The sequence below is a fragment of the Anser anser genome, assembly GCF_964211835.1.
Source record: "Anser anser genome assembly, chromosome: Z".
Taxonomy (NCBI): domain Eukaryota; kingdom Metazoa; phylum Chordata; class Aves; order Anseriformes; family Anatidae; genus Anser; species Anser anser.
Window position 1 is genome coordinate 69,071,584 of NC_139723.1, and position 121,896 is coordinate 69,193,479.

The 121,896-nt window shown below is 41.2% G+C and overlaps 2 protein-coding genes and 1 long non-coding RNA gene across 3 annotated transcripts; 1 reads left to right on the plus strand and 2 right to left on the minus strand.

Moving 5' to 3' along the window:
* Window positions 1–17,642: 17,642 nt before the first annotated feature.
* Window positions 17,643–52,751, minus strand: DDX4 (DEAD-box helicase 4). Its single transcript, XM_083816988.1, has 18 exons — window positions 52,712–52,751; window positions 52,257–52,349; window positions 48,414–48,633; window positions 44,025–44,093; window positions 42,947–43,018; window positions 40,881–40,967; window positions 40,155–40,238; window positions 38,112–38,159; window positions 33,316–33,458; window positions 32,108–32,260; window positions 30,754–30,908; window positions 28,743–28,872; window positions 27,532–27,698; window positions 25,788–25,933; window positions 24,946–25,045; window positions 22,417–22,687; window positions 22,174–22,260; window positions 17,643–19,001 (listed from the first exon to the last, which is right to left on the minus strand). The coding sequence occupies exons 2-18, from the start codon at window positions 52,326–52,328 to the stop codon at window positions 18,921–18,923; spliced, it is 2,085 nt and encodes a 694-aa protein (XP_083673114.1). The 5' UTR covers window positions 52,329–52,349; window positions 52,712–52,751; the 3' UTR covers window positions 17,643–18,920.
* Window positions 52,752–56,126: 3,375 nt separating this feature from the next.
* On the plus strand, window positions 56,127–100,263 carry SLC38A9 (solute carrier family 38 member 9). Its single transcript, XM_083816989.1, has 15 exons — window positions 56,127–56,264; window positions 61,894–62,045; window positions 69,688–69,820; window positions 70,367–70,488; window positions 70,636–70,699; window positions 70,811–70,904; window positions 72,007–72,177; window positions 74,836–74,895; window positions 77,089–77,286; window positions 78,914–79,021; window positions 81,838–81,944; window positions 87,860–87,973; window positions 89,326–89,474; window positions 97,024–97,113; window positions 98,825–100,263. Exons 2-15 carry the CDS (start codon window positions 61,942–61,944, stop codon window positions 98,988–98,990), a joined length of 1,680 nt encoding a protein of 559 aa, XP_083673115.1. The 5' UTR covers window positions 56,127–56,264; window positions 61,894–61,941; the 3' UTR covers window positions 98,991–100,263.
* On the minus strand, window positions 99,323–112,694 carry LOC310889479. Its single transcript, XR_014576579.1, has 2 exons — window positions 101,733–112,694; window positions 99,323–101,074 (listed from the first exon to the last, which is right to left on the minus strand). It is a non-coding gene; the product is annotated as an uncharacterized lncRNA (long non-coding RNA).
* Window positions 112,695–121,896: the final 9,202 nt, after the last annotated feature.

The following is a 121,896-nucleotide window of genomic DNA, read 5'->3' on the forward strand; positions in this document are numbered from 1 at the left end:
GGATGCAGAAAAACACATCATCTTTGGTTAATAAAGCGATCTTTGTTTACATTAAGCCAACTTTAATTACAGCATGTTAATAAAACCCACTTAACCAAGACTTGAATTTGTTTTTATAGAAGTAATGCCACATTCTTTGTGGACAGGTTTTGTAGCTGGAAAAAAAAATGAATAAACATAAAAGCAGTCTAACTTTGTATTTTACTGTTTTATTTATTTACTACAGAAGCACAGCTCTTAAGTGCTACCTATCTCATGTTTCTAACTACTGGAAGGACAGCAGTGCACTTATTTGAAAAAAGGCTTTCACAGCAGCAAATAGAATTAATAGCTTGTACTGACACTGAGAAATTCTATCTGCTTTGGAATCTAGAGCTTCATTGCACAGTAATGTTACAATGAATATAATTTCAGATATAGCAGATTAATGTAATAGGAGTCAGGTAGCATGGTTTTAAAGTTACAGTAAAGACTGAGCCACATTTTGAGTACTGGCAAAAAGTGAAGTCAGGACCCTGAACTTCCAAAGAGTGACTCTGAGCTATTAGAAGACCCAGGGGATGAGATCCCCTGGAGCACTGTCCTTAGGGACAAAGGAGCTGGACAGAGCTGACATCTCTTTAAGGACACTTTCCTTAGAGCACAAGAACTCTCCATCCCCCTGGGTAAGAAAGCGGGCAAGGAGGGCAGAAAACCAGGGTGGCTGAGCAAGGACCTGCTGGTCAGACAGAGGCACAAGAAGGAAATGCACAGGCAGTGGAAGCAGGGACATCATGGCCTGGGGAGAGCACAGGGATGCTGTCCGGGTGTGCAGGGATGGGACCAGGGAAGCTGAGGCACAGATGGAAATGGGCTTGGCAAGGGATGCAAAGAGCAACAAGAAGGGGTTCTGTGGGTGCATCAGCCAGAAAAGAAAGGCCAAGGAAAGTGTGTTCCCTCTGATAAATGGGAAGGGAGGACAGGTAACAACAGACATGGAGAAGGCTGGGGTACTCAGCAACTTCTTTGCCTCAGCCTTCACTGCCAGTCAGGCTTCCCACGTCTCTCGAGTCCCTGAACCTCTGGGCAGGGGCTGGGGGAGCAAAGTGCCTCCCACTGTAAGCAAAGAGCAGGTTTGGGACCACCTGGTGAAACTGAACAGGTACAAGTCTGTGGGGCCGATGCCATGCATCCCAGGGTCCTGAGGGAACTGGCTGATGTAGCTGCCAAGCCTCTCTCCATCATATTTGAAAAAGTCTTGGCAGTCAGGTGAAGTCCCCGGTGACTGGAAAAAGGAAACACCACTCCCTTTTTAAAACAGTAGAAAGGAGGACCTGGGGAACTACAGACCAGTGAGCCCCACCTCTGTGCCTGGAAAGGTCATGGAAAAGATCCTCCTGGAAGCAATGTCAAGGCACATGCAAGACAAGGAGGAGATCTGAGACAGCCATCAATGCTACACCAAGGGCAAATTGTGCCTGACCAATCCGGTGGCCTTCTGTGATGGAGTGACTGCATCAGTTGACAAGGGAAGACCGACAAACATCACATACCTGGATTTCTGCAAGGCCTTTGACATGGTCCCACACAGCATCCTAGTCTCCAAATTGGAATAAGACGAATTTGAAGGGTGGACGATTCAGTGGATAAGGAATTGGCTTGAAGGCCACACTTTGTGGCCTTTAAGTGGTGGTCAATGACTTTATGTCCAGGTAGAGACCAGTGACAAGCGGTGTCCCTCAGCGTCCTGTCCTGGGACTGCTACATTCAGTATCTTCATCAATGACGCAGGCAGTGGGATCAAGTGCACCCTCAGCAAGTTTGCACAGGAAACCAAGCTGAGTGCTGCAGTCAATACAACAGAAGGGAGGGATGCCATCCAGAGGAACCCAGACAAGATGGAGAAGTGGGCCCATGTAAAACTAGTGAAGTTCAACAAGTCCAAGTGCAAGGTGCTGCACGTGGGCTGAGGTAATCCCAGACGTGAGCACAGACTGGGAGAACTCACTGAGAGCAGCCCTGCAGAGAAGGACCTGGGGGTTCTGGTGGACAAAAAGCTCGACACGAGCCAGCAGTGTGTGCCTGCAGCCCAGAAGGCCAACTGCGTCCTGGGCTGCACCAACAGAGGGGTGGGCAGCAGGTGGAGGGAGGGGATGGTGCCCCTCTGCTCTGCCCTTGTGAGGCCCCACCTGCAGTGCTGCGTCCTGGTCTGGGGCCCCCAGCACAAGAAGGATGTGGGGCTGTTAGAGCAGGTCCAGAGGAGGGCCACAGGGGTGGTCAGAGGGCTGGAGCACCTCTCCTGTGAAGACAGGCTGAGAGTGCTGGGGATGTTCAGCCTGGAAAAGAGAAGGCTCCGGGGAGACCTTACCACAACTTCTCAGTACTTAAAGAGGGCTTATAAAAAAGATGGAGAGCAACTTTTTTTTCTCATGCAGACAATGACAGGACAAGGGGGAATGGCTTTAAACTAAAAGAGGGGAGATTTAGATTAGAGGTTAGGAGGAAATTTTTCACTCAGAGGGTGGTGAGGCCCTGGCACAGGCTGCCCCGAGGAGCTGTGGATGCCCCATCCCTGGAGGTGCTCAAGGCCAGGCTGGATGGGGCTTTGGGCAACCTGGTCTGGTGGGAGGTGTCCCTGCCCATGGCAGGGGGGGTGGAACTGGGTGGTCTTTAAGGTCCCTTCCAACCTAAACCATTCTGTGATTCTGTGATACTTTACAATGAGATCACCAAATACACATAGATGCATGGCTATATTGTATGATTGAAAGGATCATTTTAAGACTTGTATTCCTGCCAGTAGGAGGATAAAACTTTCTGCTGCATAAAAAGATGTATTACTATTATTTTATAAAAGCTTATACAGCTTATACTATCATTTTATAAAAGCTTATCCACCTCCACAGCAGTGCAAGCCCACAGAAGATGGCACTGTCCCAGTTCCTTCTCTGCCTCACCGACATTCCTGACTTGCCTTTGATGTCAGTACTAGCTCCCGTACAAGCCAACTCTCTCCTAAATGGCTCGTTAGGGCGATTTTTTTCCTTGGCTGATGCCTCATTCCCCTAAATGTAAAGAGGAAGGGTTGGGTACTGACTTTCATTGTTTTACTTGTGTGTGGTTCTGCAGTGGCATAAAAACCATGAATGCCCGTCTATTCCCTGCTGATTTAACTTGTGTGGAGGATGAAAACTCACTGAAAATAGACAGATTTGGTGTATTTAAGTTCATTACAAACTGTTTTTCAGTAAATATTTAATTTGTCATCAGAAATCTACTGTCATCACACAGTACGGATGACAGTTGATTTCTGATGTAAGGCTACATTTAATGAGTGAAAAGTTACCTATGTCCTTCCTGGATTTCATTTTGATTAAGCAACAGTAATGCATACCTGTAACATTTTTATTTGATTTACATTTAGCAGGAGATATATAAGCTGTCCAAACCTAATAGGATGGATGCGAAATGATAATTGCTATGACAGCTATCAACTGCCCATGTTGAACTCATGCTGAAAGACTAAAATTCTAGATGAATTTAATTGTTTGCAAATGTTCTTAATCTCTGTTCTAGAGAAGATTCATTCCTCAAGAAAAGAATCAGGTGTTTCCCTAAGAAGGCCACAAAGCCGTTATCCATTTCAGAATAAGGAACTTTGCAATACTTCCTTCCCGTCACATCTTCCTTTACAGTATTGCAACACCATAACATCAGCTGTAATTGCATTCTGTTAAAATGCTGGCAAAGAAGGGACATTTTATTTCCAGAGTCCTGCCTTTGGAGGCTTACTACAGAAATGTTTTAAATGTTTTCATCCTACAGTAATTCAGGTTTCCCAAACCTTTTACTACAAAGGCAGAGAAATATAATTATACCCATTTTACAAGCAGACTAAGGGAATTACTGAGAATCTCATGGGACTTTAATGGCAGGATTACAAGACTCCATTTCCTCTGATTTTCCCCTAGCGAGACCACAACAAGCACAGATTCCTGAGGACCACAATGAAGAAAAATTACTCCCAACTACAAGTAACAGCCACCAGCATTAAAAGCAAGTTTCTCAAAAACACACATTTCAAAGGCCAAAAAATGAAAAAGGTTCATAGCCGAGAACAGCTTGTTATGCAGATATTCCTCTTTCTGCACACCATGCTTGGCTTCAGAAAAGATCTGTATCTTATTTCCAGAGCTAGCATCTTTCAAAGGTGATATGAACTATTGCACTTCACTTTTCCAGATTAAATGGTAGAAAGCACAGTATCACACAGACAAGACAGAAACAATTTCCGAGTGCCAAAATAGATTCTTAAAAGGCAAATTCTGATACTTATCAGATTTCCAAACTCTTGAATCTCTGTGAAGCAAAGCTCTTTGCTCAGCTGGCTCTAAAAGACAGCAGTTTTCTTCCCCTAAAATTATGTGACTCCTGGTTTCACTGTATTCTATTTCAGGCCAGGATGTATTCTGCAACACCAAGATTTTGGTAGTGGGGGGCTGCACGGGCGAGATGACATTAGGGGCACACCACAGGACACAGCTGAGCCCATCAGCCAACCCAGCGGTGGCACCTCTGGGTAAGCCGTTAAGAAAGGACAAAAACATCAGGCAGGCAGGCAGAAGAGGGAACAAAAAGAGTGAGAAGCAGCATAAGAAACATCAGGGCCCAAAGGAGGAACTCCTCTGTGGCAGAGATTTTCCCAGCAGCCCACTGAGAACCCGTACAAGAGCAGGTCTCTACAGCCTGTGGGCAACCTGTGCTGGAGCAGAGGAAAAGTGGGAGACGGAAGGAGTAGGGAAGAGAAAATCCTTTGCTCTGACCTTCGCTGCTGTACGCTGGCACTGTTCCAAAGCACTTTGTGAAACTCTTCAGAGTGGAAAACATTAAGAAGTAAAGACACTTAAATAATCAATCTCTGATCCTGCAAGTCTGGGGTACATCCTGGTGACCAATGAACAGGAAATGGAAGTACAACTGGTCTTCATAAAAATAAACATCCCTAGCTTAGAGGTGGAATTACAGAAACAAGTATGACCAACCTAAATTGTCTGAGACTGTACAGGCACTCTCTAACATCACATTTCTGGAACAGTCCAGTTTCAGAAGTGTCTGATACAAATGACCTATTTTTATATGTCTGTAGTTCTCGAAGGATTCTTGGAAAAACCTGAGCTCACGTCTCCCTGTATGAATACTGATATTCAGAGTCAGGACAAAATCTTCCTGGTGAGACCAGACATTTTTTTTGCCATTCTTCCTCATGGTGGTCTTCATGGTCTGTCAGAGCAGCATTTTAATGAGTTGCAACAAGCTCCTCAAAACCAGCAAGCTCCGTAAAATTATGGTACCATACAGTATCCCTAGTATTATGCAAACCAGTTATTCAGTTTAATGTTATTCCTGTTGAGATGACAGGTAAGACTGTAGCAAATAGGTCTCTCAGATGCTATCCTTACATCTAAAAGAGCAGCAGCAGAAGCATACCTGCAGGTGCAGGAGCACTGGGTACACTCAGGAAGATGAGCAATTACATGCAGCCTTATCAGTACCAGAACAGGGACTAAATAAAAACCTACCAAAAATACCCAAAATTGTCTCAAATGTTTCATGCTGTGGCTACCTAGCACATCTGTAAGGCTCAGCCTGGATGGGTAATTGTCCAGACTGCAGACAGCTTTCTTTTTGTTTTCTTTCAGAGCTATAATATAGCCCACCCGAAAGGACAGCACCGAACCGTTAAGCGCTGCAGAGAATCTTCACCTTAAGCTTTCAAAAACAAGTACTTGTACCTGCTTGTATACTGCTTTTTGCGCTAGATCACACTGATGCTTATTTTGGGTTTTGCTGTCTGCTTTAGCTAACTTTAGGCAGCACTTGTATTCAGAAGCGTTTAATTCTCAGCCTGGAGTTGAACTGATGCACAGCTTACTATTACTGAGAAATCTGTTGTTAAATGCATGTGAAAGTCACGCAAGATAAGGAAGTTTGAAGGAGACTGGAATGCAGTTGCTGAGAAAGCAGTACTTAGTAGCTCAAGGATTACTGACAGAGAATATCATCAGGACAAAAACCTATGAAATGCTAAGAAATGAGAATCAGCAGGAGGTAATTCAGCAAAACAGAACAGCCTGTTCCTAGGAGCAAAGAGACTTCTTCACCTACTCAACAACTGCATAATTAGCACAGACTGATGTCTCACTAGGGGCATACCAACATTTAGCATTGACTAACATGCTACTTGTTATCTACTGCACACACTTTCCAATAAACGTTTCACATTCTTAAGTTGTATATATTGTACTTGCAGTCTTTGTATACAGGAAAAATTCCCAAAGAAAAGTGGTTCTGCTAGGATCTATTACATATTCATCAGCCTAGATGACAGTACACGTGAATAAAAAGTATATTTCAGTTCTAGAAGTGATCTCTGAACAGACTATTAAACCAACCACTACAGAAAAAGCTTATAGTACAAGCTCAGAAAACTCCAGTGAAAAGATAACTTAAAATAACTTAGACCTTTTCATGGTCAATGGGACCTTGAAAGGCAAAATTCCTTAAATTAAAACTGTGTCCTTCCTTTAGCATAATTCAGCTTATTATATGACAGGCAGGTTTAGACTGAGAAGCCCAAGGAACAGAGCTGCAAGGATAGTATCTGCCTCTATACAGTTTTAGCTTGTATATGGCAACAGCCTTAAGGGACAAAAAATATCATTTTGAACTGGAGGGGACAGCTGTTTGTTTCTGATACTTCTTGTTGCTGAGTTTAAGATTTATCTAGACAAAGAACTATTTGGTAAACCACCTCCCCACCAGCGAGTGGTAAATGAGAACCAAATCGAGGCCAAAATCAAGTTAACATTTTTAGTTCAAACCTCATTCCTCTTTCCAGAAAAAAAAAACACAAAAAAAAACCAACAAAAAACAGTTTAAGTAATCATCCCATCTTCTGTAAATATGTCCATACTTCACTTAGAAGAGTAGAGGAAGATGACAAGCTAGTACTCAAATTGTTTAACTACAGTAGCTGTCTGTTGTTTTGTTAAACATCAGCAGGCAACTGGTCCATTTAGAGCCAAGTTCCAAAGAAAACACAAATCTTCATTTTACATATGGAAATCAAGCTCTGACAGATGATTCAGATTTTTAAAACTACTCAGCTTAAGAGGAAGACAGACATTTTAATTGGTGTCTGGCTCCTAAATGACTTGTCCAGTCAACTGTCTAAACAGAGAACTGAATCCCTTGAAAACAAAGTATTTCCTGTAAATACTACTTCCTCATCGTAACATTTTCACTTCTGCTTAATGAAAAGCCAAACTCACTACATTCAGAGGTGCTAAAGGCTATAGGGTTACTTTGAAGATAAACTGCATAAAAATGGAAAACAATATTTTTATTTCAAGTACTACTGAACTTGCAGTTCCAGAAAGTTAGGGGAGGTTTAGGTTGGAAATAAGGAGAAACTTCTTCTCAGGAAGAGTGATTAGGCATTGGAACCGGTTGCCCAGAGAGGTGGTGGAGTCATTGTCCCTGGGGGTGTTCAAGGAGAGGTCGGACCTGGTGCTTAGGGACATGGTTTAGTGGGTGATACTGGTAAGATGGTAAGGGGACAGTTGGACCAGATGATCTTGGAGGTCTTTTCCAACCTTGTCGTGAAGACGTCTGTCCTCCTGAACAACTGCCGCATGTACTGAGGCCCTGCTTCCCAAGACATGGCAAAACATCACTCATTGATGGGAGGTAGACAATAATTGTTCTCCCTTTGTTTTTTCACAGTCTAGGTTTTTTACTTTTTCCTTTATTTAAACTGACCTTATCTCAACTTGTGAGCCCTTTTTTTTCCCACCCCCACTTTATTTTCTCCCCATCCCTTTGAGGAGGGGGAATGAGAGCAGTGTGGTGCAGTTCAGCTGCCCATCAGCACCACACAACTGTTCTCTCTCCATGTGGGACAGGGGAGAACACTGATAATAACAAAGTACAAAAACTTGTGGATTGAGATAAAGACAGTTTAATAAGGAAAAAAAACAAGTCATGCACAATGCAATTGCTCACCAACCACTGTCCAACGCCCAGCAGGTCTCTGCACATCTGCCCCTGGCCAGCTCTCGCTCATATTGCTGATCACAGCACCACACGGTGTGGGACACCCCTCTGGCCATCCTGCACCAGCTGTCCTGGCTGTGTCCCCTCCCAGCTCCTGGGGCACCCCCAGCCTCCTCGCTGGCAGGGCAACACGAGGAGATGAAACATCCTGGGCTCTGTAAGGATTTGTAGAGGTTGGTAAGATTCCCTCTTCTCCATGCTAAACAGGCCCAGCTCAGTCTTTCCACGTTAACACAGATACTCCTATCCTTTGATCATCTCCATGGCTCTGTGCTGAACCTCTCTTGAAGTTCTACGCCCCTGTTGTACTGGGGGGCAGTTCTACATCCCTCTTGACAGACTGGAGAGGTGGGCAACCACCAACCACATGAAATTTAGCAAAAGCAAGTGCCGGATTCTGCACCTGGGAAGGGACAACCCTGACTACCAAACAGACTGGGAGACAAGATGCTGGAGATCAGCCCTGCAGAAAGGTATCTGAGGGATTTAATCAACAGCAAACTGAACATAAGCCAGCAGTGTGCCTTGGTGGCCAGGAAGGCCAACTGAGCCCTGGGGTGCATCAGGCTTGGCATGGCTAGCTGGTTGAGGGAAGGGATTGTCTTGCTCTGCACTGGTGCGGCCTCACCTCTAGTACTGTGCCCAGTTTTGGGTGCCACAGTAGAAGACAAAGCTGTTGGAGTGTCCAAAGGAGGGCTACAAAGATGGTGAAGGGTCTGGAGAGCAAGATGTCTGAGGAGCAGCTGAGGTCCCTTGGTTTGCTCAGCCCAGAGCAGAGCAGGCTGAGGGGAGGCCTCATGGTGGCCTGCAGCTCCCTCACGAGGGGAGCGGAGGGGCAGGCGCTGAGCTCTGCTCTCTGGGGACAGCGACAGGACCCGAGGGAACGGCATGGAGCTGGGACAGGGGAGGGTCAGGCTGGGGGTTAGGGAAAGGTTCTGCACCCAGAGGGTGGTCGGGCACTGGGAGAGGCTCACTAACAGGCATGCTCAGGTTCCTCAGAGGCCTGCTAGACATTCCCCAGAGCTCCTGGACCCCAACCCCAGAAGGTTCTGAAGTGTCCTGACGTTTCCCAACCAGCAGAGCCAAAGGTTGCTGTGCAAAATGCTCCATCTGGGGGCTACAACTTTCAGAGATGGACAGGGAGGTCCTGCATGGAAAATCCAGAGTGGGGCTGAACAGGAACATAGTCCAAGCAGGCAGAAGATAGGTTATTAACCTCTGTAGATTCAGAGGCAATGTTCCTCTCATTTTCTTTGCCAAGTTTATTTAGGCTATAGAGCAGGAAAATGTGGTCCTCCTCTCTCCATTTATGTTGTAAAGCATGTCAGGACATCCCAGTTCAATGTCTTGCTCAAAGCCATAAGTGCAGAGAGGACCATGTGGCTCAGGGCTCTATCCTGCCTGGTCTCAAAAGCTTCCAAGGATTGTGCTGTACACCAGAAGCTAGTCTGTTACAATCCCAGTAAGAAAGGTGCTCAAACTCTAAGCTAACGTTGGAAACACTGTTTTATTGCAGCTCTGCATTTGGTGAAGCCAAACTGGACAAGTCCCCTTCCTCTAGCCTGCCCAAATTCCCCTGGATAGCAGCCTTGCTCTGGAGTGCATCTGCTGGTCCCCCCCAGGTTGGTGTCACCTACTGATCTGAGGAGCAAGTACTCCCCCACCTCCTCCCGGTCCTGCTGCAACATGGGATACTTCTTTCCTTGCTGCTTAAAATCAGCAGTTGGCAGTCATCCTGTGATCAGCCAGAATTCCCACCACATTCTTTTTTGTTTGGTCACTTGTTTTCAATCACTGTAAGCCTGAAACTTATGAAAGTGTTTTTCACCTCCCTTGCATTTTTAATCATGAAGAGATCTTTATGCAATTCACTCCTTTGTGTGATTGATTAGCCTTCATCTGTGGTATTCTACCAGTAACTCGTATTCATAAGGACTTCACTGCCTCATAGTATTTTGAGTCATGATCATTAATTCCAAAAACACTGTGCCTGCTACTTTTAAGATACCATTCCTTTCACAGATTCACAGATTTCTCTAGGTTGGAAGAGACCTCAAGATCATCGAGTCCAACCTCCGACCTAACACTAAGTACTCCACTAAACCATATCCCTAAGCTCTACATCTAAACGTCTTTTAAAGACCTCCAGGGATGGTGACTCCACCACCTCCCTGGGCAGCCCGTTCCAATGCTTAATAACCCTTTCGGTAAAGAAGTACTTCCTAACATCCAACCTAAAACTCCCCTGTCGCAACTTTAGCCCATTCCCCCTCGTCCTGTCACTAGGCACGTGGGAGAATAGACCAACCCCCACCTCTCTACAGCCTCCTTTCAGGTAACTGTAGAGAGCGATGAGGTCGCCCCTGAGCCTCCTCTTCTCCAGGCTGAACAAGCCCAGCTCCCTCAGCCGCTCCTCGTAAGACTTGTTCTCCAGACCCCTCACCAGCTTGGTCGCCCTTCTCTGGACTCGCTCGAGCACGTCCATGTCCTTCCTGTAGCGAGGGGCCCAAAACTGAACACAGTACTCGAGGTGCGGCCTCACCAGAGCCGAGTACAGGGGCACAATCACTTCCCTCGACCTGCTGGCCACACTGCTTCTTATACAGGCCAGGATGCCGTTGGCCTTCTTGGCCACCTGAGCACACTGCTGGCTCATATTCAGCCGACTATCAACCAGTACTCCCAGGTCCTTCTCGGCCAGGCAGCTTTCCAGCCACTCATCTCCCAGCCTGTAGCTCTGCTTGGGGTTGTTGCGCCCCAGGTGCAGGACCCGGCACTTGGCCTTGTTGAACTTCATGCAGTTGGCCTCAGCCCATCGCTCCAGCCTATCCAGATCCTCCTGCAGAGCCTTCCTGCCCTCGAGCAGATCGACACACGCACTTAGCTTGGTGTCGTCTGCAAACTTACTGAGGGTGCACTGGACGCCCTCATCCAGATCATCAATAAAGATATTAAAGAGGACCGGCCCCAGTACCGAGCCCTGGGGGACTCCACTAATGACCGGCCTCCAACCAGATTTGACTCCATTCACCACAACTCTCTGGGCCCGGCCATCCAGCCAGTTTCTAACCCAGCGAAGCGTATGCCAGTCCAAGCCACGAGCAGCCAGTTTCTCGAGGAGAATGTTGTGGGGAACGGTGTCAAAAGCCTTACTGAGGTCAAGGTAGACCACGTCCACAGCCTTTCCCTCATCCACCAAGCGCGTCACTTGGTCATAGAAGGAGATCAGGTTCGTCAAGCAGGACCTGCCTTTCATAAACCCATGCTGACTGGGCCTGATCGCCTGCTTGCCCTGCAAGTGCCGCGTGATGACCCTCAAGATAATCTGCTCCATGAGCTTCCCCGGCACTGAGGTCAAACTGACAGGCCTATAGTTCCCCGGGTCTGCCCTCCGGCCCTTCTTATAGATGGGCGTCACATTGGCTAGCCGCCAGTCAACCGGGACCTCCCCGATAGCCAGGACTGCCGATAAATGATGGAAAGCAGCTTGGCCAGCTCCTCCGCCAGTTCTCTCAGTACCCTTGGGTGGATCCCATCCGGCCCCATCGACTTGCGCACATCCAAGCTCCGTAGCAGGTCGCCAACCATTTCCTCATGGATAGCGAAGGCCACATCCTGCTCCCCATCCCCTTCCACCAGCTCAGGGCACTGGGTGTCCGGAGAACAACCGGTATTGCCGCTAAAGACTGAGGCAAAGGCGGCATTAAGCACCTCAGCCTTTTCCTCATCCTTAGTAACTAGGTTTCCCCTCGCATCCAGTAAAGGATGGAGATTCTCCCTAGTCCTCCGTTTCGCGTTGATGTATTTGTAAAAGGATTTTTTGTTGTCTTTAACGGCAGTAGCCAGATTGAGCTCCAGATGAGCTTTGGCCTTTCTAATTTTCTCCCTGCACAGCCTCGCTACATCCTTGTAGTCCTCCTCAGTGGCCCGCCCTCTTTTCCAAAGATTATAAACCCTCTTTTTTCTGCTAAGCTCCAGCCGCAACTCTCTGTTGAGCCAGGCCGGTCTTCTTCCACGCCGGCTCATCTTTGGGCACGTGGGGACGGACCGCTCCTGTGCCATCACGATTTCCTTCTTGAGGAGCGCCCAGCCTTCCTGGACTCCTCTGCCCTTCAGAACCGCCTCCCAAGGGACTCGGCCAACCAGCGTCCTGAGCAGCTCAAAGTCAGCCCTCCGGAAGTCCAAGACAGCAGTTTTACTGGTCCCCTTCCTGGCCTCGCCAAGAATAGAGAACTCTACCATTTCGTGGTCACTCTGCCCAAGACAGTTTCTGACCACCACATCTCCCACCAGTCCTTCTCTGTTTGTGAAGAGAAGGTCTAGCGGGGCACCTCCCCTGGTAGGCTCACTGACCAGCTGCGTCAGGAAGCTATCTCCCACGCTCTCCAGAAACCCCCTAGACTGCTTTCTCTGTGCCGTGTTGTGTTTCCAGGATATGTCCGGGAAGTTGAAGTCCCCCACGAGGACAAGCGCCGACGATTTTGCAACTTCTGTCAGTTGCCTATAAAACTCCTCATCCGTCTCCTCATCCTGGTTCGGCGGTCTATAACAGACCCCCACCAGGATGCTAGCCTTGCCGGCCTTCCCGCAGATCCTAACCCACAGGGATTCAACCTTATCATTCCTAGCCTGGAGTTCCACAACATCAAAAGTTTCTCTAATGTAGAGAGCCACGCCACCACCCCTTCTGTGCTGCCTGTCCCTCCTGAAGAGCCGATAGCCAGGCATTGCAGCACTCCAGTCGTGGGAGCGGTCCCACCACGTCTCCGTGATGGCAACCAAGTCGTAGCCTGCCTGCTGCACGATGGCTTCCAGCTCCTCCTGTTTGTTACCCATGCTGCGTGCATTAGTGTAGATGCACTTCAGCTGGGCCATCGCCTTCTTCCCCGGCCTAGCCATTGTTTCCCCCGGCACAGCTCCAACAAGCCTTGTTTGAGCCCCGTCCCCCTTCTTACCTAGTTTAAAGCTCTCTCTATGAGCCCCGCCAGCTCCTGGCCTAGGATCCGTTTTCCCCTTGGAGATAGAGACCCATCTGGGGCCATCAGGCCGGGTGCCGAGTAAAGCTCCCCATGGTGAAAAAACCCAAAATTTCTATGCTGGCACCAGCCTCTGAGCCACCTATTAACCACATGAGCTTTCCGTGTCCTCTCCGTGCCTCTCCCTTCCCCCGTAGGGATAGACGAAAACACCACCTGCACTCCCGCTCCCTCCACCAATCGTCCCAGCCCCCTATAGTCCTGTTTGATGGCCCTGAGGCTTCTCTTTTCAACATCATCGCTGCCAGCCTGGACTATCAAAAGCGGGTAATAGTCAGAGGGGCGAACCAGGTTTGGAAGCTTCCTGGTAACGTCTCTGACCCTGGCCCCAGGGAGGCAGCAGACTTCCCTATGTGCGGGGTCAGGCCGACAAATGGGGCCCTCCGTTCCCCTGAGGAGGGAGTCGCCCACAACAATCACCCTTCTTTCTTTCTTGGTGGAGGCAGTCCTGAGGCGTGGAGTCAACTTCCTCACCTCAGGCATCCTCCCGGGTAGGCTTCCTACCTCATCCTCACCCACGGGTCTCTCGAGCTCCAGGGCCTCAAACCTATTGTTCAAGGGCACCTGGGAAGGCGGCGCCGGAAGGGGAGGGCATCTCCTGCGAGGTCGAGCAGGGACCTGCCTCCATTCCTCCTCAACTCGCAGGTCCCCTCCCTCTGCCCGATGGCAACAGGGCAGGGGGTCCACCCCCCTTTGGGGCGTCTCACCCTGGTCCCTCTCCCTCCGGTCCTGCAGGGAGTCGCTCCACCAGTCTATCTCCCGCTCGCACTCCCTGATATCCCTCAGCCTCTGCACGTCCTCCTTGAGTTCCGCCACCATGCGGACCAGGTCGTCCACCTGCTCGCACCTCACGCAAGCAGTCTCCCTGCCTCCCGCCGATGGCAGCAAGAGGCTCAGACACTCCCCGCATCCGGAGACCTGAACTGCCGCATGTTTGGACGGGCAGTCGGTCTGGGTGTGCACTGACTTCCTAGAGAAGGCACCGTGCCTGGTGGAGACCATTGTAGCCCAGCTGACAGGAGAGTGCCGTTAGAGGAGTTGTCCCTATGGGCGGGTGTGAGCGCTCCGCCCTGCCTGCCCGCCCTGCCCGCGCTCACTGCCTCGCTAACTGCCGCGTCACTCCCCCCGTGTCACTCCCTGTTTGCCGGCCCTGTCACCGCGCTCCTGGTCGCTCGCGCTCCCTAAGGGCTGCCTTTGAACGGCCGGGGGGAGGAGCTGTCGCTGACGCTGCTGGCCCCGCCTACGCCTCGTCAGCCTCCCTCACGAGGGCTGCCGGTGCCTGGCGGCTCCCTCACGTAGGCCCGATGCCCGAAAAATAGCCCTGCCTGTCCCGATCCCGCGCTCCGCTGCAGCACGCGTCTGCCCCGGAGCCGGTCGCCTCGGCAAGTTCCTTACCTTAGTTTGTAAATCTGCACCCTGATTACAGAGAACTGGGGTGATGTAGTTTAGTTACAGGGTACTGACAGAACACTCCTAACATGTGGATGGTACTGACTGCAACCACAGCTGTACACCAAATATGTACAGAGGTTCATATTCCAGTGTTTTATCACAGTACAGTCCACATTGTCTCTGAAAAGCAAGACTTTTTATCAGTACAGCACTCAGGCATGTCTAGGGTGGAAGTCCAAGAGATGAACCCCAAAAACATATTTTATCATTGAATGCAGGACTCCTCACCTGTTCCTACTGCAAAGCAGCAGAATGCAGAAGCATGACTATGCTGTGCATGGTCATCTGTTTTGTACTTCTCTTTTTTTTAACCATATCAAATACAGTTGTAAGAATCATTCCAGGCATCCCAGAAAGCAAAAAAAAAAAAAAAAAAAAGCAGGAGCTTGATTAACTGGGTTGTGTTTGGAAAGTCACTTAATGACACCGATCATCAGAGACTGACCAGAAACAAAGAATATCCATACACCATAACCCTTTCTACATTTAAAAGATCAGAGCACACATCTGTGTCCCACCACACTGTCTTCCTATGAGTTCACAGACTGCTTCACAGGATATCCAAGGTCCCCACCCATAGCTGTCTAATAACAGCTAAACAGAAAATGTCTACAGGGACTGTTATATGGAACCAGTACTTGTTCCAGAAAAGGTAAAAAGTGAGTCCTGTTGATCACAGCTAGCACTTGTGCAAAGTTTTCTCTACTGATGCTTCTATTTCATTTTGCAGCTATACAAAGAAACTCTGCCTGTTGATTCCCACTCCTAGAACTGCTGTTCTGACCAGGATCCACAGTCAAAACACATTTCTCACAAGTCACCTCTACAGCCTTTTCTTCATATTCACCCTCATGACTGCAGTCCTCTCTGACTCCAAGAAACTCATCTCACAGAGAAAAAAGTTCAGGCACCGCATTAATAAAGGACGATGTGGTAGAATTAAGAATAAGCAGTATTCAAAATACTGTTGACGAGAAGGTTTGATGGCCCTTTTCAACACTGTCAAAACCCTCCAGCTTAATCTTGAACTACTCTCCAATGCAAGGAGCATTTTTTAATGCAAGTATGGAGCTAATGACAGGGAAAAACCATACAAAGATCTGGGGTTACGGTATCATTGCCAAGAGCAGATGCAACTAAAAGGAATTGCAACTATGTTGTTCTCAGGTTTCAATCAGTTCAGTGAAATATTTAAAGAGCACTCATCCTGACTGCCACCTGGAGGACAACTGGACTCTCCCCTACAAACAAAAGCTTTGACAACTCATGATACATATGCCACTTGCTCTTCCTGCAGGAGCAAAATGATGGAAGAGATAGCTTGTTTGAGAAATAGTAACTTGCAGCTAAGGGGCTGAAAAAACTTGTCTCTTCAAGGTTTGGCGTAAGCCAGCCTTCCCCAAATTCTCTATACAGAAGTACATTAAGTCTTTGAAGGCTTACCTATCTTTTCTGAGCTCCTCATAGCAAGCACTCACCCCCCAAAATACCACTTCTCATACAAGAGAAGCAATGTGATCCTTTCATGTACCCCAAGCAGCAGCAAGATCAGTAAACAGGAGTCATGCCTTCAACTTCAGAACCACATAGAATAAACTGACCCTAGATGACAAACACTGTATCAACAATGAACCAAAAAAACTGAACAGAACAATTTTCACATGATGTGGCTGGAAAAAAACACTTTGCAAAACAAAGCATTGTCTTGTGGCAACTTCTGCCACCTTCAAAAAATACTTAAATGAAAGAAACAGCCTTAGAAGAAACATTTCCTTACAAAACAGGCAGTTCTGAACATGCAGAGATTCAAGTTGCAGAAAGTACAGCTAAGAAAAACCGTTTCACAAAAAAGAATATGCAAAAAAGTCTGCCTTGCCCACAGTGAGATGGTCTGTGCTGAAGAACAGTATTTAAGCTTATTTACATAGTTATAAAAGTGCATTCTAAACATCTACATGTTTGCAAAAAATTATGTCTTCAAGTGTTCCCAAGAGACTTTACAACTGACTCTAAATTTATGCACACAGTATTTAATAAACTACGAATTGTTACTGTGGTAGAGTTAGCTCGTTAGTACTTTTTTGCCTTAAATAAATTATTTTGGTTAATATTTTAGATACCCTAAGGCACATCTACATCAAGCAGAAGAAAACGGAATCTTGTAGTTCAATGTATAAACTTTCAAAAACAAAGACACACTACTTCAGGACTGCATGCCAGCAAGTTCAAGCAGTTGTTCTGTGCAACCTTTTTTTTAAACCAGAAACACAAGGAAATTAACCAAGGAAGCTACTGCATGAAAGGACAAGATGCAAAATTATCTACAAAAGGACAGAACTGACACAGTAGATTGTCAAACATTTACATTGCCTTGTAAAGGTAGTGAAAGTGTGCACACATCCTCGTTTTTCAGTTTTTTAACTACATAAAGGTTTATTCAAAAAAAAGACTGATTTTCAATTCCCTCCCGCTCTTTCCACCCATGCTAAATTAAAAAAAAAGGATGAATATTCTTTCTTTAAAAAACTTAAGGAAAGCTCATGAGTTCCAACTGCATACGCTGCATACACCTATTTCTTGTAGGAGTAATTTGAGATGCTGTATTTGATGAATTGTAACGTACTAAAAGCTGTTCTAATAATTACTTCACAAGCTACAAATAAAACGCAAGCCTGAAAAACAGGTCTAGAACTAAGATGAAGTTAGTTCCCTTCATAGGTTTGCTCTAAGATAAATGTGACCCACGACTGTAGTTACTTTGTTTGCTTTTCAGAGAAGTAGAAGACAACTGTACAGTTTCCTCCAGAAATTACTGTTCATATGCATTTCCTACCAACAAATCAAAAGCACCCCCTGATTTCTTACCTGAAATTCAGAATGGATACACAGATCCTCAAGAAGAGTTGTCAGAAAAAGGAGTCGTGCCACCCAGGACATTTTACTCAAGACTTCAAGTTAACGTATACCCACTGCTTATAGTAAGTTAAGTGATGGTGTACCTACAATTAAGACTTACATGTCTGTACAATATGTAGCAGTAAAACCACAGCGCACAAAAAGTATTTTGTAAACAGGTATTTAAGTATTTTTCGAAGAAATACAGAAAGAACAGCAGCATGCTCAACCACAATAACAAATTGCATAGTACTGTCCAAGTCAGTTCCAATACTCACACATTAAACCTTCAGTCCAGTAAGCACAGATTAGAAGTATTATTTCCCTATACTAAGAGGGAAGACCCTACAACAAATAGCACTCGGCATTGTGTGCTGAATACCTGCAAACATGACAAGCTTGTAAGCTTGTTCAGCTGTTCAAGACATTACAAATTACTATTTACCATTTTCCTCTGGGGGCAGTGACATGCATCCTTGTAGCATACTTTGCTGGTAAATAAAAAAAAATTCGAAGAAAAAGCAACTTTATGAAAATCTCTTTGTAAAACTCTTTATGTCTGCCTACAGACACTACATAGCTTCTACAACTCTGGGAAACTCTTACAGACAAGCCACCAAGCTTGCTCTAAAGAAAACTTTTCCACAAGAGGTAGCAGAAGAGTACACGTCTGTCAAAGGCAAAAACATACTACACACAACACTGGGCTCCATCCTTCTCAAAAGACTGCTTGGTATTAAAGTGTATTTCAAATAAGTTGTGGATGTAGCCGTTTATCTTTAGTTCCACACTGAGACCACACATTTCACGCACGTTGAAAAATCACCAGCTCACGAAGCTGCAGTTATACATGTTGGTTTTTTGTTTGTGTGTATCATACAAAGACTCCTCAAATTTTTATTAAGTAATTGTTTACAAGGTGTTTAACAGCTCCTTAAGATTGTCACCTCATCATTTGGCACAGATTTCAAAACTAACCTGTTAAAAATGAAGGGACATTAAGTTTTGATGCACCCTTTCATAAAGCTCTCTCCCAAAACAGGTCTTCAGAGAACTATATATTCCCAGGCAAAATTTCAGTAACAAAGAAGTAAGTTCAAGGGATCTCCTAAATTCCACTTGCAAACAAAACAGAAATCACATCCCACCTATTATACCAACATGCTAGCTACAAAACATCAAACACCTACTGAACCATTTAACACTTAAGAAATACCTTAATTTTTTTTTTCCTGTATGTAGGAAGGCAAGAGCCATTTTAAATTATAATCAGCCCTGGGTTCATCATAACTGATTATGTATGCATTGTTGAAAGCATCGGTGTAAGATACAAGCTAGCTTGTAAACATCAGATGTTCCATAAAGCTTAACAGTAATGAGCATTAAGTAAAATAGCTCACTTAAAACACAACAGAATAAAAACAGTTTGGTACTAAATTGGCTTTAATCCCATGCCTCAAATGAACTTGCGGAACTTGACATCCTCTCTCTTTCTGGGTTCATGCTGCTGCCGCCTTCATAACTCTAGGAAACAGAAGAGGTACTAGTTTAGAATCGTTTGCAGATGTTTTAGCACTTCGCATTCATGACTCTCAATGTCATCTGAACATTTTTCTCTACGTTAACGCAGAAGTTTTATCATTAACCTTCCATATGTGTTTTTCTTAGACCCCAGTCTGAAATTAATGCACTTTTATCAACCTCAGTTTAAATCAGGTGTGGGAATAATCTTTCCCCAAGTTTAAATTCCAACTTCTTCCCTTATCTAATACAAATCAATTAACAGAACTTTGGGGAAAAACTTCCTTCTCTTTCTTAAGGCTGACTGCCTCCATCACTTCCCCAGTAAAATCCTTTTCCTTTGGGAAGCTGATTAAGCCTGTCCCCTAAAAGATAGTTCCGAAATAGTCAGATAAAAGCCTCCAACAGATTCTAGTTTCAAATTCATCATTTCATCATCAAATGGAATGCATGAAAGGGTAATTTGAAAGAGACAGTGAATACTGCACACAAATTAAGACTGAATCTTCCTTCCCCAGGAGAGAGGTCATCAGCATCCTTATTATGCCCACATTACAGCAGAAGCCTACTGCAGGTGATAGATTTATTAGCACCACTACAGAACATCAGATACAGGTCTCTCATTAATAATAGAGCAGTAGGAAAAAACAGCATTACTAGTTTATTTCAATGAAAAAGAGCTGATTAGGTGTTGTGGTTTTGGCTGGGATAGAGTTAATTTTCTTCCTAGAGGCTCATATAAGGCTGTGTTTCGTATTTTTGATGGAAACTGGTGATAACACACCAATGTTTTATTTGCAAAGCAGTGCATCGGAGATCCAAGGACTTTTCTGCTTATACCACCCTGTCAGTGAGGACGCTGAGAGCGCACAAGCTGGTAGTAAAGCTGGTCCAGACATACCACAGGGATCAACCTCTACAAATACCTGAGGGGACAATGTAAAGAGGATGGGGCCAAACTCTTCTCAGTGTTGGCCAGTGATAGGACAAGGGGCTACGTGTATAAACTGAATCACAGGAGGTTTCATCACCGCATGAGCAAGAACTTCTTTATGGTTTGGGTGACAGAGTACTGGAACAGGCTGCCCAGAGAGCTTGTGGAGTCTCCTTCTTTGGAGATAACTCAAAATCAGCCTGCATGCTAGATTGTGTAACGAGCACTAGGTGACACTGCTTGAGCAGGGGCATAGGACCAGATGATCTCTGAAGGCCCCTTCCAACCTCAAACATTCTGTGATTCCATATCATCTGACATCATGTTCAGCAATAAAAGCTGGGGTAAAGAAGGAAGAAAGAGGGAACATTCAGAGTGATGGTGTTTGTCTTCCCAAGAAACCATTACACGTGATGAGCCCTGCTTTCCTAGAAGTGGCTCAACACCTGCCTGCCAATGGGAAGGAGCAAATGAATTCCTTGTTTTGCTTTGCTTGGGCACAGCTTTTGCTTTACCTGGTCAACTGTCTTTATCTCAAGCCATGAGTTCTCATACTTCCACCCTTGTCTTCCCATTCCACCTGAGCAGAGTGAACAAGCAGCTGTGTAGTGATGAGCTGCCTGATGGGCAGAACCAGAACACTAGGAATGTGCAGTCTTCTGGAATCACTGTTTTCAGAAAGACTTGTAAAGAAGGCATTAGAATTTGATGATCTCCAACTCCACAGCTCATGCACTGAGTAAGTATGATTAAGAGGGCAGCATTCCCAAGGCTTAACAAACAGCAATCAGATTTCCTCTGAAACTCATGTGTGTGTGGAACAAAAGTCAGTGTCAGATTTTGTAATTAAAAGGTCACAAAGGACATGAAAGACTGACTCAGTTCTGTAAGTGAAAGATTTCATAGAATCATGAAGTTTGGAAAACACCTCCAAGATCATCTGGTCCAACCCTCCCCCTACCACCAGTATTACCCACTAAGTACCACCAGTATGTCCCTAAGCACCACGTTCAAACTTTTTTTAAACACCCCCAGTGACAGTGACTCCAACTCTCTGGCCAACCCATTCCAATGCTGAATCACTCTTCCTGATAAGCAATTTCTCCTAATTTCCAACTTGAGCCTCCCCTAACTTTCTGGAAGCAAACTAGATTAAAAGACTGATGAGATATGCCTTTGAAAGTGATCTAAACAAATAAAATGTCCTTGAACACAAATTCAGAAGAAAGGTCCATTGAGGCTGCAAGCATGAGAAAGAATCAGAAGTTTAAGTGTGTAACTGAGGTCTCGATGAAGACCCAAAGTAGGAAAAAAAACCAGATCTGACTAGGGAGCTGGACTGGAAGGTAGATACAGGTAAAACCCTTTACTTTCACTAGTTATAGGACACAAAAAGATCACACAAAAGGCAGATCTAAACTTGAATAACTCCTGTTTCATATATTGTGTGAACATAGACTGAGTAATTATTTCTGAGGTCAGACAATATGTCAACAATATTGACATTTGGAATGCAACTGAGATGCAATGCAGTTCTTATGTAAGCAAGAGATCAAGGAAAGGCTTTTGTTGAAGGCATCAAAATTCAAGTACATAATAGCAAGAAATATTAAACACCAATTGAAAAAAACATTCCAAGCAGGAACATGCATAGAACTAAAAAGGGATTTGGGAGCTATGCCACCCAGACTGACTCATTTACTCAAGCTGTATTTTAACACCTGGTAACATCAGCCCTAAGAAACCAGAAGATTCTTTATCACAGACATTATGAACAATTATAACACGGATCAGATTAGGACATTTATCTAGCTGTAACTGCTTTAAAGTTTTCAGTCAAATGAGTTACTCGGCTGAGTGATTCGCAATAAGCAGTGACTGTGGAACTAGCAACTCTTTGTTCCAACATACACAGTAGGTAAGTTTTTGAAACTACAGCCTTTGTGCATGTCTGCACAAACCTTTTCTTCTAGAGTCACTTGACAAGGCAGATCAAGACTAATGCAGCTAGCAAGGCTACAGTCTAAACAGTCTCTTAAGTCTAACTCTAAAAAGTTAAACAAGTTATCCAACACGGATTTCAGAAGTACTGAGTATTTTGAAGATGCACAACTAAGATAAGGGACACAATTACAGCCCAAAGTTTCAGCAATATATACTTGGTATATATATTGCTAACCACACTTTTATATTTACTCAGAATTCCAAAAGCCAAGGCTCCCACTTCATTTTCAGACTTACCTTTTGGGTATTAACAGATGCATTGAGATTTGTTCCTTGAACACTAAAAGCAATTTCTTCCAACCAAACAGGAACTTCCTGCTGAGCCTACATAATTAGAAAAGTGAATTTAGAGACTTCCACTGCTTTGCCAATTCATATTAAGAGTTTTATGACCATAAGCAAAGAAATAATACTTGCTTAGTATGTTAAAATGAGATCTGAAACAAAAAGAAAAGTTGAGCACTAAGATTTGAAACTTACATCTGAAAGCACTTTAACTAGCGACTGTGCAAGATGGCCATCTGAACCATTATCAAAAAATGAAATTGCTTTGCCGGTATTTCCGCAACGACCAGTTCGTCCAATTCGGTGTACATACACTTCAATAGTCGAAGGAAGATCAAAATTAATAACATGCTGAACATTTTCAATATCCAGGCCTCTTGCTGCCACTGAAGTTGCCACCAGAACTGGACATTTGCCAGAGCGAAAATCCTGAAGAGCTACCTCTCTCTCTCTCTGTTCCCTATCTCTGCCAAAAAGAAAAATTGTTAGAATGGGCGCCTCTAAAATCTGCAGTACTATTTAAGATACAAGTTAAAAGGCCATGACTCAAAGACAGAAGTAGTTCTTGAAAAAACAACCCCCATATGCTACCAGTTTAAGATTTCACAGCAGTAAGACACAGCAAATTTATGCCTCCAGAGAAATTACATTTTTTGAGAGTAACATATATTAGAACCATTTCATCAGTGCATCTACAGTCCACTTAAGAGGTAAACAAAATACTCTCAAAGTTGAACATACAAAGTAGAAAAGAAGAGTGTTATGGCAACCTAAATGTTGAAAGAAGGGGAGAAGACAGAAGAACTTCATTCTCAAGCATGCAAGTTAGTCAAGCGTTTTAAGCCACAAGTTCAGAATTCATCTCTACAGAACACTCTGTCACAGAGATGGGCATTTTAATTAGTTATTAGTAATTCATGCAATTACAAAAGAATCATAAATCAAACTCATTGTCTCCCTTAAGATCCACTTGTTCAACTGACTATTTCTTCATGCCGTAGCTAAAAGTGCTTTTCCCACTACTTTGCATTAAGCCAGATTATTAAAGATGGATTCCATGTAGCTTCTTGCACAGGAGCCAGCCAACAGGATAGGCCTTTTTTTTTTTTATCACCAGAAGAAAATTAGATTTGCTCTGGGTTTTGCATTTTGAAAGACTGTTTATAGGTTATCTATAATACCGTAAATCTGAGTTTAACTCATGTTCTTTGTTGTCTAACTGAAAGAACAAATTAGAAAGCTAAAAACCAGTGCTCTGTAGTGTGTGCCATTTCATTAAGCTTGGTAGGACACTATCCCAGAGAAGAGCAACTATCCCAGGGAACAGCAACTATCGTAACACACTTCAACTCAAAGAACTCAAGTGGCTCTGAAGTCAGTAACATTCCTGACAAGTCCGTAGATTCCATGAAACCAGATATTCTATTTGTAAATCTTTAATAAAAAGAAAAAATTCGTATTCTTTAATAAAAAAATTTTTAATTCACTGCACAATAATTCTACAGAAATGCATTAAGAAACTCCTACCACACAAGACAGGTTGCACAAACACAGTTCAGGCCAGCCAAACACAGAAGGCCTGATCTTCTCAAAAAGATCTTTCATGTTTGTGAAAATGACAGTACACAGGATACAGACAAATATTTTTTATCAACTCTATGAAGGTTATTTTAACCTATCTATGGCCTTGGTATTCTGATGTTTGTCAAAACATCATCCAAAACAGAAGATATCCAAGACCCTTCGTCTAAATTACAAAATGAAAAATATCACAATTACTTTGACATTTTGCAGCTCACCATGAATCTTAAGATTCAGTTAGCTAGCCTAGATTTTGACATAAAAATACTGTTTCAGCTCATTATGTGAAAGACGGATTGCCTTAGACCTCAAATTAGTGAGCATCCTACCTTGTTTCTCAGCATTTGTTCAGAAACACAACACTAATGATTAGAATGCAAATACAAGTTAGAAGAATCTTCTCTTTACAACAAACTCTATACAAACAGTGTTACAAGTCCATGAACACATCAAGAAGAAAAACAATAGCATCAGAAGCCTGTATGGGATATGACTGGACTTTAGGAAACCTTTAAGACAGACTGGGAAGATCCACAACTGCCACTTCAGTTCATGAACATCATCTTGCCACTAACATCAAAAGATCTTTTTTGGTCACGCAAATTATGATGGAATCTACATACAAACAACTTTTGATTCTACCCGATTTATTATATCCCAGTTTTATTGTTTAGCGGCAGGTATCAGATTCTTCAGCTCTTATAGAGCACTTGAAGCATGCTCAACCACGAAGATTGATCCCGCACCTACAACATTAGACAGTGATAAGTATTACAGAGCAGCACTGTCAAGTTTTCTTTGCAAAAGTGCTATCAACTACTACAACATTAGGATTTGCACACCTATAAATGCCCACAGTGTGAAGAAGAATGATAATGTAAATGGTATGAGCATTTATTATATTTCCAGCTCTTATAGAGCATTTGAAGTGTGGTAAACCATGAAGATGTATACTCTGCATATGCAGTGAGAACTGGCCTTCAGAAACACTACATTTTCAACAGGGTACAGGTGCTGAGGATTACAAGGCAATCTGAACCAATAAAAGCTAAGTCACAACCATGAAAGTTCAACAAAAACTAAGATCGAGTACTACCAGCTTTCACTGAAAAAATACTTAACCAACTTTCACTTAATACTTACCCATGGATGCTAGTGGCTGGTATGTTTTCTTGACAAAGAAAGGCTGCAATGTAGTCTGCTTTTTTCTTTGTCTCCACAAACACCAAGGTTCGTTCACGACCTACGTTGAACAAGAGTTCAGATCTATTGCAGTTCGAAACCTGATGCAGTTTCACTATTCACAGCTACAGTTACTTCTAACAACTAATGTCAGAAATGGCTTTGAATAAAGTCTTTAGCTAATAACTATAATTTCTTGACTGTGTTGAACTAATTCAATCCATCAATTTCCCGATCAACACAAACTCAGATGAAGACTAGTGCATTATGTTTCTCCTAAGTAGAGAGATGAAATACAAATTTTGCTCTGTGGTAAGTCTCAGTGTGAAGTCTCATACTATAGCATGTAAATTGACACAGCACACAATTCCGAATACTGAACAACACTAAGGTACACCGAAGGGAGCACAAAACTCCCTTCCAGTTTTGATCATTAAAATGTATGATACATTCAGATCATCACTGTAAACATCCCAGCCATTGACAAAGAACAGGCCCAGAGGCTCCCTTTCATTTAGTATGCCCACACTCTGGAGGTAATACCATCAGGTGCTAAAGTAGTTACTAAACGTCCGTGCAAAGAAACTAACCATCTGGGAAGCTTCTCTGCCACTACTCAGAGGTGACACTCTGACAAATACCAGTAACACTAACAAGTCTAAAACCTGTAACTCCCTGAGAAACGATTGAAAAAGCTTCAGTCAATAATCTTGTAAATTAAACCACAACCTGTTTAAAAGCAAAAGCACAAGTTTAGAAGTGACTGTATTCCCTGGAAGACAATTAGTAATAAGGAAAGCTACCTGTCGTATGTAGAATTTCTATCAGCTTTTCCCTCTTGGAATACTGGGGAACCAGAAGAATACTTTGCTGAACATCACTGCAGGCTCCACCCACATGTCCAACAACAACAAATAAATAGTCAGTTTTCAAAAATTCACCAGCCAGCCTTGAAAAGAAAGAAAATTGAGCAATTTGAAGTCTATTATGTAGCTTATTTTTGCCTTAAGATCAAGCGATTTCATGTGTTGTAAGCATCACAACTACTTACACCATTCCTCAGATGGCAGAGACTATAAAACCGTATACGCATTTTTTGAAAAAGCTAAAGAAGTCTGTATTGTTTTCTAAACAGCTGTGCAAAAAAAAAAATTCCACATATATACTTGAAGTAAAATGGTTTATTGACACACATGCTCACAGAACCATTCCTGGGACACTATTTCATCACTGTCTGAAGTCCAGAATTTGAAACCAACCTTCGAGAGACAGCACCAACCTTAATGACTGTTGAACAAAACTAGGAAAACCATGGCTCTCAACTCCTCTACCTAGAAAGAGTCTTAATGACCCGAGTTCAGGAATAAAACCAAAAGGTATGTTAAAACTAAATCTGACTACACTCACTAAAAAGACTGAATGAAAGTGCAGGAGAGTGTGAAATTAACAGGGCCAAAGAGAGCACCATGTCCTACCTACACTGTTCAAAGTTGTTTTGACAGTAGAATAAAGAAAAAAATAGGTTTCCTGACTCCAGAATCAGGAAGGCAGTAATCCATGGAAAAAAATCAATTCCAGAAAAGAAGGAGCTTTTCACTCTCTAAACTGACAAGATCACTTTCAGGCATTCCAATTTCAAAAGGTGAGAGGAATACTATCACATTTCCAAACTGTGATACAAGCACTCAAGTTTCTCAAGTCTTTTACCAGCATTTGCAAATCCCACAAGATTGATAGCAGCAACGTAGTGTTTTGTTTTGTTTTAAACAAGAAAAAGTCAGTGTATGTCTTGCACAGTTAAAGACTTTTCTGAGGTTGTTAATTGCAGTATTCTCAACTCATCCCTCATTATGCAGAAGAAACATGCAGCAAAACCATTAGCCAAAACAAACTTATAAAGATAACCTAGAGATCCAGACACCAAGGATTCCTCCCATGGTTTTCCAGGCTCAGCAACACCATTACCATCTGCTGAAATTTGCTCTCTGCCTGGGAAGTGGAACATTAAGGGTAGTGAATGATAGAGCACACATCTAAAACACATTAGTGAAGTTTCAGAATTACCAAAACCAAAGAGCACTCATGCATTTAAAGAATGGTACGTCAGAAAGGCTGGTGAGTTGAGCAATCATTGAGCTGTTTGTTTAAACTTCACCCTGACAGCAAAAATAGGAGTACCGGTGCTGCTTGTTGAACACAGCAGAATCACTGCTTTTGTGCTTGCACAAAAATATGGAGCAATAAGGGCAGGAAACAAACAGGGGCAGTATGTGGACTGCTGCAGAACCAGAATTCAAGAGCTTTCAGACAAAGTTCACAGCTTCCCTGAGAGTCCCCAGCTAAATCAAGCAATTCATCTATACAAGTTAGGAGATCTGTTGTTTAGAAAAAAAGACAAGTCTTCAGCAAAGAATGTTAACAGTATAGCTTTTCAGTACACTTTAACAAGTTTCTAAGTTTTAAAAACAATTAATACACTTAACTCTTCAGACCTTCAGCTCTACAAAAGTACACCTTCAGCTCTATTTCCATTTTCATTTAGCTCACCTCTGAACTTCTTCAGGGAAAGTGGCACTAAACATCAGCGTTTGGCGTTTTTCTTTTGATGGCATGTCTGGGTAAGAAATCAGCTTCTTCATATCTAAGCCAAAACCCATATCAAGCATGCGGTCTGCTTCATCTAGCACCAAGTATTTCAATTCACACAAACCAATCTGTAAATATTTCAGTGAAAGAAAAATTGCATTGTTTCACTGACAGTGCACACTTAAAAGAATGTCTTAACTGCGAAAATACATCTTTTACTTTTTTCTTTCTAGTAGAATTTAATTATTGACAAACACAATCTATCCCTATCATGCGCTTTGTTTTATTTTTATCTCAAACTGAACTCCTAACTTGTTAATCTGCACTAGTTCTAGCCATATGCATACACCAAAATGTTTCAGAAGTTGGTTCAGCAATGTAAATCAAGATGGAGCCTAATGCAGATCAACTAATATTCAGCACATTTATTTTGAAACTGTGTTCAAGTCTTAGGTTCTCTCCCTCACGAACTCCTTGTTCTGTAAAGAGTAAACATCAGAAGACATGTAAACAACATTACAACTTCCCTTTGCTGATGAAGACTCATTGTGACTAAAAGCTTGGCAATCAGAGAAGGCCAATCTCTTTCTACTGTATTACTAAGTTTTTTTTTCCAAATTATTTGTCCAGTGCAACATCACTGAGATACCACTATAAAGCAATTTCAATTTGAATTTATAATGGCTTGAGGAATAAAAATTCAAATACTTTACACCTGAATTTATATTTTTGAACAAAACCAGTATGAGAAAGTTTGAAGAATTAACATTAGCACAGTTCTACCAGCAGATAAAAACTATTATATAGCAAAACAAGCAGGACATGAGAAGAAAATGTGCTACAGAATTTTCCATGAAAACTAAGTCAACACAGTCCATTTATTTTTCTATAAAATGTAGTTGAATACTGCAGCCAATCTGATCTAGACTGCTATTTACCAGCATGCCCTGCAAGAGAGTAAAGAGATCTGGGCTCACAGTACACTTTCAAAATCTTCATGGTATTCAGCTATTCCAAGAAAAGGTCACTTGGATTAAGTGCCTGTACAAAGACAGCATACTGTCTGGTGTTTGTGGCTCTATATTTGCTTCTAGCAAATTTGAATAACGAACACCAATATACACAAGACTAAGAATGCTTAAGGGAATTCAGGCTAAGTTTCACAATCTTACCTTTTCTTTTCCAATAATGTCTAGAAGCCTTCCTGGAGTGGCACATAATATATTACAGCCTTGCATTATCTGACGAATTGAATGGCCTGTTTGTGTGCCTCCATAGATCACAACAGGCCTTATACAAGTTCTATTGTGCAGAAAAGAAGTGTGATTAATTTGCCATGTAGATAAATAGTGTTATTACAGAAAAATATATAAAGATAATCAGATTTACCACAAACCAACTTAACCTGACTTGTTTAATTCCTTCACCATACAGCACAGCCTACTACCAAAAGCAGGACCCAAGACCAAAAATTCACTCACTATACGCTCAAGGTTCCCGTTCATACTACCATTTCATAGGATGCACAGGTGGCTTTCTTGGAATGAACGCTACATCTCACCTGCATTCTTCCCTCATCCTTCAACTGAGATAGACCACTGCAGTAAGAACTGAAAAGTGTTAGACATTGTTCCCTTGCATGCTGAAGACTTTGCAGGAAAAGAAGAGGATCAAAAAATATGCCATTAGTGCTTCAGAAGCTTCCTACATCTTGAAAGAACAGTCCAGTACGTATACCAAGGTGTATCTTTGTAAAGCAGCTAGTCACACGGAGAAAGCAGCACAACACTCACGCACACGACTGCAAGCACCTTCCATCACTGGATCATTTAGTACTGTCTCCAGTAAGGTTTTTGGCTAGATCAACAAAGTAAAGCTGTATCAGATTTTCTTCTGTGGAAAGAACACCTCTATAACCACGAACTACCTTATTCAGCCACTTGCTAAGCTTCTACATTCATGCAGTGAGCATTTCCATATTCAAATTCCAGATGTCTGATCTTGAAGATACTATTCAGCTTCATACGTAACAAGGCTGAATCACAACTGGCAGGTTTCTACTATTTATCTGGAACTTTTCAGAAAACTTCCATCATAAATATAAGTAGGCTGGACTGGTAACATTTCAGCATTTATGTTACCAGTTGGTGATATTTTATATTCCTGTTTGTGAGCTAAAGGGAAGAGCTTAAGAAAACCACAAATCTGAACCGAGCAATACGCACACAGTACTGCAGAGGCAACAGGCTCACAACTTGGTATCGTTTAACTGGCTTACATTATATCTTGCTTTTACTGCCAGGCAGCTGCAGCAGCAGCTTTCTGAATTCATAAGGTACTTTACTGTGAAGTAATCTGTACGTAGTTTAAAAGAGCATTAATTAGTAGAACTAGGTACATGAGTAAACCAGTTTTAGGTATTAAGAAGCTACTCTTAGTACTATGCTGAGTGAATAGCTATGTAATACCTCCAAGAGCAAAAAACAGCCACCAAGCCTAAGTTTGCTTGAACAACCAAAGGCAAGTCCTCCAGACTTCGCACTGCAAGTGATGCTCTCCATTCCACCTTCTACGAATAACAAGTCATTAGAGATAATTGATTTATTTCCTCCATTCACTGGTGAACCTATCACTGAACAGCAGAAAGATCACTGGCAATCCAGTATAAACGTAATCTCATCTATCATGCAACATCCAAGGGCACAATGACAAGTTAAAACCTTTTGTTCTGAAGAAGCAGAACTGAAGAAAAGCTTCCCCGAATGGTGAAACACTTCTGTTCAAGATCAGAAACACTGGAAAGTATAGAGGTACTACAAACCATCACTGAAAGTTAACTAAAACCCCTAACATGTAACTCTGCTTGTCAAGATGAAAATAACAGCAAGTAACCAATAAAGCAAGCTAAAATTAAGCTCTTTAAGTAACTTCAATTATCACTAAAGATGATGTGAGTTTTATTACTCCTCTACAAGCTGAAGTAAGCCTCCCTACCGTTGCCAATGTGAAGATGAAAAGTTTAAATTTCTAACCATATGGTAATAAACCTGCTAACCACCTAAGTGCAAGTGTCTGTAATCATTCAATTTGATCGGCACAGAAAAAATTTTTGAAAGCTTGTGAAAGAACAAAGGCTTGCTGATTAAGTAACAAGCAATACTAGGCAGCAGTGCACAAGCTTACCCATAGACAAATTTCCTTGCTTCTAGGAAGATCTGATTTATCAGTTCTCTAGTTGGGGCAACAATAATACATTCTGGTTCTTGCTGCTTTTTAAAGCTACTGGCAGTTATGCCATCTCTCATCATCTGGGCCACAATTGGTAGAAGAAAAGCTGCCTAAAAAAAAAAAACGCATTAATATATGTTTAGTCTTAAAGCATTAATCAGTTACACTAAATGCTGTGTATTAATCTTAAAAAGCTGGAGTGCTACAGCACACTATCAACTTCAAGCAAAACAGAATGCAAAAGAATAGACCTGAACACACCACAGAACATCAAAACTTACTTCTCCTCGTTTATGAAGTACAAAAGCTCCTCTGCACCTTCAGAGTCTAATAATGCAGGAACACCATCATGCACTCCCTTACTTCTGAGTTCTTCAGGCAGTTCTACACACCCTCTGATGCACACTGGTAATTGATTACCCTGGCATCAAATGCCCTTCTAAAACATGCACTTAGAAGCTTTACATTATCATTAACGGATTTGTAAGGTAACAATGTATCACTAATCTCTAGACTATTACCATAGCACATCAGTTTGTGACATCTGCATCAGTGCTCTTAATTCCCAGTAAGACTAATTATCCCCCAAAACAGAACACTTAACAGTTGTCCCAACAGCATTCAGAGTATTTGTAGCATAAGACTTGGACACTATACCTTCTCCTTTCCATAAAGGGAAGAGGTTCTTCAAAACAGTAACTAATAAGCTACGTAACACAGCTGGAGTTCTACATTATACTGAACTTCAGAAAGCTATGCTTAATAGCCAAATATTCTCATATGGAGCTGTCAATGGTAAGATTTGAGTATATTAGAGTGTTTAAGAAGTTGAGACAACTATCACCTTCTTAACTCTAGTCACTGTTCCATTATTAATATCAAATCACCTAAAACTAAGCATGGTGCCGATCAGACTTGGTAAAACCAAAGACAACACAGCAGGACACACTATTACAATCTGGCATGAGCATAAAAAAAAAACAAAAGCTTTCAACTACTGCGTTTTTTCTAATAAACATTTTCCATGATGGCCTATATGTCTAATTCTGTATCTGTAGACCTGGAGACTGGCCTGCCATACCTAGTAATTAGTTCACTGATGTATTTAAAAAGATAACAAGCCTGAGAATGTGAATATCCACCCATCCTTTGTGTCTGCAAAGAACAGTACACTTGCCATCTCTGTGCAAAGTAGATTGTTCAACATAAAAAAAATAGATGCTTTCCAAGAAAAGAATGGTTATTGAGAAGACAGGCATTTACCGAAGTCACATTTCCAGTATAAATGAATGTTATACCAAATGCTTACAGTTTTTCCCGATCCTGTTTGGGCACATGCCATTAAATCCCGCCCTGCCAGTATAATAGGAATGCTGTACTTCTGCACTGGTGTAAGTTTAGAATATCCAGCTTTAGCAATGTTCTTGTTTAAAGTCTGACAGAGGCTAGCTTCTTCAAAAGACTGTAGAAGAAAAAGGGGAAAAAAAAGCATTTTACATTATACAACTACGTAAGTTAGAGTTTAAAAGTGAGCTGTTTATAGGATACAGACATCCAAACACTAAAATGCATTAAATTATGAGGGAGGGGTTTCACCAGTCATCTAGATTGTCAAGATTCTCACAAGTGAAAGACACAAGGTTTTCTTCAACCCACTCATGCCCTTCAAAGTAGTGTTATTCGTATGTCAGTGAAGGATTTGGAGAACTGCCCAGAAGCTATATATTATATCTGGATGCAAACACATTTGCACCATGACACGCTGTGAAAATGAACTAGAACTCTGTTTCGTTACATGTAGTGGATATACTCAGTCTCTGTGCTAAAACTGCTAAGGGGAGTTGAATCAACATCACTATCCAGGAGCAAAAAGCATCATACATGACAACACGATTTTAACTTCAGTGAGAGACCCTTTGTAGGAGTGGGAAGGGGATCAACTCCATATTACTACCATTCCTCCCTCTGCCCTTCTTCCTCATTCTTCTTCTTAAAAACGAGTCTGTCTTCCTTTGTTCTTTTTTTTTTTTCCAAGCTAGCCAACTGGCCTTAAGTGGAAGCAAAGTTACAGAGAGCTTTTAAAGAATAAACTGCAGATAAGAGAAAACAGGGCTACAAATGTTCAAAACCACCTTTGTCCAAATGAAAAGTATTCCAACAGGTGTTCATTCACAATCTTAAAGATTCCCCAGTAACCAACTTCAACAAGATGACTACCAGCTTTCCTAGAAATTGCTGCCCAAGACCTCTTTCAAGCTGTAAACTGGTGTTTTCTGTAACTTAAGGAATATACGTACTTCCTGTTCATCCAGCGTTACTTATTCTAAGCCATTTCTGTCATTTGTCAATCTCATTTTGAACTCAAATTCTTATCTTCCAGGAAGGTAGCATCACCTTCCACCATAGTATTGTTTCCAATATTCAAAATCTGTATTTTCATTAGGACTGAATACTACATTCAAGATGCATCCTTGCAGAATCATGTAACACGATCCCCAAGACTAAAAGTTCACTAACCATTAATGGTACTGGAGGGTCAAGTCCTGACACTTCGACAATGTTTTCATCATACTTGTCAAAATTAATTCCTGTTTGATAACGTGCAAAGATGGTTTGCTCATCATCAGGTGGAGGAGGGGGAATGTAAGTCACCTTTGGACCTTAAGAATACAAGAACAGAAGTTCATGAACAATAATACAAGGAAAATCTAAACTTACAGACTATTTTAAGTATGGAGCTACTGAAAGAAAGTTCAGTGGTACGTCATTTGCTCTTTCCTCCACTTTCTAGGTAAGAAAGAACTTTCATATACTGATTCTATTAAAATTTACTTTTATACTACTAGACCTAAAACTTACTTGCATATAAAGTCAGACTTTTGTAAAGCATTTTTATAAAGCACTCATCTCATATTTGCTCAAGGATCTTACTTTAAAAGTGACTCACAGAAAATTAGGCTCTACAGTTCTACAACAAAAACTCATTACACTATAAATTGTCCCCAACTGATAACAGTACAATTGTTAATAAGCAAGGATATAATTCATTTGTCATGGCAGTACATTTACACTTCTGTATTCTGGAAGGTACTTCTCAAGCTAATAAACACAGATGTAAAAATGAATTATTTGATATTCACTAACGGTTACCAATACTTTCTTTGCAAAGGAACACTTTTCACAGGAAGCAGGGTCCCTCTAGTCTTGGTCATATTGTTCATTACTCACTTGTAAATACAAACCAGAAGCCCCTTTATTAAGCTCAGAATTAAGAAGAGCCCTTCTACTGTGGGGAACTGCCAACTGGAAACTGGAGCAGATATTCTCCTGAAAAATCTCCATTTATGATTGGTTTTCCTTGCAACTCCCACACCTATGCCTCTAGAGCTGAGGTGTATTTTCTATCCCATTTCCTCACGTCCTCTCCGTGGTCATGCAGGTAACACCACACACAGAGCGGCATGTGGTGAGCATACCCACTACATCCTCTCTCTTGAGCAGATGAATGCCTACTCCTAAGACCTGAGAGTGGTTCATACAAGTGGAGAGAAAGGAATTCCCTTAGGGTTGCTGCACCTACCGAGACAAAGGCCCACAGGGAGGAAGAGAGACTTTCTCCATGTTGCTGGAGTTGCCAGCCAATTCATCACGCATTTGTCCCTCTCTGTCTTTCCAGATCATTACTGTCAATGAGTTGGCATACAATAACGGTGCACTCTGTACAAACTTCTGCCACATGGGTGATGTGCACCTGGCTTTGTCTTGATCTTTGAGTAACTGGTATTTGTTCAGGTCACCATAAACCACCTCCAGCATTGCTAGTTCCCTCAGGTACTGGATAGCTCTCTCCCTGCTGGTCCACTTGCCTGGGTGACATACATCTTCCTTGAAGGCATATCCTTCCTTCACACCTGACAGGAGGCCCCTCCAGAGGCTGAGGGCTTGTGCCTGTTTTCCAGTCACTTGTCAATGCCGCCTTCGTAAAGAAGGATCCCAGCTGCTTGGCTTCCCTGCCCTCTCATTCCATGCCACTGGCCCTGCATCAGAGCATCCAGGTGACAATATCCTCACCTGGATGACAGCTGAGAACTTTTCACATATCTCACAGCTCACTCAGGTATAGGGATCAGGTGGCTGCTATCACATTTATAAGATCTACTTCTCCCTCCGTTTGTTCTCAGGATGGCTCAGTGCTGACCCCAGCAGGCAGCTCAGCACCACACAACTCCTCACTCTCCCCAGGTGGAATGGAGGGACTATCAGAGAAGTGCAAGAACTCTCATGGCTTGAGACAAAGACAGTCGACTAGGTAAAGGAAAATAAAAACAAGGAATGAAAAGAATTCATCTGCTACTTCCCATTGGCAGGCAGATGTTCAGCCACTTCCAGGGAAACAGGGCTCATCATGTGTAATGGTTTCTTGGGAAGACAAACACCACCATTCCAAATGCCTCCCTCCCTTTGCCCCCCTACCCCCTCTCCTTCTTTCCCCCATATTTTATTGGTGAGCACGATGCCATATGGTGTGGGATACCCCTTTAGTCAGTCTGGGTCAGATGTCCTGGCTCTGTTCCCTCCCAGCTTCTAGCACATCCCCATCCTCCTCACTGGCAAAGAAAAGCAGAAAAGTCTTTAACTCTGTGAAAGCACAATTATGTGACAATTAAAAATACTGCTGCGTTGTCACCACTATTTCCATCCAAATCCAAAACACAGAATCGTATGAGCCTCTAGGAACAAAATCAACTCTATCCCTGCCAAAACCTTGATAGCCTGCTTTGGAGTCAGTCACCTGCCTCGCCCACTTCTTCCTCCCTCCCCTTCTTAGTAGAAGCTTCTTCCCTTACTCAAAAAGCTTTCTCACCCATTGTTTCTTCTTGTATATAAGAGCAACTGATACCAGCACAAGTTGGCTCTGTGGTACAGCTGCAGGGCCTGTTGCAGGAGTTAGAGCAGCACTGAGTGTGGCTCAGTAGGCATAGGCCAGATCACTGCACGTTGCAGTGATCTGTGTCTGTTTCGAAGTGCCATGGTGATGGCATGCCTTTTTCAAACATTTTACCAGTTTTTCAGGATTCTGCGCTTGTTCGGGGGTGAAGTTCCAAAATACTGGAGGTGCTCACTGTCCTAGGTGCCTGCCCATATCTTCCCATACTCCCTGCCACTCAACTATCCTGCCTCAGGGTGAACGTCTGGGTGGTGTTCTTAAAGGTTTAGCAACCTGAAACACATTCAGGAGACATGGCAATAGAAACTTGCTCATTTAAACATCCCACGGATATTGATTTCTCAAGAGCTATTGTAACTAGCCTGGAGAAAAACAGGAAAACGAAGGAGAAAGGAAAGGGGAAGAAGCAGGGGAAAATGTCTCCCCTGATTTCCCCCCCAGATTGGCTCGCAGAAGAGAAAAGGTACAGTGTGTAATTAATAGTTTCCAAGAGATGGTTCCCAAAGTACAGGAATGACAGCAATGGTGAGTACAAACACCAGACTAGTCTCACAACCACTAATTCTACCATATCATAAACCAGTGTTACATAGTACAGTGAACTACGATCCTAAGCCAGCTCCTAGAAGTGATAAACAGCACGACAGGGAGCCTACACAGCAAATAAGGTGTTACATGAGAACTCTGGGAACAAACACAACAACTCGGAGCAAAATGATCAACGTGGTGACCAGCAACAATTAAACTATCAAAATGTTTTTAAAAAGTTTGTTGTAACATGCTTTGGTGTACTGGGTCTGGCTGGGATGGAGTTCCCTTTCCCCACAGCAGCCCATACAGTGCCGTGCTCTGCACCCGTAGCTAGAACAGCCCTGGTGTCACACCGGTGCTGTGTTTGTTGCTGAGCCGTGCTGATACAGTACCAAGACTGCCTCCAAACCCCCCAGCGCCTGCAGGCTGGGGGTGGGCAAGAGGTGGGGAGGGGACATCGCCAGGGCAGCTGACCTGAACTGACCAAGGGATATTCCATAGCGTGAGATGACACACTCAGCAATAAAAGCTGGGGAAGGGGGGGAGGGGGTTTGTCGTGAAGACTTCAGTCCTCCTGAACAACTGCCACGCATACTGAGGCCCTGCTTCCCAGGACATGGCCAAACATCGCTCATTAATGGGAAGGAGAGAATTTTTTTCTTCCCTCTGTGCTTCTGCACGGCCTTTGCGTGTTTTTTGCCCCCTTTCTTTTCCCTTTAATTAAATTACCTTATCTCAACCCGTGAACCTTTCTTCCAGCACACTTTCTTCTCCCCACTCTCTTCTTCTGAGAAGGGGGAGTGAGAGAGCAGTTGTGGTGAACTGCAGCTGCCCAGAAAGACAAAACCACCACATCTGGTCAGATCTTTCATTACCTCAACGCATGAAGCCCCACCATTGATGCCAAAACGACTGTTGTGGTTTAACCCAGCAGGCAGCTCAGCACAACACAGCTGTTTGCTCACACCCCCTTATCCCAGAGCAATGACAGAGAGAATTGGAAAAAACAGTGAAACTTGTAGGCTGATAAAGAGAGTTTAACAGGACAGAAAAGCAAAGTAATAATACCAATAAAAGAATATTCAAAACAAGTAATGCACAATGCAATTGCTCACTATCAGCTGACTGATGCCCAGCAGCATCTGAACTGCAGCAGCCTTACCCTGACAGTCAATTACCCCCACCCTATTTTATTGCTAAGCATGACACCGTAAGTTATTGGACACCCCTTTGGCCAGCCTGGGCCAGCTGTCCTGGCTGTGTCCCCTCCCAGCTCCTGGGGCATCCCCAGCCTCCTCGCTGGCAGGGCAGCACGAGGAGCTGAAACATCCTGGGCTCTGTGCAAGCACTGCTCTGCAACAACTAAAACACTGTTGTCCTATAAGCATGATTCTCATCCTAAATCCAAAGCACAGCACCACATCAGCTACTAGGAAGAAAATTAGCTCTAACCCAGCCAAAACGAGGACATTGCTTCAGATCAATCTTGAGCAAAAAAAAAATCTCTAGCAAGAAACTAATGTCAGTTTTTAAAATCTTGCATTGTTACCTCCAAAGCAAGCTTTTTTTTCCCCTAAAATTAAGTAAAGTATCGTGAGTAACAAGAAATTCACACATGCTTATGGTTACAGCACCTTCACTTTAAGAAACTCAACGCCTCCACAAAATCAGATGCATTTTGTGCTACACAGCCGGCTCCTCCACATACGAGAAGTCAAACTTCATGATCATCATGGTAATTTCTCAAGTGTTAAGAAATATTTAAACCAGAAAACACTATCCTGTTATTTCAATAGCCACACATTTTTAACATCCAGTCCATGAGGGTTCTGACCTTGGCATTCACTTATGGCATGCATGTTGTTTTCATGATCACCATCACCTGAAAAGCAAAGACATTTATTCTTAAGAGTGAAGAAATGCAGGTTTTAACAGACAAAAAAAAGTGTATTAATGTTGAGCTATTACAACAGCACACAGGATCCTTTTTCAGTCCTTAACCTTACTATTCACAAAATATAAAAAGCCTCAACCCTAAGTGGCAGCCTCCAGCTACTCTATGCAAGCAGTTGTATTGCTGATTTTAAAGAATGGTAAAAAACCTTTAATACAAGGCCCTTCAACAAAAAAAAAGAGGCTACAATTATAGGTAAGAGATGCATGACTGAGTGAAGAGTAAGGACAACAGCAGAAGGTGTTAATAAGTTCTCCACTCAAGTATTTTTCTCAAACCATTCATAAAAATATTTCAAGACTGAATTTTACAACTGGTACCAGAGAAGTATGGTGATGGTGCAATACCTCCTTTGACTTCATTTAAATTCTTCCTCCCTGCACCACCACAAGCACAGAAGAATAGGATTAGGCCATCTTATTAATCTGATCGCGCATTCTAAACAAGATTGAATTATCAACTCTGGACGTAAATACTAGCTCCAGAGAGGCAGAGAGGTCAGAATTGTTACTTGGACCAGGAATACTCTGTTCCACATCAGGACTTGAGCTATTTATTCTGTGAAATCACAGCTGCATGGAGGTGGTGACAGGGAAGACAAGCAAAGATGCAACATTCAATGCATGTAATCACTTTTTAATAGACTTATTTTTCCATCACAAGATCTTCTTTGCTTACACAGTATCTAATAACAAAATGCACAAAACTATTTAAGGAAAGCCAGCACAGCCCAATCTTCATTACCTCTACAACTTCTGTTATAATGGCCTTATCCCCATTCAGAGGGAGGAAGCACAGCAACCTAGTAGCACTCCCTTCTGCTGTCCAGCCACAGAACACAACTGTTAAAATAGCAAGCTCACCTAACATCAGCAAAGTTCTTTTCATTAGATACAGAAATGTTCCCTTACTATACAATGGACACTTTCCCATGCAACTACCAAACAAATCTTTCCACATGACAAGAAAAACTGCTACCTGCCAATTTCCTTAACAAACACTAAGTACTAACACTTCACACAATAATACTGAAAAAGGAACCAATTACTATCCTGAATTAAGGATGCAGTGCGTCCACCACAGAGACATGTTAATAACCAAACAGTTGAGTTTCTAAATATCATGAACTGAACTAAATTTAATCTGAACAAACCTAATTTGAATTAAGCCACAGAGGCAACTCAACTGCTTTCAGGATATTAACAAACACACCTGAAAACACATACTAATCACTGCATCTTTTCTATGGTGAAAAATTCTACTTTTGCCAGTATCACAGAAAATGTTCTTATATTCAGAGTATCCATCATCCACACTACCCATTACACTAGTTTAACAGTATTTATAGTTTGAATTACAAGACTTTTGTGAGTGATGGACTACTAGGTAGCAAAACACACAGGCTGCAACTGGCATTGGTGGCAAAAGACAGGACCATAAGGGAAAGTGCTTTTGTAGATGGAAAAAAGAAATAAAATAACGTCAGCAGGAAGATGTGGCCTCACAGAGCTACAGAGCTTACACATTCTCAGCCTGGACAAATATAAAACTTGCCCTTGGAGGTGAGAGGGGACAGAAATCTAGAGTGACAATAGCAAAGCTGAAGAAGTTCTTATAGGTTTGCTTTGAATTTTCTGTTTAGCATTTCTGCTTCTTTGTGCATTAACTTACACAGCAGTAAGAGGACCAAAAAAATACAGACGACAACAGCTTTGAAAATCTAATTGCTGAAATTTATCTAAGTTACAAACATGTCTAGATTGGGCATGCAAGCAGGCCATCTAGCATTACAATAGGTTCTTAATTCACACTGGGAGAAAAATGAAGCTAACAGCATTTAGCAAAGCTATGAAGGTACTGCATTGCTAGAAATCAGCAATGAAGAAATCCAAAATGTTCACCATGCTACTAAACAGTCTTTACCTGAATGACCTCCAAGTGCTCCTCTTCCTCTAGGACCAAGAAAACTGCCCTGCGGAGGTTTGTCTCTATGCTCACTTCTAATACCTGTAAGTAATACACAGTATAGTAGATATAGCATCCAACATTAAGTCTTATGAAGTACTATGCTTAAAGCTAGTATTATACAATCACAGAATATCCCAAGTTGGAAGGGACCCACAACGACCACTGAGCCCAAGTCCTGGCTGCACACAAGACCACCCAAAAATCAGACCACGTGTCTGAGAGCATTATCCAAACACTTCTGGAACTTTGGCAGCTCAGTGCCATGACCCAGACCCTGGGGAGCCTGTCCCAGTGCCCGAGCACCCTCTGGGTGCAGAACCTTTCCCTAACCCCCAGCCTGACCCTCCCCTGTCCCAGCTCCATGCCGTTCCTTCAGGTCCTGTCACTGTCCCCAGAAAGCAGAGCTCAGCGCCTGCCCCTACGCTTCTGCTGTGAGGATAAACTTCCCAGTAATACTCCTGGATAAACCCTACAGTGTAACAGTTTCAAAAGGTTCTTTATAACTCCCACCTATGCTGTATTATTCCCAGCAACACCATCTTGCAAAGAAGGTACCTATATCCCATAACACAGTTGAGGAGAGGTATTTCACGATTTTCACTTTTATACTTGAGTTCTCAGAGAATCAGAAAGAATGACCAAAGGTACATTTCTACACAAATCAGTCAGGATAAAACTTACTCTTGTCTTGCCCGAAGACACCAGGAACTCCTCTAAAACCTCCTTTTTGTGCACCAGGATCTTCTTCAATGTCCCTTTCTTGAAAATCTGCAGTACATCGTAGCACGCAACACTTTTTTTGTTTGTCCAATTTTGCATGTACAAATCAAGTGCCTTTTATTTATCTGTACAGTCTTTGTTTTATGAATTCCATTAAGTACAATAAAACTAAGCCATTTGCCTAAACATGAAAGATTTTTTTTTTGCCAAAAAAACATGAAGAGAAGTCTACTGTCCCCCTTGCTTACTGCTAGAATAAAATCCAACATTAAATCTTGAAGTATATGATTTAACACACTTGCAAACTAGGTTTCTGCTAAGCATGTCTTTGGTTTTGATGCAGATCAGCTCACCCCTCTGGTTAAGCCACAGGAAAACTGATACCATTTCTGCATTCTCAGTTTTCATAACCAGTACCATAGTGAGGTAGTATTGTAGTTTCTGCCTACTATGGACTGAGAATTTGAAAACAACATTTGAAATACTTTACATAACTCTATTATATTTCTCACAATCTGTAAGCCTCACATTAACGCAGATATCCCTACTTTGTTGGCAGAATGTTTTTGACTTTTGCAAAGCCATAAGAAGAGAGAAAAACAACTTTACACAGTTCTTGGGAGTTACACAGGACTGTATCATAAAACTCAGTAGTACTGGTATAAGTCAGTAATAAATTTGAGAGACTTTCAAAAGGAAATATAGTAACTCAGTGCAAGTATTTAGATCTCTGGATTCCTTCAAGCATCCTCTGCCTTTCAGGATTGTCAACTTCTGTTTTATTATTACTCGAAATTGCTTATTCAGTTGCTTGGGCAGGCAGCGCCAACTATTTTATATTTTTTCATTTCTTACTCTTTCCTATTCACCCTCCTAATGCAGAAGGAGAGGAAGAAACAGCCACACACAATCAATCTATTTCTCATTTCAGCTGGAACAGTTGTAGGTGTTGCCTAAGTTCCAGGCAGGCTGCATGTACCGCTATTTACTTGTTAATCGCTATTATTCAACTGAAGATTTGTTCTATCTTGTAATAATGAAGACCATCTTCTGCTAGAAGTTCTCCTACCACGGCATCTGTAGCTCATTCACCCTTGCTTGGTGCACATGTACATGTATAGCCCATCATTTGTGTTTTTCCAAATGCAAAAAAATTGCAACTTAAAGGCTTCCATGCAAGACACAGGCTAAGTATAAACATTCATGAGTATCACAGACCTTAAATATAGGTTGTGAATTATTCTGCAACAGCTGAAGAAACTACAGTAGAACCACTAAGCATCATCCCACAACAGTGGCAAAGCGTTGCTTAGTCAAGTCTACCATTCCCCTACCACAACAGGCATCAATCCAACAGATGAATAAATCATGTAGAACTTTCTTAAGGAGTAGATGTAACTCAAAGTGTCTGCACAGACTGAAGATGCTGTGCTGCACAACTGGTCTGCAGGTGAGCTTCCACCACCCAATGTGCTTCCGACCGTACCCAGTGGGAGCATATGGGGTAGTACTACAAACTGGCAATTACTAATCTCTTCAACGTGCATCACTTATGAGAGCAGCATTCACCATGTAAGCAAGAAGAGAATGGGGATTTAATACTACTTTATGGATACTAGAGAGAGATGACCTTCAGGTCTTGCACAGGAGAGCACTGGTATATTCCCTACACCTGGGGGTATATGTGAATACTAATATTCAGCTGTCTGTTGTACTACACCATGACCCAAAGCAATGATCAGAAAATAACCCCCTCCAGGGAGAACAGAATAACGCAGAGCTGAACAAAACACTTCCTTTAACACAAGGCCCTGCCTTCAGGCAAATACGGTGGGGGTATTTTGTTTTGTGCAGTCAAAGCTAGGGAGTGATGCTGCTGCCCACATCACACAGAAACAGGGGTCAGTATTAGCCTTCAAGACACAAGCACTCATTTTGCTCTGGCACAACAAAATGACAGATGAAGATCAAAAACAATGTATCAAACACAAATGGCCACTAGAATCAGGGACACTCCAGAAAGTTACCTCTGTTCCCAAAACTCCTTCCGCTACCAAATCTAGGCACCAGTTGATCTCTGTTCAGACGCTCACCAGTATCTACAATTAAGAAACAGAATCAACTTAAATTCATAGTTTTGAATGTTAAGGTAGTTCTCCTGTTCTGCATATCAGTGAAGAGCCTGGACACATATTCCTGGTAATCTCATAGGGAGAGAAAAGCTGCTGCAAAGTCAACCTGAAGCCTTCCTTTCCCCAAGGGAGAGAACAAGAGAAAGTCCTTCAGCTTTGCGGGACAAATGCTCCTGCCCCCTACCCACTTTGCTGGCCCTCTGCTGAACCTGATCCAGGTTCAACATCTTTTTTTTTTTAGCACATGATCCAACATCTTTTTTCTCTCTACTGTGTGCCCAAAACTGAACACAGTATTCTAGGCACGATCTGTCAAGTGTTGAGTAGATGTCAACAATCATTTCCCTTGATCAGCTGTACTCTTGTTAATAGATCCAGAATACTGGAAACATTTACTGCTGTACACTGCCCCCTCAACTCATCCCCACCCCAAGCCAGCCAAGCACAATTTACGGAAGTTAAATTCACTCCCAGTCACCTTCACTGTCATGTGCCTGCATTCGCAGACCAGTCTGTGAATTACCAGTAAACTACAGTAGTCTGCTTCACTGTTTAATGGCTACAGTAATGTTAATGGAAAAAAATGAACTAAATTTATTCCAAAGTTCAGATAAATTACAAAATTACTAAATTACACATTAGTATGCAGCTGACAGCCAGACCCAGGTCATCTTACTATATTGGCAAGTGAATACACCAAAATTATTTCAAAGGGAAAAAACAAAAATCCACCACATGATGCAGCAAGATGCCTGTTCATAAGACAAAGAAAAAACAGACAAAGCTTAGGGCACACGTAACTACTGTTTTCCATACAGAATAGCATCACTCAGCAACAGTACTGCTACTAACACAGACTTGAGTTTTTATAATCTACTTGGGTACCACAACAAGGTCCTCCATCCTAAATGTTTTGTCCAAAAGCAAAGTTTAATCATCCCCAAAACTACAGATTTTAACGATGCAATCCTACCTCTGCTCCTACAATGTCCTCCAACATCATTCTGCATGTGCTGACTTCTGTTGGGTCTTTCACCAGCACCTGGAAAAGGACAGTAAGAAAATATGGCTTTTGACACTGCCTCCTGTAACATTCTCATATATAAAGCAATGAAATACAACCTATACAACTTAACAGTAAAATCATAGGACAGAATGCACACTCAGCAAGTTTACAGACACAAAACTTGGATATAACACAGGGCTGTGCTTCACTGAAGAGGGACCTCAAGCACATTGGAGATGGTGGGAGGCAGGAACCTCTATGTTCAACAAAGAGAAATGCAAAATCCTGCACCTGGGAAGGAATAACCCCAGGCAGCACTACATAATAGGACCGGCCAGCCAGCTGGAAAGCATCTCTGCAGAGAAAAGCCTGGGAAATGTGGTGGATAATAAGCTGAATATAAGCCAACAACGTGCCCTTGCAGTAAAGGAGGTCAACAGCCTTCCAGGCTGCATTAGGAAGAATGCTGCTAGGTAGCGGAGGGAGGTTGCCCTCTAATGAGACCACATCTACAATGCTGCGTGTGGTTCTATGCTACCATTACCAAAGAAACATCAACATACTAATGTCCAGCAAAGGACCACAAAGATGAGGGACTGGAATGTGTCATACAAGGAGACTGAGAGCTGCGACTGGTCTACCTGGAAGCAAGAAGTCCCAGGGCCTCTTATGTCTTAACAAGGAGTGAAGACAACAGTGTCAGATTTTTTTCAGCGGTATACACCAAAAGGATAATGGGAAATGGACACAAATTGAAATATAAGAAACTCCATTTAAACATAAGAAAAAAAATGTTGTTCCCACAGTAGTTAAATACTGGGCAAGTCATCCAGACAGCCCGTATAAACTCCGTCCTCAGAGAATTTCAAAACTTCGTTGGACAAGGTCCTGAACAGCTTGCTACAGTCTACCCTTCTCCATGCACACATTTGGACTGTCCCACCTTCAGAGGTGCCTTCCAACCCAAATGGTTCTGTAACAGCAAAGTTCCCTATTCCACAGTATCAAACTCAAGATCAGATTACACAGCAACCATTATAAAGATGACACCTGAAATCAAGACAATCAATCTGTAAGCTTTTAGACTAATCTGTGAGTATAATACATACTAAGGAAACACAAATACTCTTTTTCTTCCAAGTTAAGACAGTTTAACATAATCAAAGCTACCACTGAAAAACACTAAGCACTTGTGCTTTCCCCAATACAAACATATTAGTTAATGAAGAGGTCACCGGTATGCAAGAAGAGCTTGTCATAAAGGAAAAAAAGAACAAACACTACGCTTGGTACCTTACCAAGTTACTCTGTTAGGAGACTTCCCTTCTAAAATTCCAAAGTGTTAAACTGCTGCTTTTGTGGCCTGAAGAATGTTCAAAATGGACGTTCACTTGAAGATTTATGTGGGTAGTTCATAGCAATACCAGTATGAACATCAATGTAGCAAGAAACAAAATTCCTAGCCAATCATTAAATCTGTATTCTAGCATTTATCACATGATAAATTGCCTTCCCTTGACCAAGTCAATTTGCCTTGTAGAGATGTGAGGACTCTTCCCTAACTTTTGTTCCTAACCCTTTCTAATATCATCACTCCTCTTCCACTGAGATATCCACACCTTAAATACACACAGTTAATTCAAAATTTTGGAAAGCACATCATGTGCCCAGAGAGGTTGTGGAGTCTCCTTCTCTGGAGACATTCAAAACCCGCCTGGATGCTGTCCTGTGCAATGTGTGCTAGGTGACCCTGCTTGGCAGGGCAATTTGACCAGACAATCTCCAGAGGTCCCCTCCGGTACCAACCATTCTAATATAATATAATAATAAAATACTTAATCAGTAAAACATGTACTTTGTTTTGTACTTTTTGTTCATTCAGCCATTCTGTCCCCCAAAATTTCTGCCTCTTCTTAAGGAAGACGATAGACAAAAACACAGGTTTATACAGCTAAGAAGACAGAACTGATAATCAAGTAACTTGCTTTCATGATATGCTTAGCTCATTCACCAACAGAAGACCACGCTGCACCATTACCTTCCAACCAACCTATTGTGATTAGTTACAAGAAACTACAGCAAGATTTTATTTCTACAATTACCATTTGCCTACTACACTAACTACTGATGTGACTGGTCATATACAGAGTCTGGAAATATCAAAATCTGGTGATTAATTGATCACTATCACTTACCACTCTAAATTTACTAACTTGATTCAATTAATACTTGAAAGACTAAGAGAAAGAACACTGTGCAGTTTAAGTAAAAAAGTATGTAAGCTATATGAAACAGCGTAGAAAAAAGTTTCTTCAGAACTGAAAATTCAGAATAGCCAGCTTGTAAACAAAGGTATAGCTTCTTCATAAACGCAAGAACCAATTCAGTGATTTAAATCAAAGCAGAACTTTATAAAAACTAAGTTGCAGTTGTGATACTTTTTAAGTTTACACTCATTACAAGAATTTACACAAGTACTACCCCTAGATACTGATTCAGAAAGTCAAAATGGAAGTTTAGCCTGCATATACTAGCTCTACTCGTGCCATTTCAAGTCAAACAAGTGAGCTATATTATTAACAATAATCTATATAAAGCCCAGAAGTGCACTGCAGACAATACAGCAGCCCATGAGCTTTATTTAAGAATCAGCTGGAAGCCTGGAAGAAAAAAAAGGACAGTTTCTTCCATAATGTTGTAGGGGAAGAATAATTAACACCAATGCACGCTTTTAAACAAGCTTGAGAATAGATGCATGATCTTATCAACTAAGTGTCTCACCTCCGGACTTCCTGAACGGTTTCAGTTCTTTAAAAGCGCTTATTCAAACAGCATATAAGGTTTGCTTGTATCTAGCGTAAGTAAGCAACCTCAGTAATATAACCTGTGTTTGAAAACATGGTTTGAGTTCCCTACCAACTAGAAATAGCCAGAAAGATTGAAATTACCTGTTTCAGCCTAACAGAAAGTGCTTACACTGATCCAAAATAACATGTGCCTAGCTCAGTGAAGGAATAATGGTTAATGATGATAGTGGAAGCATCATCTTCAGCAAGAAAAGCCTTCCATGCCACAAGTTCAGTACAACAGACATAGATAATTTCTAGTTATTTTCGTTATATGCAATGGAAAAGTTAACAGGCAGAGTTCACAGTTAGTCAGAAGGAGTTACAGAACCCATGAAGCTACATTCACTTCCACCTAACATGCAGCACACAACCATTCTTCATGAACCCTGCCTTTCCTGTTTGTTCTTTATCAAACCATTACTGTAGTAACCTGAAGTTCTCACACAGCACTTCTTTGGTACTAGGATGAAAGCAACACCTATTCTCAATTCTTTACTTCCTGTAACTGTTCAAATTTGGTGTCCAAATAGCACCAGTAATAACTGGTTCCTGCCCTTCCTAATTTCCCAACATCATGGGGACATGGAACTAGGTAAAGGTAAGTCTGCTTTTTCACTTACACAAAGAGGTAGGAGAATGATAAATCAACAATAAACATACTGCCCTGTTCTAAACACTCTTAAGCCATATTAACCTAATTTGTGCTAAATACAACTTGTTAAAATAAAAGTTTAGGTCGTGCTTCCACAGTTTTGTCAACTAACTATGAGCTATTTTTACCCCAGACGTTATTTGAGTAAGTTAAAATACCCCCAAGCAGTTTCAGCAAAGATCATTCCTAAGTATAGAAACTACATTGAGAATTCAGACTGCCCTATCCCACATTCTGTCTGTTCTAAGCAAAATTTGTTTCCTGATCTGGCTACTGTACAGGCACACTAAGTAAAGCCTGGGACAAACTACATCCAACAACAGCCTCAGCATGGCTTATTTAAACTAAAGCTTCTGTTCAAGTTTATAAAGGCATACTCTTCATTAAAGCAAGAGTGTTATATGAAAACTTGCCAAAACATCATTGTTTTGTCTTGTGTTCTTCTTTAAATGCAGATATAAGTTTCCGCTCAACAGCTTCATGGACCTTTTATTTTCAACATAACTGTCAGAGTCCTGTCAAGACAGGACCGCTCAACATTGCATATAGTATCTATTCATTTTTAATACTGTTCATGTTTAGCATAGGCAGTTGTAAAAATGGTTATCCATCTGACAACTATTCACTCATTACAAGTCATACACTGTATTCAACACAACTGCAGTAAAAAAAAAAGGAGTGAGGGTCAAAAGGAAAGCCTGCTCATTATATTATCTGTACAATTTAATGCTGCTTACTGCATACGGATACATCAAGCTATCACAGTATGTTAGTATTACAGTTTTCTTTAGTTTCCTAAACTGTTCATGATAGCTCCCACAGGTATCAGTAAAATCTTAAGTGTCCTTAACATACCAAATGAGCTTCTGCTTTGACCGAATCCAGACGAGGGACTGTTTGATCTGACAGAGAAGCCAGATGGTGGGCCATTTGGTCTGCCAGAGCCAAACGGCGAGCTGTTTGGTCTGCCAAAGACAGGCGGTGGGCCATTTGGTCTGTCAAAGACAGGCGGTGGTCCATTTGGTCTGCCAGAGAAGCCAGACAGGGGGCCGTCGGGTCTGCCAGAGAAGCCAGCCTACAGATAGAAAAAAAGACAGCATGATGTTAACCTCACACCAAGCAAAAGTACACAGCTACAGATGCAGCTCTTTCCTATGTCTTGCATTTGAAAGAAATTGCTTTCTGCACTCACATGCAAGTCTTCTGGATATTTCTCTTAAAAGTTTCTTAAACTTCAGTATACAAAATGCATACTGTTCACACATCAATGTCACCAAAATCAAGTTGTACACAGCTGACATGGGGAGAAGTTTATCTTGCCTTGTCAGATTTATGGAGGCATTAACCATCACCTTGCTAACAAGCATATAATGCAAATACCAATAAAGAAACATTTATTGTCCAAAGCAATTCCATAACCTTTTAAAGTTTTTATTTTCACCTATTTAAGTTTAGGAAGGCTTCAGACTGTTAGCACCACGAATAAAATCCTGTTTTTATCAGCTTCACAACAGCTTTTCCAGGGTTTTTCTCAAGGATGCTTACAGAAGATCTTAACAGGAAGTATCTGAAAGATGCCCATCCCTCTTCAATTCTTCAAAGATTCACATACTCCATTTGAAACAGTTCAGAACAACACCAAACTCTCACATTGTACCATTAAGGTTAGTTTTATTTCCAGCAAAGGCCATGTTAAAATTTCTCCTGTTTAATAAAAGCTAGACATACAGTAGTAAGCCAAAACACCATCTGACTCAGGAACAACACAGAACTATAAAAGCTTTAACTTCAATATTATGCTTTTCTGATTTTACAAATAGCTTTCATAATTCTCTTTATGTGAACCATTACAGGAAACTAAATCCAAACAGTAAAATTATTATTCTGAAAGCGTATGTTACTATTCCTCTTTTAGCAACCTTACTTTTAGCCTCGCACATCTATTTGGATAGGCAATTCATCTCTCCTCACCCTCCCTACTCCTCAAGGCTCACCTGTAAGATCAGTAACACCAATGCCAACTATCATTATAGATCCTCCTCAAATTTACTGCAGTTTCTTCTGATACCACAAGTAGCACAACATTATTCTTTAGTTGTCCCATTACACTCCTAGATCTTATCCTTCATTTCACACCAGAGCATTTTGCTGTGTAATAAAACAACAAGATTGAATAGGATAAATTTGTACACAAAATTTCACTCAGAACTACACCCTACAGCAGGTACCTAAGATCACCCTGCTAAGATAACTCCAGAACTGTATTTTAAGATTTCTTCTCACCAGCTCCCGAACTCTTGAGACCATTAAGCTGTACACAGTTAAACATACTACATGCAGACCTAACCGTAGCTTTTCTCCTTTCAGGAATCTAATTCAGATTAAACTCTATGAGCACCCTTCTCCAGTTTCAATCTAAGTGAACCGTGTTTGCAAACTCTGGAATTGATAGTCCAGCTCACTTAGGGAAAAAAGCAGTAGGGACAATTCAAAGGAGCAACTTAAACAGAAGACTGAGAGGAAGCAAACGCTCCACCTATTTCTGGATATATGACAGATTCTCAAGAGCTTGGAAAGAAAGACTGGGAAATACATCTGGAAGGGTCTGGAAATACAGCTTCTACATAAGCCCAGACAGGGTGCACGTCTTTGCCCTTCTTCCCTAAAGAGCTGAGTATTAAGAAGAGTTCTAAAATACCAAAAGCATTGAACCCCTTCACAGAATAGAGACCACGCTAATTTATTTTAGAAGACAATGACCCTGGGACCCCTTACATATATGCAGCTACAAATACAATGAAAATTTGGTTTATATGTGTTTAAGGCTGCTTGAAATCTCAGACTCCCGTCTTCTAACACTGTCGTTTTCCAAGCAAATGAGTCAACGTAACTCTCATACTGGTAGCATGAAGAAATAAGGTTCCACTGATTCCTTTACCAGCTTTGTTGGTAAAGTCCCTCTCAGCCATTTTCCCCTCAATAAACAGAGGGGTCTTCAGGTTAGAAAGTTAAAAGACCACAGAGAAGCACTGCACAAGCACTGGTATTTGGACAAGACAGCAGCAAGTGAACAGCTGGTGGGGAGGAAACCTCTCTTTGGCAATCAGCTTCTAAAGCAGCCCACCACATTTGCAAAAACATACTGTAAAGGTTATACCAAGTCCTACCTACAATCCCCATACAGGGGAACTCCTCATCTTTATTACTGCACCCATGCATTTAAGGTCATACAGTTTAGCAATAACATAAAATGTAGCATTAACAATGAAGATCAGCTGCAAGAGACTCACATTCCATTTGTTGCTGTGAATAAATTAGTGATTCGGTGACTATCAGCAGAAAGGGACAGCAAATACCAAAGGGCATCAACTGAGCTAAGAGAAATTAGAGTTCACATCTATGCACAGCTCAGAATAAGACATAATCCTGCTATTCCTGAGTAATACAGGTCCACCACCACTGCCCTTTCATTATTCAAGACAGTAATAAGGGCCATCAAACCGATCTGACTTGAGCAAAAAATATAACCTACCAACACCCAAAAAAACAGTGATCTTTTCTGTTTTATCTTACAACCTCAGATACTAGATCTGACATACAGAATAGAACATAAAGGCATTACAAGAGGAACAAGGGCAGGCAACAGAAAATTTCCCTTTCAAGAGATACAGAAATTAGTAGACTAAGACTTCTCACCACAACTAATTTGCAATTTCAAGTCTCTACTCAACTAAGCTTTTGCTATTTCCCTTCCAGGCTGTGCAGATCCATTAGCTTATACACACAGGTCCTCAATTCCTAACCCATTTATCAGAATTAGTGAGCTACTGAACAAGTACGTGTGTCACTCCTTTGCCACACTTTTTTTTCCTTTTTTTTTTTTTTTTTAAGAACAGGACCTAGCAGTAGTAGGCATCCTTTCACAACCCCATGTGAGGAAGCAACAGTAAGCACACAGGAGAGTTAACGCTTACTTCTGCACCAGACCCTGGAGCCTCCAGGGAGGCAAGGCACCTCTAACTTCTGAGAGACAGAAATTGCTGCTATTTCTTACAAAACCACAATCTTCTCAAAACATGATTTAAGGACAGCTACTCCCTGGTGCTTCAAGAATCACGGTAATGATCACAGCGTGGCAGCCACTTAGACTGCAGGTTGGACGAAACATGTAGCAGCCCGTCTAGAATTCAGAATAGTTCAGTTGGAAGTCAAAAATCATCTCATCCAACCACCTGTTCCACGGCTAACCAAAAGTTAAAGTCCAACTGCCTGACTGCTTCATGGTAACCAGAAATTAAAGTGTGTTACTAAGGGCTTATTATCCAAATACTTCTTTAACACAGGCGTGGGGCATCAGCCACCTTGCTAGGAAGCCTGCTCCACTTTTGGCCACATTCACTGCAAGCAGGTCTTCCCTGGTGTCCAGTCTAAACCTCCCGTGGGGGCCCTTTGTGCCTTTTCCTTGTGTCCTGACATCAATTCCCAAGGAGCAGAGCCCAGCACATCCCTCCCTGCTTCCCTTCTTCAGGGAACTGCAATTAAGCCACCTCTGAGCCTCCTTTTCTCCAGATTGGACAACCCCAGCGCCCTCTGCCTGTCCTCAGGACGTGCCTTCCAGCCCCGAAACAAGACTGGCTGCCCTCCCCTAGGAGCTTTCAAATATTTTTATCATTTTTAACATCGCTCCCTGCCCCGTACCGTCTCCTCTGAGGGCGGGACGACGGGCGCTGCCTCCTCCACGATATCCGTATCCCAATCCTCCTGGTCCATGGTGTATGCTGCCAAGCCTGCCTGCAGGAGAACAACCATGTTAGTGGATACTACGGGCCCCCCTCACACACCCACGGGCCCCCACACACACACCCACGCCCCCACTCCCACGGGACCCCCCACACGCACCCACGGGCCCTTGCCCACGCACCCACGGGACCCCCCACGCCCCCACGGGACCCCCAACACACACCCACGGGACCCCTAACACACACCCACGGGACCCCCCACGCCCCCACGGGACCCCCCACGCCCCCACGGGACCCCTAACACACACCCACGGGACCCCCCACGCTCCCACGGGACCCCACACACACCCACGGCCCCCTCCCCCCCCCCCCGACTCGTCCCTCGGGCGCCGCGCAGCCCCCACCCACCCTCACCCACTCCCAGTCCGCGCCTAAAAAAAATGGCGTCTCCTCCCGACACCCCTGATAACGCCTCTGCCACGTGCTGGCGCGTCACGTGCCTCTCCCGCTGGCCAATAGGGGAGCCGGTCGCCAGCGCCACGCATGCGCGCTCGCCCTCCGGCAAAGAGGGCTGGGGTATGTCAGCCGTTAGGGCCGTTAGGGGCGGCCATTATCTGGGGTCGTTAGGTCACTGTGATGTCTGCGTGGGGGGGAGGGGAGGGTTAAGGCTGCCCCCGAGCCTCGCAAGAGAGCAGTTGGAGTTTGGGGGATGGGTTGTGCCCTGGTACCTGGGGGTTGGTTTTTTGAAACAACAGCTAATAGGCAGCATGCCCCTTTGCTAGAACGAAATACTTAATTACCTAATTTAAGCTAAAGTTAGGTTAGACAGGCTGTACGTTTTCAAAATAAAGCATGAAGAAGACTCCATTCCCAAAGTTTTGTCCTTACACCAGACTTGTAGAGGCCAGAAGGGCTGAAATCCTGGCTCTGGAGCTGTTTGTCTGTTGAAGTACTGAAGAGCACAGATAGAGTTTGTATCAGTACACTGCACCTTTTAAAAACCTTGGCAAGTACTCCAATATTCCTGCTCGTGTTTCTTAGCTGCTGATGCACTACGCATCTCTGTAACTTCTTCACAGTTGAACAGTATAGCTGTGGAATAATACAGCAGGACTTATCCTGAAAGGCTTAAAACCATTCCATGAATGTGATATATCCTCATTAACCTATTATACCACTTTCAATTTATTTTCCTCAAGTCTGAAAAGCTATTTGAAAAACCATATGCCTGTTTGAGAACTTTCATGTCTTCTGTTGTAGAGAAGCTATACTGTCTCTGTAATTCTCTGCATGGGAGGTTTGGATACACTCTTCTCATGACACCTGGAAAAGGGTTAGGTAGAAAGTAAGTGTGTGCATAACAATTTCCTTCTTTCTTTCTGTGTAAAAAATACTAATAATGGCTAATAATGATCAGGTTCTTAAGATTTAAATTATACCAACATTAAATTATTGGTTTTACTTATATATAAGGCATGCTTTCTCTTTACCCATTAAAAAAAAAAAAGTTAACATTTAAAAGAGTTTATGGTGTTCAATATAGATATCCTGATATGCTATCACTTTTTTTTTCTAGAAAGACATCTGGAGAAATATAAATATCAAGTTAAAAAACAAAAAAACACTAACACCAACAAAAAAGCAGTAATTTTATTAGCCAGATGACAACTATGGCTGCAATGATGGAAAAAAAATCTTTATTCATGTACTGTAAAGTTCTGTAATGCCTCAATTTATGAATTTGTGCATATTACTATTACCTTACAACTACAGCTGCAGAGCAAAGTATGCCTTAAAGATAAATCAATAGGTGATTCAACATAGTGCTTCACAGAACTCTTTTTAATAGCTATATTTAATATTCTCTTTGTCTTACAGATGTATCAAGAGGTACTAAATGAATTTAAGTTCCCATTTTCCTAGACACTACCCAGACATGAAGCAAAAGACATGCTTTGCCCAGAAGGTTATGTGTCACCAGAACAGATAGCCCTAACACAAATACTGCAAGGCAGTTATGGAATGCACTTCTGTAAAGTCAGCTGTTGGCAGCATTTTTTATGAGGGGGCAGGGGAGTCACTACACTTCTCTTAGGCTTGCTTGCTGGCAAATCAATTGTTGCAATAAAACATTTTTCCTAGCATAACTCAATGACTAATTAATGACCAAGAATGCAACCATGTATCTTCTATGCTTATAACTATCTAAGTCTTTCATAGCACAGGACATAGTAGGCAGCCTTGCAAGAGTAAGACTAGCTTCTCGCATGCTGGAAAAGTTACATCTCTGCTTCTGTGTGTTTTAGTTTTATTCACTTCATAGTGCCAGCATGCGGTGTTCGCATTGCATTTCAGACTCAAGTGCATCAGGAGCCTGGACTTCCTGACTCCCTGACCAAAATCTTCAAATATCCAGAAGGTGCATTCTAAGGGTGGCTCAGGTGCAAAAGATGACAGTGAGTTTTCTGCATTACACACAGTAGAAGTTTTGGTCTGACTCAGCTTGCATGCATGCAGCCGAATTTCAGGGCGATGATGGGTGGTGGTAGTCTCTGCTGCCTCATTTCCTCCTGCGGTCTGAAATTCAGATTATGCAGCAGTTTTCTCACAGGAATAGTCCTGCTGCTTAGCCATGCAATCTGTCTTGGGCTGTGCTTGAGGAAGGAGTACAGGCTGGGACTGGTGTCTAGCTTGTTTTGAAATATCTTTCTCACGTGGGGAAGCTATCTCTGCTGTCTTCCTTACATGCAATGCAATTCAGCAGTTTCCCTTACCGTGAGCTATAAAAATCCCTACAGTTTTACTTTAACCAGTGTCTGAACTATGAAAAGGACATATTCCCAACTTGATTTAACTAGGAGCAACAACAACAAAGGGATTTTAAAACAATGATAGCCTCACGTAGGTGTGTTTGATTGCCAAGCATAAAAGGCTCTGGTAAATCCAGGCACAAGGCGTCTCTCCTGCAAGACACTTTGATTCCATTTTCCAGAAACCATTGTGTGATTTGCCAATGTAGTTCAGACCTGCCCTATTATGGATCTGCTGTACCACAGTAAATCCCTCATAGTGCAAAATGGTGTTTTGTAGTGGAGAAGCAGCAGAATTATTTCTGTTCCCTGCTCTGGAGGAAAACTGAAGCTCCTGACTCTTTACCCCTTTGCAGCTGGGACAGTTATTTTCTTCCCTTCAGAACAGTGAATTTCTATGAGCACTAGTGCTATATTATATATAACCATTGTGTTTTGAATCAGTATTAAATGTACCTGTCTCTCTGTTTCCTTATTTTCCAACTGATTTAGTGGAGGACTTGTTAGTGTTAGGTCAGAGGCTGGACTTGGTGATCTTGGAGGTCTCTTCCAACCTAGATGATTCGATGGTTCTGTGAATTAAAAGACTACACAAGCTATCAGCCTCCCTATTTTCTTCAAGGTTTCCTCGTTTTTCTCCCAGCTTTGGGACTACCCTAGCAATGGACACCTGACCAATTGTCACTAACAAGTCCAATTCTTTTTTTCAGGGCTGTTTGGTACCTGCACGTGCATCCATACCTCGCTTACCCGAGAAGGCAGCCAGGCGCAGGACACGTTTAGTTACACACAGCACGTGTCCCCAACGGCAGCGGCAGGCCTGCTGCGGGCAGAGGCGCTCGGGTAGCAGCCACGGCGCTGCCTTTGCCCAGGAGGGGCAGCCACGGGGCCGCCACCCCGCAGGGCGCTCGCAGCCGGACCCGGCGCGCTGCTGCCGCTCCCCGGCCGGCACCGCCGCCAGCCGGCGGGGATCTGCCAGCGCCGCCCCTCTGCCGGCACCGCCCCGCTCCCTCCTCCCGGCCGCGCTCGAGCGGCTCCGCCGCGGGCCCGCCTGCGGAACTGCGCGGCCCGGCACGCCGGGAGGCTCAGCCCGCCTCCGGCCCGGCCCGGCCCGCTGCCCGCCGCCCGCTGCCCGCCGCGGAGCGCCGCCGCCGCAGGTAGGGAGCGGCGCCGAGCCGGGGCCGTCGGGAGAGCGGGAGCGGCGGGTGCCGGCCGGCCGAGAGCCGCGGCCCGGCGTGCCCGGTGTGCCGGGAGGAGGGCGGGCGGCGTGGGGGTCGCGGGGGAGCCGCCCGGCCGCGGCCCGGCTCCAGCGCGAAGCCCGCGGAGGAGAAACGTAACCGAGCAGCGGGCGTTGTGTTGGGCATGGAGGCCTCTCGGGGGATTCGTAAATCCTGGAAAAGCTTAAATCAGCCCTAACGAGCCCGTGGGCCCCCGTCCCTTTTAAAGGGTGGTGGGAAAAACGTAGATCAAGGAGGAAGGCGCTAACGTTGTTTGCATTCCTATACCTATGTCTTTAGAATTCACGCAAACACCTATATGCAAGTAACAAAGGCTTTAATTGTTGAAGACAAGTTATCGTTCCATTTCTTTTTAATTTTACGTAGGTATCATCTGTCAGTGGTTCTGCCCAAGGTACGCAGGAGGTCAACAACAGTGCAGTTTGTATCGACAAGAGTGCTTTTTACCAAAGCAGTTATTAATTTACACTTGTTATGCATTTTAATCATCTTCAACCAATACAGATCTAGGAGAGTATGGACAAGCTAACTTGTGGCAAGCTGTGCCAGTTTTAAGGGGCTCTGAGTGTATGCTAATAGTCTTAGAAGCAGTATAGCATTCTTCAGGCCCTTTCAAGCTAGGGCCTATTGCCCCAAAAAAGGAACCAAGAAATTCTTCTGTATAACTTTGAAGTTCCTGTTTTTCGCTGTACAACGTGCTTATTTCTCACAGTTTCTATGTGCATAGCCTGCAGTTTACTTTAGATTTGTGCCATGACCTTTATTCATCCATTCATCAGTTCAGAATTTAAGAGAAGACCATGTCACGCCAAGTAGAACTTTTAAAAGTCATTTTCCTTATTTGAAGTAAATACTTGTATTAGTGGATTGTAGTATTTAAATCATGATTGTGAGGTGGGGTTATAAGAGTAATGGCTTTAAATAAGAATGAAACAGGTTAACTTGTCACAGTTTGATTTGTGAAATCTAGTTGTCAGGGAGCTATACTTAAAGGAACCACTAGATACCTCAAAGCAAAGGAAACTACTGCTGTGCATAACCATAAGAACAGTTTTTGGTGGCAAAATTGCTTCTGTAAGGCTTTAGTTGTAATTAAGCAAGTTAAAAAATAACAAGTTAAAGTTGATTTAAGTCTCTGATAATTTAAGATGCATGACTTCCAAATTAAGAATTAAGGCTTTGTTTGTGATGGCTTGTCCATTGGGTCTCCTTTCAACACAAAGAAACTGTTGCAGAACCAGTGCTAGCATCTGTGTAGCAACTTCACCTTTATTGACGTGGAGCTGTTGGATAAATAGCTCTCAGAGCTGCAGATGCTGTTTTGCCAGTATTTCCAGCTGCGCTGGCACCCCTGATGGCACCCTGGAGGCTGTGATAGTAGTTCCCCTCTCTGCCTTCTTCCACCTGACCTCCATGAAGAGTTCTTTGGTGAACAGCAGTCCTACAAACCAGCAAAGCACAGTCTGTGCTTGTGGGATGACTAGGATAACTGACTAACAACACAGTTTTGTGACGGCTGTGGTGTAAACCTGTTTGGTAACCTTCTGTAGCCTGGGCTGTCGGTCTGTACTAACCTGTTCAGGTGGGTTCTCACCTTAAAACATTGATACACATGCCTGTAGACAAACCAGATAGAAGCTTAGGTTCGCAGTACAAGCAAACTGTAACGTGGTTTTGTCTTCCAGTGCAAAGAAGACCAAGTCACAGCACAGCTACCAGGCTAGATTGAAGGTTATGAGTCTGCTGGGTCCTTGTCTTCACTCCCTGAAACTTTTCAGTCTTTCTCTTACCTCTTCCAGTGTGATAACAAATGAGTCAGGTGTCCTCAAAGCTATTGTCTCCGTTTCCAAGCAGCTATACATTAATTCCCAGAGGTCCATTATAATTCTCAGAATGCAGCAGTGGCCACATGAAAACTGTGACCACAGTGTACCATAAGATACACAAACAGGATGAAGTTTGTCACGCAGCTTTGATTTTTGGCAATAATTCTTTATGCTTTATTTCCCAGTCTTCCTTATAGGATTTGAAGACTGTGTACAGAACCTGTCATATAACAGGTTTTTAAACGATAAGCCTCCAGAACTAGTTGAGCAGAGATCAAATATCTAGTATAAAAAGCTTTAGATAGATAACTAGGACACTAGCTAAGTAAGCAGGTGAGAAGTGGTTATTGTAATGGAAAGTGTCAAGCAATAAGTCCAGATAGCATAACTGGCTCTATCCTGTGTATTAAAAATATTTATTGAGAATACAATCCAGTCAAAAGGAGATACTGGTTAAAAATTAGATAATTAGTTAAAAAGAAGGTTAATCAGGTTCATTTTTCTGCATTTTACTCTTCTGCCTGCAATTTTCTTTAAAGCTACATTGGTTCCAGCGACAGTCCTCACATAAGGTATCTATTTGTGAAGTAATTAATTTGCTAGTCATAAGCTTCACCTATCTGTTCTGAACAATAAGCACTTTTAAACCCTTTTCATCAATCCAGCTTTTAAGTAGGCCCTTAAGAGACAAATAAGAAACAATGCTTTAACCCAAAATCATGCTTTCAGGCCTAACTTATTGCATGCTGTGTCTTAAAAGGACTATTTTTCTTTATGGAATATTATAAAATGTTCTGGGTTCTTTATAGCCATAGTGCGGAGGAAGTCAGACTGCTGATCAGTGTTTTCTGCATTTGTCAGTTTGAATTGCAAAGCACAAAGACACTGTTTAAGGGACGTTTTAAGGAAGCCGTATCTTAATTCAAAGCTGTTTCTTATATTAGCCTTTAATGTCGTCTTAATCCACACCATAAACTGGGCCCTGGGGAAAGAAGGGATCTCAGTAACGCAGTCTTCTGGAAAGTTCTAGCTAAAAACATTAATGAGAATTTGAGATTTGAGTTTATTTCCAGTTTCAGTCCAGCCACTAGGGACTTAAATTTTCATCTGCGTTTTTATAGCTAAATCCAGAGTGTGATTTAAACTCAGACAAAGAGGCTGCAGAATGCAGGAGTGAGGGATCTCAGCTTCTGAGAGAAGGGGGTGTGTGCCTGTGTGCCTCTTCATGAAAAGCATGCAGAATGTTGAGCTGGAAAAGACAATAGAATGGAATAAAAGAACTGTACCAGATTATCCATCTTCCACCTGATGCTTACTATCTTACACAGTAAGAAAGAAGCTGTAAACTCTAGAAATGACCAATAAAAACAAAAAAATAAAGCCATAAAAACTGTTGTCTTGAGGTGCAGTCAGGATACGGTAGGGCTTGGGAATGGCAGAGGAACAGGTGGATAGTTGTAGCAGTGGATGAAATCTCTGGGGCCCACGGTTTTCTTTCAGAAATAGTTAGATGCTGGAGGAATTAGATGTGCACTGAGATGAATTAAACTGTGGGAGTGTGCAAAGCATAAAAGGTAATCAGCAGGGAGGAAGGAGGTGACTAAAAGCTATAGAAAAATATGGGAAACCAATAGGAAATAAATAAACGAGGGAAGCTGTAAATGGGGTTTGGAAAGGAACAGTATGTCACATGAAAGGAAATTAGAATATTGCTGTCATTTAAGAAATCTCTTTGAAAACACTGGTTGGTAAAGACAGGTTTGGAAAGCAATTTTGACAGTGTAGAGGAGGCAGAAAATAGAGAAGAAATGAGCAGGAATGTGAAAGCTGAGGGTCACCAGAAGAGTTTAGAAGAAAAAGAGAATGTAAGACATTAAAACTAAAGCCGAAGAACTAACAACAATGCTGTAGAAGGAAAGGACTTCAGCTTAAACTAGAGAGTGACAAAAATGGAAAAAGGTGGTGCTACCAGGGACTGCAAAGAAGGCTTGCACAATTGTCTTATTATCACTGATCACTCCTTATGACCTCTTACAGAGCTAAAATGAACAAGCCAAAATAATGCATTTAAACTAAAACTTCATTCAAGTCTCTCGTATCTTGGGCTGTAGTGTCATGTATGCTGAAGGCATGAGGGAAGTGTCAGCCGTTCCAGGTGAAATGGCATCAGCCCCGTACTTTGTACAAGCATGTACGTGTGTGCAGCTGGACAACAAGCCCCAGGCTTAAAACTGGTCTAAATTTAAAACACAGGAAAGCATGGTTAATTTTCTTTTGGATCAGTCTTCCCAGTCCAGTTAAACATGGGGATCACACAAATGCCCTTGTGCTGTCAAGGGCAGGACTGGTGTTTTCAGCAGCACTTCTGTGAAACTGGAGCCTCCAGTAGTTACCTCCAGTTGACAATAGAGATCTATCACCCGTGCTCAGCGCACAACAGAAGCCTGTTCTCTAAAATGTGCTTCCATGGCAGCTTGAACCAACGTTCGTGCTTTTGCATCCCCCCAACATCCCATGTGCTTCTTCACCATCTTTGCATGCCTCCCTTAGCAATGGCAGCTATTCGGCAGCCGGGAGTCAACTCAGTTGAAAATTGCTAACTCTCCTTTGTTTTTCATCCTCTCCTTCAGATGTAGAAGGATGATATCTTCATTGAATTGAAGATATTGATGAATATCCTCATTCTGTCTTACCATCCTGTGCCATCCTTCCTTCTGCCAGCTCTAGTTCCCATCCATCTTTCCATCAGCCTGTCTAACATACTAAAGCATCAGGAAACAGTCCCCCTAAAAAAGCAGATACCTCTACCATTTTTCTTCATATGTGAGGAATTCTTCAGGCAGTAGCAGGGATGAGAGCTGTTAAAGCCATTATATTTGTTCAGCTGAACATGAGACCACCGCAAGTCCCTTGTGAGGTCTGCAATTCAGTTTAAGCAAATAGAATTCCATTTGCTTAAAAGCAGTCTGCTTTTTAGGACTGCTCTTAATGCATACAACACCTAGTTATTAATGCATTATTAAACCACTCATTGCCTTCAAATTCAAAGAGCCTGAACATGATAGACTGCTATAATCTGATCTTTATTATTGTTATGGGAAGTACACTGGAAAACTGCATATGTATTTGCTGTAAAGTCTGAAGTAAATTATTGAAACAATAGCTCTAATAACTGTGATAAATTTTTCTCAGCTGTTCTGTTACAAATTGGAAATACAACTCTTTTAAAAATCACGGTGGTCTTAAAGTGGGGCAGTAAGGACTGGGAAGGAGTCTCACGAAAATCATAGAATAAGACCTACATATAAATATACTTAACATTACTTTCCACATGGTGGGCTTGATTCTTAGCTATGGTAGCTCAAAAGAAATTCAGATTCTGAGCGTTGCTTTTTACAAACTTGTTTCAGTCCCAACATAAAGACAGTATCCATCCTAATGCTTTAGTTTATATTGCCTGTTGTGGTAGTAACAGAAATTCAGAGCACAGTGGTATATTGACCACTTAAATGGGTAGTATGTTATAAAAATATTGTGACTGCTGTACTTAACCTGGGATGTTTGCATTATGAAATGAGAATTCTTAAGCAACAAATTAAATGGACTTTCTGTTTGTTTTCGCCTCAGGATCTCCTGAAGCTTCTGTGTGACTCTGCCATTGTTAAATTCATAACAGCTACACAGTTTTACTTAACTGCGTTTTTCTGTTTTCCTTTCTTTAGATTAGAATAACTGTCAAAATCTAGAAAAAATAGGTGAATCCATCAAATATGGAAGAGGACACCAAACCTCTCTTGATTCCTGTTGGAGGCGATGAAAGCAATTATGGAATCATGAATATACAGTTTAATCCAGAAGATTTTAAATGCAAAAGGTATGACAAATACTGAGCATACAGAATGATTATGTAGTAAAGAGTTGTTTAATCTTTGCTTCTAGCAACAGAATCCTATGAAGACAGAAAACTAACATTTGGAATCCAGTGTCTGAATACAAACAGTTCCTGTTTTGTCTCTATATGACGTTACCTCCAAGCACTGGATGAAGAGATGTGCTTATTGTTTTGTTAATAAGACTTTTCAGTTGATGTTACTTCAAGGAGGGTGCTTCAATTAGAATTTTGCATGTGGTTTATAAAATGCTTTTCAATAACTGAATGAATACAGCGTGTGTATACTGACGTGTGATGGTTTTTATTTAGCACAACAAAGTGTAATGTTGAGACTACACAAGAAAGCTTGCCAGATGCTGTAGATAAATAGCTGTTGGTATGTGTAAATGGCTCTGTGTGCATTCCACAGGTAATACTAGAGGAATACATTATTTGCTTGTATTGAGGAAATAGTGATGGCTATTGTTTTTAGGAAAGCTATAGAATTTCTTGAGGTTGAGTAAATATGAAAAATACAGCAGCCCATCCTTTTTGGCATGCCTGCAAAAAATAGTATTTATTTAGCTAAGCAGTAATTTTGCATGTTTTTATAGAATTGAACAGCTCTATTCCCCAAAGGAGCTCAGGGTGGGAGACTTCCACTGCTGTTGCAGTTAAGAGTTCTGTGAGTTGTTGCTGGTCCTGGAACTAAAACTGAAATCAGAGTGGGAACTGCCTTTCATAAGTTTGCTGGACACACCAGCTCCACATTTTTACATAACGGAATAGCCCCATGCTACCTTTTGGACCCTGTTTGTTCTCTTCTGCCTCTTTTATTTTCTATTTGCCTCCAGTGTCATATTTCAGTAGTGCAGTCTTCCTGAAGAAGCTGAAGATGGCACTGTTGCATACAAAATCCTTTTACTGGTGGCCACTTCAGCAAGAGTTCTTGAGGGTAGTGATTTCCTGCTGTCTCAGCCTGGGTGGGTAGCTTTAGTATGCTGTAAGAGCCCATATGTGTGTTAGCCAGGGGCTAAACAATCTCTTGTTTCTCTGAGAGCAAAGGAAGGAGGAGAGGGGGAGGACAAGGGTATGAGTTAGCACAGAAGAAGAGTGAAATACAGGTGTGTGCAAGTACAGAATAGTATATGTAAAGATGAGAAAATAGTAAGGTACTTTCAAGATGGAAAAGGAATTGTGCAAAATGAATTCTTGGTTTATCTTCTTCCTGTGCAGTCTGAGCCCCCCATGGCCCACCCAGCATAGGAAGATTGCCAATTTATGTGTATTTTGGGAGCTCCTCATGTTAAAGCAGGCATTTGTTGTGTTGGAGGAGCAAAGGGTTTCAGGTGGTGTAGTGATGTTGGTGTAAAGGGAAAAGTTTGCACCTTTGCTATATATCGAAATGCCAAGATCACTTTTCAAAAGTGAGGTTTGGTGTTGATTCCTTGTTGTATGTTTTACTTTCCTTGTGATTTCTTAAGTTTGGAGACTCAACTTCATAAAAGGTTGTAGCACATGGCATTTAGTTTCCTCCCCAAAAGCAGTAAAGTATTCTTGGATTACTTTCCCACCTCTACAACCTCCAGCTTTGCAGATCCATCCTCTTTGTCCTTTTTGTGCCTCTGGAAAGTCCTTTCTCCTCTTTAGTACAGCCTGATCCTTTGTCTTCCAAGCATGCAGAGGCACAAAAAATGACGGGCACGAGACCTGGGATATCAGAAGGGCCTGGAAATCATTGTGGTGCCAAACAGGGCTGAACTTCATTTCTGCATATTAGAAGAGGTGGCACAATCTTTTGAGAAAGGAATGGGGAAGAATAGGCCATCACGGTGTGCCTTGGGCACAATCAGAGCAGTGATCGGGGCTTTGTAGTCTTGGGAGTGTGACTGGAAGAGCTTGCTCATTAGAGCTTCAAGGAATCACAGCTCGAGGGAGAGAGGTTTATCATCCATAAAAGCATCAAACAGTGCAAATGCAATAGTAGTACATGATGTTCTCTGCTTAGTTTGCTTCTTTTTTAGATTTGCTGTTCAGAAACTGTGATCAGACATAGTTGTGTGATCCCCTACCACCAATTTTCAGGGTCCTTATTTTTGCTTTGATTGAGGTTGCTGTTGAAGTGTTTTGTGTGATTTGCTTATAATCACTGTTTGCCTTTCTTGATGCTATTCTCTTCGTTTGCTTGGGCTGTTTTAGGTTTGACTGCATTTACATAGTTTGGTTTTCTTAACAGCTTGGAGGATGTTGGATTTTTGAAAGACATGCTTTTCAGTGTTTACATAAGAACAATAAACTAATTGTTTATTAGAGTTGTAAATTATTTTGTATAGTATTCTTCTAGTATTTTGATGAAAATACAAAGCTACATTTAATCCTCTTAAAGAGGGTGTTACTGTTCTTCACAATGACCTGAATTACTCACACCCTATTAGGTGTGTTTGGCCATTTTGTAGGGCCTTTTAAAAGGCTGAATTTCATTGCAATGGCTTATTGATGCTTATTGTATTCAAGGGACAGGAGTTTCTTTTCTCTTCTTACTGCTTTTCAAACCTACTTATTGTCAATCTGTTGTTTTGCATATGAAAAAACTTATTTTGCATATGAAGAAAGTAACAATGCCCCCTGATAAGAGAAGATCAAGACTTCTTCCCTGTTGTTTTATTTTTCAATCCTTTTTGAAGTCCCACAATGTTTTCCCACAATGTAGGAGAGATCAGTAGGTGAAATTAAATTGTTAAATTAAACAGTGTCTGTAGGTGGCAGTCAGAGAAGCTTTTTTCGTACAAAAGTGTTTCCTTTTCATCTTCAAATTTCTCTTAACTTACAAAAAGGTATACAGTGTTAGGGACTAACCTCTACAAAGCTACAGTTTCTGCATTCATACGTTTACTTCTCCAAACCCATGTGATCTTTTTATTCCATTGCTTGCTTTTCACTTTTCTCTATTGCTAACGTTTTTACTAATTCCTAATTTTACTACTTTCCAACAAGGCCTCATTATGAAACTTCTTACTTGTTGTAAGAGTAGTGTAGAATAGCTTTACATTTGACAGAGATGACATAATAGTGCTTGCAATTTGATATGGAAAAGCTTGTGATTCCTTATTTGTTAAACTAGAATGTATATCCTCTGAGCAAGAGAGATGACTTAGTATTGAGTTCTGAAGGGTTATTTTGGTTCTGCTGCCATCAAATACTTTCGGATAGTTGTATGGTCATGTGCTGATCATAATAACGACAATGGTATTAAGAACCTGGAAAAAGTTGAGTTTTTCCAAGAGAGTAAAGACGTTATAGAATATACCACGAGCATACGGTTTACAAATCAGACAGCTTAGAATGGCAGAAATCAAGTCAATGGTGTTCGTTTAATTGGTTTCCTCAAGGTAAATGCACTAACATCTGTAGTGTTCTTACACAGGTAGGAGATGGTTCCTGATTAAGGAAGAAATAGCAATCTATGAATATAGATTCATTACATTTGCTTCTTACTTTTATTTCCACGATGGTGAACCAGTTTTATTCATTAGTTTCTTCTGTGCCATATATAAAGTTCCTATAATAATTTGGTGACTAAGTAAAACAACAGACAGAGGAATTTGCCGGCTTTATCTCAGTACAATAATCCTTTCAAATCCGTGAAAAGTAACTGGTAGATTTTTGATACTGTGTAGTCAAAGAAATCAGTGTAATAAGCTATAGTAGATTCTTTTGGTCTTTTTGGAGGAGTGGATAGAAGTTGCATCCTCTCATGCGTTTTCCGTTTGCTTGTTTTTTTCCTATTTATTCAGGTATGAAAAGTTTGCCTAGTTTAAAGGTATTAGTACCATCATGTAGAGCTAAAAAACACAATGACATAAAAAAAATATAAGGGCTTAATACTCAGAAAACTGCTTTTGATCAGATGCCCAGAAACAGTTGTTTGATGTTTAAAAATATTTCAGCGACAGGGTAAGGTAGGTATTTGCTCTACTCCTTCTTTGCTCTGCAAACTACAGTACATTTCTGAAAATGTCTAGAAATGAGATGTAGCACCTTTAGACATGCTAGCAGTTGCAAGATTGTATGTGGCTTGCCAAAAAAATTTTCCTATTGTGTTCTTTCCCACCTTTCAAAATCCAACACTGAAAGTTTACACAGCACAGTATTTGGAAACAGTCTTAATTATGAGCGCTTTTTTTCATTATATTTGCTAGCAGGAATTGCTACCAAAGATCGTGTTGTGAGGAAGTTTGGACAAGTGCCCTCTTCTCTCTTTCATAGACCAGCATTAGATTCTCATTAACTGTGTTGCTTTGTGTGAGAAATAACTAGCAGATGAGTGTAGTTGCAGGTTTGCTGGGAATGGTTTCTGAAGTACATGTGCAGGGGCTAATGTCTGGGAGGTGTGGACCTCCTGTATGGGATCCTGCTTCTTGTCTGTACTCATTCTGTTGTGGAAAACAGCTGTGTTTTACTGATGTGTTTGTCCTGCTAAAAAGAGCATTGTTTTTTAGGCTAGCTATTGAAATGTAAGTTGTTATTGTGTTTGTTGGTGTGGATGTAATAAATTCATTGGATACTGTAGTCTATCTCAGTGCATTGTAATTGTCTGCACTGTTCTGCATTAATCGTCACAGCCTCCAGTCATGTAACCTCTTTTCTTCCCCCAGATCACATTGGCCCTCATCCTTTTCATATTCATGTTGCCACATGCGTGATATAATGTGATTGCATGTATAAATCAGAAAGTTTTCTGGGAATCTGTTGCAGCTGCTGAAGCCTGCATGTACAGACCGCTTGAGTGCTAGACTTAAGGTCCCTAGAAAGAGTTTGCCAAAATATAGCCCAGATTGTATCCTACCTACCTGGGGCTTCGAAAATCTCAGGGTAATCTCTGAGAGCTTCCCAGACACGTCTGAGTTTGTAGTACAGCCAGTCTTTGATCTGGGGATAACTGGGGCTGGGAAGTGGCCTTGATCCTAGAGAGAGCACTACCTGCTCCTAGTGGAGGTCAGAGAGGAAGATTGCATCCCAAATTGCTTGTTTAATCCAGACTATGCTCACAATACAGAAGAAAATGAAATCTCTTTCTCTAAAGAATTTCATACTGACAGATAACATCTTTGCTACATGTCTTTTTTTTTTCTTGATATTTGGTTATTAACAAACAGTAGTGCTTTCACCATAAAATAGAATGTCATATTCATGTTTTATGTTGTTTCACCTTCAAAATTTTCTGTGGCTTTAACTTGCTTTAGAAAATAATCACTGTCTTCCAGTCTGGAAGAATTTTCTTTGATGGCCATGTCAACAGCTGTTGATCACCATGCTGAAAGAAATCTTTGCCAGAGGTTTGCCTGCTTTGAAACAAAATGTAGACTTTGTCTCAGTGTAACTTTTCCACACTAGCAAGGGAAGATTTAGGGAATGTACTACTACTATTAACTTGAGGTGGGAAAGAGGTAGTCATCATGAAGCTCTTTATACTATACTATGCAGCTGCTGTATAATTAGCAAAATATACTTTCCATGCCATAATATATGTCAGTGAAAACAACAGAGGACTCATTTGGGGAGGCATTCAAACATATTACATTTCCTGTTTTCATAACTACAATCTTTATTTTAGCTCTTATAATGAAATATTTTTCAGCAGTGTCCAACGATTGGATCAGCCCAATAAATTTTGAACTAAAGCAAGTTAAGTCCTTCAGAGCTGACAATCCATGAGCATTTCTGTGTGTTACATACCTATGGAATTACCTATGTGTGCCTCAGGCTTGAACACTAAAACTATTGCTTAAAATTTATTCCTGTTTAGTTGTGGTGTGTCTCTTAACTGGTTATAGAAACACCCCAGAAGTCCACACACAAAATCATCATTCTCCCCTTCATTTTGTGAACATTAAAAAAAAATTTTAAAAAGTCAGTTGGGAACGTTTTAAAAATTGAAAGTCTGTTCACTTTCATTTCAGTATATCGGAAATGATTTAGCAAGTCTAAGCAATTTTTTCCATGATGAAGGAAGATGTAAGAATTAGTGATGTCTAAGCTAAAGGAAATAATTATTTAGTATAATTTGTAGAGAATAAATTTATTTTTCTTTGTTTTCTGCTTCTGTTAGTTTGCATTTTTCCCATTATTCATACTGGCGATACCTATTAAGCATACAGGAATAAAGTCATGCTAAAAGTTGAGGACCTACCATCAATTCTTTCAGAGATACCACAACTGATTTCAGAGCTGTATTCCTTTTCTTCTTCCCATCTAGAAGATAGTGTGATGGTGCAAATGCTTAATGATTCACAGGAAAGGAGAATGGGATCTTTTGTCACTTTACTGAGAACTGTGGCAGGAGGGGCTGACAAAGTTCTTTTGTAGTCTGAGCCAGAAATGCATACTTCAATTCAAATAGGTGGTGGTATTACAGGTAAAATGGCTGGATTTATTGCTGACTTGATTTTTGCCATTAGTAGCGTGAAACATGTTGAGATATCTACTTTTGTGGGTTCTGGTTTGGTTTTTTGTTTGTTTATTTCTAAGTCATTTAACCATCTGCCTGGAGGAAGATCAGGATGATGTTGGTATCCCTTTAGGAATGAAAAGGTGAAAGGAAAAACAAAACCCAAAAAATCTGCAGCAAGGCTTACAGGTCACCAGTATCCCCTGCAATCTTTGCAGTATTTTGATTAGGTTCTATCCTAATAGAACCTATCCTATCCTTAGGTTCTATTCTGTGTTGTAACTTCGGGAGCAGTGCAGGAGGAACTGCAGCTTTCATTCTGCTTGCTCCATATGTATGTGTATGCAAAGAAAAAATTGGGGCGTGTGGCTGCATTCTTCTTCAGGGGCTAGGATCATTCCTGTAGTCTAACATGTAAGTAGAGAAGAGGGCAGGGAGACCACCTGCATGCTGCACATCTCCATGAGAGTGTATCTCTGAACTGTAGGACTTCTCTTGCTGAGTGAAAATCCTGTTCTCTGTAATTAATCTAATTAAATTTAAAAGGAAATCCTGAGGTGATTCAGAGCTGAAAATGGACATCTGCTGTTCAGTGTCTCTGACAAATTCCATTCCTGGTTGCTTTGGTTTAAAAATAATTATGATTGTATTGGCTGATTTGGGCTTGGTTCCTTCCCCATTAAACACAATTTTATACAGTGTTTTTTGGCTAGGTTATTACTTCCAGCCTTTTTTTATTTGGTCCTCATTACCACTGCTCATTCCTCTTTTTCTCTGTCTCCTTTCTATTTCTGCATTCTCACGCCTTCTGTTTCTAGCTCTATTTCTCATCACTAGTTCTGGCAACACAAGCTATAAACCCTAATAAGCTTGGCCAAGCTTATTAACATGTAGTTCTACTGTGACTCATTGTTGAAAACTAATGGACTGGATATTAGGTCTGAATTTGGATGTTAGTTTGCCATGTAGAACCTGTGCAAGACGCCATTTTAATATGGATAATATAAAGGCATGGTTCTTTCATGTATCGCAGTTTCTCTCATGGCAGTGATGGATTCGCATGTGCTTTGTTTCAGTGAGTGACAGATCCAACCAGAGTGATTCTAAGCTGCGCTCTGAATTATATGTTACCTCTCATATTACAAGGTTGTTAAGGGTTTTCATCTCCTTTCTGTTTTGTTTTTTTCCCTCCTTTAGACCATTTCATGTGGAGCCTACAAACATAGTCAGCGTGAACGACGACATGCAGCGAGTCACTGACGAAGCTTCAGCAATGAATAAGCGGATTCATTATTATAGCAGGCTCACATCTCCTACAGACAGGGCATTGGTAAGGCAAACACAGGGTCACATTAACCGAGTGGTCTCCAGCATGTTGGTTCTTCCACAACCTAGATGTATAAAAGAAGCACAAATAAATGTAGAGGGAGAATCACGCTGTAGCTTGCTTTGAAGTAAATACCTAGTAGCTGAGTGCCTTAACAAGGTCTTGTGTTATCACAAGTCGTGATCAACTTGTTGTGCGATGTCTTTACCATCCAAGAAAAGATACAAACAGTATGAATTTTGGAAGAGAGGTCCAGGCTGCCCAGACATGTACTCGTTTATGAGGGGATTTAAGGAGTGGACTACTGCAGTGATTAAACTCTCTGTATGTTATGGATGTTTTGCAGAAGAAAAGCTATTTTTCTGTTGCATAGTTAGATTCCAAGGATCTGTATTTAGTGGGCTGAAAAAAATAATGTGGTCCACCTTTTTTTTCTGTAAAAATGCGCTTTAATGGAAATATTTTGTTCTGCAATGGTTGACTTGCTGTATTTGAGTTAATAGGTATTTTGGTGCTACTAATAATTCTTATTTTTCATTCATTTGTTAGATTGCTCCTGATCATGTACTTCCAGCTCCAGATGAAATCTACATCTACAGTCCATTAGGAACTGCTTTTAGAGTTGACAGTTGCACAGATGGCTATGGTAAAAACTCCAGTATAGTGACAATGTATGTTAAGCACCTTCCCATACAGTAGCCAGAAAATGCATTTTTGTAAATGTTTTTTATAGTATGCATAACAATTTTATCTAAGAGGATAGTATGGAATAAGAGTTCTTTTTAAATCATTCACTGTTTTTTTTCTTTTCTTCTTAGATTTGTGATATGGAATACAATGATGGGTACATCTATATTAAGTATTCCATGGGGGATAAAACAGGTAAAGCTATGAAAAACGTATGCTTATGAAAATGCTTTTGGCAACATTGCTTGCTCTTCATTTTTATATAGTGTTACTGATACATAGTAAACTATTTTTCCCTCTTAACAGGCAGGATTTACTTCTGGAATCATTCTCATCTTACTGATGGGCCTTTTGACACTTTATTGCTGTTACAGGGTAGTGAAGTCACGGAAAATGATACGTAAGAAATGCCAAGTTTCATAATGCAAATATTTCCATGAAGTGTGAAATAAACAGATCTAATAGATTTTTAGGTTTTCTGTATCACTGCTATTCATTAGATCTGACCAGCAAATAAAAGCTATTCCTTTGAATGTCCCTCCTTTTGGAATCTGAATCTAAGCTCTGTAAACTATTTTTTTTCTTTACTAGAATTTTCTTCAGTTCCTTGGGACTTAAGTTTTATAACCAAACCCAAACTCTTAGCAAGCAAAATTTCAGATGCTTATTTATTGTTTAGGGACTTGTGGAACTAGAGGGTCCCCTACTTCTCCATAAACTCTGTCCAGTTCTCTGCTTGTATTTCTGATTGTTTTCTACACTGGAACAACATGGGCTGTAGCTGCATATACTTGTCTTGTATGTCTGTACTACCCTAATGTTTGTACATAAAAAAATAACTTTCCAAGTCTGTTTCTGCTTAGAATGGAATGAGGTCCATATCATCATTTAGCCATCTGAAAGCTGCAATACTGCTGTCTCTAAAATGTGCACAACTGACTGCATGTGTACTCTGCATTCTGTGTTGGTTGCAATTCATGTATGATTGCCTCATTGACAGCAGTACTACTTTGAGTGTGCTTTTATTGTTCAAAGATCATCTAGCAGCTCTTGTAGTTGGTGCTTTTTTGCATAAACTACCACCTTATTTGCTCGAATAATGGCAGTTAAGATCATCTACTCCAGCTTGTGACAGATCATTTTAGGATATTGTTCAGGACCACTTCATGGTCTGGCCAGCTCTGCTGTAACTCCTCCAAAAGGCTTTAGTTGCAAATGCATGCATACATTTTGCATCTTATTCCAGTCTTTCTGAAAGTACTCAGAATAGTTGTATGGCAGCTTTGTGTAGAACAAGAAATATTAATGCAGTAGCCTGTTTGAAGCAGAACAGTATTTCCTAATGAGTGTTATACTTTCAATTTAATAGCACTCTTCTTAGCCCATAGAAGCACTGTGAATTTGTCAGATTATTCTGAAAAAGTTACATCTTTTTATGAATAGTTCCAGTGACCCTAATATAACATTTTATTTAATTTGTATCTTCTTTTAATCTTCCTCAGCTTTAATAGATACCTCAAACTGGGAATTCCCAGATGTTTGCAAGTATTATTTTGGATCTTTTGGTCAATGGACAAGCCTCTTATTTTCTATGGTATCACTTGTTGGAGCCATGGTTGTTTATTGGGTGCTTATGTCCAACTTTCTATTCAACACAGGAAAGTTTATATACAGTAAGTATTAATGTGTGGTTAATGTTTACAGCTGTCTCATTTAAAGATCAAGACCTTGCTTTATTCTGAGAAAGGATTGTCCAGTTTACTTAATCTTGATTTTGTTACTTTTTGTGAAAAGTCAAGTGAAAATAAGTAACTGTGTGTGGAGTTCTGGGCATAAGCATGTATGGTTTCAAAGCCAGTTTCTCAATCTCTCTTGAAGTGTGCTTCTAATTAAAGACAAAGTACCAGTTATCTGGCATTCAAGTGAATAATCAGGCTTTCTGATACAGTTTCTATAATGTGTTTTCTTTGGTGGGCTTAAAATTAAGCATTTCAAACTCAAATCGGCTTGCATGTTTCCACTCTGTATTTTCACCCCCTCCTTGTTTGCACTGGTGTAACTATTTGAACAGCGATATGACAGATGAGCCATATGATGACATGTTGAAATGATCCGGGTTAATGAAAAAGATCTCCACCTAAGAAAATCTAGTTTCATTCTAGATTTCAGCAAATGCAGTTACAGTGCTACCATATAGACCATTTCTGCTAGCATCCCTGAAGGGATGATGATCTGTAAGACAGTGAAAGAAAACTTTTAGTCTGGCATTGCTACAGAAGAAAACATTGGTTAGTTACACCCTTGTACGTGCACAGACACACAAGCTTTTGTGGATACAATCAATTAGGTATGTAGAGTTGTGGGAATAAAATGATGGAATTGAGAGCTTTGAAAATCTGACTCATGGTGTTGAATAGCACAACTAAGATTTAAGAGTTTCTGTTTTGAAGGTAATTAACAAATCTCTTTTGAGGCAAATAACTGCACAGATACTTACTCCCCCTAAGCAGAGTTTAATTAGAGTTCCCGCCATCCCTGAAGGACACACATTACTTCATTGGTTAAAAACTGGTTTATATTACTGCTGACCTAATTCATACATTCTTAAAGCCATTCCATTGTAGAGTTTGGTTTTCTTTAACAAGGTTAACATTTTAATCCAAAATTATTCTAAACTAAAAAAATATAAAAAAATAATAAAAAAATCTTCTATTCCATGAGTCTGGCATGTTGTTTTATCGCTTAGATATCTTTTGTAGTGTTTTTACTCAAGTTGTTCGCTCTGTGACAACCTTAATCATTGGATTTTTGTCTTAACTTTCATTGTGGCTATTCAGTTACAAAGCTGTAAAATGGGTAATAGGATGGAGGTTTGATCCAATGGCATCTTCCAGCCATGTGTTTCTAAGCTGTCCTAAGCAGGATACTGTATTTGGTTCTAGTACATTCAGATGACTTTTTTCAAAAATTTACATGCACAATTTATGTGGGAACAAACGGATATCATGAGGGAGGATGGGCTAGAAATTGGTAGTGTATACAGAATGCAAGGACAGTAAGCCTAATGATATGCTTTTTTTTTTTTGCCTTTTTACAGCGGTGACCCATTTTTCTGTTCTGTTTTTGTTCTATGAAATAGAAATAAAACCACAAATGCAATTGTTAGTTCTAAAACACTTCTATGTACAGAGGAAACATAATTTATCTATCTATAACTAATTTTAAAGTGCTCTAATTCTGTAAGAATTGTCCTTTCTTTTGACGGCTTCACAGTAGTTACTTTCTTTAAGTAGCAATACAAAACAGTGGTGAAGTGATGAGGTGATGAGTGTTTTTAATTACATCTTCTCTTTGTTTTGTACACTGAACTGATATCAATAAGTATGAGACTCAGTAGTGATTCAGGGCATCGTAAATCAAAATGAAGATACATAAAATTATTTTCTTCCCACAAGGCTTTTTGCTTTCGTTATGAGAAACAATCTGCTCTTAATTGCGTTAACAATTTGAGGCCAACTTCCCCAAGTGATTTTCTGTGTACACAATACACCCACATGCAGCAGAAGCAAATTTTAACCAGAGAGGCACTAATTAAATTTCCAGGCTGATGGGCATTTTCTGTGTGCATGTGTGTATATATGTAAATAAAAGAAAACTGCTGTCCAACACTCTCATACTAGTCAAGTTGCAGAAACTTGAAAGTATCTGATGTGGCAGAGCAGTATGGTAGCACAGGAGTATGCTTGAAACAAAATACTATGAGAAGTGTGACTGTAGACAGTGAGACTTAAAACGTTTTCCAGAGAAGCCCTTACATAAAATACAATATGAAAAAAACATCCTTCAGAGCCTCTTCTGAAAAAAAGATTAGAAAAAAATGATTAGGGGAAGTTTTTTCCATACAGTAGTGTATGGAAACTAAGGTCATGAAGGGTATGTTGTATGAATCTTTTTTTTTTTTTTTTCTGTTCTGAAGGAAACTGATTGCAAGTTGCATCTTCTCACTAACTTACTGTGCAAGAGCTGGGACATGTAAAGGTGTGTTGGAGGAACAGGAGTTAGCAGCTGAGAGGCAATGCAAGGGTACTTCGTAGATGGACAGGGCTGCCAAGGAAGAAGTAGTGCAGTGAGGGGCTACTTCAAAACACTTTTAAAAGAAAGTTTTAAAATATCCACCTGAGTTTGGTAGGGAGTACTAATTGTTGTATTGCATCTCTACGTCATTTTCAAAAATGTCTCCTTAACAAATGTTTTTTTAAGACAACAGCTAAGAGCCTGATAGCAGGACTGAGACATTGATAATACAATTTTCCTTTTCTTTTTCTTTTTAGACTACGTTCATGATATTAATGTAACAGATATTGTTCCTGGCACAAATGGAAGTAACAAAGGTAGGAAGAATTTATTAGTATTGTGCTTCCTGGTTCGGGGAGGAGGGAGTTTAAAGGCTAATCAGCTCATTTTCATGTGTAGATTTTAACCATGTTCCAGTTATAAAGTGTATAGCATAAGTTATAGCTTTGTTTTTAAAAACTAGTATTTTCCATCTGGGGTTTTTACTTCTACAAATAACCACACAGGTAGAAAGCTTAATAATTTAAAACAAAACAAAACAGCAGGGGAGGAGGGAGGCAAGACAAATTACAAGTTTGTGTATACCCAGGTAGGTACTCCTAAAAACCATGAATGTTAGACTTCTTAGCTGTTGCACAATGAGGAATTGCCTTAAGGAATTTTAACTTTTGCACCCTGAAACTGGGGCACAGCAGATCTGTATCCTGTAGAAAATTCTTGGCTGGGGTGTCTTTGCTCTTCAGTAGCTCTGCAAGAACATTTTTATTTTAAAAAAGCTGTAAGCATTTTTTTTTTAACTGCTGAACACAGAAAGAAACAACTGTCCAACTACGCGAGTGGCCATTTGTTTTTTGTGGAAAGTCTGACATGCACAATTAGGGCAAGAAACTGCAGTCACGTTTGAAGAAAGCTGTTGAGAGTTCTCAAGTAGGCAGAAAATAATGCACAGTGAAGGCAGGAGCTTGTACATTGTCAGTATCTGATCTTTTTGCCTTTCTGTAGAAACTGGATGTGTAGTTCTTTGTTATGAAGCAGAAAATTTTCTTTATCCTAGGCAGTTGTGAGAATAGGGAAACGTTTCACAACTAGCCATACAGCTGTGCATCACACTAGTTGTAGCAGTGTTTCTGGAGAGCAGCTGTTTGGAGTCAGACAAAACCAGTTGATTTGCATTTGAGCTAAAGTTGAATCCTGTTTCTCCTGCAGTCCCTACCAGCAAGGCACCGGTAGCTGCTGCTGTGTTCTTTCTCTTGTGCTCTCTCCTGCTTCAGCTGTTTTGTCCCATTCTTAGGCAGCAGGGGTGTAAGTTAGAGACAAAGTAGGTAACCGTATTCCACAGCATCCTCCAGTGACTGGAAGATTTAATGCAGCTGCTGCACAAAATAAAGGGCTGCTGGATGCTGAAATTACTCATGGCAGGGCATCTGGGGATACCAAGGAAATGACAAAGAACAAAGCATTTTGCAAGGTCTGTGAAACAATCCCCTTACAAGCAAAGGAGAGAAGGCAAATTAGAAAACTGGAAATCATGTAATGGTCTCAATAAGCTTGATAGAACGCTTAATACACCTTTGCCTTTGCAATGGAACAGGCATGAAGCCAGTGTGGGAGGGAGGCTTTAAAGTTTTGTGGAATGCCAAGATTTGAAGGAAGAAACTAAGAGCATAAGACAGGTTCATATTTCACCACATAACTCTGTAGGCATGTGTTAGAAAGAATTGCTGATTTTAACAAAAAGCAAATAAGTACATTTTCATCAGGGGATGTTTTGGCTGGTTGGTTTTGTTCCAGTCACTTGTCCAAGTGCTGCCATTGATCAGCCACTATGTAACAAGTGTGACATTCCCTTTTGGCAGCATTGCGGGTGTACATCTTAAGTTGCTTCTGCTGTATTTTCCTGCTGTGACTTACTTGCACCTGCCATGGCACCAAGATGATGGGGTGTTTTGCTTTGGTAAATGAGTTTTAGACCCGCCATTGGTAGTTGTAGATTTCTTGTCATCCTGTTCATGTGTTCCCAGGGCACAATGCATTCATGTAGGCTCTTCTGTAGACAGATGCTCTTGCATTGGTTCATATAATCTTAACTTCAGTGTGCAAGGGCAGATCACAATGCTAAGTATATAGCCAAATGAGGAGATGCGCTGCTATGACTCAATTTGTGCAGGTGCCTGTAGGCATTGGACACAGGTGAGGAGGATATGCGACCCTGAAGGATTACCCTATTCTACAATTCAGGCTACAAACAAATGTATGTCTCTGTTGTGCTTGGCTGAAAAAACAGTGGCATTTGTCAGCCTAAAGTACAAAGTGACTAGCAGTGAAATCTTAGCACTGAACCCCTCATAAGGAAACAACTAGAAGTTAGGAACTGCGTTGTTGAACATTGCTTTTGAGTGATCCTATTCCCAGGGGTAAAACACACTCCAGAAATTATGGGATCTTAGCTGTGAAAATTCTGTGCATGTAAAATCCTTTTAATCTGGGGATATTTTTCTTTTCCTTTCCAGTCATTTGCCCAAGCGCTGCTGGTGATCACACACCACAGAACGGGAGTATGGTGTTTTCTTCTGGCAACAGTACAGGCTTTGAGCTCTTTGAGGAGTGGTGGAACAAATCACAAACAGTACCATTTTACCTGATTGCCGTTCTTCTGCCCCTGCTAAATCTGAAGTCTCCATCCTTCTTTGCAAAGTTTAACGTCCTGGGTAGGTAACAAATACTAATAAAGCACTGGTTCATTGTGGCTAAAATATATAGAAAACAGTGGAAGTTACTCCTCTAATATATATATATATATATATTTTATATATATATAAAATATATAGAAAACAGTGGAAGCCTATGCTGAAGAGAAAGGGGGAAAAAGATGTGGAGCACATAACAGTTTGAAAAAGATGGACTCGTATTGTGAAGGAGGCAATGGACCTCCATTACAGGTAATTACATGTAATTGAGGGCCTTATTTGTCCTCTGTTCCAGTGTGACTCTTAATTAGAGCTTGGATCTGAAAACACAACACAGAACTTTGAGTAAGTGGTAGTGCTTCTGTATAGAAAGTAAGGCTTTTACATAGACTGTCAATCTGTGATATAACATTAGGGGTAAGAAAATATTTTATCAAGTAAGACCTAGCTGTAATTGTGTCTGCTTTTAAAATAAGCACCATATCATGGGCAGCTGTTTTTTATTTGAGAACTAACGTGAGGATTAAAGCATAAATTTTCTCATAACTTCAGTAGGTTATTATCTAATGCAGAAGGTGTTGGTTTTCTTTAGTTTTTGTAAACTTTAATTTTTATAGGACAAGAATTGGAAAGCTATTTTTGAGGTACTGAAATTAATCTCAATAGAAAACTCTTACTTATCTTCACACTTACAGAAACCTAAGTCTTGAAACTATGGAATATTTTAGCTGTTAAGCAGATCCTCAAGTACAGAACCTTTTCTCTACTTAATTCCTTGACTATGCTCTGTGTAATCAAATGATGATTTCCTTGGATTTGTTTTGCAGCCTTGGAGATAATGCAGTATTATTAGCCTGGAGGTTGCATCACAGTAGTCTTAATTGCTGGTGCATGGTTTCCTTCAGTTTTTTCCTTCAGAGTAGTTATTCTGACATTCTTCTGCCCCTCTCTTTCAAATGCATCGTATGTTCTCCATCCCACATGCAGACACAGCAAGACATTTATACCCATGTGTGATCTTGTCTGGAGTCTGTAGTTTTCAGAGTATTGCTGGAAGACTCTGAACCAAAAAGATGGAATTCAAATCCTGCATTATGATCAAGGTTCTCCAAGTTTATGATCATGACAAGGTTTAAATCAGTAGTTATGAAATGTTGTTATCAAGCTTTGAGATCCCTGGGTAAAGTTGACAACTGCAGTAAGCATTAATTATCTCTCACTGGTCTATTTGGTTTAAACAGTTGAGTACTGAATGGACATTGTAATAGCTGTGCTTCTGTGGCCAGCTGTGTCCCATGTCAGATTAAAATCCTGCCAGATGAAACTGGAATCCATCTGTTACTGTCTAGAGATCTCCCTACCTATGCAGCACCAGTGATTGCTGGATACTTCTTCGTCTATGACTAGTGCAGTATCTGGAAAACATATAACATACTGAAAACCTGCATTGGGTGCAAGCGCATTGCTCTCTTTCTTTTACAGGTCAGAGGGAAAGAAAAAGAAAGTTTAGAACCATATTGTGTTTTTAAGAATGAATAGCAACTGTAAGAGTTTAGGCTACTGGTAACTAGTTGGATGGAGCAAGAATAAATACAGCAAAAATACTTTCTATTGTCTCATGATGTTCGTTTGGTCTTGTCTTTTCTAGGTACGGTTTCAGTTGTCTACTTAATTCTTTTGGTTACTGTAAAGGCTGCTCACCTAGGAATCCACTTAGAATACAACTGGTTTACAGAGAATGATTTTTTTGTACCAGGTAAGATGGATAAAATACATTAATGAAGTGGATTTCTGCATTTTTAGTTTCCCAGTCACAATAAACTCTGTACTAACAGTTTTATACATGAGATACAAACTGTTGTTAGAACCAAGAATGTAGGATTGCAGAAGCTAACAAGGATAATTTGAAACATTAGAATGAGTTTTGAATTACTGGAGCAACATGGGGATCAAAAAAGAAACTCCAGAGTTGTTCCACATTTCTAGTAGATCTGACCTAATCTTTGAAATTATGGTAATGCACTGTGGCAACATGAGTAACAACTCAGTGGGTAAAATACAGATCGTAATTAACTGAGTAAAATTCCTAATATAAAAATCAACTGGTTTAAGTGTGTTCACATGATAGTTGAAGTAATCTTTCAGCTACTTATTCTTGTTCTTCTCCTACCATTCCCTTGGGGTCAATTCAGCTCTGTAGTTGAACTGAAATTGATCTGGCACAATAATGAGCAGAATAAACAGCTTAGCTAGTGCATTCCATGTATTTTCGGCCAAGATATCTTCTTAAAACCCAGTACTCCCCTTCCCTGTCCCCCCAGTCCCTGACTATCATCAGATCTGTTTGTTCATTTTTCCATAATGGCCGAGTATCATTCCTTCCTCATCTGAGCCAGGCATTTAGAAACATATTTAAAGATCTGAATGCCAAGAAACAGGTGAAAGTCTGTGTTGAACAGTTTCTTCAACTTTGTCTTCTCACTAAGAGGAGAAAGGATCATCCTTTCTGGCTGAGTCTTCAAAACCGGGCAATTTTTGCCGAGTATGCCTGTGTGCAAGGCCAGAGCAGATGCTTTGAGGATGAATTATTAATCTCCCTAATTCCCTAAGAATCCTTCTGACTACTGCAGCATAAATAAGAATTTACATAGGTCTGAACAGATGTAGGTACTTCTGAAACAGTGCTGTGTGTACTATCTGTTTTCCTCCATCACTGCATTTACTTTCCAGTCAGTGTTTTGTGGACTAACAAACTACTTTTGTCTGTAATGTAACAATTTGGGTTTTAAAGCACTGGGTGATTAGCGTCTACATTAATGACCCGATTTATTTTGTATGACATTCTATTTACAGGTAGCATTAAGAATAAATAATACTCTAATATACACTGCTCAAAGTCCGTAGACAGACAAAAATGTTTGATCTTGCTCCAATCTGAGATTTATTTAGACAAGGAGAACTGCAGTGAATAATTTCAGGGGTCAATATGTATATAACAGGTAGGTTACACTGCCAACACACCTCTCTGAGCAACCCAATATGAGCATTCCCTGAAAACAGAATTTTAACCTGAGCTGCCACAACAGACAGTCCTTGAATACTTGCAATGGACTTATATTTACAAACTCTTTATTATGCTGGAGAAAATTCAACCAAACTATGGTTCATTAACCCATGTAAGCCAGAAACCAGCCTAAGTCTAAAAAAGCAGGTTTTAAGCATCTTGAAGTTCAGGTCCAAAGATCTATTCATCAGTCCTAGTATAAAATGAATTACAGTATCATATGTGTGCTGATGGTCACTAAGAAATGGAGCACCCAGTAGTGTGATTATTTTGGCAATGTGGCTAGTACGGCTAGGAGATAGCCAAAGTATGTAGCTAAATACATACAAGTCCAGCTAAAACTGGTTGTTGTAGTGATGGGGAAAACACAGCACTAAGAGAAATTCTGAATCCATCAGTCTGATTTTTATTATTGAAGTTAAAATAGTGCTTGGAAAACACGCCCCAAACTTGCTTGCACTCTGAATTCTGTTGGTAACACATCATGCTAGGTAGGTATTGAAGAGACAGTGAATCCAGCCCTAGGGAAGGCATATTCTGGCAACCTGGATGAGTCCTTTGTTAATTGCCTGGGGTGTGTTTACCTGGCTGACTTCAAAGCAATTTAGAGAAATCTGGTTTAGAAGTGTTTGCATGGAGCTCTGTGTGATTTGATCTATGAGGGTTAGTGAGCCTCTGATGAGTGTTTTGCTATATTATTGGTGTTTTCCAAAAGCTTAGCTAGCTCAGGGATCTCCATTTGTTGTAATACTCTAAAATGTACATATATCCTTGTATAATATCAACAAAAATGGTGCTTTAATAATGTTATGGCATTGGTAAATTCTTAGACCAGTTGCAGCACTTCCAGAAAAAACTCTAGAGAATGTTAACATTCAAGTATGGAAAGAAGCAGAACAATGCTCCAGGGAGACAAAAAAGAGAAAAAAATAGGCACCGTAGCTGCTGTAAAAGGGTATGGTAAGACAAGAAGTCGCTCTACCTTTCTTTGTGCCATCTTTTGGAAGAAGCAAAGAAGCACATCCTAAACATCTGCAGATGTCAGTTTTCCTCTGATAGCATAACTGATTTGCTGTTCATGGCCATTCTAAAAACAGAGGATGCTCACAGAACATATGATTGCTTCCTATCTCCCTTTTCGGGGACCAATATATATACAGCTTCAGTTAAACCAATTCCCGCCTCAGAAATGCTTTGGAGTTACACTGTTGAGAAGAAAAAAGCTTATGTGTGTAAGTCCTAGATTACCTGATGAACTTTGATGGTTGAGAAACTTTTTGATATGTGAGAAACGTTCCTGGAGAGTATGTTATATAGTAGCCACTGTCTTCATGCGTTTTGTAATAATTAAATATTGTGTTGCCTATGTTCAAAGACAGATTTTCCCATTTCAACTTGACTGTTCATGTTTTTGCCAGTAGACTCCACAGCATTAGATGTCCTCTGAATTTTGGCATTGTTTGTTTCACGGAAGCAAGTTATTAACACTTTTTTCTCCTCCCCTTTAGAGTTTAGAATTCTCTTCCCCCAGCTTACAGGAGTTCTGACACTTGCCTTCTTCATCCACAATTGTGTCATCACTCTTCTTCAAAACAACAAGAATCAAGAAAACAATGTAAGTAATTTCACAAGACTTTGCTGATTTGTATATAGGTTGCCAGGTGACACTAATTTTTTCCTGTCTGCTTCTCTTGAAATTGATTCAGGGACTGTAATAGTTTCAGAAAATGTAAATCATTCTTCTGATCTGATAAGAAACCAGCTATACACACGTTTCACTGGCTACTAATGAGTTACACATGCATTATGAATGTATTCAAATTAAAGCCATAAGGAGAATCCCAGGTTTATTTGTGGTCATTTTGGCATTAAATGGACAAATTACACATAAGAGGCAGAAAGACTGACAAAGTTGCTGTAGGAAAAGTGATCGATTTTAAAACAAAAAATAGAGGAGAATCTTGAGCACAGAACTGATTCTGGTGGAATACTGAAAAATAATGTTGAGTTCTAGGTAACATCTTTTCTGAGAGCTGCTGTAGTAGGTTTGTGTAAAAACTCAAGGTTTGTAGAGAAACTTGAACTTATTTAGGTAATCCCCAAAGTTGGAAACCTGGGTTGGGAACTTCTGCAAATACCTAGTCTTTGCACTGATCCTTCACCCCTTTAAAATGTTATGTACTGCTCATCCAGGTGAAACTGCATTCTTAGTATCTTCCCATCTTAAAAATACAAAACGGAGTAAGCATGATACAGAGTTTGAGTACCTCTCTGCTGTAATTGCTTTGATTTTTTTTCCTCCAGTACTTTCCAGGATTCTTGTCCAGCTTCATTAAAATCTTAGTTGGAAAGGTAACTACAATAACATAAAAAGATTTTTAAGTGTTAGCTGGGCCAAAGACTGGTTCATCTGTTTTGATTACTCAGAGGCAAAGTTCAGATTATGTGCCAATGCAGTGAGGTGACTGTCCCTGTGAAACAAGGTCAGCTGATGGTGATGCCCCTCCAAAAAGGAGTAAGGAATTCTCCTCTAGGAAGGCTTCTTGTGTTTTGCACACAATTCTGAAAGTAGTTTAACAACTAAAGAGTGGGTTAGCAGTACTCCGGAGAAAGAAAACTAAGCAAATTCTTCTCGGTGAGTTTTCCTGATAAAATATTACAATATGGAAGAAGGAAATATGTTTTTTCTTAGCTGTGGTTTTCACATTTTAAAGGCACTGTCACTTCTGCAGTTAGTTTTTTATGCAGAGCAGGACTACTGCCTCTGTGCCACTTTCAAGACTTTTTCTTGTGGCCCTACCCCCTCCATTTATATTGAAGGAAGCAATAAGAGCTGCAGAGAGTAGTATCTGCAATCTCCTCCGGTTTGTGCTTCCTGTGTTAAGGAAGAAACGCTGCCTGCATTTGAATCAGCTTTTCTAAACGCCCTCCCTGGGGTTTAAGTTGGATTTCGAGGTCAGCCCTAGCATGGATTCCCAGCCCTCAACAAGACTGTTGCACTGCAAAAGAGCGTTCAAATTGCACAGAAGGAACACCGTTTAGTATAGCAGGAAAGCTTTGCAATGAGAGCTAAATCTGTACACAGATTTTCTGGGAGTTTTATTTGGCTAGAGATGTCTTGGCATGTTTCTTGCTGTTTGTAGTTGTACAGGAGCTTTTCACCTATGCAAAGTGCTTTGCAAATGTTAATGAATCACTGATGTTCCTGAAGAGCTGTTTTGTGATTATTTCACTGATCTGCTGGACTAAGTGGGAAGTTTACATATGTATTTGGCTCTCAGCCTCTGTGATTGGTCACAGATAGAGGGTACTTCTTCCTACGCATTTACATCAACAAGATGTTTTCTTACATCAGTGTCTCATGGAGATCGGATGGAGACTCTGCTGCTTAATGGATCAACACGCTAACATGTCACTTCCACCAGAGTTCTGTGAGAAGGCACAGAACTTGACAATCTGGGAAAGTACAACTTGCTGAAACCAGTGGTCATAAGAACCACTCTTTGGTGAGGTGGAAAAAAAAAAAGTAAGAAACACAATAACATTCCTTTTATGTCGTCAGAAATCCAAAACAATTGCAGCTTCCATTCTGGTAAGAGGTATGCATAACTGCCCAAAGTTTAAAACACACATGGGGGAGGATTCCTCTGGCTGCTATTCCCATACAGTGGTGGGTGTGAGAGGAGCAGTGCACTGGAGTAAACCAAATGTCAGCAGCAGGGCCTGGAGAAGCCCTTTGAGCACGGTTTTTCATCTGCAGCTCAGTGTCGAGCTGTCCTGCTGGCCACGTAATGTTCTCCCTGCTCCTGTCTCCCACTCTTTCCCCCTTGTATCTATCAGCATGTTTATGCAACTGCACAGAGAGCTGGTTTGAAAACTTCCATCTGATTCACTTCTGTGATCTGGTTTCCTGAGCATCTGTACAAGCCCTGTGCAGGAGCTACAGGGGAGCATGCTCTGTGTGCTAGTGCTGTCTCCTACCCATTGTTTGTGGACCTACCAGGGCGAAAGGCTGGAAACAGGAGGGTGGTTTTTGTTCACATAGCAACTGCAGAAGGCATGGAGCTGTAGGTTCTGCTTATTTTCTGCAATATTAGAACATTGCATATTACCCATGAACAGAGTGAGCTTCCATTGATGCTGCTCTGCCATCAGATTCTCTTTCCAGCCAAGGTTGTGCACAGCATTACAGATCTTGGTGAAGTACTTTTGTCATCCTGTTATATGTTATCACTTGCCCTTGGCACTTGAACAGGTCATATCTGTTTTTATGATACTGATCAGAGTCTAGGTGAGGTATTGCAGAGGCAGCATGTGCCTTTTGGGAAGTTACCAATCTGAAATGAATTGATTCCAATATGGGCTTCCCTATGCAAAAGCTGAATATATGAACTTGCATTCGCTGTGGTACTGAAGAAAAAAGGAGCTGTTTTCCCATGGCATGGAACAGGGAAAACAAAGACTGAAAGTTGTCTGCTCTTTTCAGCATTTCAGAGGAAGGGCCAGTGGAGCCACAGAGCCTTTGCTGTGCTGCATCCAGCCCTGTGCCACAGGTCCAGCCTGTGCCTGGGTACTCATCTGTGGCTTGTAATATAACATCTTGTACTTTCAGAGCTCTTTTAAAGTTAGCTTCACCTGATTTATCACTCATCCTTTTTTTAGAAGGCCAATTTCTGCCTCTGTTCTGCAGCTGTTACCAGCCCCAGTCACCCAATTTTGTGTTCCTCCAGAGACGCTTTTAATGCTTCATCCCATGCGTCTGACCAGAAAAGCTCCTGGTCGGCAGTAACTGTAGCTAAAGCATTGTCCAGTTTCCGTCTCAAAAGCTGCTTGTTATTTCAGGTGTATTGAGAAGGGCTTGGCAGGTGGCAAGCTGTCAGTCTTTATGGACTGTGACCCGCATGTTGTTTGCGATACTTCCCTTCCACCCTGATCCCCCATATACTTCCTTCTTTCAACCATCTGTTCTACATTTGATTTTTAGATTATAAAATCTAGGTGCAAGGGCTGCTGTATTCTTTATGCTTAGGCAGCTTCCACCAGAGCGGAAGAAAAATAACTATAAAAGTCTAAATATTAAATTTAAAATGGACAAATGCGATTATTGCTCTGTTATTTAAAAATAATCCTTTTACCTCTCCCCATGTGTCCTTTAGTTTTATCTGTAATTATGCTGTCTAAACAGTATTTGTAGTCAAGGTCCTTAGGGAGTGAACCCAGGTCTCCTGAACATTAATCAAAAGGTGTTCCAGTTACATGCAAACATGTACGTCTATGAAAATAACCCTCTTAGTGGCTTTTTCTTACTCAGAAACAGATATTTGCAGTGCAGCTGACGTGTGAGAAGAAATAAATACTGTTTTTTGAGTTTTCACTATTTTTTTTTGTTGCTTATGGAAATCAAAATCTGGGTATTTTGTATGTTGTGACAGCACCTGAGTCAAGGCTACATTGTGTCATGTGATATAAAAGTACATTATCAAAATCATGTCAGCATTTAGTTTTAGTACAGATTAAAGCAGACACTCTTGAGAAACTGTAGGAACACAGACTGGCTAGTATAACCACAAGTAATAGTGGTAACAGCACACCAACTAGCAACCCTTAATCAAGTGCAGTCCAAAAGAAGTAGCATAAATTTCTTTTGAGATTTCTTGACCTCACAACTGCAAGTATTTGTCATAGCAATGTGGAGAAATTCTGGGAATAATTTAAAGAAAATTTTATTGCGCAACCTCTGATGAAGCTTGTAGTCCTTACTCAGTGACCAGTGCAAGGAGAGTGGACTAGAGAAGCGTGTTCCAGCTGTATATAACTGATCAGCAACAGGAAGAGGTTGCAGCTGGAAATGTGTAGCTGTCGGGGCGTACAAGGGCCACCCTGGGGTTATGCATTAGCAGCGCCTTGATGTCTGATCAGAAAGATCGTTGGTCTCTTGTGGACTGATAGGGAAAAAGGCGTTGATCTTCTTTGCACTGGCAAAGTGAGCAGGAGATTCCAGTTTTCAGTTCAGAACTTTTCTTGAAACTTGTAACCTACCATGTGCGTATTTTCATCAGGGACAGCCTGCCTTCAGAAGATCCCAGAAAGGTGTGAAATATGCTTCTTTTCTCAAGGAGATAGTGTGAATGAACACTTTAGGGAAACATTTCCATGCAGAGAAGTGAGCAAGCCCATGCTCTGTGAGCTGGCTGGATGCCATAAAATCCCGGTCTGGAAGACATATAGACCTAATAAAGTTGGTGCTGTGCCTGTGCTAATAAGATTTGCTTCTTAGTCATAGGAAAATAGGGTCATATTTTGAAGCATTAGTAGTAATCCTTTAAGAAGCCCAATTGTTAGCAGCCTCTGAACAAATGGTTTGCTACAAGGTAATGAGTGTCTTGTAGCATAGCATAAACTTATATAGAATATAGTTTCTGACTATAAAAAGGGCCTGCCTTTATTTATTGCTAAAAAAATAAATTGATGTAGAAAGGTAACACTATAAGCACACTGCTATTAGGTTAGGTAAATGTGTATGTGAATCCTGCAACTTTATAAAATACTTGAGAAGATTTGCTACTTAAATTCTAATACTAAACGTTGCTAACAAACTTCCGATAAATTTTGTCTAGTTCAATAGTTTTTACATACTAGATATATTATAAATATTGTCAGAGTTTTCAGAAGTGAACATATGTAACACATTTAAAAATGGGTTTATCAGCCTAGCTTCAGCACTGTCTCCTAAAAATCTTTGACTATTACTTAGTTTACTTATCTGGAGCATTTATAGACATTTAGTAACAAAGCAGATAGGCAAATTTTATATAACGCCCAGAGGCATTATGTAATACAATAATAAGCTAAAGGACATATATACCTCTCTGCATACAAATGCCTTAGTTTTATTTGGGTTATATTTGTAATTTTTATGTAATGATATATCAGCTGTGTCTTCCGTTATCACAGCATTCGTGCAGATGCTTGATGTATTAATTTCTATTTTGGAGTCTGCACATCATCCTCTGTTATATACGCAGCTGGGTATGCCAATGTCTTTAATCATAAAATTTTAGTCTGGACAAAAGACTTATTATACGTCATTGGTGGGCTTTGTCTTTAACAACTGTCACTGTGTCCCGTGGTTCTTAGTAGTAATAGCTGAGAACAAGAAAGGAGGGGAGCTTTTTGTTTTAATAATATGTACGTTTAAATTATATGTGTATGTTTGTACATCTGGTAATAACATGCTACATCTATTGGAATATCTTTTTCTTGTATCCTTTCCATATCTAGATAGGTGTGTAAGATTTACCTAGCTTAAATTCAAGTTATCTTGCAGTTTCCTGGTCTGATCCAGGACCAGATTTGAAATCCCCATTCAAGAAATAAAAAGTAAAAGTAAAAATGTAAAAGTAATTAATAATTACAAACACAAAATATAAAAGTATCTAGCAAATGCAATAGAAATATTTTAGTGATTTTTTTTTGTTACCTGTTTCGGTGTGTCAGTGCTGGCCAAAATAATATTTTATTCTTCCTCAGGTGAGAGACCTCTCCATTGCTTACTTACTGGTGGGATTAACATATCTATATGTCGGAGTGATAATTTTTGCATCTTTTCCTTCTCCACCACTATCCAAAGAATGCATTGAACAGGTGAGATGTTTTACTGTACTATATATTGACCCTTGACTTTTAAATGAATATGTTTAAAAAAACCTACTACTCCTTGCCTCATGATTCACCCCAGCAGACACATCTGTTCTTCACTCTGGTCAGTTGGCTAATGCTTCAGGGGCAGTACCACAAGCAGATGAGTAATGCTTATGCTATCTCATTAGCATTCATGTCTGGTTGCCAGCAGTTCTCTAAAAACAAACATTAAATAAATGCTCTGTGAAAGTGATGAAGAAAAGACCAAAATGAATAGTACAGGCTTCAATTTCCTTAGATTCTTCAATCCTGAAAAGTATTATATTCAATTGTGTGTGCAGTGGCAGATCCCACTCGTTGGGGCTAGTTTCAGGTACTAGCTCCACCCCGCCCCTCCAAAAATAAAAAATAATAAACATAAAAGGGAATGAAAGTGTATTCATATAGGAGTCCTTTCTATTGATAGGTTTGGAGTCTAACACTGTGGTGGGCCTTGCCAACAAAGTTCTTCAGATAACAGCACCACATGTAATTATTGCTGTGAAGGCTATTTAACTCTTCTCTGCCTATAGGCAAGGCTGATTCCCTTACCCTCAACTACTTCAAAGATAAGAGTTGTCAACTGGTGATCCATTTTATGCAAGGTGTTCCACGTCTCCTGCGTAGTATTTACCAATAAAGGAGCTGTGAAAGGCTTCCTGAGATTGTATGTTAATTAGAACTGGTACTGCTGTTTAACCAAGCATTATTTTTTTTGAACCATCTGAAGTAACTTCATGGAGTAAAGTCTACAGTTAAATAATAAATGACAAGTGTTTTGTTCATTTCTTTTTTTAAGTTTATTTTCTGTAGTTATCCTAAATGTTATGAAGCCACTTATATATTTCCATGATATCTAAGTCTTATACTACTCTGTTTTTCAGGTGTTTACACTTAGAGTATACGATCCTTTTCTTATTTGTTTGTGATCTAATTTTACATATTCAATACCTATTTTTAGTGTCTAGATATGATATGACAGGTAAAAGGAGCATCTGAATTCATTTACATAACAATTCAGGTAGCTGTTTCATGCCTTGATTGTTTTAAGATGCTCCCAAGACTAGAAAATATACTGTTAATAAGAAAGCTGGCATCAGTCCTTTAATATTAAAATATTAGGTGGTGTTTGGTGGTGTAACAATTGTAAAAGGGAGAAAGAGTACTCTGTGCTAGGGAGTTGTTTTTACAATTATAGTGGCTTTTACCCATTCATTGGCTTTTACCCATTTCTTTCTTGCACACAGGTATTAAAAATCAAGACATAAAGGTAATCAAGCCACCACTGATAAATGTAACATTATTCCTTTTTTTAGAATTTTCTAGATAACTTTCCCAGCAACGACGTCATGTCATTTATTGCAAGAATATTCCTGCTGTTCCAGATGATGACTGTATATCCACTGTTGGGCTATCTGGCACGGGTCCAGCTATTAAGACAGGTTTTTGGAAATGCTTACCCAAGGTAAGAAGACTACCCTTTGACGAGACCGTGGCACATTTTACTTAACTAGCCTTTTGTGTTCGTTGTCAGAAAGTTGGCTGAGCTTTTGGGAGTTTCCTTTGGTGCATTAGGTACATTTCAAAAGCTAATTTCACAATGTTTGTTGAGGCAAAGTTTGAATAGGCATGCAAAGTAAACTCTTGCCTGCTACAGCTATAGACTGCTACAGCTTGGCAGAGTGGAAGGAGGAGGGGGGAGGGATGTTTTGTTTTAGCTCTTCAATTTGTCAATAAACAGAGGAATTTTGTCAACACAGTTCCTTTGTCATGCATTTTTGTACAGGAAAAAAAATCTTTTTTTCAGTTCAGAAACATATCAAGCAATCTTTACATTCTGAAGGACATGTGTTCTGCATATTAACCTTTCAGGGCACAGCATGAGTTTTGATTGTTCATAGGTAGTAATCATCTGGCTGTTTTTAAACAGCTAATAGCTAAGTGAGTTGTTAGTCCTGGTATCTAGACTGCTGCTGTGCTTATAAAAATAACTTTTCACATGCTAATTTCAGAGATGAGCCACACCCTTACATTTGTACACTGCCTAAACTCCAGGGAAGAGCTCATCCAGATTTCAATTTTAGTGTTTTTGTTTTTGTTTTTGTTTTTTTTAAATAAAACCTAGAACGTTTATATTTGGGGTGTTGTCTGAATTTGTCACAGCTGAGAAGTTGGTATTTATCTCAGAGTTTCTTATTTTATATTGTGAATTACTGTTGATGGAGGGAAGGAAAAAAATACCCCAGGAAGCAATGTGCATTTCCTCTGTGGCATAAGCAGTAGCATATAGGTCTGGGAAGACATTGTTAAAAGTTTCGGGTTTCTTCTGGGTCCTAAAATAGATATGAAAAGGTCTAGAAATTGGATGCCTAAAATTAGGTAGTGAAATAAGTGCCTGCTTTTTTTGATGCTAAATTTTACTCAATTCAAAGTTAAAGAGACGTTTAGGAACTGCTGCAAGCTACTACTATTGGAAACAACTGATTTAAGTGCTAAACATGGATTTCACAGCCATTGGGAAATAGCCATGTCCTTTATGTTATGTAGATGTGCCTCTTCCCATCTCCTCCCCCCAGTTACTCCCTGACCAGAATAGTTGTTTCCCTCCTGCCCTCTCCAAAAATCTACACCTTTATACCAGTCTCTGCTTGGGTTAGCTCAAGCTTGCTGTTTTAAGCCTTTGTGGTATGACGAATGTGATGATGCAAATACATTGTTCTCGTCTCCAGGATGTCCTGTGGGTAGCTTCACTCTTTTCCTTTCTTTCTTTTTTTCTGTCTTTTTTAAAGACTCTTTAGAGGGAGGTATTTTAAATTTGTGAGATGTCAGAAATGGTTTCTTTGAAGCTACTTATATAGCTAGTTCACTAATGGAGATGAAGTAGTACATTTTGTCTGTATGCGTCTCTCTTTAGTATCCCAGCTATCTCAAACATAGCACAAATGTCACTTAAATGATATCCAGGTGCCAGCTTCTGTATATTTATAGCCAACAAGGTCAACCCTTGTTTTTTCTGTGCAATGGGGACTGGCTGAAGACTGGTAACAAGCACAGGACCTGTCTCTAGGAGGATGGTAAAGACCTATGACCAGCTTGTGAAATACCTTTTGATGACTGGTTCTCACCAGCAGCCAAAGCTGATGATCCTTCTTCAGTAGCACCATTTCCATATCACTTTTCCAAGAAGAATTTCAGTATTCTGGGTTTTGCTACCACCAGCTACTCTGGAAAAACAGAACCATGGTCCCAGTGTAGTGAAAGCCTGTGTATGAACATGCAGTGCTCAACACATCATCATATGTCACCACGGAAAACCTACTGTGCCCGTTCCACAGCTTTGGTGGGCCTTGTGACAGAGTCCCATGTCATTTCTTCCAGAAGGACTTGGTACATGCTTTTATATTTCTGCGATCACTCTGCTGTTCTGTCATGCTTATAAACAGATCTGTAGTTAAACTAAGAGCAATGGGAGAGCTGGTCTGGGGGGACATATTTTGGAAATATGAAGAAGTAGCTCTTATTGATGTAGACTGATGTTTCTCTGTGAAGTTTGTAGATCCACCCTGAAGAACTTAGCTAGAGATATTAAATTGAATGGCTGTTGTATAGGAAAACAATCACTCCAGTAATTGTTGTATATACTTGGCTTGCATCAAAATCTTCAGCCTTAAAGGCTAAGGGTTCTCAGGCAATAAGGAGGCTGATCTGCAAAGATTAAAGCTTCATCTCTTATATGTATACATAAGGTATATAAATGGAGAGAAATATTTCCAGTCACTTGACTGGTAAAAATTTGTAAATAAGGAAGCAAAAGGATGAAGCAGGAGAAAAAGAGGAGAGGAGAAGGCAAGGTTTTGTGCCATTCTTCTAGAAAGATTCAAAAAAAATACAGCTTAAAAACTTGTCTTTTTGTGACTGATTCTGCAGGAAGAAGGGTTGTGGAAATAGGGTTCAGGAGCGTTCACTGATGGTATATCCATATGTCTGTATATACATCACATTTGTCAGTGTGCTGAATCTTACTGTTTGTGCATTTGAGGATCTGTGTTGGCCACCTAGCCTTGGTTAACCCCACTGTGATTCAGTACACTGAATCACATGTATTTCCATTGTTACATCCTTTCTATATTAAATTACATCCTTTCTGTATTTGCAGCTGAGGGAGTTGTATATAAATCTGCCTTCTGTCTGCAATTGTCCAATTTTTCTCAAAAAAAAAAAAAAAAGCCCCTTCTTTGGTCCCAGTCCCCACTGTAAATTTCCCTGTCTTCGTTTTTAAGATCTGGGTTGCTTATGGAAGTGCTGCATGTTTCACATGAACTCCCTGATCTTAAAAGCCAAACTTCCTCATAGGAACAGTTGTTTGCAGGTGTGGATACCTGATGCATTTGAACTCTGGATGGATGCTTCTTAAAGCTGTCTGTTGACTGAATACACACATGTGAACAAAGGTGCTACGGGGCTACCAGATCATTTTTATTTGCTAGCAGTGACTTTATTGCCCAGATCAATTTGATTGTTTGCTATAATTCCTTTTTTCTTTACTGTTTGTCTTTCAGTGGATATGATGAAGCAGCAAGGTATTAGTTTTCTGCTTTGTAGTTTTTAGCCTTGACGATTGGTTATCATCCAATTTCCACCAAAAGCATCTTTTTCATATCCTGGCTTTTGCTGGTGGGCCGTGGATTATGACTGAATCATAATGAGGAACCATTTATTCAACTTTAGAGGAGTTTTTTGTCCGAAGACCAACCCCCATGTCTTCCCTCCCATGCTTTTTAGATATCTTGCAGTGCTACTTTTTTTCTGCTAACAGTGCTTTATTGTGCTTAGCCATGGTGTAGCCTACTTATCTGTGGTCTTGCATGACAAACAAGCTCATCCTCTCCAAACTTCAAAGGTTAGGCGTATGGCAGGTACCTTTTTCTACTGCCAGGTTTCACACGGATCAACTGAACAGTGACAGCTTGCTTGTCTGAAGCATAAAGGGGAAGTAATTAGCATCATATATCCTCTGACACTAAGCCTGTGATGCTGTTTTCTGAGAGCCCAACTGGTCTAAATTCTACCTCCTGACAAAGAATCAACTTTCTCTTATGAGAGCTAAAGCCCCCTTGCTTCTAAGATGGAGAATTCTCCTTCCTCTTCTGTACCAGCCTCAGACACCTGTGCCTCTGCCTGTCTTAAATACATATGTAGATGTGCTGGATACAGTGGTCTTCTGACAGGCATCATCACAAAATCTTGAGCCTTTTTGTGCCTCCTATGAAAGATTTAGAGACGAGAGAATGCTTCCTGATTTCTTCTTTCATTAAGGAAAATGTATGCTAGTGTACAGACTACATCATAGAAAGGGACATACTGGAACAAAATCGAAGGAACTGTTTATTCTCTTCTCTCCCTGGTGGTGTAAAACGAGGCCAAAATGCCATGGGTTGGGAAATTACTTTCTTTCCTAAAGTGAGATATGTTTGCAATGGCATAGTTTAATGGGTGACTTAGAGCCAGAGGCATGTGGTTTATCTGCTGTCTCATGAGATTCTGGATCTTCTCAGATGTATAGAGAGCTAATTTTTATTAGTGTTGTTATTGGCTCTTGGCTACAGTAGTAGTTGTGACAGAATTCCCTTGATTAATTATATGTTGTGCATAAAATACTTTGTACATCTAATCATTTTTTAGAGCTTTTAAAAACATCTTTCTTGTTCTGAGAGGTTAAATAAACTGATGGACAGAAATCACTTGGCTTTCCTAAATGATTGTCCTCCCTTTACTCCATGGTAGCCCAGCAGACCTGCCAGTTCTCCCGCAGATGTGTGTCTTCTGATGCAATGAAACACATTTCTGCTGTTTGCATGCATGCTTAGTTATCTGCTCTTCACCTAGCTTCTGCCTGGCGTCTAAACTTCTGTAATTCAGTCTTTTGACTGATGTCACTTGAGTGAGATTTCCAGGAAGAAATGCATTTTCAGATTCAGTAACCTTTCAAAAATCCTTACTTAAATTATCTTTTTTTTTTTTTCTTTGCCTTCTTGTTTCCCCTATTGTTTAGAAGTGGGTGTTCACCCTTTGACTACGCACTTACTGCAGCACTTTTAATTTCCTTGCTTCTGACCTGACAGGGTTTTTAATCAGTTTCTTCTTTAATTTCTTAAATATCCCCCGCACTAGGTTTTGATTTCACACTTTTTGGTGTGATTCTTACTTTCCAGATGGTGAAGTTAATGAACTATATATAGTTACCATAATTCAGTGGCTTAACTGTAGCTACTGCTTCCTCAAGAGAGGAGTTGATTGCATCTTCTGCATACTTGTCTCCCTATAGTTCTAATATACAGAGGTGGTACAGTTATGTCACCAAAAATACTGCTTTTCTGACTGCCTTTTGCAATGTGTGATGACCATTAAATGTACCGTAAGCTAGTGACAGGCTAAAACTGAGCAACTTAGAACCTGTTAAAATGTAACTGGCTGTAGGAAATGCTTGTCCTTTCAGGAGCACACCTGCCTAAAACTTAGAATCTTATGAAAAATATGTACAGTCTCAAATAATACAGCTACTAGTATCCCTAGACATGAGATTCTTACTTATTCAGCAGGATAGGTGGTTTTTGTTTGCTTGTTTTCTAAATGCCAATGTCTTTTTGTTTAAGAATGTGACTTTCCTATCTCGGAGGTGAGATAAACTATGAATATCTGTACAGGTTTAAAAAAAGATGGTGGGAGGGTTTACAGGTTAAATACATAGGCATCCCTTTGTAACAAAGTTATTGGACAACAGGAAATATGGTCTAATCTGGGCTGCTAAAATGCAGAAAAAGGTGCAAAGATGTTACAAGGAGAAATACAGTGCAACCTTTAGCCCTGAAACAAATGGATTTAAATCCTTTTCAGGCTTTTTGATTTTGTTATTATTCTTGAGGGTGCTGCAAGGCAGTGAAAAAAAAAAAAAAAAGTAAAGCTGCTAAGCAGTTCTGCGCAAGCACTGCATTGTTTTGGAGGCTCCAGCATTTTGAGACAATTGTTTTCAATTGAGCTAAAACACATCACTGCTCCATCCCCCTCACCCTGCCCTGATTTTTTTCCCGGATGAAGAGCTTGAAAAACACTTTTTCACAACACACACACACTTCTGAAGTTATAAGAAATGTGAATTAATTTTTCGAAAAGCAACAACTTTGAACTACAAAATCACTTCTGTTTTAAAGCATGTCAGAGTGACATATTTCTGACTTCTTTTTTTTTTAGTTTTTCTGCTAAAATTTTCTGAACTGACCCAAATTTGAAAAACATTTCTGAATTGTGAAGGCTGCACTCCTTTTAATCTTGCTTGCTGAAAATTAATCTCAGAAAAAAAAAAGGAAAAAAAAAAAGGAATTGCCATCATTTTCTGTGCTCGTAAACTTTTGGCTTCATTTGTGTTATCTGACAGTAAGATTTGTAATCTGTCATATGTATGGGGTGAGAGGAAGTAAATTTTAATGACAAACGCTTTTGTGAACAGTTTAGTTAATTAGATATCTTTAGCAATATTAGAGAAGCAGTGAATGTTTGGTCCATCTTTCCCTAATAGTCTGACTCTAGAGGTTTAATTTGATCCTTGGAGTTTTACCAGTTTCATATCAGATGATATTTTTGTTATAATTTCAGCTGCTGTATTCCCACTACTGTCTTCAGTCTCTGAAGTGTACCTGTTCTTGTAGCACAGTTAAAATGCCATGCACAAAATTAAGGATGTTATTTCTGTCTTTCTGATTTAAAAATATATTTATATATTATATAAATATATATATATATTTAAAGGCAAATGTTAGAAATAGTCAGTATCTTCAATTATTTGTTTGCATATAAATTACTACCATTCCCCTAAACTTTAATGAGGCTTCTCTACAGCTCTAATCTTTCTTCCTAACCTGAAAACTAGCAGCCACGACCTTTCAGCCATGAAAGTGGTGACTACTACCATTTCAGGTGTAACCTGCTTGAAAAGATTGTTAGTGACATCCTACATAACACAGATACTTTCTACAGTTAAAAAAAAAATAAAAGGGGGAAAATTAGCATCTGTTTACGGTTTAAGACATCAAGTCGTCCTGAATAATAAACAAAAACTGTTAAGTGTATGTATGTTTTCTGTGCAGTTTCTTCTTTTCCTTCATAGAAACAGCTGTGTGGCCAAAATATCCTAGTGTTTTTTCTTATATTTCCTGACTTTACTTTATATTGAAATATGCCAACATTTTATATTCTCTATAGAAAAGTGATACTCTCCTGAGTCTGAGCTGTGTTCATAATGCCTGTGCTGCATTAGTCTCATGCATTAAAAGCTGCATTTGTAGAACAGAAAAACTTCATTTTTTTTATCCTTAATGCAAAAAGGAAAGTAACAGGAAATTATTTATAAAAACACAATCAATTAAAATCTAGTGTAAGCAGTACAGAGGTTTCGTATTAAATTAGGTCCAACATCTTAAACATTTGTTCTCTGTCAAAATACACTAGAGGTCAAGTATTAAGGTGGCGTTTTTTTGGTGATGCTGGTGGTAATAGTTTTTCCCTAGTATTCTGTCTAATGTGTTCCATTCAATGATATATCTTTTTTTTTCTTTTGGTTTCCATTAGTTCATTTTGAGCAATTCAGATCTCTTTCTGAACAAGCTAATTCTTACTTGTGGGAATTAAGTTATATAGTATTGTTTCTTTGGTATTTGAATATCCATCTGAAATACTTGAGTGCTGAGTACTACATATGGTGTTTTCAGAAGAATTGCCAAATTACACATACTTACTCATTAAGAATATTTTGAGTCAAAACACTAGATATTTAGAGTTTGGCACTCAGAATATTCAGTAGATGTTATGTTTACTGTGAAATCAATTAGCTTTAATAGAATGAGTCATGCAAATTGAAACACCGTCCATATACCAGTTAAATGTTAGTATAAATGAAAGACGATGATATTTTGTAACAAATACATCATAGATTATAGTATTCTTTCTTCACTTCCCTGTAGTGTTTTCCATGTGCTCATCCTGAACATAGCGATTGTTGGAGCTGGAGTAGTAATGGCAAGATTTTATCCAAATATAGGAGGTATCATAAGGTAAGTGCTGCTCTGCACACTGAGCTTGCCTGTGGTGTTACTACGTGTTTACCTCTTGATTTTGAAAAGGAACTGTAAGAGCGTATGCTTTTATAAATTGTAAATAACAATTTAAAAGTGTAAACATTCTGGTATTTTAAAGTTCTGACAAGCAAGCATCCACAATTGTGCCTTTGTATCTGAGGTGAATGGGATGATTCCCCAAGTTTCAGAGGAGCCATATCTGAAGACTTTGTAAACATCCACATCAAAGAATGTTATGTCAGTATAAAAGTTACTTAGCTATTGTGCGGTTTATCTGTTTATGTCTTGTGTTAAGACCATTTAAAGCTGTTTTGAAAATCCGTGATAAAAATCCAAGAAAGCAAATAACTTCAAAGGCAAAACTGACATAAAAATTGTACTTCTGTATTACGTTTTAAATTTACCATGTTAATAAACACCTAGGATTTTTGTAATTGAGAAAGATTAGAGGAAATTATATAACCACTTTTGTTTTCTACATATGACACCGACATATATGTAATTATTGTCATTCATTCCTAGTTTTCATTTTTCCTACAGCAACCAGGAGAGGGAGGTGTTTAAAATATATAGGAATCAGCAATTAGAAAACCAGAATGACAAGCTTGGGTCTGACCAGTGCAGCAAAATAACTTATTTTTGCTCAGTAGCTAATCTTTGGGGTGTAGGGTTTTTGTTGTTTTTTCCGTGTACTTTTTTTTATAATTATCATTTTAGTGAAAATTTTCTTATTCCAGTAAGAGAGATGGTTTAGTTATGAACTGAAAATAAATATCATGCAATACATTTCTCTGTTTGCAAACTGATCCTGACTTCTGCTAATGTGCTTGCTCATTGTGCATTGCAATCAAGCATTTGGAGCAGAGAATTTCCATCTGACAAACTGTCTGTATACAATCTAACTTACATATTTTGTGTGTGTGTAGTTTGTGCAAGTGTATTCTACACAGTGGTGTTTCCACTGTATAAAGAGAATATTCAAATACATGAAATAAAATATGTTTTTAGTTAATAATTCATATTTGGCTACAGTATAGCTTAGTAGGTGGAAACTCACAGTATGAGAAAATAACGAGAAAGATTTTGGTAAGCAAGGGAGTGGTTAGAAAAAGAAGTTAAATGTTTCAGTTGCTGTGGTTGATCGTGTTTCCAGGAGGGCATGTTGATCTTTTTTGGGTCTGGACAATGGTTTGTTAGAATCTCATTAAGTAATCTAAAATAAAAGGTGCAGATTCAATAGCATTTCCATGTTTATATGCTTTAGCATGAAACTCAGATGGCTGGGATCCAATGAGATGGCAGTTCTGACAGTAAATGATGCCTAACGAATGATGCATTGTCCAGTCTTTCTATGCTGAATGTTAACAACTTTCCCCAAAGAAAGGCAAAACATCAAGTCAGAAACAGGGAGCCAGTCCCCAGAAGCATCTGGGAACGTGACTGGAACAACAGAGGCATGTCAGAGTGCAGGTATGCAGAGTCAGAGCGCTGAGAGAAACGGAGGCAATCACATGCCAGTGAAGGACAGCAAGAAACAGAAATCAATGGTTAGTGACTGCAAATAACCATTGTTCAGTTAGACTGTTCACTGGTTTGAGTGGAAAAAATGACAGCAAGAAGTAAGAGTTAACACAAAGCATTCTGTTTTCCTTTTTATTTTCTTCTCTTCTCTCCCCTCTTTCCTCAGATACTCTGGAGCAACGTGTGGTCTGGCCTTTGTATTCGTGTATCCATCCCTCATCTATGTGATCTCCTTGCATCGTGCTGGGCAGCTGACGTGGCCAGCATTGATCATTCACATCTTTATAATCGTCCTTGGACTGGCTAATCTGATTGCACAATTCCTATTGTGAAAATTCCCCCTTCTCCCTGTGGCTGTCACAAGTGGTACTGCGACATTTGGCAACAGGCTTGAGCAACACAGTCACACATGAGATCCGAACAGTCCTCAATACGATCTTCTTGAGAAAAGCTGCACCTTTGGAACAAATTCAAAGCACATCTGCCAGGCACTTGAAAGGAAACCTACTATGCTTCTCTAAAAACACAATTTTGAGAATAAGTGAAATAGTTCAAATACGGGCAGGGTAGTTTTACTCTTTTTGTTGAATGTACATCAAGGTTTAATGAAGCTCAAAAATATTAAATTTTTACAGTTCGCTTCTCAAAACACTCAGCTTTCAGCCATGGACTGTAGAACTCCTCTTTCCTCTAAAACAACTGTCCCTACCTTTAATCCAAACATGCTTTTACTGTATTGTTCAGTGGCTGTTTGAAATGCTCTTTTATTGGAATTGTTCTACTGTTCTGTTGGAAAAATGAAGAAATTACTGTCTTCCTTTCTTTTTTTTTTAAGGTTAATTTATAGTCATTTGGGTCAAAATGCACTCTTAATTTTAAATATGGTATTAAATTGTTTTGGCAACATTTTTCCTCTAAAGAATTCCGACTAAGAGAGACAATAAACTCATGTCTCAGTGTTTTAATTCAGAATGAATATGTATACAAGTTGTTGGTGATCTTAAAATGAAAAACATGAGGAGGATTAAAAAAAAAATAGAACAAGACTCAATTAAAATTGGAATTTCAGGCTTGACCTCGCTTCAACTCTGTTAACTGAGCTGTTTATGTGCTGTGAGGTTGTCATGTCAGGAGTTATTATGTGCTCTTATGGATGCAGTGTGCATTGCAGGCTTGGTTCTTTACTCCCTTGTAGGGTCTTAATCTGGTGATCCCTCACTGTGCTCTTCAACTACATTACTGCAGACCAGAGAGACAATACATGCAAAGCTAGCCACTTCAAAGATGTGCACTAAATGAAATAATTTAAGTTATAGATGGTTCTTAAAAGAAGCTGTAATAACCTGGAAAATCTGGGAATTTTTTTGCTGTTTTTTGTTTAACTTGTTGTTTACTAAGAGGGTGTGCATGTGTATGCATACAGACACCTTCCTTCACCTGCGAGTCTGAGTCTTAATCTAAATCATACATTAATGCTGGACCTGTTGGACGCTAGTGGAATGTCATCTTTTGAGATAGGAGAGAGTGAAAAAACCTTCTTTGTACAGAATTTCAGTGTACTAAAGTAATCAGCAAATGCAGAATAATTAAAAGAGATGTCTCGGCAATGCTGTAGCATTTACTGAAGAAAGTAAAAGAAAAAAAAAGTTGAAAAGTGATGCAACATTTGTGAAGTAGGAGTTGAGTTGGGGAAGAGAATTACATTGCAGGTTAAGAGTTCCTGTCTTTGTCAGAAAGACAATGAAAAGCATAACCTAGATAATCTACCATGCTTCTCTGGGAAATAATGTGAACTTTTAGAGTAATAATGCAGATCCATTTGTTTAACTCAAACTTTTTTGACTTTTCAAAGTCACTGGCTTGCATAAGTGTCTTTCGTTTTGTGTGAAATATAATTATTTCAGATTCTCTTCCTTTTGTGCTGTGGAGCTTCTCATGCCTTTGTTGTGGCTTAGCCCCAGCAGGCAGCTCAGCACCACAGAGCCACTCACTCTTCACAGGTGGGATGGATGGAGGGGAGAATCGGAAAGGTAAAAGTGCAAGAACTCGTGGCCTGAGATAAAGACAGTTTACTAGGTAAAGAGAAAGCTGCACGTGCAAGCAAAACAAAACAAAGGATCCATTTACAACTTCCCATTGTCAGGGGGTGTTCAGCCACTCCCAGGAAAGCAGGACTCATCATGTGGAACGGTTTCTTGGGAAGACAAACACCATCACTCCAAATGGCTGCTCTCCTCCTCCTTTACTCCAGCTTTTATTGTTCAGCAGGACACCACACGGTGTGGGACACCCCTTTGGCCAGCCTGGGCCAGCTGTCCTGGCTGTGTCCTTCCCAACTTCCTGTGCACCCACAGCCTCCTCCCTGGCAGGGCCACACAAGAAGTAGAAAAGTCCTGGTCTCTGTGCAAGCACTGCTCTGCAACAATTAAAAACATTTTTTTGTTATCTCCACTATTTCCATCAAAAATCAAAACACAGCAGCATACAAGACTCTAGGAAAAAAGTTAACTCTATACCAGCCAAAACCATGACCATACCTACTCCTCATTCCATACCACTTACATCATCCTAAGTCCCACCTTTCCAATACATCCTCATTAATCACCACCCTTCAATTAATACACAGATATCATTTGTTTAGTTTGTGGACTCCCCCTGTGAGGTGTCCATGAAATGTCCACTGAGTTCTTTTAGTCCGTGACTTAGATCTGTTATGGCAGTTGCTCAGGACAGGACAAGCAGTATGTTACATGGACTTTCTGGACACCAAAGCCAGCTCAGGTTGTGTCACTGCTGTACATGCACTGCTTCTTTTGAGGCTCGTCCTCTGATGGCTCAGGAGGTTCCTGCTGTAGGACTTCCTATAACATGCGACTCGGATCGTGCCTTACAACAGTTTAAAGGCATATCCATCACAATCTCCACTCCTGGTCCTTTCAGACCAGGCCATAGTGTTAAATGTTGCGATGAACTTATCCACGAGCCACAGTCCCTTCAGAGCTCTGCCTACTGTGTCATGGATTTATCTACAGCCACAGATGCTTCAAGGTCTATCCGTTCTGGTGTGGACTTACCAACGGCCACAGCTTCTTCAGATGTGTACCTGCTGCAGCGTGGACTTATCCACAGCCACAGTTGCTTCAGGGTGCGCCTGGTCTGCTGCGGCCTTTTCCACTGGCCACAATCCCTTCAGAGATCCCTTCGGACACCTGCCGTGTTGTGGTGTTTTCCACAGACAGATGCTTCGAGGTGTTCTGGCATGGCCTTACCCACAGACACGGGCACTGCAAGGTGTTCCCGCTGCAGCAGGGATTTCTCCATGGCCACAGATGCTTCAAGCGCCTATGTTCCCCCACGTGGACTCACTCCCAGGTTGCAGTCCCTCCGACTTGAGTTCAGTCAGGAGTCCCAGCCTGTCCAGTGCAGCAGCACAGGGAAAGCAGCCATGCCCCGGCCCGCTGCCAGCCCAGGCTCATGGCCATAGCTGTTATCAAAACGTTCCCAGGCACAGCTAAGCAAGGCGATAAGGAGCAGAGCAAAGGGCAAAAGCAAAAGCAGCCCCTAACAAGCACTGGACTCAGTAAGGCACAGTAATGTACAGTACTCAGTACTCAGCATGTACTCAGTAATGTACAGTAAGGCAAGAAAGCCCCATGGCAAGCACAGGAGCCTGCCAAATAGCAGTTAAACGTCTGTAACAGCCACAAATTTGGACTAATGTGCTCCGTGGTCCAATCATATCTGAACCCTTCGGTCCCCATGTTGGGCACCAAAAAGGACCGTGGTTTAGCCCCAGCAGGCAGCTCAGCACCACGCAGCCACTCACTCAGTCTTCACAGGTGGGATGGATGGGAGAGAGAATCAGAAAAGTAAATGTGTGAGAACTTGTGGCCTGAGATAAGGTCAGTTTACCAGGTAAAGCAAAAGCCGTGCATGCAAGCAAAGCAAAACAAGGAATCCATTCACTGCTCCCCACCGGCAGGCCACTTCAGCCACTCCCAGGAAAGCAGGGCCCATCACGCTTAATGGCTTATTGGGAAGACAAACACCATCACTCCAAATGTCCCCCCCTTCCTCCTTCTTACTGCAGCTGTTACTGCTGATCACAGCACCACACGGTGTGGGACACCCCTTTGGCCAGCCTGGGCCAGCTGTCCTGGCTGTGTCCCCTCCCAGCTCCTGGGGCACCCCCAGCCTCCTCGCTGGCAGGGCAGCACGAGGAGCTGAAACGTCCCGGGCTCTGTGCAAGTACTGCTCTGCAACAGCTAACACATCGGTGTGTTATCAGCACTATTTCCATCATAAGTCCAAAGCACAACATCATGCAAGGAAGAATTTTTCTTCTCTAGGAAGAAAATGATCTCAATCAAAACCATGACTCAGCCTTTAAATCAGAATTAGAGAATACACCCACCATGTGTTATGTATTAGAGAGAATTATCTGCACCATCCTGGTCATCTTCCCTGTATATTCTTATGTTCCACTGCTGGGTTTCCCTATTCTGTAGGGCATATCTGTCCACACTTTTCAATGCCTCATTGCCTCATACCTGGCAGTGCTGACACCATTAGCACTGGCCTACTCATCTGCTGTGCAAGGACTGGGTCTGACCTCTTCCATAAAATTTGAGTTAAGCTTTTCACTTGAATGTCTAGGCAGTCAGCACCATATGTAACTTGATGGCTGCGTTCCCTCGGTGTTCTCACTAGTGTATATCACAAATTAAACCCTCTTTTTCCTTCCCAACAAACCTCTCCTTCCTTCTGACAAATTTTACAAATTTACAGTTCCACAACTTTAATGTTGCTACACCTCCACAGTTATTTGGTATAGAAGAGCACTCAAACATCACAATGAGAGTAAAAAAAACGCAGGATTTCAAGAATCATTGGCCTGATTTGCATGAAACTCGTGCTTATTTATTATCAATTCAGTGCTTAATCTAGGTACAATCTGTAATTAATGCAGGTACTTCAATTTTATTATATTTTCCATGTTCCATCTTAATTTCATCCCAAGGGTTAAATCCTTGCTATTGAAGCTGATAGTTAATGTCCATTGATTTCAGCAGAGTTGATTTCTTTTAGTATCTGGTAGTTTAACAGAAATTCCCAGGTAAGACAGAGTTCATGGTGATGTATCTTAATTTCACCTTCTCTTTGTCTCCTTCCCAGTTTCACAATGTACAGGAATCCAGTTAATATTTAGAATGAAACTTCTCTTTATCTTTCTAAAAGCCCGTTTTAACTCTGGGTCGCAGAGGGAGGTTCTTGCTTCACTGCTTGCCTATACAGGCCTTTAACACCTAAGATTTGAATTTATAAATATTAAAGTGATAGGAAATATTTCATTATACTGTCATCATCTGAAGCACACTTTATTGTAAGAAAGTATATATTTTTTCATTTTACCACATGCAGTTGGGTTATTCACATGTGCCAGAATCAATTTGGGCATAAGAATGAAGGGTTTTTTGTTTGTTTGTTTGTTTGTTTTTGCTTTGACTATAGTCAACAACCTAAATTAAAAGATAATATTCTAAAATTTAATGGTGAGTTAAATGGCCCCCAAAAACAGTAGATTGTTTTGTCTCTTTTCATACAAGAACAAAATGTAGTTCTTCACACACACACACTTCATCCTGCTTGCTCATGTGACCTGCAGAGATGGCCAGATAATTCCAATTCCTTACATGTTCTGTTCCAGCAAATCATAATGTGATTTAATGGAGCAGGAAAAAAATAATGTATTGACCCAAAGGTGCATTGTGAAATGACATTTATTACCTTATCATAGAAGAAAAATAAATTGCGCTGGAAATATTGAATTCTGTCTTTACATTTGCGCTTCATTAGGGTAAGCTGAGAGGTGAAAGACTGTCAGCTCTGGCAAGAGCCATGCATGAAGAGTCAAAGGTTTTCTTCATAACACTACTGGCTCTTTGTCTGGCATCACCTCTACCTCATTGCACTCTGAAAATCCAGCCTTCCGTATTATGTGGTAACTCTGTGGTGCAAACTGAAGTTTTCATTGCATGAGGCTCGAGCAGCTGCAACCGTCTGGCTGATATCATCAAGCTCAAATCCAGATCTCAAGCAATATAAGAAATTAACCCAGTGTGACCTTTAGGCATTGCCAAAACACAAGCAGTCAGGAAAATTCCCAGGAAGCTCCAAGTGGACATATCTGCCTGGTGAAGTCTGGGTGATTACGCATGGTCTGAGCACCTAGACCAGGCGATTAGTTTTTCAGTGGAAGACGTGTTTTGAACAGAAATGGACTTACTTTCTAAGGAGAAGGACAGATGATGGGGCTTCTGCCATGATGAGATAGAAAATTACCCTCCATATCCAAGCTTGTTCTAACTTCATTGCTTTCTCTGTGGCCTAGCATTGTCTGTTCCACTTGCTTGGTGTTGTCATGGTCCAGAGTCTTCCTTTGAGTTTCTAGCAGTCTTCAAAAATCTCTCCTACAGGATTAGCTCTCAGTTTTCTCTTGCTCTTTCCAGTCACACACAGCTGCATCTGCTTCTACAAATCAGTTTTTCTTATTCTGTCTGGGTTAATATATGCCTGGATGCCAGTTAATATATTAAATCCTGTAGCTCAAATGATCTGTGCAGCAAAAATGATCATTCAGTATTCAAATGTTTCATCAATAGACAGAGGATTTTAGGAAAGGCATTTTAGGTAACATTTTTTTTTTTCTTTAAAAGTTCAAACTTTCAGGCTCCACATACAAAAAATATACAACGATAAAGTCATTTGGTCGCAATGCAAAAGGCTTTGTCAGCTTGACAGTTTGCTCACCCAACCTGCAGATTGCTCCCTTCTCCACCAGGCTTCTGCACAAAGGTTGGCTTTTGATTACATGATCACGTCACTTTTTCCATAAGGTATCAGCTCGAGAATGCGAAGGTTGCAGTGATCAGTTTTCTATCATTACTCAGACTTGGCATCTCCTAGCTTTGGCTGCTGGACTTCGGGCAATTGTTAATTAACATGCAAGAACGTGCAGTCATCCCTCAGGTTGTTTGAAACTCCTTTGTGGCCTTCATTTTCGACTGCCCCTCCAACCTGGCACAGCAGAGAAATGCTGAGAGGCGGTGAGAGTGTAAGTGAACGCTGGAGCTGCTACAGGTGGGAGAGGCATCCCAGAGGATTTATGACACCCTGGTCCTTGAGATACAGTCTGCATTCGGGGAACTCCCAGCGCCTCCCGTGTACAGCCAGACTACAGCTGCAGTTGCCATGTGCTGCAGTGACACGGGGAGGTGGGTAACCTCTGGAAAGCCTATTTTTGCCTCTCAGGATGTTTTACTTCCTCATAGGAAGTAAAATGTGAACTATTTGCAAAGCATCAACCTGTTTGTTTTAGCTCCTCGTACTGTGCTTGGTGGGGGGGTACGGTGAAAGCTTTTCCCTCTGAGCTGGTATTCAGTGAGGATGGAGCCACGATCACTGTATTTAATTTCTTCTGCAGTTGGGAATGCCATTAAGCTTTCCTTGGAAAGGAACGGGACTCAGTTTGCCAGATCCTCACTACCTCTCACTCCTGTAATTTCAGATGCTGGAACCAGGGCTACGTAACTGTTGCTCTGCAGTATGTATTTCCAAACACCAACTGATCTGAGGGGGGCAGGGGGGGGTCTTTTTCTGTTTCTGAACTTACCTAATTGTGGCTTTTCCCATATACCTCATTTTTGTAATCCTGAAGTGGATTAAACAGTCCAGATGAAAAATGCAGCTTTATATAAAACATTTTTTGGTCCCTTCTTAGTATGTTTATATTGCAGCTTGGCTAAAGCTCATTGAATTATTTCCAATAACCCAAAGACTGTTTAAAAACTGCTGTCCATGTGTTTCTTTTCATCATTGTTTGAATGGTCTTTTTTCAATTCCACAGACCTTGTTCACTTCTGACATTTCATTAAACTGTTAGAGGAAGTTGAGATTAGTCAGGTCATTTCAAATCAACACAACAGAGTCATTCAGCTGCAATATGAGGGGAGAAGAAATGCCTACACATTTGAGTTCCAGGCTGGATACTAAATGCCACACAAAACAGAGACATTGTCCCTGCTTCCCAGCAAGCTCCATCTCTTAGAGCAAAATGAGACTGTATTACAAAATTACCACAGGGGGTTCAAATTACAGGACAGTTACAGGAGCAGAGAGGAAGCTGTTTTGCACTGAGACTTGTTTTTTTGATTTCTTCAGCGAATATCTGGTTGTCTGCATACAGATGTGCAATAAGAGCCTAGATGCACATTGTCAGGTTGACATAAGCAACCTCAGGGAGGTCCCTCCACCTTCCAGTGTAAGAGTTCAAGCATTCAGGGCTGGTACAGGGTGGCTGAGGCTTTGAAGATGATTCCTGCTACTTTGTGCTGGCACTGTGCATCTGGGATTTGGCAGAGGTGTTCACGGGGCACCTCCTCGTCCTGGAGTGCAACACTCTTTACCAGCTGAATGCCGAATCTCGCTGTCATTTAATTGGAGAGGCAGAAGTTGCATCACTAATTTCCTCCTCTGCTATGGAAATATGGCTGCTATTTATGGGTGCAGCCGAATTAACAACAGTGGGCAAAAGATCAGATCCTGCCCCTCTGAAAGTTCCTGTCAGCCATTTACTCTTGCTCAGGAAACTACTGTCTTCTTCCTGAAACTGGTTTTACTGAGCCCTTGAAATCACATCTTTATGGTTCCAGCAAATTCCTAACTAGTTTTTCAGTGCCGTTTCAAGTTTAAGCATTATCTTTTCTCCTCTTGACAAGTGAGGAGAGTGAGAAGTTGAAGGGTAAGCTCTGTTAGCCAAATTCCATCTAGTTGTGATTTCTTCTCTGAAATATTATCTAGGATATTGACGATGTAAAAAAAAAAATTTAAAAAGCTATTCTTAATACTGGGGGAGGGTATTTTTTTATTCTGTTTTATTATTTTTATTTCTATTTTTTAAATTTATTGAATTAATTGAATTGAACTAATTGTTCAGTTATCAGTTGAACTAGTTGAAGTCTGGCCTGAAACAATATTCATCTATGAAAAGCGAGTTGCAACTGTGTGTACTGTTCCTGCTCCAACAGAAGAAAGCAAGTTTAGTTAAAGACGGGAGAAGGCAGTCTTTGCACTTCGAGTGCACTTGTTTATACCACAGACAGGCTCTTCCTTTCTGCAGGTAGGCAGCTACCTCATCATAGCAATTGCAATAAATGATGGGCCAGGTCTCCGGAAATAAACTCTTACCTACAAGGTGCACAGTTTTTCATGCCCTTCCTGTACATTTTCGTAGATAACTCAGGTGCCCCAATGAGCCCCTTTCAGTCAGGTTTGTTCACCTGATTTGCACCTTGGCGATAAATTGTCATTTAGTGGCATCAAAGGAGTATGTGTGTGACCACAGGCTCCCACGCCTTCCCTGGGAGTTTATGAGACTATCCCAGTTCTTTCCACAGTGAAATCTGCCCTCAATCCCCATCCGCACTGGAATGTCTATACTTACCTCCTAAGCCAAAATGCAAGAAAAATTCAGCAGTTGAGTAAACTTGTTAAAAACCTGGCTTCTATGGTTTTATTGTGAAGGCAGTGTACCGTTTTCTTTAGCACATGACTGAGTCTTTTACCTTCATCCCATGTGTTTATACAGAGAAAATCAGGCCATTGGACAGCAGAATGTTTTAATATTGCATGTACTTCACAGTGCACCCTGACTAAAGCAGGTCTCTAAAAAATTAATCTGATAAAATGATCTTCTGTGCTGAATCAGGAACAGAAACATGTCAACCCCACTTTATACAGTATGTGAAATGTCTGGAAAAAATTCACTGAAAAGTAAGCTCCATAAGAAAGTCAACTACAAAAGAGAAGCTTTAGAAGTCATCAAAATGCACATAAACAAAATTTTCTGGCAAAGACAGCCTAGACCTCTGGCTTATTTGGGCCTGCTGCCATCAATAGGAATCTTTCCCTTTGCTTTCAATGGGCACGGATTCAGGCCTTGGAGAAATTGCTCTTGAAAAGATTCTGGCAGTGACAGGAAGATTCCATCAGGAACAGCAGGACTCGGCTTTCCGTGCAAGGAGCTGGGTGTACTTCAGCAGCTTTTATTCAGGTGCAGTCAGACCTGCAGCACAGTTTACATGCTATATTGCAGAATGTAATATAACAGGATTACCTATAATAAAACACTGGAAAGGTGAATACCAGACTGAAACACAGAATAAGCGGGAAGCACAATCCGACATACTCTGATTTTTTTTATGCTTTTTTTTTAATTTTTCTTTCTTTTTTTCTGTGCAATGATAACCCATACATGAAGAACCATAATACCTTTAACATACCCTCCACTGGCTATTTAATCCCAGGATATGTCTTGCTTTTCTCTGAATGTTTGTGCAAAAATACATAAGGGCTCTGTGATTTGTGTATAGTTGCATTGTTGCTCCCCTCTGTGCTTGTTCAGTGTTAGTTATTTGTCAGCAGCATTTCTCCGTGGAGTATTTTATAGCACTTGAACCACACGGAAAGTATGCACCAAGCTGAACCCTCTAAATTTGGTGAATAATCCGTTGTGTGTACATGTTGTCTTGTATTTCTGGGGACGAAAAAAACACTAAGGGTGCTCTGTCCTCTTCAACAACACTTGTAAGGAATGGTCTGAGACCTGCAAAAGATCCTCCCTTTTCAAAGTGTTGTGTGAATTTCCATGCAGTTCACTACCTTCATTACTGACTAGAGCCACAAACCTCAACCTAGCAGACAGCTGGAGAGGAGACTGTGAACTTTTCTTACCACATTTATTTTAAAATGTTAAGCCGAAGTATATATAAAGTCAGAGAAGACCCAGAACCGAGTTTTCTGGCTTGTATTTCTCTGTTGGCATCAGCACTTACCCATTGTATCATACTGCTTTTTAGAGCAACTAATCCAGTTTTGCTTAACCTAACTACAAACAGGCCCTGATGAGGGTTTGTCTATCGCTGACGAATAGGTGTGTAGTCCAGCAGGTGCCAATGCCTCCACCGATGACTGGGCTACAAAGGAACCACTGAGTGTGCAACTTGAGTGGAAAAAAGCTCTTTGGGGGATCTAGAGGCCTAAGCACCCCCAACCTGGTATTGACCTACTGAGAGAGGGCACAGCTGGGTAGGCCCCACACGAACAGCAGGTATCTGTATGCTGCTGCTTGAACTCCCGAAGTACACATAGCCCCCTTTTGTCATGAAGTCTGGCCGTGCAGGGCTGTGACCAGCCTCGCCGTGCCTGCACCTCGATACCCAGCCTGCCGAGAGGACGAGCGTACGGCAGCGGCCCACCTGACAGCCTGGCGCACTGCAACATAAAAGGTCACGTTTCTAGCTCTAAGGATTTTGATTTTATGTCATACACCAGCTGTGATGACGTGAGCGAGCCCAAGAGGCACGTTTCCCTGTACTGGCAGTAAACGGGGAGGGAGCAGTCGTGGAGCTGCGGGTGTAACACAGGTACGCACAGCTGCAGCTGCCCCGGGCTACATCCAGCGCCCGGCCATTCGCGGCCCAGGGAGGTGCCCTGCGACTGGCACTGCTCGTCGCTGCTGAGCCTGGTGTAACCCTGGATTGCTGTGCTGTTCCTCAGGAACTTCCAAAGGAGGTAAGATGTGTTGTGGTGTCTTTCTGTAGCACTCCAAGGCTGTAGAAGAGGTAATAGGAAATGGATGTAAAAATGGCATGGAGTGGCAAAGGCTTCTTCAGGATGTGTGGAGTTCCACCCCAAAAAAACTTTAGAGGTAGACAGAGGAAAGCATTGTGTGATTGCTTCCATCTTCTTACCATTCACAGGAGTGTTAGTAAGATAATTCTGAGCTCCACCAAGCTCTCCCTTCAGCCAGACACTCAAAAGCAATCAGCCAGATATCCCAAAGAAAGCCTACTCCATTGAGCCAGATTAGCACTATAAAGCTGTAAGCGAATGATCTCAGCCCAGGAGAGCTGAATGTCTTCAAATAACTGCGCAAGTGAGGCAGTCAAACATGCAAATCCACCAGTGTGCTCGTGCAGCTGATGCAAGAGCCTAAGTGGTCTAAATGTCACATCTTCAAATGCAAACCTTGTGAAACAAACGGAGTACGTTATTTACAAAGCTGTAGGCAATATGGTGTGGAAAGTCGTTCTTAACGTCTTCTTTCTATGCTTTTAAATGTTTGCATCCTCAACCATATATATTTTTGTTTGCTAATATTAAATGAATCTCTCCTGGAGGAGAAAGATTCTGTGGCCAGGCCTTCCCCACAGCTCTAAGGTCAGCACAGTATTAAATGAACTGAAACAGTTTGAACTTCATGGACTTTTTTCTGCTGCAAGACAACTATTACAGAAATGGCATTTAAGAGTGTTCCTTTTTTGACTTTAAGAGTTTTGGAGTAGGCCTCCTTTTTCAGTTTCAAGATGACCAAATAGTTCCAGTAATTCCTGATCTCCCTGCCAGTTTATTATTAGTGCAATTGGCTACAAACCAGCTGACTGATGTCAGTCTCATAATAAAGAATGACAAAGCTAGACAAGGGTCTCATGAGAAATTGGAGGAGGAGGATCAAACACAATTGTAAATCCATGTAAAAGACTACAAGGTCTCTGGCAAAAGTTTTACGGCTTTTTATAGCGATACTTATTCAACAGGTTTTCTTTCTTTCCCTTTCTTGGGTGTGTGCATGTTGCATTGTTCTCTGGTGTTTTTTTTCTTTTTTTTCTTTTTTTTTTTTTCGTCATATAATGGAGTACATGAATATTCTCAATTAATGTGAGTACACAACACTTTATTTAATATGACTCATTAATATATTCCACAAGGTAAAGCATCCCTAATTATTTGCTATGCTGCCAACCACAGTCTTAGGTTTGCATCTTGCTGTTACATAAATGAATCGTAATTGTGAAGAAAAAAACATGTTTTCCAAAGCTGCAGCAGCATTTTTTCCAGCTATTGTATGCACTGGAATCTGTCTGCACACACCCAGAGATCTCCAGACATCAGGAAGGCTTATGGATCCTGTCAGCTGCAGAACCAGAAACTAACTGGTAGCATGAGAGCCATCCGTGTGCTTCCTTCATCTTTCAGTAGCCCTGCTCTTGACTTATTTTTACAACTAAATGTTTCTAAGAGTGGTGTCATAAAATGGACATTAAAAAAAAAAAAAGGGAAAATTGCGAGATGTCTATCTGGATTATTTCAGAGAGCATTGGAACAGATAATAAACTTCTTAGCTCTTGGTTAAAAAAGATACCAGATTCAGGTTGCCGTTCACTACAATGTCTAATTTTTACTGCCCTGCCATTCAGGAGAGGTTCTTGGAAGGAGAGTTATATCCCCAAGAGCAAGATTTGTGGAAACCATCATTGCTGAAAAATGAATTGTGACCTAGCCAGCAAGACTGCTGTAGGGAAGGAAATGCTGTAGGAAAGGAGTTATTCACCTTACTCCGAGCTGCAGGGACATGGCGTGTCATTCTTATTACAGCCAAGAAAAGCTGTTGTGTTTGCCATATTTACTTCTAGAGTCCATCTGAGGATCAAGCTGTACTTATCTGAGCTGTCTCTGGGATCCAGTAGAGCATAATTGCAAATCAGTACATCTCTACAAAAGACATCTGGACTTCTGCATTCAAAAAAGTGTTTTGACGAAAACTTGAGTCTCAACAATTGTTTTCATCTCATTTTCCACTGCCTGAACTGTATCTTTATTGTCATCTGTGCTACTCTGCTGGTGATAAAAAGTTTCCAGCCCTCAGGCCATACGAATATGCAAAGCATTCCAGCAAATTCGAATACCAACTTGCCTCAGTGCAAATCTACAAAGGTGGTTTTCCAGCACACATTAGGCAATACCTAACTGTGAAAAATTCACTCTATTTCAGCAGACAAGTAACATGCTCTGGGAAAAATTCAAACGTGACTCCTTAAGACCAGACTATCAATTCAATTAAATTGCCTTTAGGATATAATTTCTTATTTCCAGATTTCCACGTGGTATAAAGCAGACAGATTTACAGAGGGCAGAAGTTTTGCTAGGAAGGCACATAGAGCCTCAGGATCTCTTTCATTCAAGGAAACTACCAGTACATTAACAGGAAAGAAAAAAAAAAGGAAAGAGGAAAGAGGAAAGAGGAAAGGGGAAAGGGGAGAGGGGAGAGGGGAGAGGGGAGAAGGAAGGGGAGAGGGGAGGGGAGGGGAGGGGAGGGGAGGGGAGGGGAGGGGAGGGGAGGGGAGGGGAGGGGAGGGGAGGGGAGGGGAGGGGAGGGGAGGGGAGGGAAGGGAAGGGAAGGGAAGGGAAGGGAAGGGAAGGGAAGGGAAGGGAAGGGAAGGGAAGGGAAGGGAAGGGAAGGGAAGGGAAGGGAAGGGAAGGGAAGGGAAGGGAAGGGAAGGGAAGGGAAGGGAAGGGAAGGGAAGGGAAGGGAAGGGAAGGGAAGGGAAGGGAAGGGAAGGGAAGGGAAGGGAAGGGAAGGGAAGGGAAGGGAAGGGAAGGGAAGGGAAGGGAAGGGAAGGGAAGGGAAGGGAAGGGAAGGGAAGGGAAGGGAAGGGAAGGGAAGGGAAGGGAAGGGAAGGGAAGGGAAGGGAAGGGAAGGGAAGGGAAGGGAAGGGAAGGGAAGGGAAGGGAAGGGAAGGGAAGGGAAGGGAAGGGAAGGGAAGGGAAGGGAAGGGAAGGGAAGGGAAGGGAAGCTATTCTTTCCTCATATCTGTGACAGCATCTAATACACAGAGAAAGGCTCATATTTTGGATTGTTGTCTGATGTCTTTGTGCACTTTCAACAGATTTGGATATGATTGTTTCAGTTCAAGCTCAATGCTGCTAATACTTTATTAGTGACCCATCCTCTACTTCATTTTCAAGCTGTACTGAACTTTTCACAGACAGGTCAATAATTCCCAGAGGCTGAAATGCTGCTCTCTTATTAGCAGTAAAACTCAGTGTAGAAAGAAGAGGGAAACAGAGAAATTCCCATGGAAGACTATTCCAGGGTGTGTGGAGTAAGCAAGTTACCTTGCTCCTGGCATCTCAGAATCCCTTTGTGTCTCTATGGGTAAGGCCAGTACCAATACTTTTAATTTTCTCTAGTTTACCACCCTCCCACCACGCCCCATGGTTCCCTGTGCCTCCAAGGTCCAGTCAAACTGTGCAAGGAGGATCTGATCCACGGGAAAGATCATGTAGCATTAGGACGTAATACCTTTGCATCGGGTACTTAAAAAAAGGAGAAAACATCCATAGAATAATTCCCCCTCCCAGCTTCCTGTTCTCTTTACATAGCTGAAGAGTCCAGCTCCCCAGAACAATGCTAAATGTTAACGCAAGTGAAAATTATCATAACCAACTGGACGGGCACAACGATGCTGAAGGTAGCTACCCGTCTCTATATGTGGTCATCGGGTTAGAAATGAATTAGACTCCACTGTCTGCAAGTCGATGCTAATGACTAACAAGGAATTAGGACATTTGTTTTACATCTGTTCATACCAACAGAAGCTCCAGCAGCACAGTGGTCGCCTAACTGAACTGGGGCATTGGTTCAATACTGACTCAGAGGGAAGCATGCCAGCAGCACCACTGAATGTGCATTACATATAATATAGTAGGAAATTTGGACAGCAACTCGTTTTAAGACTGTTTTGGAAATGCATGAGTCACCGTGTTTCTGGAATCCAAACCTTTCTCAGCATGTTTTTGTTCTAGATACTCTCTCATGCCTTTAGAGAAAGCCTGAAGGACCGATGCTGAGTTAGTTTACCCAGGATCTTCATATAGGAATATTGTAATCTGTCTGTGTCATCTTTCTTCCTGTTTCCATAAAAACAGAACGCAATCCGCAGTTTTCTTCCACTGTGACATATTATTCAGAATGCTTTTGTAATTGACACTAATCTCCTTCTTCAGAGTAATCCACTGAGCCTTTCACCTCGGCTCTTGTCTTCCCTGATTGTTTTCAGATGAGGCTCCTCCACTTCTTCTGACTACCATGCATACAGCATTCCCTCACCCTCTTATTTCTAAACGTTTCTTACCAGACCAAACACTAACACTGATAAAATCACATACATGCTCTTCATTAACTAAACATGCCAGGGGATGCCTCTGCCTTTCCTTTGCTTACTTTCTCCTCCTGCTGACAGCTTTGTTATGGTCTCCAGAGCTGCACCCCCAACTCCACAGGCTTAGGATCTATGTAGTTTTGAGCTGCACTGATGGCAGAAGGTCCCTCCAACATGATAAGTTCTCTACAGCACCCTGGCTTTTTTTTCTACCACTCACCCTAAAATCTAGCTCTGAACTGAATCACAATTAAAATACTTTTATTTAATCTGATAAATACAGGTATGTGTGCACACTTGTTTTATGAGATTCAAATACAGATGTGTTCCAAATGTTCAAGCTACAAGAAAAGTCAACAACGTGTTTCGGCTAGAAGCAGGCTACAGAGGAAGGTGAGGCTTCCCAAATCGCGAGGAATTGCATGTGTCGGTTTGAGCATTTCAGCAAACAAGTCTCAGCAATGAGTAAAATTAAAGAAATGAATTGAGGAAAGGTCAGGACTGAAGACTTAGAACTCTCTCAGGTATCCGTCATGATTCATGTTCTTGAAGTCTTAGATTCCTATCAGACTTTTTGGGTGCTGGCATGTGGGCGCATTGGTAATGTCTGTGTGACCAGTTGTGACCTGGCCCTGCAGGCAGCTGGAGTCACCCCTGGAGTCAGAGAGTGCTCAGCACCTACCTCAAACATCAGGACCATGCAAAAAGTAGGAGTTCTCCAGCCCCGGTCGGCTGTTGATCCTTGTCTAGCAGGGATAGGCAGAGCAGGCAAACCTCTCCCTTAGAAGAGAACCAGGAAGCAGATGGATTATGCACTGCCCACCTCTGGCAGCAAAAGCACTCAGCTGGGAGGTGGGAAACAGGGGAAGCTGAATTCCCCCTTCTTTTCCACAACAACCGGAGGAGCAGACTTTTAGCAAAAGCTACAATCTCTCAGAGATTTTCTTACTCAGCAGCCTTGCAGAACCACTTCTTTCAGTTATCGTAGAATGTGATTAAGCCAAGCAGATTCTTCACCACATCGAGCTGATCTCTCATTTATAAACAGGTCTTTATTTATTTTACTTTTCAATTTTATAAATCTGGTTAATCTTTTAAAGCAAGGATAGCACAAGATGCTCGACAGAAAACAAGCCGTACTATGGGCATACTCAGCAGACGTAATCCTACAACTGCATTGCATCACACACACACCACTTCAGCAGAGTCTAACATGCTCTGTAGGTGTGCGTTTATCTGGCCATACCGTGTCCCCTCCCACTTTCACGTATAGCTTTCCTTTTAGCTTTTATTCCAGAAGCAGAATAACACAGTGGTGAAATGCCACTGCATTGATCTGCTGTATTGATCTGTGGTTAGCAGGGTTTTTTAAGATTTCAGGTGGCTGGGCAATAAAAAACAGATTCAGTCTTGGGTACTTTTGCCAACCTGTGGCAGCCGCTCCAATATATGTTTATTTACCACACGCTTCACAGGTTCTTAAGCAAAACAAAGGCCAGGTTCATAAAAATGACTGCAGCACCTACCCTCTTGCCAAGTGCTGAGTCTGAGATGGGATACTCCCCAGTGGCCTATTTTTAGCAACAGTGTGGCCTTTTTATGCATTTAATTGCTTCAGTCATACAAAGTACGCAAGCAGCGAGCCAGATTTTGCCCTATTGATTCGGGTAAAGGTTCTGCAAGAACAGAAGCTGCTTACGGGAGGAACCATCCCAGCTGTTTATTGCTGATGTGCCTTAGTGGATCTTATCCGAAATAATTTGAATTTACAGCCAAAATCTAGCAGTTGTGCTCTTCCTAAGTATGACTGAAAAAAGAAAACTCCTATCTAAGCCCAATAACAGATTATTACTTGTGAATTTTATAATAATAACAATTGCATTAGAGAAAGGAGCAAATTAAATCTGTGCCATAAATGTATACCCGTGACAGCGGTATCTGAGCCCCTTGTCATTTCTGTGAGGTTTGCCTTCACAATATCCACCTGCAGCACAGCAGCGTTATCTTCCCCACCTGATAGGGGGGAACAGAGGCGTGTGGTGTACGCAGGCTCACGGCTCGTCCTCCTGCTCCAGCCCCAGCTCCTTGAAGGCCCATACCACCCGTCTGCTGACTCACGCTCTGACGCAAGCCAGTGTGTGCACCAGGAAGGGAAACTTGAACACACTGCAAAGCCTCTTGGGCTTGCAAGTGAACCCCTCCCTCCTAGACACCACCACTTCCAGCCCATGGCATTACACATCCAAGTCCTCATCCTGACATGGCCAAAAAAACACAGCCATAGCTGGAGAGACAAAAGCAATTCAGCCAGGGCTCCCGAGAAATCTCGGGGAGTGCTTACACTTTAACAGCTACACTCGTCTTCCTCACTTCTGGCTAACACAAAGCACGGCAAAGACCAGAATTATCCACTAGTCTTGAGTAATGAGGTGGATAGACTGGGGGCATCTTCCCATCTTTTCTTCTATTTTTCACAACATTTGTAGGTATGAATTTCTTTAGCAAAATGTTTCTGTTCCCTTCTGAACACATTCAAAGGCTGAAAAGTTAAAATAACATCGAGTGGTTTTAGTGCAGTACACCACACATTGTTTCTATCATGTGAGAGTTGCTTAACTGCAGTGCAGTTCAGCAGCACAATTTATTACAAACCTTGGAAGTCATCTCAGGAGCCCAAGGACCTCGTGGACCTTGGACCAAGTTTCAGCAGACTACTCAGATGTGCAGTCACAAGGCAGATGTCTGGAAACGTGTTCTTGCACATCTATCTGCTAATGCAAACGTCCCAATGCTGGTATTAACACTCGAGAGCATTATGTGGATTTGAAACAATCCCTGGAAGAGTTGGGTCCCATAAAAGTTATTCTGACAGATATAATCCTTCTCCTCACTTTTGCCAAGTGTTTGCTCTGACGGCAGGAGCCAGAGCACATCAAGCAAGACTTCTGCCTGCTTCCAGTGCTTCTGGTGCTCCAGACACTACAGCATCCCTGCCCATTGCTGACTTCACTCTTATTTTCACAGCTATTATTCTCATAGGGAAAGAAGCACAACGTCGAAGGGAAAGATAAATCAGGAGATAAGAGGATATTTGTATGCTTTCGTCTGCACTGATTACTCATACAGGACAGGTTCATTCCTTGTGTCTCCCAGGATGAGTGCCTCTAGGAGAACAGCAGCAAAATTAAGGCTCTTTGTGCTGCTGTGGAAAATAATACTTTCTTTCTCTCACCCTGCTCTGTGAGGTCTTTGAGGCAATGGCTGCGAGTGTGCACAGCACACAGCACAATTGGCTCCAATCTCACTGGGGCCTCTCAGTATTAGTGCAATAAAAGTAAATACCAAGCGGTCAGGGCTTAATTATAATCTGGACATTCTGTACTCTGGCAATAGATTACAGGAGCCACTGACTTGTACCTCAAGGCACTGAATCCACTGCTGGCAGAGGGATGAATCCATGTAAAGGGACAAGACAGCAAAGTGAAATCCCACGTTTCCTGCCCTGCGTGTAGGACGCAAACTAAGAGGAAGTGATTTCAGTAACTGAGCTCTTTGCATGTGGGAAAAGCTCCAGCTGTGGCTTTTCGTGTTGAACTCTGACGACTATTTCAAGGAGTTAAGTACTATTTTACAGAAGATGGAGAAGCAAAAGCTTTCATTAGATAATGATTGCATTAAGACCCAAATCTTCACATAATTCTTTGAAGAGGAATACTAAATAATAAATGTTACAATTATCTGTTGATTTATTCTCCCCTACCCTTAATTTCGTTTTGAGCAGGAACTGCTCCTGATTATGTTCTGTGAAGAATAATTCAGAGATGCAAGAAACAAACATGTTCAACAATTGATACTGAAGTGGGTTTATTTTTGCTTTACTTGATTCTGCCAGCTTGAGGGTTTTGGTGACATTTTGCCTATTGTTATTTCACTTTCAAAGCCCCCTTGTAATTTATTCTTGTAGTTGCAATTAATAATGTTTGCTAGGCTATTGTAATTGCATTATACTAGTGCAGGGAGATGTGCCCAACACTGAATTTTATTAAATGTATTTATAATGTCTTAAGAAAACAACAACAATGAAATGTTATGAACTAATGAATAAATTCCTTTGGTTCTATAAGACTAGGAAAAAAACCAAACATACACAGATTTGTGGATCTCAAAGAAAAACAACACTGACAACTCTAACAGCACAATACCATTACTAGAAATGTTGCAAAAGGCCCCCTACAGACATATTTCCATAGCCATTCTGGTTATATTAACTTTGTCTTAGTTCTGGAGTATAGTTTCGCATGACTATGAGTTATGAGCGTTGCGGTAACATCTGCAGGCACAATTTGTCGTGTTAGGTAACATACACAGTTAGGGACTGCTGCCGTTTGGAAGGCTTTCCAACATAAATAAGCAGGACGTGTAGAACTGGAGGGGCAGCAGTCAGGCTGATCATCCACCTAGCAGGAGTAAAACAACTGGGCCAGGAAAAAAGCTCAGCTCCGCTCCTCCCTGCATCTGCCTGCTTTTGTCTTTTCTCTGCTGTTCCAAGCCATTTCAGAGTGGTAAGGGACTGGGATTGCTGCCCGTTTAACATACAGGGGCTGTTGTGCCCAAGGAGGGATGAGCAGCAGGAGCAGACACTTTAGCGGGTGCACTCAAAATGCACAGCTTTGATCAGCCAGTGAAGCACGTGAAGATGTACCTGGAAGAGGTACAATGACACGCATTTCCCTTTGAGCTTATTTCCTTGTTTCTGTTGAAGTGGATACATGGATCATAGAATCACAGAACTACAGAATGGGTTGGAAGGGACCTTAAAGATCACCCAGTTCCACCCCCCTGCCATGGGCAGGGACACCTCCCACCAGACCAGGTTGCCCAAAGCCCCATCCAGCCTGGCCATGAACACCTCCAGGGATGGGGCATCCACATCCAAATATATATGGAACCAGCCACAAGAGGCTGAGGCTTGAGGCTTTAGGTGTGTCGTGGGTCAAAACTGCATGCTCTTGATACATCATTGGAAAATTCTTTACCATACAACTGGTGTATCCTGTTGAAGTTCATCTCTTGAAATTCCTATGGCTGCTAGAGGTAACTCTGCTGTGGTTGCTGGTTTAACTGCAAAGCATGACCAAGAAGGGAGGAATAATCTAAAGATTTTTTTAAATATAAATACATTTTTTTCTCAGCCATGGACATTTTATGAGTGCCCTGGAGACTTTCTTCAGATTCTTTCATTCAGAATCTATTATTGCTCCAGAGCAATATTTGTAATTGAAACAAATAATAAAATCCAATAAAGAGCAAACAGGGACAGTTAGCCCTAAGGCCAATTTGTACAGCTTAGCTGATGTCCACAGAGCTAAATTTTATTCCTCTCAAAATCAGCATGGCTGCATGCGAGCTTGCCGAGGGGAATGGTCCCTGGCCTGTGCTAACCCCTGACCCAGGCCTAGGAATTGTTTGGGAGAGTGCTACTTAGTTCTGAGCAACGCTGTTTGTGAGCTAACAAATAAACAGTATGGACAATCATGCGGCAGTACCTGTTTGGTGTGTGCTGGCCCTGCTTAACGAACTTGCGCAAAGACACAGCCCAAAGTGTTTTTCTGGAGTATACTGTATGATCTTCTGAGGCTGCACGGTACATCCTATTAAATACATATAAACGAAGGTATGTACTAGGGGTTTAAAGGATTTTCATTCATTACACGAATATGAATACTAATTTCTTATTATTATGCTGTCTGGTGACAACTACTCGATTCGTTATTTCTGTGGCTAATCTTTAGAAACAACTTGACTTTTCTACTAGAGCAGGTCTCATCGCTTTTGTAGAAATGCTCTTGTAACTGTGATATAAAACTGGGGGAAGCAGAACCCAGCAGGGATCTGAACTTGCCCGGGAGGGAGGGGAGCACCACAGGTGACGGACTATCTCAAGTCACTGGCCTGAGAGCAGTTTTCTGGTGAACAGAGAACACAGTTCAATAAAGATGTGGGGGTGAAGTGCCCAAACTACTTTCATCTGTATTTAAAGGAAAAAGAATTAAGGGAGAGAAGACAGGAAACTCCTCTTGCTTTGTTCATTAGGAAAACAAAGGTTCTTTATTGCTCACTGCTCCCTGGTTAAAAAACAAACATGAGAGATGGGAGCAAAAGAAAGAAAACAACTAAATGACCAGACCAAACAAAAGAAGAGATGTGAAGCTAAGATGTGTTGGTGGAACCTAAATTCTGCTTTCTGAAACTTTCTATGCAAAGCACGTCAACTGACTTCAGAGGTCCAGGTCTCAAAACTAGCTGTAGGACCATGTTTAATTTCATGTGGGGGTAAATCCCATGCCCTGGACAAATGGGATAAGAGAGTTTAGGAGAGCCATCTTGGCACACTTTCTTCCTCGGCCCTTTTCTGTAGGCCTTACTGCATGAGTGGGATTTTGGCAGTTTAACTATAAATAACCACAGAAAAGTATGTCAGCCTGACAGAACATTACAAACAAGCCTAAACTATTTCATCTCTACTAATTATTTGTACTGTGTTCTGCAGTGTTGCACTGGCTTAGAACGTAACTAAAACCTGGTTCAGACCAAGTCCATCCGGCCTGACACTGCGTAACAGGGCCAAGCAGCAGAGGTTTAGGGAAGAAGGTCAAGAAACAGCCCATGTGGGGCTTGTCCCCAGCAAACCACTAAATTTGGGAAGTTAGCAGTTTCGGCACTTTCTAACCTACCAAGATCCACTGCTTAGCAGTGGTCGTATCCTTTACAAACTTACCTCATGCCTTTTGTCCCCTTTGTAATTTTGTGCCCCACAGCAACCTGAGGCAATGAATTCCACCATATTCTCATGTTGAAAGGAGCCCTGTTGACACCTTACTTAGGTTCTCCCTAGCTCTTTTCTGATACAGAATAGTGAATACTTGTCTTATGTTTATCTTCACACATTTCGTGATTTTATAGAACTGTACTTTGTAAAGTCTTTTCCCCTCTCATCACTTCCTTCCCATGTTGAAAAATCCTGTTTTACTTCTATTTCTCTTACATTGATGCTGCCGTGTCGACGTCCCAATAATCCCTTTTGCCTTCCTTTGGGCTTTCTCAGCTCCTACTACATACATCTTGATGTGGTATCGCCGGTATTCAGGAATGTGCCATAATGATACCGCACGGATTG

Bases quoted from the DNA above. Each gene is read 5' to 3' on its own strand.
- SLC38A9 (XM_083816989.1), top strand. From the start codon at position 61,942: ATGGAAGAGGACACCAAACCTCTCTTGATTCCTGTTGGAGGCGATGAA. The intron at 62,046-69,687 runs GTATGACAAATA...TCCCTCCTTTAG, and splicing joins GAAGATTTTAAATGCAAAAG to ACCATTTCATGTGGAGCCTA. The intron at 69,821-70,366 runs GTAAGGCAAACA...TTCATTTGTTAG, and splicing joins CTCCTACAGACAGGGCATTG to ATTGCTCCTGATCATGTACT.
- DDX4 (XM_083816988.1), bottom strand. From the start codon at position 52,328: ATGGACCAGGAGGATTGGGATACGGATATCGTGGAGGAGGCAGCGCCC. The intron at 40,968-42,946 runs GTAACTTTCTGG...GATGTACTGCAG, and splicing joins AAGGAGTTTTGGGAACAGAG to ATTTTCAAGAAAGGGACATT. The intron at 19,002-22,173 runs GTAAGTCTGAAA...TCTGTTTCCTAG, and splicing joins CATCTGTTAATACCCAAAAG to AGTTATGAAGGCGGCAGCAG.